The sequence below is a fragment of the Lactuca virosa genome, chromosome 5, assembly GCF_052849685.1.
Source record: "Lactuca virosa cultivar CGN04683 chromosome 5, Lactuca_virosa_CGN04683_v6, whole genome shotgun sequence".
NCBI lineage: Eukaryota > Viridiplantae > Streptophyta > Magnoliopsida > Asterales > Asteraceae > Lactuca > Lactuca virosa.
The window spans coordinates 214,412,933-214,557,111 of NC_136430.1; positions in this window are offsets into that span (position 1 = coordinate 214,412,933).

Below are 144,179 nucleotides of genomic sequence, written 5' to 3' on the forward strand. Positions count from 1 at the left end.
CACTAAATCTTTAACTGTAGCTCAGCCAGCGGACTACATAGAAATTTTGGTCATAGCAATATCATGACCAAGGCTACATGGTTAGCCAAGAAAATAAAAGTAGTCAGTAGACCACTTAGAAAACTGTATCCCTGCGACGAAAGAACTAAAGCCAATTGGTTTACTAATTATTGCCCAAAGGCTAAATTATCGAGTTATAACTAGTTTGGAAGCAACAAGTTAAGAAAAAAGGTTAGATAACCTAATAAAAAAGCAAGGAAGTCAAGAAAAAGTATTCAATATCCAAGGTACATAAAAAAACAATAGCACATGTAACGTCCCAAGAACCATAAAAAAAATTTCATTTTAAAAAGACATTTCCATAAAAACCATAAAGTACCCAATCATTGTTTCAAAACATAATCATAAAAATCAGAGTATCAATAACATCTCTCAAGTAATAATCAATAAGATTATGTGTATGATCATGCCTTCTCCTTTCCCTGATCCTTTAAAGCACCTGAAACATTTAAATCCACAACCGTAAGCCAAACCTTAATGACTTCTCCCAAAATACGCTACACAACAATACACATATAATGCATGCACACATGATCCTACAGTCTGACTAGACCGCCTAGCAAGGCTTACATTACACCTAGACCAATATCCTTGGACCTACAATCTAACTGGACCACCTCGTAAGGCCTACAGTACACATGGACTGCTCAGGTATCTTGACCTACAACATAAAATAGGACCGCCCCAACCCAACCAAAATATGTCGACATATGAAAATAGATAAGCAATAACAAGAAAACATAGGTAATCATAATAAAATCTACCAATCTAACAGATTGCTACATTATACGAAAATCCTACACACAAGGATAAATACTACAGTAAAAAGTATATTGAGAAAACTCACCTTGCAGTCTAGCAGATAATCATTACAGCTCACACAAATCCAAGAACTTGTACTACGGGTCACCTATACAACAAACAGGGACCAGTCCTTAATCTACAAGCCAAAAACTCTCAAGTTGGCTAAAATTCAACTTGGTCAAAAACTCAACGATCAAAGGTTAAAGTCAACGGTCAGAAGTCCATCAGCAGGCCACCATATCGTGGCCAAGCTTTTTCCATGTAATGGTGACCTCATGACAAAACAACCACGAAGACCACCTACCTCCACGTCATGGTGGCTAAACCTCCACTTCATGGACACTGACCTGGCCAAATTAATGCTTTAAGCTCTTAATCCTTCAAGCCAATCATTCATACTTTCCAGAAGACTTTCTTACACCCCATGAGTCATAAAAATCGTTGGTTTATAGACATCGATGTACAATGCATGTATTTCCCAAACTAGGTCACAAAGATGGAAAAAATAAGGTAAAAAACTCAAGCATGGGATCAAAACTCTATATTACATCAGATCTGGAACAATGAACTACATGGAGACCTCAAGGATCCATAAAGTTTCCAACTTTATGGAATCCATCCACTCAAACTTTCTTAAACTTGGAGAAAAGAGCATAGAACCCTAGAACTATTAGAACTAGAGGACATACAATGGTCCAAAATATATGTAATGAGGTGGTGAGGGAACTTGTTTGTTGAATCTACGGTCAGGGGTCTCCTTCAAGATACAAAAAATCACAACATAAGCTTCAAGAACACATAACAAAGTCTAGGGTTTGTTTAGGATGAAAGGGAGGTGGTGGAGGTTGAAGGTATGCAAACCCTAGCCATTACATCCCTTAAATTGGGGAACTAATCCTGAAAATTAGGTTTTTACATGCAGGTGGCCGCCACATCATGGCCAATACCCTGACATGACGTGACACTCTCGATAAATGTGTGTTTCCATCGGGTTCCGCAACGTCGTGGTGATATCACCACCATATTGTGGCCACTACAAAATCTTATATTTAAGTCTTAAATGCCCAAACTAAAAATGTAATTATACCTGGAACTTGGTGTTACAGCACACATCAAATATAAAAACAGAGCATATTTAAAACAAAAAAATCAAGAGAGCAAGAAAATGTCAGGAAATATTATCACTACCATTAACATAAAACAACCACCTTCGCGACGTAAGTGCCTTCATTGCCCCCACCACTGCTGGAAGCACCACCGCCAGAACGAATCAATACCAAATTCCATAGTTGATTAAATGTGTTCATTAGAAAGCACACTTTAGACAGTTACTCACTGTAGAACAAAGCGGATAAGACATCCTCAGACCACTGCAACCAAGTAAGATCATATAAGGTCACATCAGCCTCACCATGCCCGAAGAATGCTCATTATTCATGATCTCACATTCTTGCCTTCTACCAAATTCATTCCACATTGTTAAAAGGGCTTGATTCACATCATAAAAAGATGAATCAACAAACACCTTGTACATTACTTTGCTTATACCCTCATTCAATATTCATCTCATATCTTCCTCTAATCATTGAATTTGCTCAGTCAGGTTCGTCAAACTTGCCTGAAGATCGATATTCTTTAGCACTGATGCTCTAATATCACTTTTCAATTTTTGTACACCCTGCTCTAACATGTCAATCTTATCCATGTGCCCAATCTTCTCTAAATCTATTAAAGCTACCTGACCATTCAAAAGGGAAATCTTGTACTCTAAACGATTGCTATTGGCCAACTTACTTTCCAAGATTACTTTCTATTCTCTTAGAACGATTACGTCACATCGTATATTCTCTAACTTTGAATCAGGAACCATCGGAACACTAAGCCCAACCTTTTGCAGCTCAGCAACTCTACATGAAATTTCCACAAACCAATCATATAAAAGTTGAACACTATGTGATAAACCCATGGAGGGAGTGATACAACACTTCACAAGCTCCAATACTTTATAAACGCATCACGCAAGTCACGATTCTCTTCATGCAAATCCCCATTTTCATCACACCATGTCATCACCTCATTACCTAAATTTAGGTTCTTCATAAGCTTAACTTTTAACATACCATGGACATGTTCTCGTAAACTTTTCTCCAAACTAAGCCTAGTCCCAGTAGAGGAATGTGATCTGATTGCACAGGGACAAGGGTTGAAAACTCAAACCTTGAGTTAATGCTTAAGATCAATGTCTGCTTCAGATTAATAGTTCCAGTCAAGTCTGGCAAGACCAGTCAAGACTGAATAAAACAATCAACAAAGTACTTCAAGTATTAAATATAAGACTATGAATATGATCAAGTAAAGTCAATAACTGAGCACAAGGAATGTTTGAAAGATATATTAGAAAGAAAAGTGCAAGTGAAGTAAATATGAAAATGTCTATGGTGGAACAATCCGTCATTTGATATTGTCATTAAATGCTCCATATATAGGAGAATAAGATACGTCGTACAAACCATAAACATACATAGGACCGGATAATAGAGTTACTCCTGGCACTCTGATTATCTAAGAAGACAAAAGAGACTAAGTCCTATGATACGTTACATCAAACAAAATGACAAATTTAATTAATACTAACGGACAAATAGATTCGGACATGCACCATCTTCATTCCGGACACCAAACTGACTCCGGATCATAAGTTGACTCCAGACCAAGAACTGACTTTGGAACTGGGCTGATTACGGAACATACAAAGGATAGAGATTGCTAGAGGTTCACTTTCAAGTTCCAAAAATCTCCCCCTAAGTGAACTTAGCAATCTAGTAAGTTCTGCTTGAATCTTCTTTGATGAACACGTACACCCGGTACAACCATTCTAGGACTCCAATGTACCATTGTAGCTGACTGATGAACTTGGTCTTCACGTGCTCATGTGATTTGGACTCGGATGCTCGACAAATGAACTTCTGAAGTGCCTTGGTGGGAACCAGGTGTTTGTCTTGAACTTGGAAGAAGTCCTTATGATTTGATTTTCTTTGATGATAGAGAAAACCAAGCACTAGCTCATCGATGGGGCCCTCTGCCAATATTTCAGCTTCTAGCGGTTTAAAGTTGATTTTGGCCAAATATTTTTCTGTTCCGAACAGATGGACCAATTCATAGTCACATCGGCAGAATTCAGCAATGTAGTCCTTTAGGGAGCCTAAAGCAGCGTGATAAGCTCCCATATTGAGATCATCTGACTGAATGCTTCGGAAATGAGCAGCAATAGTCACGATGTCATATGGATGGATTGCAGGGAAGTCAGCATCAATAATGGTTTTTTGAATTGGTTTGTTCCGGAAGATGTGATACCGGAACAACACGCAGTGGAGTTCAAACTTAGTCAGGATCTTTCTTCCAAAACCGGAAATATTCGTGATCCTTTTCCGAGACCAGACTTCTTTGGTGTAGGTCTTGCTGAAAGGAGAGAGAGGCCAGTTGATCTAGTCTGAATCTTGATTCGGAAGATCATAGTACATGAAGGGAACTATGTCTACGTCCTTCAAGATTCCATCTCTACAAAGTGGAGAGATACCCAGCATCGGATGAGGATTATCATCCTTGAAGGATTGGATCCAGATGCTATTTTCAAGGGCTATGTTGATCTCTTCTTGGGACCCGCCACTTCTTTCATTCAAGTGCGGAGCGGTGAATGGGACGTCCGAAATGGGCTTCTTGCCCTTATCTTTTTGCTTCTAGAGAGTGCAGAGGATATGTTGTATGTTTTCATCGATCATAAACTTTAGAAGAGAGGAGGGCAGGGTGTCACACCCCCAAACTAGATGGCGAAAACGTCCGGGGGTGAAGGACTTCATTTGTAGTATCACAACACATGCATTATAGTAATCAGAGTACAAACAACCACTATATTTAAAAATTATAAATATTTATGTGTGTTCCATCATTGTATACTGAAACCAAATAGTTATACAAAAGAAGAAGACAAGAAACAAATAGCTCCATCTTCTCAAAAGCACGGGGAGTACCTGTCTACTGGTTCCCTGAGAATACAAGTAATATGAATAGAGAGTATCAACATAAAGTTGAGTGAGTGCATAAGTATTTATATTTGAAGGAATGTTATCTGTTTCTTGAATATGTAAATTGTTCCAGAAAATCCTATATTTTCTACTATATTCGAAAAGTAGTTTATTTAGATAGAACCGTTCTATTTGTAAACCAGTGTTCTTTTATTGAATTCCTTTTGTATTAACTGTATAAATGAGAGTGTGCCTGGCTTCACCAGCTGTTATTGAATACTGAAATGTAATACTGTACAAACTGTATCATGGTAAATTGGTACTTCGAAAATGTACTTACGTTTAGTTAATTATACACTAACGTATTGTTAATATCTTTTTAATGAGTTATTATAACCATACTGACTAGATGGCCTGACCCAACGCTATGAATGTGTTAAAAGTTGTTGATAACAATTGTCACTCGTAGGCGTGTATGCCTGACTGTAGCTAGCAGTCTGAGTGCGGGGTTGTCAATCCCAATATAGATCTATACACACATTGTTTCGATCCCCGACTGTAGATTCTGGTTATAATGTCAGGACTTTAACTATAATGTTTAAATGAATTAAACAACCTGTATCAGATGACTCATAAAAAGCATATAAACGTTACATGTATAATAGTTATGAACACCCAATCATTCTGAAATAAATGATTGATAGTATGTTCTTGAATTTGTATTCTTAACATGTATCTGAAAGATGTATATCCTTGATTAGTTTTGAATCAAATATTTGTTCTTGTAAAATAATGTACTTTAGCATACTTGAATCGTGAATTAATGTTCTGTGAATCATAAATTATACCTATTATAATTTATATGTACTTTCTAAATTGATACCTAGTATTCATGAATGCAACCCCATGCTCAAAATGTTACAAAGGGTATTTGAACTTAATGAACTAACTTTTATACTTGTATACATATACAAATATATATAAGTTAAATTTAAATGACACTCGGACAAATAACTGATACTTATAATCTCACATCCAAACAAGGAAGAGGAACCAAAGTGGCTTATCAGTCCTAAGCCTTTTAAATCTTATTTATATAAATATATATATACAAGTATGATTTCTGGGAGAAATATAAGTTTATAAAAACATTTAAAAGAAGTTTAATAATTTGAAATACATTTTGGTGACTTGATGTCATTTTGATACAATCATTGAAAACCATTTGATTTGATGATAACTGAAATCCATTTTGATAAGATATTTGAAACCAGTTGTTTATAACACAAAATCCTTGTCTTAGACTTGTATTCCCCCCCCCCCCCCCTTAGAAAAGTAAAAACAATGAAAATACGGGGGTATGAACTCACCTGTAGTGAGTGATTCGAGTGAAAGGTCGATATAGGATGCTATGTGTCAAGTGAAGTCTTGAGAATAAACGGATCCTATTAAGCATATAATGACACATATATGGATATAATTAGTGTATATAACAACTAATTATGATAGGAAATCACTTTAGGGACTAGGAAACACTTGAATTGAAGTGTTACAATCACATGTGATTATACTAAAGGGGTTTACGGCCACTTAAGGGTGTGTACGGCCAATATGTGTACGGTCATGGAGTGTACGGCCATTGAGTGTACGGTCATGGAGTGTATGGTTGTACACTCATGGAAGAAACATGCAAAAGTGGGTGTTTGATCCATGGGGAAGCTAGTGTGTCAAATGTACAACAAGAAGATGGACAAAGTTTTCATTTTAAAAGGTCTTGGGGTGTGTACGGCCAATGAACCTATGAAGGGTTCACCGCTGTACTCTCTGCAAGATCATGAAGGGATGTTGAATCATGAAGAATCAAGGCTTGAATGTAGTGGTCTTTCAAGTATAACAAGGTACATGAAGAATCACTTACACTTTGGAGGATTAGGATGAAAAATCTTGATGATACTTGAGAGATAACCGATTTTATTGACTTGAATGTGTGAGAAAGTGTGAAAAATGAAGGAATAGCTTATATATGGGCATGGGTTCACAGCCATCTTGGGTGTACGGCCGTACACTCATGTGTACGGCCATACACTCCTCTTGAAGGAGTGTTTGGCTCGAATGCAATACGAAGAACTTAATTTAACTCATCCCTAAACCAAAACCTTGAATGCACTAGGCTTAGAACACTCAAACAGACTTTAAACAATGCTAAAAGATAGCAGAAACGAGTCTGACTGTGATTGAATTGAATGATTGTACAAGATAGAAATTTCGGGTTGTAACATCATCCCCCCGTTAGAGAAAATTTTGTCCCGAAATTAGAGTTGAAGCAATTATGAAATTACAAATAACTGATCAAAAAGTTGAGGATATTTCAGTTTCATTTGATACTCGCGCTCCCAAGTGAATTTAGGTCCCCGCTTGGCATTTCAGGGAACCTTCACTATAGGAATACGACTTTGCTTTGTTTGCTTGACCTCTTGGTCCATGATCTCTACTGGTTCTTCCACGAAGTTGAGGCTCTCGTCCATCTCGATTTCGTCGAGTGGGGTTACAAGAGTCTCGTCGGACAGACACTTTTTCAAGTTCGAGACGTGGAAAACAGGATGTATATTACTTAGTTCTTGAGGTAGTCGGAGTTTGTAAGCTACTGGACCGATTCAAGAAAGAATTTTGAATGGTCCTATGTACCTTGGATTCAGCTTGTCACGCTTTCCAAAGCGTATCTTGCCCTTCCAGGGTGAGACCTTCAACATGACGCGGTTACCAACCTGGAATTCCAAAGGTTTTCTTCATTTGTCAGCGTAGCTTTTCTGTCTATCTCTGGAAGCTTTAAGTCGCTCCCGGATTTGTACAATTTTCTCCGTAGTTTCGCGAATGATTTCCGGACCAGTGAGAGCACCGTCAGGAACTTGACTTCTAGCTAGCTGCGTGTCACCCACTTCAGCCCAACACAGAGGTGATCTGCACTTGCGGCCATAGAGAGCATCGAAAGGAGCAGCCTTTATGCTAGTGTGATAACTTTTGTTGTAAGAGAATTCGACAAGGGGTAAATGAGTATCCCATGCCTTTCCAAAGTCTATCACGCAAGCTCGCAACATATCTTCTAGAGATTGAATCGTCCTCTCACTTTGTCCGTCAGTTTGTGGATGGTAGGCTGTACTCATGTCCAGCCTAGTTCCCAAAGATTTTTGTAAAGACTGCCAGAAACGAGAAGTGAATCTACTATCTCGGTCAGAAATAATAGATATTGGCACACCATGCAGTCTAACGATTTCCTTGAGGTAAGTTCTTGTTAGCTTCTCCATCTTGCCGGTCTCTTTGATTGGCAAGAAATGTGCAGATTTGGTTAATCTATCGACGATTACCCAAATAGTATCATAACCACCCGATGTCTTGGGTAACTTGGTTATGAAATCCATTGTAATCCGCTCCCATTTCCATTCAGGAATTTCAGGTTGTTGCAATAAACCTGAAGGTTTCTGGTATTCTACCTTGACTTTGGCACAAGTAAGGCACTTGCCCACAAAGGTAGCAATTTCGGACTTCATGTTAGGCCACCAGTATAGTTTCTTGAGGTCTAGGTACATTTTTTTCTGAACCTGGATGAATGGACTATCGGGTTTTGTGTGCTTCATTCATAACCACGTCTCTGTAACCACCAAACTTTGGTGTCCAAATCCGGTTCATGAAACAATAGACTCCATCATCCCTGACTTTGAAGTTTTTATCCATTCCTCTCAAGGTTTCACCTGCCACGTTTTCAGGTTTTAAGGCCTCAAGTTGAGCCTCTCTGATCTGTGTGGACAAATGTGAATGGATTTTCATGGTCAACGACTTTACTCGGCGTCCCGAGTATTCTTTTCTGCTAAGGGCATCAGCTACTACATTAGCTTTACCAGGGTGATAAAGAATCTCACAATCGTAGTCGTTCAGTAGCTCCACCCACCGTCGTTGTCTCATGTTCAGTTCTTTCTGATCGATGATATGACAAAGACTTTTATGGTCCGTGAATACTGTGCATTTCGTGCCATATAAGTAATGTCTCCAGATCTTCAGAGCAAATACCACTGCTCATAGTTCAAGGTCATGTGTTGTATAGTTGACTTCATGTGTCTTTAGGTATCTTGAGGCATAGGATATAACTTTTCCTCTTTACATAAGAACACATCCAAGCCCTTGATTAGAAGCATCACAGTACACTACGAAATCATTTGTCCCTTCAGGAAGAGACAGGATCGGTGCACTACACAAAGCTCGTTTTAGCGTTTGGAATGTTGTTTCTTGCTTTTCTCCCCAGCTAAAAGTTACACCCTTTTGTGTCAGGGTGGTAAGAGGCTTAGTTATTCGAGAGAAATTCTGGATGAATCTGCGATAGTAGCCAACAAGACCTAAGAATTGACGGATTTCTGTAGGTGTTTTGGGTGCTGACCAGTTTTCAATTGCCTTTATTTTGGAAGGGTCGACGTGTATTCCTTCAGAACTGACCACGTGACCTAGGAAATCAACCTTCCGAATCCAAAATTCACACATTGAAAACTTCGCATAGAGTTTTTCTGATCTAAGAGTTTGCAATACTTGACGAAGATGTTGGCGATGTTCCTCTTCACTTCTTGAGTAGATAAGGATGTCACCAATGAAGACTATGACGAATTTGTCCAGGAATGGACAACACACTCTGTTCATTAGATCCATGAACACAGCAGGTGCATTCGTCAATCCGAATGGAATCACTACGAACTCGTAAAGACCATAACGAGTTCTGAACGCGGTTTTGGGAATGTCATCCTCCAAAATCCGTAACTGGTGATACCCAGATCTTAAGTCTATTTTTGAGAGGTAGCTCGCACCTTGAAGTTGGTCGAATAGATCGTCAATGCGATTCAGAGGATATCGATTCTTGATGGTAAGTTTATTTAGCTCGCGATAGTCTATGCACATACGGAATGATCCATCCTTCTTCTTTACGAACAAAACTGGTGCTCCCCAGGGTGAGAAGCTTGGTCTTATGAAACCTTTGTTAAGGAGTTCGTTAAGCTGGCTGGATAATTCCTGCATTTTAGAAGGTGCAAGACGATAGGGGGATTTGGTTATAGAGGTAGCCCCAGGGATCAAGTCGATTCTGAATTCGACTTGTCGTTCGGGAGGAACTCCTGGAAGATCATCGGGAAAAATATCGGGAAAGTTGCCGACCTCAGGAATGCTCGCGATATCTTTCACTTCTTGCTTTTTGTCTACCACGTGAGCTAAGAAAGCACAATACTCTTTGCGAAGGTACTTATGTGCCTTGATGCAAGAAATGATCTGGAGGTTCGTTCCGGGTTTGTCGCTGTAAATAACAAGCGTTTTGTTAGTTGGCAAGTTCAGACGAATGGCTCTTTCATAGCATAGGATGTCAGCATGGTTAGGACACAACCAATCCATACCTATTATGACGTCAAAACATTTGATAGAGACCGGCATAAGGTCTATTGGGAATGAAAAGTTATTCAAGGTAAGGGTACATCCTATGTATATATCGTTGGTGGATTCGGATTTCCCGTTAGCCATTTTGAATGTGAATGTTTCTTTTAGTGGTTGGGAGTTTTGATTTAGCAAGTTTTTGAAATTATGGCTCACAAATCTCTTCTCAGCACCACAATCAAACAGAATGCATGCATAAGTGTTTTTGAGAAGGAACGTACTCGTAACCACTGCAGGGTTTGCCACCGCTTCTTCGTGACCCAAGGCTAAAATTCTCCCAACTCCACCGACATTTCCAGCCTTTGGGCAATCTCTCTTGAAATGCCCCACATCACCATATTGGTAGCATGCTTGACCCACTCCAGCGGCAGGTACTTGATTAATCGGTTGGGGTGGTGATCTACAGAATCAGGCAGTATGCCCTTTTCTGTTGCAGTTACGACACTGCATTTCCCGGCAATTTCTGTTATGGTGAAAATTGCACTTGTTGCACTTGGGGAGGTTACCAGCATAAGGCTTAGATGGTGTAGGGTTAGCAGGAACAACAACAGGTACAGTAGCAGCATTGACTGCAACTAGTTGTTGCTTCTTTGAGGATTCCTGTGAAGACTTGCCCTTCCTCTTGTTCCAACCCTTCTTCTTGCTGTTGTTGTTGTTGTTTCCCTTCGGTTGTTCTGGTGCAACAACCACTGAGTTTTGTTGGGCTCCGTGATCAATAAGAGACTGTGCTAACTCTTTGGCACTGTCAAAAGTAACAGGCCTCGAAGCTAAGACACTTGACTGAATTTGAGGAGACACACCCCAAATATATCTCTCAATCTTTTTGCTCTCCAGAGAAACCATATCCGGACAAAGAATTGCCAAATCACAGAATCTACTGGTATAGGTTGATATGTCAGAACCAACCATTGTAAGACCCCAGAGCTCTTGCTCGAGTTTCTGAATTTACCCTCGCGGACAGTATTCTCGCATTAGCATGGCTTTTAAGTTCTCCCAGCTTATCGAGTTAGCCACTACCAAAGTCAGTGACTTAACATGGCCATTCCACTACGTTAAAGCTCTATCCGAAAAGGTACAAACAGCGAATTTGACTTTGCTGCTCTCTGGACAGGAGCAGATTTCGGAAATTGCTTCTGTCTTCTCAATCCACTGCCTTAATACCATAACTCCTTTAGTCCCATTAAAGGTCCTGGGTTTGGCATTCGAAAAATCTTTATAAGTGCACTATCGCGAGTGCCCATGACTCTCGCCATGGTTAGAAGGATGTGTACCAGCTCTCGACCCACTAGCACCAGGAGTATTGATATGAGACATGGCAGCCGCTACAGCCGTCGTGACCGCTGCTTGGAACATAACAGCGTCGAACTGAGGAGGTGGTGGCGGAGGTGGCGTCGGTGCTTCATTAATAGTGTTACGTCTTGGATTTCTACGAGGAGGCATCTTTCTGTATAAAAGTTAAAAGATACAAAGATGGTAAGATATCAAGAGTGAATATAAATTTTGATATCTCTGAACTAAAACATTTAGTTCAACATGAATCTTGTAATGAATTGGAAATAGAAGTCTACGACAAGTAGAACTTGCAACAGGATGCTATGAAATTGAGTGGTTATTTTTCAAAGAGTATGAAAATGCATGTCGATTAAATTGGCATACTCAATACATAAAGTCTAGAAAACTTGACCCTAAACGGGTCTACAATATACAAAATTCTGGGAAAAACATCGACATCATACTAACCCACAGAAAATGAAATTTTCGCGGTCTAACTGAAAAACATGAAAAATAACGCTAGAACACATCCGTAGACTTTAACTATAACCAAAAGAGTGAACAGAGAACAAGTAGAGTATTATCCCTTTCTTAATCAAAAGAAAGGATGAGTAGAGCATCTCCTACTAGCGACGGGTATCACTTGGATGAAACCTCAACTCAGCTAGCTGACGTTCCACAACAAGCAGATGTCTTACATACACTGTCAGGCGTGCTCGGAGCTCTATGACTTCAGCTCGAGTTACGGCTAACTCTTGCAGCAGGGCCTCATTGTATCTCATAGCTCTCTCACGAGCATCTTCAAGACGACGAATATGGACTGTATTAATTCTCGCATTGGCATCAACTTCCATGACTCGGTTGATGGCTGACTTACCCTGCTCTTCATTTGGAGCAACCCTGCGAACCAAAATAGGCAGGATTCTGTTTGCGGAGCCTACCTCGCTCAGGTTGTAGAAGCTTCTGTCCCCGTTGTATGGAATGGGTTGACCCTGCTCTGGACTCCATGTTCCTAAGTTTTTCGCCCATGAAGGCGTCGGACCCTGGAAATTTTGTCGTGGATTAGGATTCTGGGCAACTGGTGGTGGATTATAGGCTTCTGATTCGGAATCATTGTCTTCAGGAAAATTTTATGCAAAATCATCATCTAATGGAATTTCATGATTCTCTTCCAGCTCTTCATCTTGTCCTTGATTGGGAAAATAAGGGTCTCCAGGTATATGAAATCCAACCATTGTTATCTAAGCGAGAATAGGGATAAGAGATATAAAATATAGTTAGTAACGATAAGTTAAGGATACAAGTTTCTACGAGTGAGACTTACAGTTAACAAGTAATGTATTCTGTATGACTTGTTCTAGGTATTACTATAACTATAAAGTGTATACTAATGATATATAACTTGGGTGGAATCGACCTTTGATTAAATGACCCGGCTCTAAATCCACAACCAAACAAGGAACAGGAAATGAAGTTAGATCACATATTCTAAGTCTATATAACTTTAATTATATATAACTGTAATATACCCTTAATATTTATAGTTCTACCCTCAATTGTCCTATTGTTTCCACATGTTTGTTATTAGTATATAGTGCCTAAAATACCCCTATATTATTTTAATCTTTATGTTCTGTCCTAGAGTTCTTCTGAATATGTAATGTTGGTAAGTTTTGGACATGTCGCAATACCACTATCACTCCCAAACACATGTTGGTCATATCACAAATCAATATAGTTGATCACGCTATATTAATCCCAGATACGATTACATAACTGCCCAGGTTTGACTGTAATGTCCAACATCCAAATACTTTTAAGTTCTTATGATTGTGATACTGTAGTTGTAGGTATGAGTTTTAGTATACTTCTTGTAAAAATACTTAAATTTTTAAAAAGTATACTTGTAGTCAGAGCTCTCATCCCCAAATGTATTTATAGTTTATATATCTTTTATGGATTGATATACTGAGTTCACTATAAACAATGCTCTGATACCAATCTGTCACACCCCCAAAACAGACGGCGGAAACGTCCGGGGGTGGAGGACTTCATTTGTAGTATCACAACACATGCATTATAGTAATCAGAGTACAAACAGCCACTATATTTAAAAGTTATAAATATTTACATGTGTTTCATCATTGTATACTAAAACCAAATAGTTATACAAAAGAAGAAGACTAGACACAAATAGCTCCATCTTCTCAAAAGCACGGGGAGTACCTGTCTACTGGTTCCCTGAGAATACAAGTAATTTGAAAAGAGAGAATCAACTTAAAGTTGAGTGAGTGCATAAGTATTTATATTTGAAGGAATGTAATCTATTTCTTGAATATGTAAACTGTTCCAGAAAATCCTATATTTTCTGCTGTATACGAAAAGTAGTTTATTTAGATAGAATCGTTCTATTTGTAAACCAGTGTTCTGTTATTGAATTCCTTTTGTATTAAATGTATAAATGAGAGTGTGCCTGGCTTCACCAGCTGTTATTGAATACTGAAATGTAATACTGTAAAAACTGTATCATGGTAAACTAGTACTTCGAAAATGTACTTACGTTTAGTTAATTATACACCAGCGTATTGTTAATATCTTTTTAATGAGTTATTATAACCATACTGACTAGATGGCCTGGCCCAACGCTATGAATGCGTTGAAAGCTGTTGGTAACAATTGTCACTCGTAGGCGTGTGTGCTTGACTATAACTAGCAGTCTGAGTGCGAGGTTGTCAATCCCAATATAGATCTATACACACATTGTTTCGATCCCCGGCTGGAGATTCTGGTTATAATGTCAGGACTTTAACTATATTGTTTAAATGAATTAAACAACCTGTATCAGATGACTCATAAAAAGCATATAAACGTTACATGTATAATAGTTATGAAAACCCAATCATTCTGAAGTAAATGATTGATAGTATGTTCTTGAATTAGTATTCTTAGCATGCATCTGAAAGATGTATATCCTTGATTAGTTTTGAATCAAACCTTTGTTATTGTAAAACAATGTACTTTAGTATACTTGAATCGTGAATTAATGTTATGTGAATTATAAATTATACCTATTATAATTTATATGTACTTTTTGAATTGATACTGAGTATTCATGAATGCAACCCCTTGCTCAACATGTTAGAAACGGTAATTGAACTTAATGAACTAACTTTTATACTTTTATACATATACAACCAAAGTGGGTTATCAGTTCTAAGCCTTTTAAATCTTATATATATATATATATATATATATATATATATATAAGTATGATTTCTAGGAGAAATATAAGTTTATAAATACATTTAAAAGAAGTTTAATAATTTGAAATACATTTTGGTGACTTGATGTCATTTTGATACAATCATTTAAAACTATTTGATTTGATGATAGCTGAAATCCATTTTGATAAGATATTTGAAACCATTTGTTTATAACATAAAATCCTTGTGTTAGACTTATATTCCCCCACCCCCCCCCCCTTAGAACAATAAAAACTATGAAAATATGGGGGTATGAACTCACCTGTAGTGAGTGATTCGAGTGAAAGGTCGATATAGGATGCTATGTGTCAAGTGAAGTCTTGAGCACAAACGGATCCTATTAAGCATATAATGACACATATATGGATATAATTAGTGTATATACCAACTAATTATGATAGGAAATCACTTTAGGGACTAGGAAACAATTGAATTGAAGTGTTACAATCACATGTGATTGTACTAAATGGGTTTATGGCCACTTAAGGGTGTGTACGACCAAGATGTGTACGGTCATGGAGTGTACGGCCATTGAGTGTACGGTCATGGAGTGTACGGCCGTACACTCATGGAAGAAACATGCAAAAGTGGGTGTTTGATCCATGGGGAAACTAGTGTGTCAAAGGTACAACAAGAAGATGGACAAAGTTCTCATTTTGGAAGGTCTTGGGGTGTGTACGGCCAATGAACCTATGAAGGGTTCACGGCCGTACTCTCTTCAAGATCATGAAGAATCAAGGCTTGAATATAGTGTTCTTTCAAGTATAACAAGGTACATGAAGAATCACTTACACTTTGGAGGATTAGGATGAAGAATCTTGATGATACTTGAGAGAGAACCGATTTTCTTGACTTGAATGTGTGAGAAAGTGTGAAAAATGAAGGAATAGCTTATATATGGGCATGGGTTCATGGCCACCTTGGGTGTACGGCCGTACACTCCTCTTGAAGGAGTGTTTGGCTCGAATGCAATACGAAGAACTTAATTTAACTCATCCCTAAACCTAAACCTTGAATGTACTAGGCTTGGAACACTCAAACAGACCCTAAACAATGCTAAAAGATAGCAGAAAAGAGTCTGACTGTGATTGAATTGAATGACTGTACAAGATAGAAATTTTGGGTTGTCACACAGAGGATCTTCCATAATATCATCTGGTGTCCGGAGAGGAGAACCTTCGTCAATTGGAGCCGAAATAGGAAGCAACATCAAAGTAGTGGCTCAGAAGGCATTACCAGTTAGTTCGTTTTTGCCCTTAGCCATTTCTATGCTTTTGTGGAGGACTTCAACCACAGTGGATGGCCATAATACTGCTGACCATATTCTTTGTTCTTCTTCCGTAAGGACCTTAGCAGGAAACTTCCTTGGAGCTTGCAAACCTAACACTCCATTGTTTACAAACACATCCTCATCTTCACTATCATCATCATCATCATCATCATCATCATCATCATCATCATCATCATCATCATCATCATCATCATCATCATTGTTGTTGTCATCATCATCACCGGGAGAACCTGGAAGGATTTTCAATGAGTCATCAGATTCATCTCGGAGTCTAAACTCCGAGACAGGTTTCCATAGGTGAGATCTTGCACTTGGTCCTTCTCCCCATCTTACAACTGATGGCCCGACAACCGATGCAAGCAAAGTAGACTCCTTCAGGTCCGAAAATTTATCAAACACCTTTTGGAAACAGGTGTTGTGCTGAAGAGTGATGGAATCGTAGGCTTCAGCAGTGGGAGCTTGAGTTTTGAGGTGGTCGAACAGTTGGGAGATAATGGAGAGCATCTCATCGAACTTGTTGTTCGGAACATCCACAATGTTCCAACATGCTCTAAGAATCTTGATTAGGACCTGTTACATGATGAGATTCATCTCATCCTTCTTCCGGATCTTCTTCTCTAATCGCTGGATCTGCTTCTCATGAAGAATATGAGTTTTCTTAATGAGTTCGTTGGAAGCATTGAGCATATCGTCATGGACCTTTAACATCTTGGTGATGGTGTCAAGGTAGTGATCGACATAAGTATCATATTTTTGTTCAACTTCGTCGATTGTATGCTTAAGCCTGAGAGAGATGAGTTGATCTAGCTGAGCTTCTCTTTCAGCAGTAGTGGGTCCGGACGTGTTGGTAGCGGACATAGAGCTAAGTATGGCATCAAGTTTGGAGTCCAGTCCGGAAACCTTGACATCAAGTCTTGTGTTGAGTTCGACCACAGAAGTTTCTATTGCACTCACATTCTTCATTGTGTCTGAAACAGAGTCTCAGATTTCACGGAGGGAAAATGGATCAACATAATTTCCTGTGGAGGATCCGGTGTCCGAAGTGGAAGCCCGAGACTTGTTCATGTCAGCTTCTTGATTGAATTATTGCTCAGGAGAGCCAGGAGGAGTGGGATCAACATTGATGTTCTTAGGGGTGGACTCAATTTCACCTTTAGGAGTGGCTTGGACGTGATCCTTTATATTAATTTCTTCATTAATTGATTCCAAAGAGGAAGATGAAAGTACGAAGTCCATATCCGGCCTTGATGAGGAAGGCTTTAAAGGAAAAGGGAATGATGTGAACAACTGGGGAGTAGCAATTGAGGAACCTTCATCGGCGAACATAGCTTCGTCCGAATGCTCTTCATTTGGATCTGAGTGCATGGTATCGTGAAGTTGAGTTTTGGGAGTTTCTCTGGAGGCAAACTCCAGATCAGCTACTTCATCGAAAGGGACAACAAATGGCAAGTTGCTCTGAATGGCCCTATTCCTCATGGAGATGAGTGTTCCTTTAACTTGGGATCTGGTGAGCTCCGGATGCCTTGTCTAGGCCTTGTCAAAAAAATCTTCCCATAGTGGGTCGTTAACACCTGGTCGTCCTATACTCCTCTCGGGTATCAGACCAGTTGAGGCACCTGAGGTAGGAGGGACAACTCCAGCGTCAGAATGCTTGGCGTTCGGAACAGGGGTTCCGGACTGTGTGTGTGTAGAAGAAGGTGGGATATGAAATGTGACATGCGGGTTTGCTCCAGGGGGCAAGGAACTTTGTTCAACACCAATATCACCCTGTTAGGAAGGTAAAGGTGGTTATTAGGAGACTCCCCGTGAGTGTGTGCAGGTGATTTTGAAACTCCGAGGGGTTCCTCGGAAGAGTGGGTAGGTGGGGTAGAAGGATGGCCAGAGTCAGCCGGAATGTCCTTGACTCCTTCCTGTTGAGAGGAGGAGTCGACTTTGGATCTCAGTATGGCTTTTGGCGTATATGGGGAAGTTTTTCGCTTGGAAGATTTCTTTTTCTTTCCTCCGGAAGAAATAGGTTTGGCCACTTCCGGAGTGGGCTCAATGGAGACAAGGGTAGATTGTGTTGAGTTGTACACAATCGAAGTCTCCAAGTGATGTCTTAGATGAATTGATCCGGAAGGAATGATGGCCAACATATGTTCTTGTAATCTTCTAATTGGTCCGAAAGAACTTTGGTCCGGAATACGATAGTGTTTAACAATTTTGAAAGAAACGTATATCTCTTTCGGAATCGTAGACACCGAAATTGGTTCGGACCTTTCACGGTACAGCTGTTGGATTGTCAGGGCCCAAAATCTAGGGCTCGAAATTTCATTGGTCTTCCACTTGATGGCGAATTTCCAAAAATCTTTCCATAGGACTTCAGGAAGATCGACGACGTTGCTCTTGTCGAAGAAGATGACGTAGACAACGCATAGCCAGTCTTCGCTTAGAGTGCCTGTTCCTCCGTGCTTCCCTGATAATCCTCTGATGATGAAGTGAATCAAAACATCCAAAGACCTGAGGCAACCGGCTTCTTGAATTCTATAGCCTTGTACTCCTGATCGTAACCAATGTGATTGAGAAAATGTTGAAATTCTTCGACAGTAGGTTCTTGAACTTTGAAATTGGAGGGATTTTCGTTTACTCTGATTGCCTTGAGAAAGGTGGATTTGTAGATTGGAACGATGCGATCACCGGTAATCTTTGTCCCAAGAACATCATTGTGGATTTTGATCCTCTCGAATGCAGTGTGAAGAAGGCTAAGTGGAAGAGGAGGGTCTGGAACTTTGGGGAGGGGAGTAAAGATGGGATGATGAGCAATGAGCTCGATCATCACTCGAAGAGGTTTGTCATAATCCATGGGATGAAGTGAGAAGAGTTGTGTTGTATCCCTGAGGAATGGTTCAGATGACTGAGAGGAGGACGATCCTTTGGAAGACTTCTTCTTAGCAACAGTTTTGGGGGCTTTAGGAGCGATTTGAGCGATTTTCGAGGGATATGAAGACGCCATTGTTGCAGGTGATGAAAGCTTCAAGAACACTAATGAGAGAAATAAGAAGAAGAGTTTTGGCTCTTTTATGCGCGTAAAGTGAAAAATGAGGGATGAAAGGGGTTTATATAGGTTAGGAAAAACGGGTCAGGTCAAAAAGGCAATGATGGAATCGGATATGGAAATGGGTCACATTAATTGTGTTGCCATTTATGGTGTGAGTTCATCTGTGGTGACGAAAGTTTCTATTGGTTCAAGGCATAAAATGGAAACCGTCGTTTGAGTGATGAGATGTTTTCTTTTCAGAGACGTGCAAACGTGGAGCGGATTTCGAGGGTGAAAGGATAGGTATTGTCAAAAGTAACCGTTGGAAAACGTTTCATATTCAAAACCTTTGGACTTCAACATGTGTTTGATTTCAGAACAAATTGGTTCCAGAATGTTTTTGAAAATAGTTTCTGAACAAGAAGAGTCCGGGATGAAATTTAGTAGTCTCAGAACATGAAAAGGTTTTGATGACTGGTTCTGGAATAAAGCATATGAGCTTCAAATTGTCCGGAGTGATTTAAAAATTCTGGAGCAAAAATTTTGAAATTCCAGAATGAGTGTTGAGATGTTCCGGGGTGAATTTTGAAAGAATTTTTGGAGTATGATCTGAAAAACTTCCGGAGTGAAATTTGAAAAAATTCCAGAGTGTAGAATTTAGTACCGTTCCGGATTTGAATTCCGGGATGACCTTATGAAGTAACTTCCGAGGAGAGATTTGTACCAATGTAACTATAAAGATGATCTGTACAACTTAAAACTGAAGTGGTGGTTAGAGAAAAAGACACGTAAAATGATCCTATTTATTACGAGCGACAATAGTTCCGAGATGAAAAATAATTTTGAATTCGGAACTAATTTTCTTTCTGATGTTTCCATCAGAGAGTGCAAGCCTCTTGAAAGAACTGAGGATCAGGTATCATCATACCCATTTTGTTCAGAAAACCATTGAATTTGGTTTCGTCTAATGCCTTAGTAAAGACATCAGCAATTTCATCGTCAGATGGAACAAAAATAAGTTCGATGTTACAATTTAAAACATGATCTTTAATGAAATGGTATCGTATGTCGATGTGCTTCGTCATAGAGTGCTAAATTGGATTGTGCAAAATAGCAATGACACTTTGAGAATCAAAATAGATAGGAATTTGTTGAAACTGGTAACCATAATCCAGGTGCTGAGATTTCATCAAGAGAACTTGAGATGTGCAACTAGCAGCAACAATGTATTCCGCTTCGGCTGTTGAAAGTGCAATGCAGTCTTGTTTCTTAGATGACCAACTAACCAAATGACCACCTAAAAATTGACAGCCACCAGATGTGCTTTTACTGTCCAATTGAAGACCACCATAGTTCGAATCAGAATATGCTTGAAGTAATAAACTCTCATTTGCTGGTTACTAGATTCTGAGATTCTTTGTACCTTTGAGGTATCAGAATATTTTCTTAACAGATAAAAGATGAGACATCTTTGGATTGACTTGAAATATGGAACACAACCATGTTGAAAACATGATGTACAGACGACTTGTTGTGAGATAGATTATGGATCTAATCATTCCTCTGTACTTCTTTTCATCAACTGCTACACCTGAAGGGTCCAAAAAGATCTTGTGTCCGAAACCCATTAGTACTTTGGCTGAGGCACATGTGTCCATTGAGTACTTTTTTTAGAGTTCCGAAATGTACTTCTCTTGGTGAATGAAAATTCCTCTGTTGGTCTGTTTGACTTAGATACCAAGGAAGAAGCTTAATTCCCGATTCATACTCATTTAAAATCTACTTACCACTAACTTAGCAAAGTCAGCAACCATTGATGAATCGGTGGATCCGAAAATGATGTCGTTAACATAAATTTGGACCAGCATGAGATGTTTTCCATTTGACCTTCGGAACAGAATAGGATGTAGAATTCCTCTTTGAAAGCCTGAACACTCGAGAAAGTCCGTGAGGGTCTCGTAGCATGCGCGAGGAGCTTGCTTAAGGCCATAAACTGCTTTCCGGAGTTTGTAGTAGTAGTTCGGATATGATAGATTAACAAAAACGAGAGGCTGTTGAAGATATACTTCAGTATCAATTTCACCATTTAGAAAAACACTTTTCACATCCATCTGGTAAACCTTGAAGCCTTTGTGAGCAATATAAGCAAGAAAGATTCTGATACCTTCAAGATGGGCAACAGGAGCAAAGGTCTCATCGTAGTCAAGCCCTTCAATCTATGTGAATCCTTTAGCCACCAATCTTGCTTTGTTTCGAATAATGAGTCCTGCATCGTCTAGTTTGTTCCTAAACACCAATCTAGTACTAACAATGGGATGATTCTGAGGAGGAGGGACGAGAGTCCAAACTTCATTTCTATCAAATTCTGCCAATTCTTCTTGCATGGCTGTAATCCAATCAACATGTTCAATTGCTTCTTTGATGGATTTGGGTTCAACCATTGAGATAAATTCTGAGAAACGACATTCATTTTGAGCACTTGTGGCAGAACGAGTTTGTACACCTGCGTTTGGGTTTCCAATAACTTGGTTCAGAGGATGATCCTTAGTCCAAACATGTAATCTCGGAAGTTCTTGTGCAGTAGATGATCCAATATCAACAATGGGGTTGTGTTGATCCCCCTGAATAGTTTGAACATGTGGATGATGATCCCCCTGAACTTCTGAACCGGATAGGTTGACATCAAAGAAATTTGCATCATCATCTATGTTGATAGGATTGGAGTCGATTGCAGCAGCTGCATCTTCAAATCCATCCAAATTTGATTCAAGGGAAGATTGACCATTCTCCCCCTCAACCTGAGAAGGTTGAAACAGTTCAGAATCAAATGGAGGAAGACTGGGTGTCGGACCGTAAACGTTTTGGGAGACCGGAGCATCGTATGTGGTTTGTCTTGTTCGAGATTCCGAATCAAAGCCGTTTCTGAGGGTCCGAAAAGGGTCTCAAAGTCAACTTCATACATTGTTTGCTGGTTCGGACATCCTGGCGCTGGAGCATCGGACTCCATGATGTGATTTGTAACGTGGTTTGGACCAGAATTCCAAATTAATTGTCATTAAAGGTAACGTCAAAACTTTCTTCCAGAACACGAGTTCGTCGATTAAGAACTCGATAAGCCTTTGATTTAGCAGAGTATCCAAGAAAGATGGCTTCACCAGATTTAGGTTGGAACTTGGTAAGCTGATCACGGTTATTCTTGATGAAGCATCTACATCCGAAAACATGAAGAAACGAGATAGTTGGCTTCCAACCGTTCATGGCTTCATACGGTGTTTTGTTGAGGCGTCGATTGATGATACTTCTATTCTGAGTAAAGCATGTTGTAGAAACAGCTTCAACCCAAAGATAAAGTGGAAGATTTGCAAAGTTGAGCATGGATCGAGCAGCTTCAACAAGTGTTCTATTTCGTCATTCGACTACACCGTTTTGTTGAGGAGTGTATGGAGCAGAAAAATTATGGTCGATACCCTTCTCGGTGAGGAAGTTTTCAATGGTGGAATTTGTGAATTCCGAACCATTATCACTTCGGATTCTCCTTACTGGGAGTTTGATGAGAACTTCAATTCCTTTGATAAAGTTGATGAGTTCGGAGGCTGTTTCTGACTTGAGCCTTAGGAAGAAGACCCAGGTGAACCTAGTAAAGTCATCCACAATCACAAGAATGTATTTTTGTGATGCAAACTCTCTACTATTGATGGTCCACACAGATCAATCTGTAGAAGTTCTAACGGCTCCGAGATTGATTTTTCAATGATGACGGGATGACCCTTCTTTGACTGCTTTCCATACTCACCTGCAACACATAAATGATCATTTTCAAACTTGAGGAGTGGAAAACCTCTAACCATTTCACCGGAAACAAGATCATTGATATATCTAAAGTTCAGGTGAGCAAGCCTGTTAGGCCATAACCAACTGACGTCAGGAATAACTTTTGAGAGTAAGCAGAGTTGGGGCTTGCCAATGATCATGTTGATATCAATAGGATAGATGTTCTTGTTGCGATTTGACTTGATCAAGTATTCCTGTCGATCTTCGGACATGACGTAGCTATGTTTCTTGCAGATTTCAACTCGACGGTTTGAATTAGTGAGTTGGGTTACACTTATCAAATTATGCTTCAAGTCAGCTACATATGCCACGTTTGAAATGGAGAAGTTTCCATTTGTAAGGATGCCATAAGCTCGGATCTGAGAATTGGAGTTGTTGCCATACGTCACATAGCCAGCATTTGGTGAAAGTTTGAGATCTCGCAGAAAGTCCTTCTGCCCCGTCATGTGCATGGAGAAAGAACTATCAATATAACATATTGTCTCTTACTCCGAAGCACAGAGTTCCTGCAAAATTAGTGTGTTGTGTAGTTTTTAGGCTCCGAGTTAGGTTTTGGGACAAAGGCACGAGTCTTAGGCTTCGGTTGTGACTTTTGAGTAACAGATGGTTTGGAAGGTTTGTTCCGAGATTCCTCAGGAAATAAACAGAAGGCCATGGTTCTTTAATCGATCCAATAGTCATATTCAACAACATGAGGATTCAGAACACCTTTCTTCGGACATTCAACTTCCGGAGTAGTGATAACTACTATGTCTTCCGGAGTTGTAGTTTCATCATTGTGTTTTTTAATTATCCAAACAAGATTTTGTTTTGAAGATTTTGAAGAGATTATTTTTTTAACATCTTTTGTTTTGGATAATGGTACATTTGGTTTTGAAAGTTGAGGTTTGAAAATTATACCATCAGTTTTGGTAATGAAAACAATAGCACATGTAATGTCCCAAAAACCATTATAAAAAATTTTCATTTTAAAAAGGCATTTCCATAAAAACCATAAAGTACCCAATCATTGTTTCAAAACATAATCATAAAAATCAGAGTATCAATAACATCTCTCAAGTAATAATCAAAAAGATTATGTGTATGATTATGCATTCGCCTTTCCCTGATCCTCTAAAGCACCTAAAACTTTTAAATCCACAACTCTAAGCCAAAGCTTAATGAGTTCCCCTAAAATATGCTACACAACAATACACATATAATGCATGCATACATGATCCTACAGTCTGACTAGACTGCCTAGCAAGGCTTACATTACACCTAGAACAATATCCTTGGACCTACAATCTTACTAGACCACCTCGTAAGGCCTACAGTACACATGGATTGCCCGGGTATGTTGGCCTACAACATAAAATAGGACCGCCCCACCCCAACCACAATATTTCGACATATGAAAATAGATAAGCAATAACCAGAAAACATAGGTAATCATAAGAAAATCTACCAATCTAACAGATTGCTACATCATACGAAAATCCTACACACAAGGATAAATACTACATTAAAAAGTATATTGAGAAAACTCACCTTGCAGTCTAGCAGATAATCATTACAGCTCACACAAATCCAAGAACTTGTACTATGAGTCACCTATACAACAAACAAGGACCCGTCCTTAATCTACAAGCCAAAAACCGTCAAGTTGGCCAAAAGTCAACTTGGTCAAAAAAGTCAACGATCAAAGGTTAAAGTCAACGGTCAGAAGTCCATTAGTCAGCCACCATATCGTGGCCAAGAATTTTCCATGTCATGGTGACCTCATGACAAAACAACCACGAAGACCACCTACCGCCATGTTGTGGTGGATAAACCTCCACGTCATGGACACTGATCTAACCAAATTAATGCTTTAAGCTCTTACTCCTTCAAGCCAATCATTCATACTTTCCAAAAGACTTTCTTACACCCCATGAGTGATAAAAATCGTTGGTTTGTAGACATCGATGTCCAATGCATGTATTTCCCAAACTAGGTCACAAAGATGGAAAAAATAAGGTCAAAAACTCAAGCATGGGATCAAAACTCTATATTACTTCAGATCTGGAACAATGAACTACATGGAGACCTCAAGGATCCATAAAGTTTCCAACTTTATGGAATCCATCCACTCAAACTTTCCTAAACTTGGAGAAAAGAGCATAGAACCCTAGAACTATTAGAACTAGAGGACTTACAATGGTCCAGAATATGTGTAATGAGGTGGTGAGGGAACTTGTTTGTTGAATCTACGGTCAGGGGTCTCCTTCAAGATACCAAAAATCACAACATAAGCTTCAAGAACACAGAACAAAGTCTAGGGTTTGCTTAGAATGAAAGGGAGGTGGTGGAGGTTGAAGGTGTGCAAAACCTAGCCATCACATCCCTTAAATTGGGGCACTAATCCTGAAAATTAGGTTTTTACATGCAGGTGGCCGCCACATCATGGCCAATACCCCGCCATGCCGTGACACTCTAGATAAATGTGTGTTTCCATCGGGTTCCGCAACATCATGGTGATATCACCACCATATTGTCGCCACTACAAAATCTTATATTTAAGTCTTAAATGCCCAAACTAAAAAAGTAATTATACCTGGAACTTGGTGTTACAGCACACATCAAATATAAAAAAAAGAGCATATTTAAAACAAAAAAAATCAAGAGAGCAACAAAATTTCAGGAAATATTATCACTACCATTAACCTAAAACAACCACCTTCGCGACGTAAGTGCCTTCATTGCCCCCACCACTGCTGGAAGCACCACCACCAGCACGGCCCAATACCAAATTCCATAGTTGATTAAATGTGTTCATCAGAAAGCCCACTTTAGACAGGTACTCACTGTAGAACAAAGCGAATAAGACATCCTCAGACCACTGCAACCAAGTAAGATCATATAAGGCCACATCAGCCTCCCCAAGCCCCAAGAATGCTCATTATTCATGATCTCACATTCTTGCCTTCTACCAAATTCATTCCACATTGTTAAAAGGGATTGATTCACATCATAAAAAGATGAATCAAAAAACACAGTGTACATTACTTTTATGATACCCTCATTCAATATTTATCTCATATCTTCCTCTAATCTTTGAACTTGCTCGGTCGGGTTGGTCAAACTTGCCGGAAGATCGATATTCTTTAGCACAGATGCTCCAATATCATTTTTCAATTTTTGTACACCCTGCTCTAACATGTCAATCTTATCCATGTGCCCAATCTTCTCTAAGTATATTAAAGTTACCTTACCATTCAAAAGTGAAATCTTGTACTCTAAACGATGGTTATTGGCCAACTTACTTTCCAATATTACTTTCTATTCTCTCAGAAATATTATGTCACATCGTATATTGTCTAACTCCGAATCAGGAACCATCGGAACACTAAGACCAACCTTTTGCAGCTCAGCAACTCTGCTTGATATTTCCACAAACCGATCACATACAAGTTGAACACTATGTGATAAACCCATGGAGGGAGTGATACAATGCTTCACAAGCTTGAATACTTTCTTAAATGCATCATGCAAGTCACGATTCTCTTCATGCAAATCCCCATTTTCATCACACCATGTCATCACCTGATTACTTAAATTTAGTTTTTTCATTAGCTTAACTTTTAACATATCCTGGACATGTTCTCGTAAACTTTTCTCCAAACTAAGCCTAGTCCGGGTAGAGGAATGTGAGAAAAAGGATCTGATTGCATAGGGACAAGGGTTGAAAACTCAAACCTTGAGTTAATACTTAAGATCAATGTCTGCTTCAGATTAATAGTTCCAGTCAAGTCTGGCAAGACTAGTAGAGACTGAATATAAGAATTAACAAAGTACTTTAAGTATTAAATATAAGACTATGAATATGATCAAGTAAAGACAATAAATGAACAGAAGGAATGTTTGAAAGATAGATTAGAGATAAAGGTGCAAGTGTAGTAAATATGAAAATGTCCATCTTTGGTGGAACAATCCATCATTTGATATTGTCATTGAATGCTCCATATATAGGAGAATAGGATACATCGTACAAACCACAAACACACATATGACCAGATAATAGAGTTACTCCTGACACTCTGATTATCTAAGACGACAAAAGAGACTAATTCCTTTGATACGTTACATCAAACAAAATGACAAAGCTAATTAATACTTACGGAAAACTAGATTCGGACATGCACCATCTTCATTCCGAACACCAAACTGACTACAGATCATAAGTTGACTCCGGACGAAGAACTGAATTTTGGAACTGGGCCGACTCCGGAACATGCAAAGGATAGAGATTGCTAGAGGTCCACTTTCAGGTTCCAGCAATGAAAATCGTTCAAATAAAGATAGGCCTTCTGTTAGATTCAATAAGGTTTGATCTTGGTGTCACACCCCTGGCCGAGGCAGTATAACGTGTTGGGCTGTGAGACTTAGTTCATGGATTACAGTTAATTGAATATATAGCACAAGTACAATGATAAAGAAAACAATAGTTGTATTCCATCCTGAAGATTGAATACATGGTTTTTATTGAAAATAATAAAGTACATGAATTGCCTTATACGAGTAGTCAGATATAAAAAAAACTAGAAAAACTAGGTCGCCTAGAATCCATGACTATTCCTTCGTCTAAAAGGCTTGTTTAGTGATTTCTTGAGAGTACATGTAGTTTTGAGGGTCAACACAAGGTTAGTGAGAGTTGTTGGTTTTTTTTATAATGTAGTAATTATACTTATAAAATGACCAAAAACTATAGTCTTTGTAAGTAAAACCATATTTATTAAATGTTTTGTGAAGAGAAACCAACTCCATGGTTTGTAGAGAGAGAGAGAGAGGGAGAGACAGAGAGAAAAATAAATAAAGAGTCAGTTAATCTTTATAATAATTCCTATAACCGATCTATGTGACTAGAGTACCCCCTATAACGCTTCATTAGACGTCGTAGAAATGAATTAAGATATTTATCACCTGCATCGATTTGACTGTCGAAGTTGTGGCTAGCAACCACAAGTGGGGGTGTGAAAACGTGTAAATCTATGCATACGTATCTTGCTTAGAGAATTAACAGTTATAGAGGTGTAGGTCTACTAAGTGTTTATACTTAGTTAATGAATAGCATATCATTATATAAGCCATTAACTAATGTACACGAATAAATACTTGCCTTATCTTATATTTGGAGAAGCATCCGGGGTGTAAGATGAATAGTAGTGAGTAGCCCAAACTTATACATGGATAGGTAACTAGGCCAAAATGATTTATGATGAATGGCGTTCTACTATGAAAGTCGAGTATGTTTGATAATTATACATGTAAGCATGTAAGTTACTCGCTTAGTAAACTGGTAAATCTCATGGTAGTGTACGTAAGTACATGTATAAATCCAAGTTAGAAGATTTATAACTTGTATATATATATATATATATATATATATATATATATATATATATATATATATATATATATATATATATATGAACTATGAAATATTACAACGATTAACTTTTCATGACATACAATTTATGACATGCACTTTCACATAAAATCATAACTTGTTGTAGTACATAGCATATGTTATTTTGACTAGTTGTTTCATTTTAAACATCCATAACATTTCTATATATCAAGTTTATCAACTAGTTTGTTTTTATCAAAGTATTACATAACAGTTAGTTTTCATATATATATATATATATATATATATATATATATATATATATATATATATATATATATATAAGCTTTAAAATAGGGGCCGTAAACACTCACCCTTGATGCGTGAACTCGATTTAGATTTCGGGATGTGATCGTGTTTTGGAGACACCGCGAAATAGCATGAAATAGCAACATAGTATAACCCGGTTGTTTGGACATGAAACACCCCACAAAATAACCAATAAAAACTCAAGACTTGAATTTGGAATCACCGCGGAAAACAGGAACACGAATGGACAGTGGTGGTTCATTGTTCCACCACTAGTTGCTTCCGTTTTCTTTTATGTCCCAACAGCAAACAACGCAGGTAATGGGGCAGCAAATGGCAGTGGTTGGAGATTGTTTCGGTAGTGGTTGGTCGACGAAACAATGGACAATATGGTGGGATGGCTGTGGCTATTAGTGGCTCAACAACTGGCTGCTCCAACCACCCTCGGTGGCGGTTTTCTGGCCGAAAGAAAAAGAGTAAGGGAGAGGGAGTGAGTGAGTGAGTGAGTGAGTGAGTGAGGGAATTGGCTAATGAATTTGTGTTGAAATGAGTAAGGTAGGGGCTCAATATATACTCCGATGGATGCTTGGAAGACCATCCATGCACATGTATCTTTGATTAGTCAAACACCCTAAACAACCCATGCCTTGAACTCTTGAAGTGAAAGGGTAAGGGAGGGGTGATGGTGTACGTGGGCAAGGCAAGGAGAAGAGGCAACGGGATGATGATCTTCATTCATGCAAGGTGTCATGTACTTGGATGATGTCATCAATCTCACAAATTTCCTAAAACTCTTCTAGATTTGCGTGTTAAAATCTCGATGTCTAGTATTTTTTTTCAAAAGTGGCGAATGATAGAGTTGGTTGTACTTATTCCAGAAACCTGAACGGATTAATTTTTCGAGTTGTAAAACTCCATGAAATTGTGTTTAAAGATTTGCGTTTAATTGATCTGATTCGTCCGATTTTTTGACTTTTATAAATATTTTTGCTAAAAATATTACAAGTATGGAAATAAATAATAAACCATAGTCTTAGTCCAAAAAAAGTTCTCAGAATTCACATATGACATGTGCAAGTACCTTAACGGATCAAAAAGGTTTATGTAGTTTAAAGAAAATCGGTATTATATTGGATTGGTTACTTATAACGGTGGAATCTTTTGCATACGAGCTCCGTTTTGAATGTTCTTTATATTTAAGGAATTAGGTGAACATGTACTATGCGACTAGAGTGTTTTCTTTTCTTATAAACGTTTAATACCAATTTTCAGTTTTTAAGCATATTAACCAGGGTTACAGTTTGTGCTTTATGATTCGTTTGAGATTTTCCACCATTGTAAGTAAGATATGATCTTGTATCTTATTTTAATTGTAATAACACTATTTATTTTACAAAATATGCATTTAAAATCAATAGGTCATGTTAGAAAGATGTTCGAGATGAATTGGTCGTCTACAGTTTTAGTCCTAAATTTCGGGATGTCACATTACCTCCCCGTTAAAGGAATTAATCCCGAAATTATTTTGTTTCACTATTAGAAGGAGCACCGCTGAACAATTATAGGTTTGTAATCCCAAGTAAACTTTGCCCGTCTATCGGAGTTCCATCAGACTTTTACTGTAGGTATGCAGCTTTGTTTGATGCTTTTGATTTCTCGATCCATGATCTCCAACGATTCTTCCACGAAGCGAAGTTTAGTGTTGTGTTGGATCTCATCGAGAGGAATAGCAAGGTTCTCATTAGAGAGATACTTCTTGAGATTACACACGTGGAAGGTATCATGAACTTTGCTAAGTTTTTGAGGTAACTTGAGTCTGTAAGCCACCAGACCAATCCTTGTCAGGATTTTAAAAGGTCCAATGTATCAGTGATTTATTTACCTCGTTTTCCAAATCTAATTAAAACCATGGTGCAACCTTTAGTAGGACACACTCTCCTACTTTGAATTCTAGGGGTTTACGCCTCACGTCAACATAGCTTTTCTGACAACTACGTGCGACCTTTAATCGTTCCTTTAGCTAAACAATTTTTTATATTGTTTCATAAATGATCTCAGGACCAGTAAGTAAAGTACATCCAACATGCTTTCTAGCTAGTTGAGTATCTCCAACTTCTGCCCATCATATCAAAGAACCGTATCTTCACCCGTACAAAGCCTCAAATAGAGCAACCTTTATTCTAGTATGATAACTATTGTTGTATGAAAACTCAACTAGCAGTAAGTGAGTATCCCATGCATTACTGAAGTCGATCATACAAGCATGGAGCATGTCTTCTAGAGTTTGTATCACCTTTTCACTCTGTCCATCCATTTGAGGATGATATGCAGTACTCATGTGTAGTTTGGTCCCTAAGGACTTCTGTAACATTTTCCAAAATCTGTACGTGAATCTACTATCTCGGCCCGAGATGATAGATATTGGCACAACGTGTAGTCTGACTATTTTATTGAGATAGGTCCTGGTGAGTTTCTCCATCTTGTCTGTTTCTTTGATGGCTAGGAAGTAGGTGGACGTGGTCAAACGATTACCACCACCCAAATGCTGTCATAACCGTTTTAAGGTTTTGGTAACTTCATTATGAAGTCGATGGTTATCTGTTCCCATTTCCATTCTGAGATTGACAATTGTTGTAGTAGACCAAATGGCTTGTGGTACTCTGCTTTGACTTTGGAGCAAGTCAAGCATTTACTGACATATATGGCAATCACTGCCATCATGTTGGCCACCAATAAATCTTTTTAAGATCGAGATACATCTTATCTGATCCGGGATGTATCGAATATCTCGACTTATGAGCCTCATTTAAGACAAGACTCCCGACTTCACCAAACTTTGGGGTCCAAATTCGGTTCATGAAATATCATGTCGTCTACCTTAAGGTCGAACTGTTTGTCCATACCTCGTAGGTTTTCTTCTACGTTATTATCGGGTTTGAGTTCTTCCGTCTGAGCATCTCAAAGTTGGGTGGTGAGATTGGAGTGCATTGTTAGCGTTAGAGCCTTTAGACGAAGTGGTTTTCTCTTTCATTCAGGCTTTAAGCTTCTGCTATGACATTCGTTTTACCAAGATGAAAAAGAATTTCGCATTCATAATCATCTAGAAATTCGATCCACCTTCTTTATCTCATGTTAAGCTCCTTTTGATTGAAGATGTGTTGAAGGATTTAATGGTCGGTGAACACGACACACTTCGTTCGGTATAGGTAGTGTCTCTAAATTTTTAAGGCAAACACTACAGCTCCCAATTCTAAGTCACGAGTAGTAAAGTTAGTCTCGTTTGGCTTAAACTGTCTGGATGTGTATGCACTGACTTTATTCCTTTGCATCCACATGCATCCTTGTAAGTCCCCAATCTGCTTGTGTATCAATCAGATCTGTTTGATGGTGCGGAATCCCGATCAAACGGATGATGCCAGATCTAATGAAGAAGAAGGACAAGAAGAATAACTTGAATCTATGATGTATTCAAAGATATGAGTGATGCTCCATACACATTAGATTCTCTCACACACACAATTCTTCTCTCTAGTTTCTCTCTCTACAATATGCTCTCCTTTTCTAGCCTTTAACTCTCACACACTCCCCACCCTATATATATGAGATAGTTGGTCGTACACAGGTTTACGGCCGTAAACCCGTGTACGGCCGTACACACAACCGTAAACACATATTACTTAACAGAAAAATACATTTTCCTAGAAAAGTAAAGCATAAACCAATATTTTGACCCAACAATCTCCCCCTTGGTTTATAGCTTTCTTTTCTAATTGACCCAACAAGCTCCCCCTAAAAAGTAGCTGTCTTTTCTTGTCAATCTTCATTGGGAGCTTGGCTTCAGCATTAATCTTCAAATTCTTCAGAACTTCAAGATGAACATGATGAATCTTCAATAAATGACTTCATCTTGAGCAGTTGGGCTTTTCTTCAAAATTTGACTATGAACGCAGATTGGGTGAGGAGGCTTCTTGATATAATTCTTGAAAGATAGCGCTTTCAGCTTGAGAATATTTAGAGAGAACAACAGAGAGAACTAATATTTTTGGATCACTTCAGCAGGTTCAAGATAGCAGCAAATTGATTGAGGAGGCTTCAATGCAATCGGCCACATAATCTTCAATTGCAGCTTCACCTAGCTTCTGGGGTTGAAAGATTGAATGTTGGAAGAATAATCTTCATTTCTTGCTCCTTCGAATGAGAATTCTTCGATGATCACGGATGAAGCCTTGGCTCAGAAATTTTCGATTTAGTCTCCATGAGTCTCATCTACATCTGAATTCACTTTTCAAGACAAAACAAAACTAAAAGAAAACTTAGCACACAATATTTTTGTATTTTTCATATTTTCTAAAACAGAAACAAAAATATTTATGGATTTTTGATTATTTTTTTGAACAAGAAATAAAACAGAAATAACACTATTTTTGGATTTTTAATTTTCAGATTTTTGTTTGATTTTTGAATTTTTTGATTTTTGTTTGATTTTTGATATTTTTAATTCTCTCCCTAAATTTGTGCATAGAGGAAAACTATGAACAAATTTAACAAAAATAAAAATACTTGGGATCAAAGTAGTGAGACAGCCTTAACTTGTTTATCAGTACCTTCATCTTGATGAATAGATCTGGTCAATTGCTGGTATTGTGGTCCACTTAAACACGAAGGATATCGACAAATTTTTCCAAATATACCATTCAGCTGACGACGACCACGGGTATTGTTGTCCACTTAAATTAAGCAGCGAGATCTGCAGACAACCTCTAGATGGTTCGATTTTAGTTGCACTAGAATGTGTTCCCCACTTCTCGATATACCCTGGTTATCAAGAACTTCCTAAGGACTCTTTACTTTAGGTGAGTAAACAATTATTAAGGAGGAAGACATATTTAGATATAGGTGCATATGTTGTGTCCCAGGTCGGATATATTTCAATCACGCAGAGGGGACAACATATGGCTAACTAGGATAGAGGGATTGAGAGGTAGAATGTTGCATATGCTGTGTTCCAGGTCGGATCATTTCAATCACGCAAAGGAGACAACATATGGCTAACAGATAAGAATAATTGCACCGATAAGGAGATGCATAGAAATAGAGTCGCATAAGTTGCATTCCAGGTCGGATCTCTTCCAATCACGTAGAGGAAGCAACATATGATTGACAGATAGAAAGCAAGAAAATAATTTCCTACAGACCAACTTTATCAGAACCCCCCAGTTGCCCTATCAGAACCAGAATTAAGGACATAACTTCGTACATAAAGGAAAAGTTGAACCACTGTTCTAGATGCGTATTAATTTAGTGTATACTGTGGGTTCCCATGTTTATCTCACTGCTCAATCTACCCGAGCGTCGTATGGTCAGTCCAAACAATCCTATCTAAATCCACACTGTTAAATCCTTCGTGCCTACCAGCACATTGAACACAGAGTCTAGACAGTTCAGATTCAGTCCCTTACACATGTTTAGACTGCCTGTTATCACTTTCTTGATATCACTTCCCAAACAACACCTACTAAAGAAAAACTATAAGAACAAAAAAAAATTTCTTCAAAATGAATCATTTTAAGATAAACTCAGGAGTATAAAGAAGAAAACTCAAACCGTAAGTCACCGATTGAATTTGCATCAAGAAGGTCTGAGAACAGCATGCATAATCTCAGAATAGATCCAAAAATTCTTCATGTCATTAAGCACTGACCCCGTGAATGATCCCTTCCTTTCTTCCTTTCCAGCAAAGGACACATACTCTCAAACAATGTTCTCAGTGTTGTACAATTGAGAGATGCCTCCTATCATGTGCCTGGAATGGCCACTACCAACAAACCGAAGTCTGATGATATGCCTCCATAGCTGCTCCGACACAGAGCGGGATTAGTTGGTCTTTGGAATCCAGTCCATTTCGAAACTGGGTTGACCTTTGTCATCAACGCACGGTACTCTCTCCCATGACATATCCTGTTTATTACAAACATAAAATGAAGAAATATTAGAGTCATTAGAAGATTTGGGGATTGAACCTTTGGAACCCATGTGTAGTCGGTTTTAACCCATTTCTTTTTCGATCTGATGGGTGCCCTGGCACTTGTTTCAAAACTTGAAGTCGATCTTCGAGATGACTTTGACCTAGCCGGTTTTGGTTTCGTTGGAGCATTTCTTGAAATTGGCTTCTGGGCCGGCATTCCCTTCTTGCCCTTGGGATTTTGATTCTTGGCCTTTTGCGCGTTCCATTCGCCATTGTCTGAACGTGACTTTGAGGGGTTTATTTTGGAAAATCTCTCTCTTGGCGCGTTCTGCCACCCTTGTGCATAGTAGGGAACGTATGCGCGATTTGGACAATTTCTGGCAATGTGTCCAGGTGTTCCACAGTGAAAACATGTCTTTTTCTTCACTGGGAAGTTGTTTCTTCCTGCCCCTGGTGGCGTGTCCTTGCCTTGTTCCTGGTTGTTCCCACATGCACACTTAGAGTAGGCTGGCTGTTTCACTTGATTTGGTGGCCTGTATTTCTCAACAGCAGGTTGATCAGAACTAACTGAGTTAGAAGCAACAGATTCAGAGTTCAAGGAGACATTGGTTTGTTCAATAGTTTTCTCCTTGTTCTCATCCTCTACTGCTTTACCTGCACAGGAAGCAGAATCATTAGTATCTTTCATCTCAACACCCTCAGTTGCCTGTTCAGCAGTTGGTTTACCGTATACCATAAATGGTTCTCGGTCAATTTCAGCTTGAGTTAATGGAGTGTTAGTATAAGTGTGATTGAATGGGGGAGGGACACCTTCATATCCTATTCCTTTTTGTTGTTGATCCTTCCATTTCATTTGAAGTTCAATTATTTTTGCAACCCTTTCACTTGACACATCGAACTTTTTGAAATGAAAGTCGGCATTTGTAAAACGAGTTCTCAATGTGTCAAGTTCAGCAGTTACAGTGTCAAAATGTTTCTTAAGATATTTATAATGGACACGCTTGTCACTGTACTCTGTCTGTAATTTCCTAAAGTCCTTAGTCTTGGCCTCTAGTTGTTCTTTCAATGGTTTCTGGCCTTTCCTAAGTTGATATCCGTCATATTTGAGTTCCTTATTTTCTCTTTTTAATAAATCGATTTGTTCACGAAGAAACTTAATAGTAGTTTCACAAGATGGATTACATGAAACTTTATTGACCGGGATGTTTGAGGAACTCATTTTTATAAAAACTATGCCCTTTGACTAAAAACTCAAAAGTTAACCTTAAAAGTCAAATTTAAAAAGTCAAACTTAAAAGTCAAACTTGAAAAGTCAAACCGAAAAACTAAATTTGAAAATTTGAAAGTTAAACGAGAAAGTCAAAGTTTAAAGTCAAAGGTCAAACTTAAAAATCAAAGTCAATATTTAAGGTCAAAAGTCAATAATAAAAGTCAAAAATTAAAAACTAAAATTTTTGGTTGAAAGTGGAATTTCAAAATAAAAAATATTTGAATTTTGGGCTAAATATGTCAAAAATGCGAAATTAGGTTGCAGCAGCGAGTCTTTATGAATTAAATTTGCAAGGAAAGAAGTGGGTGGCTTGGTAGCTCAATTGGTAAGGCGCTGATTTTAAAGAATCAGGGGACCTGGGTTCGAAACTCGGCAGCCCCCAAAAATCCCTTCCTATTTTTAATAAGCGCTGAACGAGAAAGAAGGTTGCTGAACGAGACTGTTGAACGAACACGTGCAAGGTGCGAGGTGCGAGGCCGACAACGAAGCGAACCGGAAACGCTGCTGGACCGCAAACCACTGAGCCGTACACGTGAGAGGCTGTTGAGCCGTACACCGAGGCCGTATACTCCGAGGCCGCACACGGGTCTACGACTGTGGACCGTGAACTACGGGCCGTACACTCCGAGAAACCCTAGCGATACACGTGATTACGTCCGTACACCTTCAACTGGTCGTACACCTTTAACAGATGCGAAGAAAAACGACGTTTTCACACTCTATGCTCCAAAACTCGATCCAAAACTCGTTTTTATGAAAAGCGCAAAGAACAAACCCCCCTTATTTTGCCAAGATCTATCCAAAAACGCAGAAATGAGTGATGCTCCATACACATTAGATTCTCTCACACACAATATTCTTCTCTCTAGCTTCTCTGTCTACAATATGCTCTCATTCTCTAGCCTTTAACTCTCACACACTCCTCACCCTATATATATATGAGATAGTTGGCCGTACACGGGTTTACGGCCATAAACCCGTGTACGGCCGTACACACAACCGTAAACACATATTACTTAACAGAAAAATACATTTTCCTAGAAAAGTAAAGTATAAACCAATATTTTGACCCAACAATCCTAACCCTTGGTGAGAGGCGTTGAAGAATACTAAAAAGTCTTTTGTTCCCTCCGGAAGAGACAAAATTGGCACACTGCACAACAATTGTTTCAATTTCTGGAAGGAATACTCTTGTCTGTCTTCCCAATCAAACTTCTTGTCTTTCTGGGTTAGAGCGGTGAGAGGCTTGGCTATTTTGTATAAGTTCTTGATGAATCTCTGGTAAAATCCCGCAAGCCCTAGGAATTGGTGTACTTCGGTTGGCGTTCTTGGTGCCTTCCAATCCCTAATCGCTTTGATCTTCGAGGGATCGACATTAATCCCTTTGCTACTGACCAAATGACCGAGGAAATGCACTTCCTTATTCCAAAACTCACATTAAGATAACTTTGAATAAAGTTTCACCTTCCTTAACAGTTCCAGAATTAATTGCAAGTGTTGACCATATTCTTCCTTGGTTCGTGAATATGTTAATTTGTCATCGATAAACACTGTCATGAATTTATCCAAATAAGGTTTTCACACCATATTCATATGGTCCATGAATACAACTTGTAACATCTAATTTCCAGGTATTCACTTTTCACCCTTGAGTTAAGATTTGTTGCAAGATTGGTCCTCAATGGCATTTTCGTAATAATGGGTGTAGCATGAGTATGCTGGATTTACACCTTGGTACGTTGTGCATACCTGGCCCCGTACGCGTACGTTGGGCGTATACCTTGGTACACAAGGTATACATAACTTGGACAATAATGACCAAAAACACATGGGTCGAAGACACCAATGCGACCCATTACTTTTTATGTGAAATGCTAGTTGTCTCTATGATGCTTCCATGAAAGACGAGGATCTGGCCCCTGGCAATTTTATGAAAGACCAGGATATGGCCCCTAACACTTATATGTAAGACCGGGATTTGGCCATCGGCATTTTAAGGAAATGTCATGGGGTAGCCCCTGGCACTTGCATGTAAGACCGGGATTTGGCCCTCAACATTGCAAGGAAAGACCGTGGGGGTAGCCCACGACACTTGTATGTTTTGGTTATGTGGTATTTTGAGGAATTCACTGAGCTTTATGCTTACAGTTTATGTTTATGGTTTCAGGTACTTCCGATTTGAAAGGAAAGGGCCCGACGTGATGACACAACATCATCCCCTCATAATTTCTACATTTGAAATAATTGTACTCTAATGTTTTGAATATTATGACTTGATGTTGGTTTTGAACAATTAATGAATGATTTGATAGGCTTTTAAATGAAAAATTTTATTACCGTTTTTGGGACGTTATAAGTTCGTATCAGTGCCTTGGTTTGAGGGTTTTAGGGACACTTTCGGTTGTTTCAGAACTCAAACTGAGAAAATAATAATTTTTCTTATGAAAAATGAAGTTAAACTTCTAAAAAGAGTTTTAGTAAGAAGAAGGGTGAGATGTGAGCAATCACCCGAGTTCAAGTAAGTGGTTCTCAAATAACCCACACCTATGTATTATAAGTAGTATGCTTGATATGAGAATTGCATGCTAGATTAGGGCTAAGGATACCTTCCAGGATCATATGATAGGATAGCCTGATTTGCGTGATACCTGATAGCCTAGTGGAACATGATGTTATGTATTAGTTGGAATTGATATCAACTCCGTTAGTTGCTAGGCGTATGCTTTCAAAGTTGTATAGGATTAGGATTGTATAGCCCTAGAATGATCGATATAGCCTCATTTTTGGTTCCATGTTTGGTTGTGGACTTAGGGTAGAATCATCATTTGACGGTCTATGTGATCCTGTTTTAAGTATAACTTGCATGCAAAAGGCAACCAACGGTGTTGATTGAGGTTCTTGGTATTGCGAGTGGTGAGAGTTGAGAATTCCTAAGAGAGTCTAGGATATGTATGCTAACTTAGAGGAATCAGGACTGACTTTAAGGAAGGTACAAGTAGGTGTGAAAGTAGTATTAGGCCCGTACTACTAAAAGCACATGACCTATACATGAGACAAGAGCAGACCTTGAAACTCTAAAGAGGCTTGTGTAGAGGAATCCCCTCAAGTCCATTGCTGATTGTTTATATGTTGTGTTTCAGTTTCGCGGATGGTGATGATTACTCAAGGAGGTTCTGGATCTGGTTCTTGTTCAGGTTCTGGCTCCGACACAAAACTGATTGATGAGCGTCTGTGCGAGTTCATTTAGGCTGAGGTTACCGGCAGTGTCTTGGATGCTACCCTTGTGTTGCTCTGTACCACCAAGGAGGGTATTATGGAGCCGATGGATGAGAGACTATGGACTTTTTGAGTTGAGATTGCTACGGGTCAGATAGGAACTCGAGCTCCCTCATTCTGGGAGTTCAAGGCTTGTGGAGCTCCTGAGTTCTTTAGGGCTAAGGATCCTACTGCTAGTCGACGTTGGATCGCTAACATGGAGAATGCTCAGCAGACGAGTTTTTTTCCCTAAAGGGGAAAATGTGGGATTTGCATCCTGCCTGTTTAGGGACCGGACACGAGACTAGTGGGAGGAGGTTAGTTGAGCAGTAGGTTCAGTTGCAGTGGCAATCATGACCTGGGAGGATTTTGTATATATATTTTAGAGGGAGTTTGCACCAGCTATTTAGGTGAAGCAACTGGCGAGGGAGTTCCAGCACCTTCGCCAGACTACTAAGACTGTGGCGGAGATTACCGCCAAATTCAGGGAGAGGGCTTTGTTGGTACCACAGTACACATGTTGAGAGAGGATATCAGGGAGTTCGTGAGCTTTTAAGGGTGCAAGACATTGAATGATATGATCGAGAAGGCCGTGATCTGGAGATTGAGTTGGATCTTCGGACGAAACAGAATCCGGAGTAGGTACAGACAGTTATGGGCCAGGCGAAGACGCCCAAGACTTTTGATGCTTGCACTAGAGGCCAGCAGGGTCGGGGTTGTTGCGGCAAGTAAGGCAAGTCGCACAATAGGGCATGCGAGCGACGGATTTCGATTGTTATCACTGTAGCCAGTCGGGACACATGAGTAGGGACTGCCCCATGAGTACTCTGATTTGTTTTCATTGCAATCAGATCATCCATAAAAAGGCTGATTGTCTGAGATTGTCAGGGGGAGTTATGGTGGTGCCTGTGCCAAACTCATTGAGGGTTACTGATGGTCGTCAGGTCAAGGAGGAGGCTCTTATGGTGAAGAGTAAGGCATTTCAGCTGACTACCGATGAGGCCCGTGCAGTGCCAGATGTGGTTACTGGTGTGTGTTTTATCTCTATCTTTTATTGCTTTCCTTGTTTATGCTTATGATTATTTTGATCTTGTATAGGGACCTTTTTAGTCAATGGTATGACCGCTCATGTCGTGTTTGATTTAGGTGCAACCCGGTCCTTTGTATCTCTTGCACTTATCAAGAAGTTTTACGATGCTCCCGAGACTTTGGATTTCCCCTAGTGGTTGAGATTTTGGATGACCGTACTGTGAGTGCTTCAAGGGTTCATCATGGGGTTGTTTTGAATATGTTTAGTGAGAGATACTCTATTGACCTGGTGCCGATTCCCTTGAGAGGATCGAAGGTAATTATCAGGATGGATTGGTTGGGCCCCAATGGGGCCATGATTGATTGAGAGCGGTAGTTGGTGAGAGTTCGAACCCCAATTGGGGGAAAAACTAGTTTTTCCTGTTGAGAGAGCTTCGCATGGACCAACTCTCTATTCAGCTGCGAGAGCCAAGAGATATCTATAGTAGGGTTGTTATGGGTTCCAAGCTTATGTTGCAGACACTAGAGTTGAGGGTACGACAGAGTTGAGTGGAGTGCCCATTGTTTGGGATTTTCCCGATGTGTTTCCTAAGCACTTACCATGAGTTCCACCCAAGAGGCAGGTGGAGTTTCGGACTGATTTGGTTCCTGGTGAGACTCCGATAGCCAAGGCGTCGTATCGCCTGGCACAAACAGAGATGCAGGAGTTGTCTATGTAGCTTCAGGAACTGCTAGAAAATGGTTTTTTTTTGTCAAAGTAGCACTCCATGGGGAGCATCGGTTCTGTTTGTTAAGAAGAAGGACGGTTCACACATAATGTGTATTGATTACCGAGAGTTAGATAAGCTAACAGTGAAGAACCGTTACCCACTTCCGAGGATTGACGGCTTGTTTGATCAGCTTTAGGGTGCATCTTGGTTTTCCAAGATTGATTTGCGATTGAGGTACCATCAGATGAGGGTCAGGGATGATGATGTATAGAAGACAACCTTCAGGACTCGTTATGGTCATTATGAGTTCATGGTGACGCCTTTCGGACTCACCAATGCACCAACAATGTTCATGGAACACATGAATCGAGTCTACAAGCCGATGTTGGATCGATCTATGATTATATTCATTGATGATATCCTGGTCTACTCCAAGACCAAGGATCAGCACGCAGAACATTTCCGAGAGGTGTTGGAGACCCTGAGGAGGGCGAGGTGCAGTTCTTGGGGCACTTCGTCAACCAGAAGGGTATCTTGGTCGACCCTGTTGAATCTATATGCCCAAGAATCACTATTGAGTGACATAGATAATAATATATGATCCTATAGGGTCACACCTCTATCAAGTTGGCACATTTTGTATATTTATTATTAGTATGATTATTAATAAATAATATCATTTCTTGTATTTTATTAGGAATAATTATTGTTTTATGAAAATAATAATTATAAGAGATTATAACTAGTTATTATTTCATATGATATGAATTAATAAGTCATTCACAACCTTTTGGACTTGTTGGATCTTTTGTCTTTTACCTAAAAACAAAGTTTGTATTTTAAAAACTTTGAGCTTCTTAAAATTTAAAGAATCCTTCACTTTTGTAAAGGAATGGCCGAAATTTAGAGGCCTGGGAGGGTGCTTGTCAACCTCCCTCCTCTTGTTCCCCATGCTTGCTTTTGTAGCCCATACATTATATTTAAATAATGTGTAGGCTTTACTTTGCATGGTTGCATATAAAGGAGAGTAAGAGGCTTGCAAAAGTTGCTAATTTTTGGTGAAACCTTCTTTTTTCTTCTCCATGGTCGAAACCACTTTCCCTTTTCCTCTTCTTCTCGTGTTTTTAAGTATGTTGAAGATTTGATGGCTTAAATTTATTCTCATTTAGTGCTTATTTGAGTTAAGCACTTAAAGGCTTAAGAAGTACTTTAATACAAAAATGAACTAGCATTCCAAGTGCCTTACTCTTGATGGTGGATACACATAGATAATGTCACACCCCCAAACCAGACGGCGGAAACGTCCGGGGGTGGAGGATTTCATTTGTAGTATCACAATACATGCATTATAGTAATCAGAGTACAAACAACCACTGTATTTAAAAAGTATATATATTTACATGTGTTTCATCATTGTATACTGAAACCAAATAGTTATACAAAAGAAGAAGACAATACACAAATAGCTCCATCTTCTCGTAAGCACGGGGAGTACCTGTCTACTGGTTCCCTGAGAATACAAGTAATTTAAAAAGAGAGTATCAACATAAAGTTGAGTGAGTACATAAGTATTTATGTTTGAATGAATGTTATCTGTTTCTTGAATATGTAAACTGTTCCAGAAAATCCTATATTTTCTGTTGTATACGAAAAGTAGTTTATTTAGATAAAACCGTTCTATTTGTAAACCAGTGTTGTATTATTGAATTCCTTTTGTATTAACTGTATAAGTGAGAGTGTGCCTGGCTTCACCAGCTGTTATTGAATACTTAAATGTAATACTGTAAAAACTGTATCATGGTAAACTGGTACTTCGAAAATGTACTTACGTTTAGTTAATTATACACTAACGTATTGTTAATATCTTTTTAATGAGTTATTATAACCATACTGACTAGATGGCATGACCCAACGTTATGAATGCGTTGAAAATTGTTGATAACAATTGTCACTCGTAGGCGTGTATGCCTGACTGTAGCTAGCAGTCTGAGTGCGGGGTTGTCAATCCCAATATAGATCTATACACACATTGTTTTGATCCTCGGCTGGAGATTCTGGTTATAATGTCAGGACTTTAACTATATTGTTTAAATGAATTAAACAACCTGTATCAAATGACTCATAAAATGCATATAAACGTTACATGTATAATAGTTATGAAAAACCAATCAATCTGAAATAAATGATTGACAGTACGTTCTTGAATTAGTATTCTTAACATGTATCTGAAAGATGTATATCCTTGATTAGTTTTGAATCAAACCTTTGTTCTTGTAAAACAATGTACTTTAGTATACTTGAATCGTGAATTAATGTTCTGTAAATCATAAATTATACCTATTATAATTTATATCTACTTTCTGAATTGATACGGAGTATTCATGAATGCAACCCCTTGCTCAACATTTTACAAAGGGTAATTGAACTTAATGAACTAACTTTTATACTTGAATACATATACAAATATAAATAAGTAAAATTTAAATGACACTCGGACAAATAACTGATACTTGTAATCCCACATCCAAACAAGGAAAAGGAACTAAAGTGGGTTATCAGTCCTAAGCCTTTTAAATCTTATTTATATAAATATATATATATATATACAAGTATGATTTCTGGGAGAAATATAAGTTTATAAAAACATTTAAAAGAACTTTAATAATTTGAAATACATTTTGGTGACTTGATGTCATTTTGATACAATTATTGAAAACCATTCGATTTGATGATAACTGAAATCCATTTTGATAAGATATTTGAAACCATTTGTTTATAACACAAAATCTTTGTGTTAGACTTGTATTCCCCCCCCCCCCCCCCGCTCCCCTTAAAACAGTAAAAACTATGAAAATACGGGGGTATGAACTCAACTGTAGTGAGTGATTCGAGTGAAAGGTCGATGTAGGATGCTAAGTGTCAAGTGAAGTCTTGAGCACAAACGGATCCTATTAAGCATATACTGACACATATATGGATATAATTAGTGTATATAACAACTAATTATAATAGGGAACCACTTTAGGGACTAGGAAACACTTGAATTGAAGTGTTACAATCACATGTGATTGTACTAAAGGGGTTTACGGCCACACAAGGGTATGTACGGCCAAGATGTGTACGGTCATGGAGTGTACGGCCAAGGAGTGTACGGTCAAGGAGTGTACAGCCGTACACTCATGGAAAAACATGCAAAAAGGGGTGTTTGATCCATTAGGGAACTAGTGTGTCAAATGTACAACAAGAAGATGGACAAAGCCCTCATTTTGGAAGGTCTTGGGGTGTGTACGGCCAATGAACCTATGAAGGGTTCACGGCCGTACTCCCTTCAAGATCATGAAGGGATGTTGAAACATGATGAATTAAGGCTTGGATCTAATGGTCTTTCAAGTATAACAAGGTACATGAAGAATCACTTACCACTTTTGAAGATTAGAATGAGTGTTCTTGATGGTAGTTGAGAGAGAATGGAAGTTCTTGAGGTGAAAATGTAAGAAAGTGTGAAAAAATGAAGGAATAGCTTATATATGGGCATGGGTTCACGGCCATTTTGGGTGTACGGCCGTACACTCATGTGTACGGCCGTACACTCCTCTTGAAGGAGTGTTTGGCTCGAATGCAATACGAAGAACCTAAGTTAACTCATCCCTAAACCCAAACCTTGAATACACTAGGCTTAGAACATCCACACAGACCCTAAACAATGCTAAAAGATAATATAAACGAGTCTGACTGTGATTGAATTGAATGACTCTACAAGATAGAAATTTCGGGTTGTTACAGATAAAATCATGCTCTTTTAATTTTTTGCTATCTTTATCAACACCCCAAAACCAAGTGGGTTCAAAGGTTTCAAAGGTTTTCATTCTAAAAACTCTTTGGTTGTTTTTATTTCATTCTAATTTATATAAATGGATCGGTGATGGTTTGGTTTTGTTATGAATTAAAAATAAACTTGTTATTTTGAAAGACTTTCGTTGCGTTTTTTGTGATAACTAAACTTATATTTTGTATCAAAACCCTTCAGTGGTATAAGAGCCATCTTTTATATGTTAGAATTCTTTATTATGTTTGATTATCTTTGGTTTTTGTAAAACAAGCATGGATTTCTTTTGGTTAAGAAAATCCATATTTATCCTCTTTTGCAACTTCTTGATTAAAATTGTTTATTTTTATATATAACCATATTTCATGCATTTTGGATATATAAAAGTTTCCTTAGAAAAAAATAAAGAGTTGTTTGTTATTATATTGGATGTGTGTATAATGATCATCAACTAGCCATGGACCATTGTGTTTGTTGTGTTGGTTGTTTGATAATATTTATTTATTCATATGGTATGTAATAAATTAAATAGATTAGTTTTCTTGATTTATTTTGTAAAGTGTCACAGCCCCAAACCAGAACGGCAGAAACGTTCGGGGGCGGAGGACGTCATGTCAAGTATCACAACACAGGCATTATAGTAATCAAAGTACAACAACCATTGCATTAATAATGTATAAGTTTTTACATAAGTGTTCAAACACTAGATGTTCAACATCAAAAGTAGATATAGTAAAAGACAAAAGATACAACACGGTACTAGGCTGTCTTCTCAAAAGCTCCGGGAGTGTACCTGTCTACTCGATTCCTGAGAATACAAGTTATTTTGAAAGAGAGAATCAGCATTTAAGCTGGTGAGTTGATAAGTATTCGTTTATAACTCAAATCTATTTTCTCGTTATTTGATAAGGTAAACACGTTTTTCCCCAGAAAATCCTATATTTTCTGATGTATTATACGGTAAGCAAACAGGGTGAAAGTTTCTGGTTTCTAAGTGGTATACTGTATTATAGTTTACATAAAATCATAAAGAAAAGACGTTTTCCGATACGAAAATAGTAGTTCCGTATTTAAACTGGTAAAATACTGTATTATAGTTTTATAAAAATAAAACTATGTGAAGTTTTACTTATTCATACACTAATCATTAAATTCAATGCCAAATTGTGAGTTGTTATAACCATGCTTGATGACCTAGGATTGCATGAACACGACGTTCTTCAGGCGTCGTAATATGGTACGACAGTTGTCACCACAGGTCTGCCGACCTAGCTGTTGCATGTAGCTCTGGTGCGGGATTGTCAGTCCCGTATAGATCTATACACAATTGTCACGCTCTCACTCAAGGAGACTTTGGTTATAATTTTCAGGACTTTTGTTTTATACTTAAAAAAGTACATGAAGGTAGTCTCACAAGTGTTATATTGATGATTATGTATAGAATATTGATAACTTACTAGGAAATAAATACTCAGTAGGTCAGTTTCATAAACTATATAAGATATAGTTTATATGGTTGTTTTCTGAAGAATGTTTTCTACTCGTTTTCCATTAAGTACTCTATTTGATTTCTGTTAAGTACCAATGAATGAGTTCCCTAAACTATGCCTATTATAGTTTAACTGTGGTAAGAATCGGTAATACTGTTATTCCAGGAAGTTCACTGTTTGTACCAAATAGTACCAAACAGTTAGAAAATCATTTTATATTTATATAAACGTAATATTTATATAATTGTGATTAACTAGACCTTCGATTATATAACTTTACCCCAAGCCCACAACCAAACAAGGAACGGGAAATGAGGTCAAATTATATATTCTAAATCTTTTGAATCCAAATTATATAATTTACACATATATAAATATGTAATTTTTATGATAATTATAACAATTTAAGAACTTTAAAAACATTTAAAAGCATTTTAGATATCAACACAATATTAATTGTGTTCAACTGGTATTCCCCCCCCTAAAACAGTTAAAAATCATGAAAATGTAGGGGTATGAACTCACTTGATAGGTGGTGATTCGGGCAGCATTTCGTTTCTTTAAATGATCTTTCTTGAAGAAACCGCGAGTTTCTGATGAAAAACTGGGCTCTATGCGGGCAGATTTTCGACAGGAAAAGATTATTTTCTCGAGGACTTCGGGGCGTCGGGGCTTGCTTCAGGTGGTAAGGAGGTTCCCGGGACTTCGGATGGTTTAGAAAGGCTTAAAGGAGGGTTTAAATGAAGAGAGGATATCAAAACTCTAAACAAAACCCGGAGGCCTCGCATCCTATTTATAGGAGGGGTTTGGCCCTTAGTACGCTGGGCGTAATATTCGTGTACGCTGGGCGTTTAGGTTGTTTCGACTAAAACTCACTCGATCTTTATTTCGAGTTTCGGGCTGTGTACTGCTATGTCGATTCTTAGAAAACTCATAACTTCCTCATACGAAGTCAGATTTGGACGTTCTTTTTATGTAAACTCTCGGTTTAATGTATTCTACGACTTTCATTTTGATTGTTAAGGCTAAAAATCATTTGATTGTAAGCTCACTTTTTACGTCGCACAGCGTTGTGCCGGTTCTGTCGCGAATCTTCGATTGGTCATAACTTCTTCGTTATAACTCGGATTTCGGTGTTCTTTATATTTTTGGAAACCTTGTGACATATACTACAACTTAGATAAGATTATTTATTCTAAATAATACTTTATCAAAAAGTCATGTTTGACGTGAAATAATGGGTTGTTACATAAAGTAATAGATTAGTTTTTAGAAATAATTTATTTGTATAAAAATGTAACAAGAAATGAAGATGAAGCCATTTTTTGAAGACCAAAAGGTGATTTTCGGCCTTAATAAGTGTACATCAATGTTAGTGACAGCTTTCTGAAAAGTGTCGCTAAAGCTGTCACTGATGGCTGTTGCAAAAGGGTTCTGCAACCTTTTCTGAAAAGTGTTGCACTGTTGAATTCTTTAACTTTGAAGAAGCTTTTCTACCTGTGCAAGAAATGGATGTTTCATCAAGTGGGAGCTTCAACAACATCATTACAAGATGGTTTTGGTCCCTTAAATGTCCCTTAGGAAAGGATTTGGTATTTTGTGTTGGCTCACAAGATGCCACTAGAATTGGTTGGATTATGCACATATGTTTTAATGCATGTTTGTGATGTTTATTATTTGTTCTTGTATGTTATGTTTGACGTCTGAAAATTGTTTTTTCATGTTAAATAACATTTTATCATGAAATAATATCACTTGGAGTTTGAGTAAAAAAAATATTTAAAATATAACATAAGATGTTTATAAATGGATATTTATAAACCGTTTTTACCGGTTACCGGTTAAAAATCGATTTTTTGTTAAAAATAGTTTTATTGTAAAACTTATAAATACCCACCTTTAAAATATTTGAAATTGTTTAAAAGATTTTTAAACATTATATAAACTCCATGTCTATATAATAAATAAGGAGCTTTTATTAAAAAGAGTAAAATCAGTTTATAGCGCTATAACGGCAAATAATAAAACTACTGATTATTTTTTGCGTCGAAACTTAATATATGATATTGGTGTTTTAAATACAACGCAACATGTTGATATTACTTTTATGCATGCCAAATGGTATTTAAAGCATAAGTATCATCACCCAAGTTTTGGTTTATCAAAATATCACTTTGTCATAAGATGCATTAAATTGAGTTTATAAAATAAAATCAGTTTATTCTATAAATTCATGAAGTCATAAGTTTTTTATTGTTAAAGGGAGATTTAAATTAGTGATTTTATAACCCATCCAAAACTCCAAGTCTTAAGTATAAAATAAATTTTTATTAAGAATATTATCGGTTCTTAAAACTGATCTACGACTAAACTTTAAAATAACGGGTTTTAGTTTATAATCGATCGTGGCTACTGGCAAGTAAAATGAAGTTGTTGGATACATGGAATATTCATGAGACCATGTTTTTATAAACTATAATTGTAAAACATATATAAAACCTTTTCTAAAAATGCAAGTCATTGTCATCCTTTTGAAGAAAACTCGTTATCATTTGTATGGTCTTAGTGTCACAGGGTCACCTGGGCATTAGGATTGTCTTATGATGTTCGGGGTAGTTTTGTAGTTTCTGGTTTCTAAAGGGTCACTTTCTCACGAGAAAGTTACAATACTACAAGTTGTTTGAGGTAGGATGACTTTATTGGAATCTTGTGTGATAAAGGTCACCTAATCATGAGAGGACCGAGACATAGATGGGATAAACATGCCAAGTTAAAAAATAGTTGTTTCGGATCCCATAATCTAGGAGTTACATATTGTATGAAATTGGTACTCGATACCTACCGAGTTTGATTAAGTTAATGGGATAAAGGTATCCTAACCATTTACTTGTTTTGTTACTTCGATCCTAGACTTTAATAAATTAATGGTTTAAGAAACAATAAAATGTATTAATTTTTAAAGACTAAATATTGAAAATACTAAATGAAACTTTGTTAAATTTTGTTAATAACTGTTAATACTCTTTCGCCCTGTAAAACCTCTCTCTTGTTGAGTTTCAAGAGACAGTAACATTTGATGACTATAATTTATATAACTGGTATAATATCTTGAGGTTCTACCTTAAGGATAAATAGAAATTATATATACTAAACGATCCCATACCTGAATAACCTTTGCAAGCCAGTCAGTCTGATCATGATACATTGATGAAATACTATTGTGATGATGTTGTTCCTCAGATCATACTGGAGTAATTAATCTTGACTTGTAGAAAGTATTGGATAATTATGAAACATCTCAGATGTATCATCAAGTAAAGCAAACAATCAATCAGAACACTAGAAAGTGCTTCACGTTTGTTCAAGCACTGAAGAAAAGGAAGTCTAATAGATTGTATAGTCAAATAGACTTATAGTTCAGTTAAGGGAAATACAACATATACCCATAAATCAAGAAAGGACCAAATGATTAGTGTTGTTTCTATTGTGGGAGAAACTAGACACTGAAGGAGAAATTGCTCTTCTTATCTCACCGAGCTGAAGAAGTTTGACTTGGACAAGACTTCAAATATCTATATGATAGAACTATTTATCTTTCCATCATTCACTTGAGTGTGTTATAATCCAAGCGACACGTATAATTGATATTATATGCTGATGATTCGAAGAAATAATCAACTGATTACAAAGAATGATATTTAATGCTAAAGATATAACAAGTGATGTTATAGTCTTTATTTAAAAAATAGATGTTTTGTATCTATTCCTATAGGGACACGTAACAGTTGTAATTTATGAATAGATCTAGATTTACTTATCTTTTAATGGATATTCACATTCATGTTTTGAAACAATACATTCTGTGTTAAAGAATATTTTTTCATAATGTTTATTATGAAGTAAATTTATAAGCTTTCACTAAATTGATAGTTCTAATCATAACACCTAATTAATCAAATCATATTTGATTCAAACTTATCTATGTTATAATCATCATGACTATATTAATATGAAACATATATACCAACTTCAAAAGTATGGAATTTTTTAAGGCAAATGAGTTTGACTCATTTGATATATGTGAATCCTATTTATATGGGAAGATGATTCGCAAGTGTCTTTATCCATTAGTAGTTAAATAACAAAGAGTTTGACAAAGAATTATACATAAGTGATGTATGTAATCTTTTCAATCCATGAATAGATTTGGTGATAGATGTTTAATCAATTTCACTGACGACTTTATTTGTTATTGTTGAAACTTTTGATTTGCTCAAAAATTTTCATTGTGAAGATTGAAATACAACTTAATGAGATCATCATTAACTTTTCATTGTGATAAAGAAAATGAGTTTTGTAAACCAAGTCTTATTGGAACATCTTAGGACTTATGGAGTGGATTCACAGGTCATTATGTCAAAAACACTCACTCGTTATTAGTATGGTTCTTGTGGCATAGGATCACCTGGTCACTTGGATCTGTATTTTGATGTTCAAGGTAGCCTTTAAATTATTTAGTGGGATACGGTCACCTGGCCACTCCTTCAATGTCGATGATACAAGTTTTTTAAAAGGATAAAACATAGACCTTTGCAGTCTATTATATGATGTTTTTAAAAGAACTATTTACTTTATAAATTTTTGGAATTATTCTCACTACAACAAATATATATTGAACATATATATTTTCCAAACAAACAAGTGGATTAAATACTATCATTAGACTAAGGACGCATTGGTTTGTCCTTATCTAAAAGATATGGAGTTACTGAGCTTATGTTAGACAATGAACTTAACCATATTACGCTCTACTAATTGCATTTATGTAGACTATCCTAAATGATTGTTTAGGATGAAGTTTCTACCAATCCCAATAATTTTCATTCCAGAAGACAAGTGCTTAGAAAGTTCTTTTTCTAAGTGGGAGTTATTTGGAACTTTAAGTGCTAAAGATCCATAAGATAAATGCATCATACTTTGGAACTAGCAAGTTTTCAACTATTGTTGAATTTGCTCAATAGTTGATCAAAAACTAATAAAACACATAGAGATTCATTCATGTATGATTATCAAGTATGGGCTTGATTAATATTCCTTGATATATTATGAATATAAAGAGTTAGTGAGTTTTCGAACGAGAAAACATGCATGAATGAAAATCTTTTCAGATTTAAGCTAACATCTCAAAGTAAGAATCTTCTTTCTTATAAGATAACTACTGTTGGGTTTTAGTATACTACAACATCCTATGGTGCACATACAACCCTAAATGTCTTGGATCTATGTTTTCTCTAATTATACATGTAATGGTGTTTCCAAAGCAATAAGCCTATAACTAGCATGCAATTGACATAAACAATATATAATACTAGTTAGGATGACATACCTTTTATGTAGCTTGAAACCTTATTGTATTTGGCCTTAAGAGCTTAGCACCAATAGTATGAAATGCCTCAAATGGCTCACAACACACCTAGGACATAGGTGGCTCTTGAGAGAGAATTCCTTCCACACCAAAATCAACTCCATGAGCTCCAAGAGCTACAAGTGGCGGTTTTAAGTCATCGGTATAACCCAAATCCATACCCATGGGTTTTATGATCCATGGTTCATGTGGCCCAACTATTTATGTATCCATACATAAACATAGTCCAATATGAATCATAAGCCCAACACATATAAATATAACCAATTACCATAATTAGTCCACATAGATTTAATTAGTGTCTTTTGATCACTAAATTAATTCCAAACTAATTCTTGATCAATACTAATTAAATCATATGATTTCATATTAATATATTAGAACTAATAATATATTAATAAATCATATATAACCTCTTCTCAAGAGTCCATCCTAACAAATCGTCCTGATGATATGCAACCCAGATGGACCATGCTACTCTCGAGTCAAGTACATACCAATTATAGTTATGGGCTTAGACATCTAATCCAACAGTCTCCCACCTGGATAAGTATAATAACTATTATTGCAAGTACGACTCCAAAAACCGACTAACAATCGTAGCTCTTAAAGCCGCTGTCGAACTTTGACCTAGTCAATGACGTGTCCATTAGATAAGGGATCATATATTCCTCCATTCTACAAGATATCATATGGACTGAAACATGGATTATAATCATACTCTCTGTCCATCTGTTGTTTCCCGATTTCTGATTTATGACGACCGACTAATTGAACAAATCAAATCAGTCCAGCCCCGGCCGAGCACTTAGGGTTGTCATCACTAAATCATCGAGGGGCCCATAGATATTGCTTTTATCCTCATGGGGTAAAAGGAACGGATAACTTCGACCCAAATGCTCTCTTGTACTCACTCATGAAATTACACACATCGATATGTTTTATAACATCCAAGTTACTGGTGCGTTTACATTTGTCAATGTCCAACCGACTTCAACTACAACTCACACGTCTCCGTTTGAAGAATATAAGATATTATCGTCTTATGATCACTCGTGATAAAATCCATGAAGTGATTCAAATGAGCGTGGGTTTAATCCAATACTCAAATCTTATTCCAGGAGCACTCATGAATACTGCAGCTATGTCTAAAAACATCTAGATATACTACAGACTCATTCATGACATTCTTGCCTCAATACCTACTTCCAAAGTATGATCGACTGTGGACGGTTTGAATAACCTAGTTATTCGGGAAGTCAAAACATGCAAAGTGAAACACAAGAATAATACTAATCCTATATGGCCCCAAAACTTTTGAGTCATATTGATTACTCATTATTCATTGTATAATGTTTCAAATAATCAACTTAATACTTGAACTAAAACAATAGTTGTCCCATGCTACAAGCATCCACACTATGTTTACCTATGGTCCTTTCTTTGTTGAATATATCAATTGAAAACATTTCAATGATGTTCATTTCACAATTTCAAATCCTTATGACAAATGTAAGAATACAATATTCTTTTCCAATCTCTTAGATTCTAAACTTATATGCAATGATCCTTATGTAATGACTATGCACAAAAGTCACAAAGACTTGGCAACAGACATTACAAAGTATTCCAATGGAGAGCAATTCCATAGAAATGAATTCTCACATTCAAAGTACATTCCTTTGAACATCCTTCTTGCATTAAGTTTTCTAATCTTACACAAATTTAAAGAATAACTTCCACTTATTGAAACACTTCCATATTCCCATTTTGACTATCACTTCTGAACAAGAGTTGCCTCTTTTCAGAATATGTCAATATGGTCCTTCCAAAATTAACATTATACTTCCAACTGTCCATGAGCAACCAATCTTTGGTAAGCCTCAGATTGTCCTCGACAATTTCTTAATCATTTTAGTTATATACAGTTCTGGTCCTTTTTCCCTCTTAATGCCCTAGGCATTTGGAAAATTCAGAACACGTAGAAATATTATAGCATATGCAATCGATCCTATACCCGAAGCATATGGGATATGATTCATAATGTCTCACATAAAGACATGATCCTAGACCAGTCTTTTGCTATAATTTTTCCTATTAGCCATGTTCTCAAAATTCAGACTATGAAATGGGATGTCGTAATCATAATCGAATATTGAGAACGCAATTAATATTTCCATATATAGAATTTCCTTATGTTGAACCATTCCAACATAACATTCATATATATATATATATATATATATATATATATATATATATATATATATATAATATATATATATATATATATATATATATTGTCACACCCCAAAACCGAGAACGGCGGAATACGTTCTGGGGTGGAGGACGTCATGTACAGTATCATAACAATGCATAATAGTAAAGACAAGCAACAACATCCATTGCATTAATATAATAATTGTAATACAAGCGTGTTCTGTACAGTTTGTTAGACACCAAAAGTATAATCAAAATAAAGAGGAGTCTTGTATGTGCTCCATCTTCTCAAAAGCTACATCTGTACCTGTCTACTGATGACCTGAGAATACAAGTTATTTTGAAAGCGAGTATCAGCATAAAGCTGGTGAGTTCATGAGTATTTAGTGTCATTGCTTGTATAAAAATGATTACAACCATGTAGTATAATAATTGATCTCAATGTTGGAAAATAGTATGCTCCCTTGGAAAACCCTATGTTTTCCAGTAAAAGTGGTCTTCTACCAAGACCCGGTTGTATGTATGTTTGATCCTTTGAAAATGTAAAAGTTTTCCCAGAGAAACTATTAGTAGGAAAATATAGTTTTAGACTTCATTCATGTAAAGTAATTGGGAAAATAGTGTTTTACCCCAGCAGTATCACTGCCAGCTAATGAAATGAAAATGCAGACTCCAGGTAGTATTAAATGTACAATACACCTCGGGGAGTCTGTTTTGCCTTTAATTCTTAATGTATTAATTAAAGGTCGAAATGTGAACTTGTATGTAACCATGCTGATTGACGATCGAATCCCTGATGACCCTCCGAGTCATCTGTGGAAATGTGACATTTTGTCACCCCTGGGCCTAGTCGGCTCGGACTGTAGCTAGCAGTCGGGATGTGGGAGTGTCTGTCCCGTATAGATCTATACACATAATGCCCGTTCTCCTTCCAGGAGACTCTGGTTACACGGTGATAGCACAGTGAAGTGTCGTATCGAGAGATAGTATGTTCCATTCTGTTGTAGTATGTTCTCTTTGTATAATGTATAATGTACTTTCTGGTATAGTGTATAGAGTGTTCTCTTGTATAGTGTTTAACATGTATTGACTCATAACTATTCGGACTCTGGTAGGTACCATTGTAATAGTATACACGAGTAGTAATCCTTAACTATACCTATTATAGTTAAATAGTAAGGTTGGTTGCATGCCTTTGATACACAAAGGTATTGAACTGAAGTGAAGACTTTAATATTCAACACGAATATATATAATATATAACTAAGAATTCAACGACAGTCGGACAGATAACAATATACCCTAAGTCCACAATAAAACAAGAACAGGAAGTAAGGTGAGCTATCAGTCCTAAGTCCTTCAAGTCTTACTTATATAAATATATTGGTGTAGATATGGTTTGGGTACAGAAGGAGTTTAAAAGAGTTTAGAAATAGTTTTATAACAATTTAACATAAAAATTAATTTGATAATCATTTGAAACAGTTTGGTTGACAAAGCAGTTAAAAATATAGAAAATCCTTTTTGGTTGCAAGTTATAAATCACATGTGATTGATACTATAACTTATTTGATTCAACTTGTATTCCCCCCCCCATAAAAGCATTTAAAAACATTTAAAAGGTTAATTAAGGGGTATGAACTCACCTATAATGAGTGAAGTGGATGGAAGTGTCGGGTAGGATGCTAGGTGTCAAGTGAGGACTTGAACACACACACGGATCCTATGTAACATGTAGTGATACATAAATGTATCTAATTAGTTATTTAATCACTAATTAGGTAAGTAAAGACACTCTAATGCATGAAGACACTTTGTTTCAAGTGCAAGGAGTGCTAAAGGTTGCATCTAAGGAGTGTATGGCCTCACTATGGAGTTTACACTTCAATTGGTTACACTTAAGTGTGTTTACGGTTTCTGGACCATTGTCCCCATGAGTTTACGGCCGTAAACTCATGGTAATGGTGCCATTGGGTGTTCAAAGGTCTTAAACTACTCAAGGAATTATGCTAGACTTGAATCCATGGCTTAGGAAGTGATTGGGGCCAGAAATGGACACTTCTTGGAGTTTACGGTCCTTGGACCACTCCCTTGGGAGTTTACGGCCGTAAACACATGAGTTTATGGTCATAAACTCATGTTGGTTCATTTCTCTTGTGTTTTGGTGGTTCTAGGCTATGCATGCAAGGTTCTAGTCACTTACACAAGCATGAGAAGGTTTTTAAGGCACTTAAACATTCTTAGAAGGTGTTTACGGTTTTGGGAGGCCTTCCCAAACCGTAAACTCATGTTTGTCTCATCCTTACACGTTTTTGGGGTTCCTAGTTCATGCATGTAAGTCCTTAGTGCATTATTCAAGCATTGGAAGGAGTTTGGGGCTTCAAAACCCTTCTTTGGGGTGTTTACGGTTTTGGAATGTTCCAAAACCATAAACCCATGTTCTTGGGGTTTTTGGGTGTTTAATCCATGAATACTAAGCCAATAACTATTTAGATGAAGTATACTTACTTATAGGAAGCTTGTAGAGGTGTTTTAGGACCCAAAAACGCAAATGTGTTCTTGGTGTTCTTGAAGACTTGAAGATTCTTTGAAGATCTATGTAAAAATCGGAATCCTTTGGATGAGAAGGTGTAGAAACACTAGATTAAGTGTTGTTTAAAAGGATCTAGGAAGAAAACTTACATTTTTGGGCGGATTTGGAAGAAGATGATGATGATACTTGAGAGAAAAACTTGTGTTCTTGAGTAGAAGGTGGTAAAAAGTGAGGACAAGGGGTAAACTCATGCTATATGCATGAGTTCTTGGAGAGAAGGGTGTTTACGGCTCAAACACCCCATGTTTGGCCGTGAACACCTAGCTAAGGTGTCGGGTTGTCCGGTTTATTACACGCCACTAATTATGTCACTTCCAGTTAATAATTTGTTTGATGAAAAATAAAATAAAACACCAAACGGGTTTAAATTCGGCCAAAATGCATTTGAAATGTTTTTGAATATTATTTGACGTATTTAACTGTGGAAATTATACAAAGAAAATTTCGGGTTGTCACATCATCCCCCCGTTAGAGGGAATTTCGTCCCGAAATTTAGAATTTAAGCAGTCAAGTTATTACAACATAACTAAGCAAAGAGATGAGGATATTTAAGTTTCATTTGATCCTCACGCTCCGAAGTGAACTCCGGTCCTCGCTTGGCGTTCCAGCGAACCTTCACAATTGGGATGCGGCTTTGTTTCGTTCGTTTGACTTCTCGGTCCATAATCTCTATAGGTTCTTCCACGAAGTTGAGGCTCTCGTTGATCTCGATCTCGTCGAGTGGGATTACAAGAGTCTCGTCGGATAGACACTTTTTCAAGTTCGAGACGTGGAAGATAGGATGTACATTACTAAGTTCGTGGGGTAGGTTGAGTTTGTAAGCTACGGGGCCGATTCTAGCGAGAATCTCAAAAGGCCCTACGTATCTTGGATTCAGCTTTCCATGCTTTCTGAAACGTATCAAGCCTTTCCAGGGTGAGACTTTCAAAAGGACTCGGTCTCCCACCTGGAATTCCAAAGGTTTCCTTCGTTTATCCGCGTAGTTCTTCTGTCGGTTTCTAGAGGCTTTCAATCGTTCACGAATCTGGACTATCTTCTCTGTTGTTTCCCGAATGATCTCCGGACCCGTGAGAGTGCTGTCAGGAACTCGTCCTTTAGCTAATTGAGTGTCACCCACCTCGGCCCAGCACAGAGGGGATCTGCACTTCCGGCCGTAGAGGGCTTCGAATGGACCAGCTTTGATGCTCGTGTGATAACTGTTGTTGTATGAAAATTCGACGAGGGGTAAGTGGGTATCCCAAGCCTTACCAAAGTCGATCACACAGGCTCGCAGCATATCTTCCAGAGTTTGGATGGTTCTCTCACTTTGTCCGTTAGTCTGAGGATGGTAGGTTGTACTCATGTCCAGCCTCGTTCCCAGGGAGCTTTGTAGGGACTGCCAGAACCTCGAAGTGAATCTGCTATCTCTATCGGAGATAATGGATATAGGAACACCATGCAGTCGTACGATCTCCCTGATGTATGTTCTTGTGAGTTTCTCCATCTTGTCAGTTTCTTTGATGGGTAGGAAGTGTGCGGACTTGGTCAACCTATCGACGATGACCCATATGGTATCAAGTCCACCCGTCGTCTTGGGTAGCTTGGTTATGAAATCCATAGTGATCCGCTCCCACTTCCATTCAGGTATCTCCGGTTGCTGGAGTAGCCCTGATGGTTTCTGGTATTCGACCTTGACCTTGGCGCAAGTAAGGCATTTACTCACGAAGGTAGCGATCACCGCTTTCATGTTAGGCCACCAGTATGACTTTTTGAGATCCAGATACATCTTATCTGAACCTGGGTGAACGGAATATCTAGTGTTGTGCGCTTCCTTCATGACCAAATCTCTATTGCCACCGTGTTTCGGTGTCCAAATCCGGTCCATGAGATACAAGGCTCCGTCACCCTTGGCTACCAAATTCTTATCCATTCCTCACAGGGATTCTTCCGCTACGTTTGCAGGTTTCAAGGCTTCGAGCTGAGCCTCTTTAATTTGTGCGGATAGATGCGAATGGATAGTCATTGTCAATGACTTGACTCTTCGACCAGAATAATCTTTCCGACTTAGAGCGTCTGCTACTACGTTGGCTTTACCCGGATGATAACGAATTTCACATTCGTAGTCATTGAGTAGCTCGACCCACCGTCGTTGTCTCATGTTGAGTTCTTTCTGGTTGAAGATGTGTTGGAGGCTTTTGTGGTCGGTATAGATGATGCTCTTCGTACCATACATATAGTGTCTCCAGATCTTTAGGGCGAACACAACCGCTCCTAGTTCGAGGTCGTGTGTGGTGTAGTTGACCTCGTGTGTCTTCAGCTGTCTTGAGGCGTAGGCGATGACCTTACCTCATTGCATCAGAACACAGCCGAGCCCCTGATTGGAGGCATCGCAATATACTACAAAGTCTTCTATCCCTTCGAGGAGGGATAGTATCGGTGCGGTGCACAAGGCTCGTTTTAGGGTTTGGAATGCATTCTGCCTTTTCTCCCCCCAGTTAAAGGTCACACCCTTCTGGGTCAATGCTGTGAGGGGCTTGGCGATTCGGGAGAAGTTTTTTATGAACCTGCGGTAGTAGCCAGCGAGGCCTAGAAATTGACGAATTTCTGTGGGCGTCTTCGGAGCTGACCAGTTCTCAATGTCTTTAATCTTGGATGGGTCCACGTGGATTCCTTCCTCGCTAACCACGTGTCCTAAGAATTCGACTTTTCGAATCCAAAATTTGCACTTAGAGAACTTTGCGTATAGCTTCTCTGATCGTAGGGTTTCCAGGACTTGTCGTAGATGATCGCTATGCTCTTCCTTACTTCTAGAGTAGATAAGTATATCATCAATGAAGACGATGACAAACTGATCCAAGTAAGGACGGCATACTCTATTCATCAAGTCCATGAAGACTGCGGGCGCGTTGGTTAGTCCGAAGGGCATCACTACGAACTCGTAGTGTCCGTAACGAGTTCGGAAGGCTGTCTTCGGGACATCCTCCTCTAGCACTCGTAACTGGTGATACCCAGACCTTAGATCAATCTTGGAAAAGTAACTCGCCCCTTGCAGTTGGTCAAATAAATCTTCTATACGGGGAAGAGGGTAACGATTTTTGACCGTCGGCTTGTTGAGTTCTCTGTAGTCAATGTACATGCGGAACGATCCGTCTTTCTTCTTTACGAACAAGACTGGTGCTCCCCAGGGTGAGAAGCTTGGTCTTATAAAGCCCTTGCTGAGCAATTCGTTAAGTTGGCCGGACAGTTCTTGCATCTCAGCAGGCGCTAAACGGTAGGGCGCCTTGGCTACAGGGGTTGCTCCTGGAATTAAGTCGATTCGGAACTCGACTTGACGTTGCGGAGGTAAGCCCGGTAGTTCTTCAGGGAAGACGTCGGGGAAATTGCGTACTACGGGAAGATCCTTCAGGTCCTTCGTTTTCTGGTTCGTATCTACAACATGCGCCAGGAATGCACGATATTCCTTGCGCAGGTACTTCTGGGCTTGAATGCTCGAGATGATACGAAGGCTCGTACTGGGTTTGTCTCCGTAGATCATCAAGGTTTCGTTGTTGGGTAGATTCAGACGGATGGCCTTGTCGAAGCACAAGATATCGGTACGATGAAGACTCAACCAGTCCATGCCTATGATGACATCGAAGCTTTTGATCGCTACTGGTATGAGGTCGATAGGAAACGAATGATTATCTATGTAGATTTCGTTAGAACTTTCCGTCTTGCCGTTAGCCATTTCTACGACGAATGTTTCTTTTAGTGATCGCGGTGTTTATTTGAGTAAGTGTTTAAAGTTTTGATTTACGAAACTTCTTTCTGCCCTACTATCGAATAGAATACAAGTATAAGAGTTATCAAGAAGGAACGTACCCGTGACTACGGTGGGGTCTGCTACAGCCTCATTGTGGCCAATAGCAAGTAGTCTACCTGCTCCTCCCGCGTTTCCAGCCTTTGGACAGCTTCTTTTGAAATGTTCGACTTCGCCACAGCCATAGCAGGCTTGGCTTGCTCCCAAACTGGGGATTTGGGAAATGGGTTTGGGAGGTGCTCTGCAAAACCGGACGGTATGGCCTTTCCGGTTGCAATTGGTGCATTGCATCTCACGGCAGGGGCCGTTATGATGGAAAGAGCACTTATCGCACTTGGGTAGATTCCCCGCATATGTTTTGGCGGGCACAGGGGCAGTAGGAGTAGTGGCAGCGTGGACAGCCACTGTTTGTTGGTTATTGGAAGATGATTTGGCTGATTTTCCTTTCTTTCGATCCCACCGCTTTCTTTTATTGTTGGAGGTGTGGGTTGGGGCAGAAGTGGTGGTTGTAGTAGCTGATGGAGTGGAGGGAACTTCATGATCAATCAGCCTTTGGGCTAATTCCTTGGCACTTTCGAAGGTGGCAGGCTTCGATGATAGGACGTTCCCTCGGTATGGGGGTACTAATCCCCAGATGTATCGTTCGATTTTTTTGCTTTCGGTGGGCACCATGTTTGGGCACAGAGCCACCAAGTCGCAGAAGCTGGCCGTATAGGCTACGATGTCGGAACCCTGCATTTTGAGGTTCCAGAGTTCCTCCTCAAGTTTCTGAATTTCGCCCCTCGGGCAGTACTCCCTCGTCATGAGGTCCTTCAGTGTGTCCCAGCCCATGGCGTTGGCTGCGACCAGGGAGAGTGATTTGACATGGCCATTCCACCACGTCAAGGCCCTTTGGGTGAAGGTGCAAGCAGCAAATTTTATCTTGCTTCCTTCGGGGCATGAGCACATTTCGAAGATCGCTTCGGTTCTCTCAATCCATTGGGACAGTGCAAGGATCCCTCCGGTTCCATTGAAGTAAGTAGGTTTGCAGCTGATGAAATCCTTATAGGTGCACTCTCGTGCACGTGGGTGGATTTCACCATGGCTGGAGTTTGTGCCAGTTCCCGTTCCACTAACACCACCAGAGTTGACTTGCGCCAGCGCGGAGGTCACAGCTGCAGTCACAGCTGCCTGAAACATCACCGGGTCGAACTGCGGTGGGGGAGGTGGTGGTGGTGTTTGATCCACAGGCGTGCGTCTGGTCGGACGCTTGCGAGGAGGCATCTTTTACTGAAAAATTTTAAAAGATGATGACAACAGTGAGAATCAACTGTAAGTATGATGAGAGTGTCTCATGGAATAAATCGCCATAGTCCAACAATTAGATAGATGCATATCAATAGAGTAAGAAAACACAAGAGCATGAACTTCCAAATAGATTAGACAACTGCCAATATTATTGGTATTACTGATGTAAAATGAGTTCAGGAAAAACGACCTAACAATTGGTCTTACATCAAACCATAAGGAGAATGTTGACAGTTTAGTGGGCTAGTTATAGTACTTTCAAAGTCGGGAATGTTTTACAGACAGGTGAGACGGAGGTATTGAAGGGGAAGGCTATTCTTCTTAGGAAGAGAGAGGATGAGTAGATAATCTTCTGCTGGCGACGGGCACCCCTCTCTGGGTTACCCTTGAATCAGCCATTGTATCTATGCGAGAATGGAGAGAAGATAGTTAGTAGACGTAATAATCCTAAGATACTTATAAAATGATCGTTATTAGTCGACCCAATACTTGCATAATGCATACCAATTACATGTAATCGAGACAGGATAGACCTTCGAATAAGTGACCCTAACTCTAAATCCACAACCAAACAAGGAATAGAAAGTAAAGCAAAGATCACAGATTCTAAGTCTATAGCGTCTTAGTCACATGTAACTGTAGTGTATCCACTTAGCAACTATTGCCCTACTAGTAACGACCTTTTTAGTTCTCACATATGTAAATTACAGGAAATGCAGAATACTCCTATAGTATTCTTGTTCAAATGTTCTTGTAGTAGTGTTGGTAAGTTTTTAGACTTGTTGCAACACCACAACCACTCTTAGGCACAGGCTAGTCACTCCTAGGTAAATGTAGTTGATCAGGCTACATCCTTCCAGATTTGACTATATGTCTCTAAGCCTAATTGTGCTGCTCAACAATCTTAATACTTTTGTTATGTTCTAGTATGATACTGACCCTTAGTGTGAATGGATGTATATATATACCTAGTTAAATATTTTCTTATTTAATAGTATATTTTCTTGGTCAGAGTGTTTTGATCCCGATGTGTTTATAGTTCGTATATCTTTTATAGGTTGATATACTTGATTCACTATAAACAATGCTCTGATACCAATCTGTCATACCCCAAAACCGAGAACGGCGGAATACGTTCCGGGGTGGAGGACGTCATGTACAGTATCATAACAATGCATAATAGTAAAGACAAGCAACAACATCCATTGTATTAATATAATAATTGTAATACAAGCGTGTTTTGTACAGTTTGTTAGACACCAAAAGTATAATCAAAATAAAGAGGAGTCTTGTATGTGCTCCATCTTCTCAAAAGCGGCATTTGTACCTGTCTACTGATGACCTGAGAATACAAGTTATTTTGAAAGCGAGTATCAGCATAAAGCTGGTAAGTTCATGAGTATTTAGTGTCATTGCTTGTATAAAAATGATTACAACCATGTAGTATAATAATTGATCTCAATGTTGGAACATAGTATGCTCCCTAGGAAAACCCTATGTTTTCCAGTAAAAGTGGTCTTCTACCAAGACCCGGTTGTATGTATGTTTGATCCTTTGAAAATGTAAAAGTTTTCCCAGAGAAACTATTAGTAGGAAAATATAGTTTTAGACTTCATTCATGTAAAGTAATTGGGAAAATAGTGTTTTACCCCAGCAGTATCACTGCCAGCTAATGAAATGAAAATGCAGACTCCAGGTAGTATTAAATGTACAATACACCTCGGGGAGTCTGTTTTGCCTTTAATTCTTAATGTATTAATTAAAGGTCGAAATGTGAACTTGTATGTAACCATGCTGATTGACGATCGAATCCCTGATGACCCTCCGAGTCATCTGTGGAAATGTGACATTTTGTCACCCCTGGGCCTAGTCGGCTCGGACTGTAGCTAGCAGTCGGGATGTGGGAGTGTCTGTCCCGTATAGATCTATACACATAATGCCCGTTCTCCTTCCAGGAGACTCTGGTTACACGGTGATAGCACAGTGAAGTGTCGTATCGAGAGATAGTATGTTCCATTCTGTTGTAGTATGTTCTCTTTGTATAATGTATAATGTACTTTCTGGTATAGTGTATAGAGTGTTCTCTTGTATAGTGTTTAACATGTATTGACTCATAACTATTCGGACTCTGGTAGGTACCATTGTAATAGTATACACGAGTAGTAATCCTTAACTATACCTATTATAGTTAAATAGTAAGGTTGGTTGCATGCCTTTGATACACAAAGGTATTGAACTGAAGTGAAGACTTTAATATTCAACACGAATATATATAATATATAACTAAGAATTCAACGACAGTCGGACAGATAACAATATACCCTAAGTCCACAATAAAACAAGAACAGGAAGTAAGGTGAGCTATCAGTCCTAAGTCCTTCAAGTCTTACTTATATAAATATATTGGTGTAGATATGGTTTGGGTACAGAAGGAGTTTAAAAGAGTTTAGAAATAGTTTTATAACAATTTAACATAAAAATTAATTTGATAATCATTTGAAACAGTTTGGTTGACAAAGCAGTTAAAAATATAGAAAATCCTTTTTGGTTGCAAGTTATAAATCACATGTGATTGATACTATAACTTATTTGATTCAACTTGTATTCCCCCCCCCCCATAAAAGCATTTAAAAACATTTAAAAGGTTAATTAAGGGGTATGAACTCACCTATAATGAGTGAAGTGGATGGAAGTGTCGGGTAGGATGCTAGGTGTCAAGTGAGGACTTGAACACACACACGGATCCTATGTAACATGTAGTGATACATAAATGTATCTAATTAGTTATTTAATCACTAATTAGGTAAGTAAAGACACTCTAATGCATGAAGACACTTTGTTTCAAGTGCAAGGAGTGCTAAAGGATGCATCTAAGGAGTGTATGGCCTCACTATGGAGTTTACACTTCAATTGGTTACACTTAAGTGTGTTTACGGTTTCTGGACCATTGTCCCCATGAGTTTACGGCTGTAAACTCATGGTAATGGTGCCATTGGGTGTTCAAAGGTCTTAAACTACTCAAGGAATTATGCTAGACTCGAATCCATGGCTTAGGAAGTGATTGGGGCCAGAAATGGACACTTCTTGGAGTTTACGGTCCTTGGACCACTCCCTTGGGAGTTTACGGCCGTAAACACATGAGTTTACGGTCGTAAACTCATGTTGGTTCATTTCTTTTGTGTTTTGGTGGTTCTAGGCTATGCATGCAAGGTTCTAGTCACTTACACAAGCATAGGAAGGTTTTTAAGGCACTTAAACATTCTTAGAAGGTGTTTACGGTTTTGGGAGGCCTTCCCAAACCTTAAACTCATGTTTGTCTCATCCTTACACGTTTTTGGGCTTCCTAGTTCATGCATGTAAGTCCTTAGTGCATTATTCAAGCATTGGAAGGAGTTTGGGGCTTCAAAACCCTTCTTTGGGGTGTTTACGGTTTTGGAATGTTCCAAAACTGTAAACCCATGTTCTTGGGGTTTTTGGGTGTTTAATCCATGAATACTAAGCCAATAACTAGTTAGATGAAGTATACTTACTTATAGGAAGCTTGTAGAGGTGTTTTAGGGCCCAAAAACGCAAATGTGTTCTTGGTGTTCTTGAAGATTTGAAGATTCTTTGAAGATCTATGTAAAAATCGGAATCCTTTGGATGAGAAGGTGTAGAAACACTAGATTAAGTGTTGTTTAAAAGGATCTAGGAAGAAAACTTACATTTTTGGGCGGATTTGGAAGAAGATGATGATGATACTTGAGAGAAAAACTTGTGTTCTTGAGTGGAAGGTGGTAAAAAGTGAGGACAAGGGTAAACTCATGCTATATCCATGAGTTCTTGGAGAGAAGGGTGTTTACGGCTCAAACACCCCATGTTTGGCCGTGAACACCTAGCTAAGGTGTCGGGTTGTCCGGTTTATTACACGTCACTAATTACGTCACTTCCAATTAATAATTTGTTTGATGAAAAATAAAATAAAACACCAAACGGGTTTAAATTCGGCCAAAATGCATTTGAAATGTTTTTGAATATTATTTGACGTATTTAACTGTCGAAATTATACAAAGAAAATTTCGGGTTGTCACATATATATATATATATATATATATATATATATATATATATATATATATATATATATATATATATATATATATATATATATATATATGACTAAATCTAATTAAAATCTCAATCTAAGCTTTTGGATTTGAAATGAAGTATGAATTCATCTCCCTTAATTATAGCAAAAAAACTTTTCAAACCCTGCAACTTGAGAATTGAAACTTTTGTTTTCTATAATTAACATTGCTAACTTGCAACATTCATCATAATTGATTATGCTCCCACTAGCATAATAATCATTACTTTTACTAGCATAACATTTATGCTCCCACTAGCTATGACATGCACCCAGAAAGTAGCTGGACTTCTAGAAATCAATACTTATTGACTTTCATTACTAAAGTTCAGATTTCTGATACGAGATGCTTTGATAAGACTTTATATAGGATTCTCAAACTCATACACCTTTCCTTAGAAAGCTCACATGTGTGTCTAAACAATTTAAGAACTTACAGCAATAAGTCTCAAATGTTTAGACTTTTTGCCATTCCCCACAATTCGAATTATGAAAAGGTATGCCGTAATCATAATCAAATTTGAGTGAAAGCGTTTCCTCACCATCATTTTCATGAATCGAAGAGAAGCCTTATGATACTTAGATTTTATGGTGTATGTGTTCCTATCCATGTGAATTTGTCATAACCATAATCACAAGACAAGGTTAGTGAGAAAATCAAATCATATGGAATGAACTTGTTCAATCTTAACTTCTTGCCACCTGGCAGCAGAAGGGCCTACCATTGCTTTCAAGTAGTTATGCAAACAACTGAGAACTCATAGAACTCACATGCATAGTCAAATTTAACTGGAATGGGCATAAAAATAAGAATATGTCAACACGATAGGTTATACACCTCAAGTCGTGTGCTAGTGATAAACATTAGGTTTATTCTTGATCAGTTCTTGAAACTTGTCAAGATCTTTAAGACTACCACTGACCTCTTGAGATATATGATTCACTTTGTCAAGGAACATTACTTGACAAACAAATATTCAAGATTTAGTGTGGATTCTAATCAAGACAAACACTTCACACAATTGGCCTTAGTTGGTCTTTTTTTTTATCAAAAACATCACAACTTATCAATTTAAAATGTACAAGAGTAGAAAACTCTTACTCTACATTTGATAAGTGTTTTAAACCTTTCTTAAGATTATGTCACTCAAGGTTACAATCTTGGAGTATGACTCTAAGACTTGTTTTGGGAAGTAAGTATGACTCATCTTCTTGATTTAACCATTTCAACAACTCATGATGCCTCTTCTTAGCCATATAAATGCACTAAGATGTCTTTAGACGATCATTTGTTATATGGTTTTCCATAACCATTAAGATGATCATAAAACATGATACTAAATTACTCTCCCATCTTTTCAGATTGGAGAAACTTTTATCTTTCTGCCTAATTTGGTTCTTCTTATTCGTCCTGCCATACATTGAAACTTTTCCAATGTTTCAAAATTATACTTAAACTTGTAAGAACAACCATATTTACTAAACTTTAGTAAATGATGACGAATAGTCTTATTGTTCTCAGTGGTGGACCTGACCAGCGCACACCCAGTGTACCCGATCCCCTAGTCCTTCACTTGACTCACATATACATGTGAACGAAGAATTAGTCTTAATTTCCCAAAGATAAAGGTTCTCATTTGTCACACAATACAAGTTGCATGATTCCTAGTTTGTATCCAACTGAAACTTGGGTGATGAGAATATTTCCTTACTTGGTAAAATTTGACATTACCACAAATGAAAGAATCAAATCCATTTCCAATATTGCTATCAATGGAAACATATAAGCAACAATTTTTCACAAATGCCAATGTAAGGAAATTAGAAAAAAAAGATAAATTTCGATTTTTTTTTCTTTATCCATAAAAATTGCGCAAAACTTATACTTACAATGAAAATACAAGTGAAAATATGTTGTTATCTATTCTTAAGCAATCTATCATAACTCTTAAGCAGCAGCTCATAAATCTGATCATCGAACCATGCGATCGAAATCCATCTCTTCGCGATCAGACTCAACATACTCTTCTTTTAAGCTTCCTTTCATTTCTTCGATTCTTCAAAACATCAAAATGTAATTACATTACATCATGTATTAAGAATCTCCAAATAGGAACTTAATAGAGTTCGACAATGGATTTTACCTGAAGTAGAGTCAAAAATTTTAACTTTACCATCCTTGCGATCTTTCAGGTAAATATGGTAGCTTCGCAACCAATGCCTCTTCTCTTGGCAATAGAAACATATGGACTCTTTAGAATGGTACACGGGACTATCTTAGACTTAGCCTTTTTCTTTACCATTTGGTCAACCAGGTTGACAATGGCCGATCCCTTTCCATTGGGAAGAGAATACTTTTCTGGGCTTCCAATGTTTCCATTGTTAATGTCCATGTAAGTTTGGGAAGCAGATCTTCCAATCAAATTTGCCTTACCAGTGCTCCAAATCATTGTTGATTCAGCAACAACAAGAAAATGGGTAAGATCTTTAAGGGTCATGTCGTGGTCTGTCACATAGTAGTCCTTAATGAACTCACTATATGACTCAGAAAGTGAATGAAGAACCCAGTCAACAGTCAACTTCCTTGAGACTTTGACATCCAACTCTCCCAACTTGTCAATATGAGACTTCATCTCCAAGATGTGAGTACATATAGACACTGCTTGCCAATAGGGATTGAGTGACCTTGAACTTTCTAAGAACTTGTGGGTTAGGGAGAATAATAGGAGGAAGTGAAGTATGATTTCCAGTCCCATTAATGCACAACAAAGGGATTAATCTTTCACCCTGATTGCCATTTGGGATATCATCTTCATTAGGAAAGCTTTATCCAAAAGGATAAGGAAGACAATAGTTGTCATAACTAGACATCTATGAGGGAGAAATTCAAGTTTAGTTGATTTAAGTCCTTAATATAACCCCCAATATGAAATATTAAGGCTAGAACCCAACACAATATTTTCTAACTTGGAAGAGGGGTGCCGTAATCCAAGCTACAAAATATTTGAAGGTAGGTAAATGAGGATTTACCAATTTCCACTATGAAAAACGAAATTTAAAATTAGGTTTTAAATGAATTGAAACTCCTAGATCTTTTGAGATTCATTGAACTATTCAATGTCATGTTTAAAATGTCAATTGTGCCCTTCCAGTTTGTGACTGGGATGCCGAGGATCACAAACAAGGAGTGAATAACCATGCAAATTAGCTTGGTAGACTCAATGTTACAACCACCTAATCAATATGTCGGTTAACCACACACGTTCCATTGACCTATGATTAACATCAAGCTACCCTTTGCCACGCACTGTCAGTCCCAGATTAGTGTGTCGGTTAACCACACACGCTCCACTAACGACTTAACAAGGCGCAAAGTGTAATTTCATGGGTTAGCACCATATTCACATTTTCCTAAGTAACTAAGATTGGGAATTTATATGCGTTTAGTTACTTAGTATTTCATTATACTTTTAATGAGAATTTAAATGTCCTGTCAAACCCGTTCGGCTAACGACACTCCACCAGTCAAGGAAGCGGTGGCTGAGAGTGTACACCCATTAAACTGTCATTTTATAGGCAGTAACCTTATACCCCCTTATAGACTGGCTTCGTGAATGAGGCCTACTAACGGTAAGACTGACTTTGTTCTTATATATATATATATATATATATATATATATATATATATATATATATATATATATATATATATATATAAATATATATATAAATATTAAGCCTATAATATTATAATAGTATAAGGGTTGAATTTTAAACTTTTAAAATTCTAAGGGTTGGAATTAAAGTATATATGGGGGGGTAACTTTACAAATTCCAAAACTTGAGGGCAAGTTTTGAACAATTCAAAAACTTTTGCTTTCCATAACTTATGAGTTTAATATGGTTTTTATGGAAGACTTTTCAAGTTCCATAACTTGAGGACAAGTTATGGAGGACATAAAACTATTTTATGATGACATTTAAAAACAAGACCTTTCATTTTTCATAACCTATGAACTTTAATGAATCTTTTAAAAGGAAAAACTCTTCATTTTCCATAACTTGAGGACAAGTTATGGAGTTCATAAAAACCATTAATATCAATTATTTCAATTAACACAATAATCAAATAATTTTTTTTATGATCTAGATCAAACTCATAAGTAAAGATTATTCATATCAAAAATTTTCAAGAACTTAGCTAATCACATAAACTAACACAAATCTTGAAACTTTGACAATCATCCTTTATTTGAATGAGGATAATCATTACCATGCCATCAAAATCAAATTTTATGAACAAAAACATTTTGTGGTAATGATCCTAATCCAAAACAGACCAAAAAACTCGAAAATCTGCATCCAGGACAGCCAACTCGTCGAGTGCATGAGCTGACTCGTCGAGTTGGTCAACTTTATGAGTGGGCTCGGCGAGTCACTCATCCAACTCGGCGAGTCCAAGGCAAAAACCATGCAACTCCTCGAGTTCAGCACTGGAGTCGGCGAATTCTGCTGTCAGAGTGCAGAAAATTCGATTTGTTCACTTTGAAAACCAATAAAACATCAAGTATAATAGAAAACAACCCATGGCTCTGATAGCACTGTTGGGTTTTAGTATACTACAACATAATATGGTGCACATAAAACCCTAAATGCCTTGGATCTATGTTTTCTCTAATTATACATGTAATGGTGTTTCCAAAGCAATAAGCCTATAACTAGCATGCAATTGACTTAAACAATATATAATACTAGTTAGGATGACATACCTTTTATGTAGCTTGAAACCTTGTTGTATTTGGCCTTAAGATCTTAGCACCAATATTATGAAATGCCTCAAATGGCTCACAACACACCTAGGACAAAGGTAGCTCTTGAGAGAGAATTCCTTCCACACCAACTTCAACTTTATGAGCTCCAAGAACTACAAGTGGCGGTTTTAGGTTATGGAGCTTATATTTATATGTAGGATTCCAAGAGTCATGGGTATAACCCAAATCCATACCCATGGGTTTTATGATCCATGGTTCATGTGGCCCAACTCTTTATGTATCCATACATAAACTTAGTCCAATATGAATCATAAGCCCAACACATATAAATATAACCAATTACCGTAATTAGTCCCCATAGATTTAATTAGTCTCTTTTGATCACTAAATTAATTCCAAACTAATTCTTGATAAATACTAATTAAATCTTATGATTTCATATTAATATATTAATAAATCATATATAACCTCTTCTCAAGAGTCCATCCTAACAAATCATCCTGATGATATGCAACACAGATGGACCATGCTACTCTCGAGTCAAGTACATACCAATTATAGTTATGGGCTTAGACATCTAATCCAACAACTACATAGTGTAATTTGATTATAAATCAAGAAGAATCTTGTGTTTTCCACAAAGATAGTGGGAGCGCAGTAACATTCCTAGTTTTTTATGTATTCGACATACTAATTCTTGGAATAAAGATCTATATGATGGGTTATGGGCATTACATCATTCCTATGGTGTACATGCAACCCTATTTGCTTTGATCTAGCTTTTATACTATGAATACAACAACATTGAATACGAAAGCATAAACCCTAGATCTAACATGCTATTATCGAAATTGACATAAGATTAGGGTTTGAAACATTACCCTAATTGTTATGTAGCAATAACAATCACAATCCTTCTTGATCTTGACTTCTGAAAGGCTAGTGCCTCAAATATTGCACCTCTAATGGAGTCACAAGCACTCTATGTAAAGGAAGACTTGGAGAGGGAAGGATTTTGGCTAGGGTTTCTCTTAGAATAGCTTCGGCCGAAAATCCTTAGTCTGAGGGCCTTTATATAGGTGTGGCTACTACGGTTTTCAGGTGGAAACCCTAATACCTTGCTTAGGCAACAAGCAGCCCATTGACTCCTTCCTTAGAGCCCTTGGACGAAATCTTATGGGATTCCCAATAAATTTCGTCCACTCCACTCTATGAAGTCCATCATCCCAATTATGCAACTATCAATGATTTACACAACTAGTCCCTCAATTATTAATCAGTCCCTTTAATCCCAAAATTAATATTAAATCAATTTCTGATTAATTACTTATTAATAATATGATTTCGAAATAATATATTAATCTTATAATATATTAATAAAACCATTTTGAGTACCAATTTATTATTCATATAATAAATCCTACTCTCTCTCCTCTTGTCATCTTATCAAGTTGCATGAGTGAAGGCAACCCAAAAGGACCATGCTCATAATCAAATCAAGTACATACCAAAAATAGTTATGGGCTTAGACACCTAATCCAACAGTCTCCGACTTGGGTAAGTCTAATAACTATTATTGCGTACAAGTTCAGAATCTGATTAGCAATCGTAGCTTTCAAAGGCCGTTGTCGAACTCTGATCTTCAGCAACGCGTCCTTTTGATAAGGGATCATATATTCCTCCATTCTAGATATCATATGAACTGATACATGGAGTTTAATCATACTCTCTGTTCATGTGTTGTTTCCCGATTTCCGATTTATGACGACTCACAACACACTACAATTGAACACATCAACTTAGTCCAGGCTTGGCCAAGCGCTTAGGGTGTTATCACTAAATCATCGAGGGGCCCACATATATCGATTTTATCCCTCTTAGGGTAAAATGAACGGATAAACTTTGACTCAAATGCTCGCTTGTACCTACTCATCATATCACACACAACAATATGTTTTATAGGTGCGTTTACATATTATCAATGTGCAACCGACTTGCAAATTACAACTCACATGTCTCGGTTTCAAGAATATAAGATATTATCGTCTCACTAATCACTCGTGATAAAATCCATGAAGTGATTCAAGTGAGCGTAGGTTTAATCCAATACTCAAATCTTATTTTAGGAGCACTCATAAACACTGCAGCAGACATTTGCAATGTCTAAAACCCTTTAGACAATCTACAGTCGGATTCATGATAGTCTTACGTCATTACCTACTTCCAAAGTATGATCGGCTGTGGATGGTTTGAATAATCTTATTATTCGGGAAGTCAAAACATGCGAAGTGAAACACAAGAATAATCGAATCCAATATGGTCTCAAACTTTTGAGTATAAATAAAACACCTTTTATTTAATCACCATATCGATTACACATTATTCATTGTAAAATTTTTCAGATAATCAACTTATTACTTAAATTATAACAACAGTTGTCCCATGCTCCAAGCATGCATACTATGTTTACGTATAGTCCATACTTTGTGAATACCAAATTCTTGCCACTATTAGAATATGTTAGATTCTAACATTTTATGCAACGATCCTTTCGTAATGTCACAACACCAAAGTCACCAAGACTTTGCCAATGATATTGGAGATTGTTACAAGGCAATTCCATAGGTACGAAGTCTCACATTCAAAGTACATTCCTTTGAACATCCTTCTTGCATAAAAGTTTCTAATCTAGACATAGATTCTGGATATCCAACTCCCATTTATGGAAACATTTCCATATTTTCCATATGACAACTCATTCTAAATAGAATCATATCTATTCATAATAATGTCGATATGTTCCATCCAATACTCCACTTCGAATTGCCCACAAGTGACCAATCCTTGGTGAACCTCAGATTGTTCTTGAAAGTTGTTTAATTAATTTCAATCATATTTGGTTCTGGTCCTTTTTCACTCTTAATGCCCTAGGCATTTGGAAAATCAGAACGGTCGAATATTACAGCATATGCAATTGATCCTATACCTGAAGCGTATGGGATATGATACGCAATGAAAATGCGATACTTTACCAGTCTCTTGCCATAATATTGCCATATATAGGATTCCCTTATGTTGAATCTTTTCAACATAACATCCATATATACCTTTTGACTAAATTTGATTAAAATTTATCGATCTAAACTTTTAGATTTGAAATGAATTATAATATTCTCTCCCTTAATTTTAGCAAACCAACCTTTCAACCCCTGCAACTTTGCAAAGTGAAGCCTTTGTTTTCTATAATTAATATTGCTAACTTGCAACATAATAATCATGCTCCCACTAAGATGATAATATATATATATATATATATATATATATATATATATATATATATATATATATATATATGTATATATATATATATATATATATATATATATATGACTAAATCTGATTAAAATCTCAATCTAAGCTTTTAGATTTGAAATGAAGTATGAATTCCTCTCCCTTAATTTTAGCAAAACAATTTTTCAAACCCTGCAACTTGCGAATTGAAACTTTTGTTTTCTATAATTAACATTGCTAACTTGCAACATTCATCATAATTGATTATGCACCCACTAGCATAATAATCATTACTTTTACTAGCATAACATTTATGCTCCCACTAGCTATGAAATGTACCTAGAAAGTAGTTGGACTTCTAGAAATCAATACTTATTGACTTTCATTACTAAAGTTCAGATTTCTGATACGAGATGCTTTGATAAGACTTTATCTAGGCTTCTCAAACTCATACACCTTTCCTTAGATAGCTCACATGTGTGTCTAAACAATTTAAGAACTTACAGCAATAAGTCTCAAATTTTTAGACTTTTTGCCATTCCTCACAATTCGAATTATGAAAATGTATGCCGTAATCAAAATCAGATTTGAGTGAAACCGTTTCCTCACCATCATTTTCATGAATTGAAGAGAAGCCTTATGATACTTAGATTTTATGGTGTATGTGTTCCTATCCATGTGAATTTGTCATAACCATAATCACAAGACAAGGTTAGTGAGAAAATCAAATCATATGGAATGAACTTGTTCAATCTTAACTTCTTGCCACCTGGCAGCAGAAGGGCCTACCATTGCTTTCAAGTAGTTATGCAAACAACTGAGAAGTCAGAGAACTCACATGCATAGTCAACTTTAACTGGAATGAGCACAGAAATAAGAATATGTCAACACGATAGGCTATAAACCTCAAGTCGTGTGCTAGTGATAAACATTAGGTTTATTCTTGATCAGTTCTTGAAACTTGTCAAGATCTTTAAGACTCCCACTGACCTCTTGACATATATGATTCACTTTGTCAAGGAATATTACTTTACAAACAAATATTCAAGATTTATTGTGGATTCTAATGAAGACAAACACTTCACACAATTGGCCTTAGTTGGTCTTTTTATATCCAAAACATCACAACTTACCAATTTCAAATGTACAAGAGTAGAAAACTCTTACTCTACATTTGATAAGTGTTTTAAACCTTTCTTAAGATTATGTCACTCAAGGTTACAATCTTGGAGTATGACTCTAATACTTGTTTTGGGAACGAAGTATGACTCATCTTCTTGATTTAACCATTTCAACAATTCATGATGCCTCTTCTTAGCCATACAAATGCACTAAGATGTCTTTAGACGATCAGTTGTGATATGGTTTTCCATAACCATTAAGTTGATCATAAAACATGATACTAAAGTACTCTCCTATCTTTTCAGATTGGAGAAACTTTTATCTTTCTGCCTAATTTGGTTCTTCTTATTCGTCCTGCCATAGATTGAAACTTTTCCAATGTTTCAGAATTATACTTAAACTTGTAAGCACAACCATATTTACTAAACTTTAGTAAATCATGACGAATAGTCTTATCGTTCTCTATGGTGGACCTGACCAGCGCACACCCAATGTACCCGATCCCTTAGTCCTTCACTTGACTTAAATATACATGTGAACAAAGAATTAGTCTTAATTTCCCAAAGATAAAGGTTCTCATTTGTCACACAATACAAGTTGCATGATTCCAAGTTTGTATCCAACTGAAACATGGGTGATGAGAATCTTTCCTTAGTTGGTAAATTTTGACATTACCACAAATGATAGAATCAAATCCATATTCCAATATTGCTATCAATGGAAACATATAAGCAACAATTTTTCACAAATGCCATTGTCAGGAAATTTAAAAAAAAAAGATAAATTTCAATTTTTTTTCTTTATCCATAAAAATTGTGGAAAACTTATCCTTACAATGCAAATACAAGTGAAAATATGGTGTTATCTATTCTTAAGCATTGTATCATAACTCTTAAGCAGCAGCTCACAAATCTGATCATCGAACCATGCGATCGAAATCCATCTCTTCGCGATCAAACTCAACATACTCTTCTTTTAAGCTTCCTTTCATTTCTTCGATTCTTCAAAACATCAAAATGTAATTACATTACATCATGTATTAAGAATCTCCAAACAGGAACTTAATAGAGTTCGACAATCGATTTTACCTGAAGTAGAGTCAAAATTTTTGACTTTACCATCCTTGCGATCTTTTAGGTAAATATGACAGCTTCGCAACCAATGCCCTTCTCTTGGCAATAGAAACATATGGACTCTTTAGAATGGTACACGGGACTATCTCAGACTTAGCCTTTCTATTTACCATTTGGTCAACCGGGTTGACAATGGCCGATCCCTTTCCATTGGGAAGAGAAGACTTTTCTGGACTTCCAATGTTTCCATTGTTAATGTCCATGTAAGTTTGGGAAGTAGATCTTCCAATCAAATTTGCCTTACCAGTGCTCCAAATCATTGCTGATTCAGCAGCAACAAGAAAATAGGTAAGATCTTTAAGGGTCATGTCGTGGTTTGTTACATAGTAGTCCTTAATGAACTTACTATATGACTCAGAAAGTGATTGAAGAACCCAGTCAACAGCCAACTTCCTTGAGACTTTGACACCCAACTCTCTCAGCTTGTCAATATGAGACTTCATCTCCAAGATGTGAGTACATATAGACACTGCTTGCCAATAGGGATTGAGTGACCTTGAACTTTTTAAGAACTTGTGGGTTAGGGAGAATAATAGGAGGAAGTGAAGTATGATTTCCAGTCTCATTAATGCACAACAAAGGGATTAATCTTTCACCTTGATTGTCATTTGGGATATCATCTTCATTAGGAAAGCTTTATCCAAAATGATAAGAAAGACCATAGTTGTTATAACTAGACATCTATGTGGGAGAAATTCATGTTTAGTTGATTTAAGTCCTTAATATAACACCCAATATGAAATATTAAGGCTAGAACCCAACACAATATTTTATAACTTGGAAGAGGGATGCTGTAATCCAAGCTACAAAATATTTGAAGGTAGGTAAATGACGATTTACCAATTTCCACCATGAAAAACGAAATTTAAAATTAGGTTTTAAATGAATTGAAACTCCTAGATCTTTTGAGATTCATTGAACTATTCAATGGCATGTTTAAACCCTCAATTGTGCCCTTCAAGTTTGTGACTGGGATGCCGAGGATCACAAACAAGGAGTGAATAACCATGCAAATTAGCTTGGTACACTCAATGTTACAACCACCTAATCAATATGCCGGTTAACCACACACGCTCCATTGACCTATGATTAACAGCAAGCTACCCTTTGCCATGCATTGTCAGTCCCAGATTAGTGTGCCGGTTAACCACACACGCTCCACTAACGACTTAACAAGGTGCAAAGTGTAATTTCATGGGTTAGCACCATATTCACATTTTCCTAAGTAACTAAGATTGGGAATTTATATGCGTTTAGTTACTTAGTATTTCATTATACTTTTAATGAGAATTTAAATTTCCTGTCAAACCCGTTCGGCTAACGACCCTCCACCAGTCAAGGAAGCGGTGGGTGAGAGTGTACACCCATTAAACTGTCATTTTATAGGCAGCAACCTTATACCCCCTTATATACTGGCTTTGTGAATGAGGCCTACTAACGGTAAGACTGACTTTGTTCTTATACATATATATAAATATTAAGCCTATAATATTATAAGAGTATAAGGGTTGAATTTTAAACTTTTAAAATTCTAAGGGTTGGAATTAAAGTATACATGGGGGGGTAACTTTACAAATTCTAAAACTTGAGGGCAAGTTTTGAACAATTCAAAAACTTTTGGTTTCCATAACTTATGAGTTTAATATGGTTTTAATGGAAGACTTTTCAAGTTCCATAACTTGAGGACAAGTTTTGGAAGACATAAAACTATTTTACGATGACATTTAAAAACAAGACCTTTCATTTTTCATAACCTATGAACTTTAATGAATCTTTTAAAAGGAAAAACTCTTCATTTTCCATAACTTGAGGACAAGTTATGGAGTTCATAAAAGCCATTAATATCAATTATTTCAATTAACACAATAATCAAATAATTTTTTCTATGATCAAGATCAAACTCATAAGTAAAGATAATTCATATCAACAATTTTCAAGAACTTAACTAATCACATAAACTAACACAAATCTTGAAACTTTGACAATTATCCTTTATTTGGATGAGGATAATCATTACCATGCCATCAAAATCAAATTTTATGAACAAAAACATTTTGTGGTAATGATCCTAATCCAAAACAGGCCAAAAAACTCGAAAATCTGCATCCAGGACAGCCAACTCGTCGAGTGCATGAGCTGACTCGTCGAGTTGGTCAGCTTTGTGAGTGGGCTCGGCGAGTCACTCATCCAACTCGGCGAGTCCAAGGCAAAAACCATGCAACTTGTTGAGTTAAGCACTTGAGTCGGCGAGTTCTGCTGTCGGAGTGCAGAAAATTCGATTTGTTCACTTTGAAAACCAATAAAACATCAAGTATAATAGAAAACAACCCATGGCTCTGATACCACTGTTGGGTTTAAGTATACTACAACATCATATGGTGCACATACAACCCTAAATGCCTTGGATCTATGTTTTCTCTAATTATACATGTAATGGTGTTTCCAAATCAATAAGCCTATAACTAGCATGCAATTGACCTCAACAATATATAATACTAGTTAGGATGACATACCTTTTTATGTAGCTTGAAACCTTGTTGTATTTTGCCTTAAGAGCTTAGCACCAATATTATGAAATGCCTCAAATGGCTAACAACACACCTAGGACAAAGGTGGCTCTTGAGAGAGAATTCCTTCCACACCAAGGACAAAAGTGGTGGTTTTAGGTTATGGAGCTTATATTTATATGTAGGATTCCATGAGTCATGGGTATAAACAAAATCCATACCCATGGGTTTTATGATCCATGGTTCATGTGGCCCAACTCTTTATGTATCCATACATAAACTTAGTCCAATATGAATCATAAGCCCAACACATATAAATATAACCAATTACCATAATTAGTCCGTATAGATTTAATTAGTCTCTTTTGATCACTAAATTAATTTCAAACTAATTCTTGATAAATACTAATTAAATCATATATACCCTCTTCTCAAGAGTCCATCCTAACAAATCGTCCTGATGATATTTAACCCAGATGGACCATGCTACTCTCGAGTCAAGTACATACCAATTATAGTTATAGGCTTAGACATCTAATCCAACAACTACATAGTGTAATTTGATTGTAAATCAAGAAGAATCTTGTGTTTTCTACAAAGATAGTAGGGGCGCAATAACATTCCTAGTTTTATATGTATTCGACATACTAATTCTTGGAATAAAGATCTATATGATGGGTTATGGGCATTACATCATTCCTATGGTGTACATGCAACCCTATTTGCTTTGATCTAGGTTTTCTACTATGAATACAACAACATTGAATAAGAAAGCATAAACCCTAGATCTAACATGCTGTTATCGAAATTGACATAAGATTAGGGTTAGAAACTTTACCTTGATTGTTATGTAGCAATAACAATCACAATCCTTCTTGATCTTGACTTCTGAAAGGCTAGTGCCTCAAATGTTGCACCTCTAATGGAGTCACAAACACTCTATGCAAAGGAAGACTTGGAGAGGGAAGGATTTTGGCTAGGGTTTCTCTTAGAATAGCTTCGGCCAAAAATCCTTAGTCTGAGGGTCTTTATATAGATGTGGTTGCTAGGGTTTTCAGGTGGAAACCCTAATACCTTGCTTAGGCAACAAGCAACCCATGGACTCCTTCCTTAGAGCCCTTGGACGAAATCTTATGGGCTTCCCCATAAATTTCGTCCACTCCACTCTATGGAGTCCGTAAACCCAATTATGCAACTATCAATGATTTGCACAACTAGTCCCTCAGTTATTAATCAGTCCCTTTAATCCCAAAATTAATATCAAATTAATTTCTGATTAATTACTAATTAATAATATGATTTCCAAATAATATATTAATCTCATAATATATTAATAAAACCATTTTGAGTACTAATTTATTATTCATATACTAAATCTTACTCTCTCTCCTCTTCTCATCCTATCAAGTTGCATGAGTGAAGGCAACCCACAAGGACCATGCTCATAATCAAATCAAGTACATACTAAAAATAGTTATGGGCTTAGACAGCTAATCCAACACTATATAGATAGATCATGGCGACTTAAAGGATAAAGTAAAATTGCATTAATTTCAAGGATCTTAAAGAGCTTAAGATAATAGAATCTGAGAGAGTAATCTTGTAAAATACCACATGACATGATTTATTAGCAAAATCCTAGTGCAAATGATTTGAACTAGAAAATATTCTTGTATTCCATATGCTGTTGCAATTTGATTAATCATATATGTCATGATTATGCTTAAATGCCAAATAAGTCGTATGCTTAGAGCATGTAAATTGATACCAGTATAATCCGATAACAAGTCATTGTGTGACGTATTGGAACATTCTAAAGTACTTGCAAGAATTGGAGAAATAATCCTAATCCGTGGAGTATTTGAAAAAAAAAGCTATGTTTAAAGCCGTTACACATGTGCTAAACTTTCAAATAGATTCAGATGACTCTCAGTCACAATCTCACGTATCCTCATTATAAATGAAGAGAAAGTTACATGGATATTATTTCCATGTAGATTTTAATTACAGTTACACATCAAATTTAGAGTACATTACGGTTTGGAGAACCACATAAAAATATGCTTGATGTATAGTTCATTATGACTATGAGTAATCCCATTACGCAAGTATTTGTATCTAAGTCATATTTAAGCATCTAATACATCCTCAATAGTTTTCTTTATATATATATATATATATATATATATATATATATATATATATATATATATATATATATATATATATATATATATATATATATAACTGAATATGTTTGTATTCGCAAAGTTTATATAAGTCAAGTTTGACAAATATACTTAACTAAGTTCCTTCATTAGCTAAAGCATGAATGTCAAGCTGGTGTTATAGGAGCTTGTTGATATAAGCAGATGTATTTGAATGAAATAGAGTATTTGGATATTGGAACAATACAAGCAACATATATTGTATTGAATTGATATATTAGATATGGGTATTTCATTGAATAATTGATGTGTTCTATATTAGCATGTTTAAATCCATGAATAACTAGGTTATTCTAAATGTCCATAGTCGTTCATAGTTGTGGGAGCATCTATGAGCCAAAACTGATATGAGTGGATTGGTGGATTCTCATGGAGATGAGAATAGCAAGAGCTGCTGCCAACTTCATAGGTAATTGATTAGGAGAATAAGTATTGGAATTTACCCGCATCAAAATCACTTTATGGATCGTAGTAAAGAGTGATGTTTTGATCAAGGTTTTATCTTTCTATTGTTAGACCTGAGATACATATTTTAGAATTGAAGTGTAGGAATTGTTTTGCTTTGACATGGTTTAATGATGTTCCATAAAAGGAAGTTATAAGGGACATTTTTGGGTATGACATGACCTACATTAATGGGCGTATGTTGTCATGATGGGATTTGTGCCTCTTATTCATTGAGAGTTTAAAATCTAAGGCCTTACTCAAAGTTGAACACTAAATGAGATTGATTGTGATCCATATCGCATGTTCAACATGATATCTAAGACAAAGGAATAATTGATGCCACACCTTTAGTAATAATTGTAGCTTAGAGCTCCTAGAATTGGTTTTTGATGAGATGGAACCCTTCATATGTTGTTAGGGGCAGTAGCCCGTTGCTAGACGTCAACTATTGTCTATGTCAGTCTATAATGAATCTTGTGCAAGTGGGAGATTGTTGAATCTATATGACCAAGAATCATTATTGAGTGACATTTCTAATAATATATCATCCTATAGGGTCAAACCTTTATCAAGTTGGCACATTTTGTATATTTAATATTCATATAATTATTAATAAATAATATCAATTCTCGTATTTAATTAGGGCATAATTATTGTTTATAAAAATAATAATTATAAGATAATATAACTAGTTATTATTTATATGGTATGAATTAATAAGTCATTCACAACCTTTTGGACTTGTTGGGTCTTTTTGTAGTTTACCTAATAATAACGTTTATATTTTATAAACTTTGAGTTTATAAAATTTAAAGAATCCTTCACTTTTGTAAAGGCATGGCCGAAATTTAGAGGCATGGGAGGTTGCTTGTCAACTTCCCTCCTATTGTTCCCCGTGCTTGATTTAGTAGCCCATACTTTATATTTAAATAATGTGTAGGCTTTACTTAGTATGGTTGTATATAAAAGAGAGTAAGAGTCTTGCAAAAGTTTTTAGATACCAATCTGTCACACCCCCGAACCGTCAGATAACAACGGCGGAAACGTCCGGGGGCGGGTGACGTCATACGTAGCATCACAACAATCGTATCATAGCAATCAAAGTAAACACAACCATTACATTACAATATGAATATTTACATCTGTTTGAAAACATAGTTTGTATACATCAGTATAAACAAAAGATAAAGACGTGACTCCAAAATGCTCCGTCTTTTCCAAAAGTTGTCAAGAGTACCTGTCTATTGTTGCCCTGAGAATACAAGCAGTTTGAAAGAGTATCAGCATAAAGCTGGTGAGTTCATAAGTATTTAGTTCTGGTGAAAAATGTTTCTTTGATCCTTTGAAAAGTGTTACTCAAGAAAATCCTATATTTTCTTATGAAAGGTGTTTTATTATCCATTAGTTATTTGTTAAACAGTCCGTTTACGAAAGGTTGAGTTACCCCGGGAAAATCCTATATTTTCCCTAAAAGTTGCTAGTTGGTTATCTGTTCTCGTCTTTTGGTGAAACCTTCTCTTTTCTTTTCCATGGCCAAAACCTCTTTCCCTTTGCCTCTTCTTCTTGTCTTTTGATTTGGAAAAACTATTTGTAAGGGGTTCGGTGTACTATCTATACTGACCACAAGAGTTTGAGGTACTTGATGGACCTTCCGAATCTGAATATGCGGTAGCGGAGATGGCCTGGATGTTATAAAGGATTATGATTGTCAGATCCTATACCACCCTGGGAAGGACAATGTGGTGGACAATGCTTTGAGCCGCAAGGCGGTGAGTTCTTCTATCAGAGATATCTGCTTGAGGATGGTTGTCACATCGCCTATGTTGGATTTGATCAAGAAAGCTCAGGTGGAGGGACTGAAAAAGGAGAATTAGAGGACCGAGCGGATTAAGAGACATATTCCATTATTTTTCAAAGACAGTCGAGGGTTGTTGACTTAGTGTGGCAGAGTTTGGGTTCCGGCATTAGGTGGGGTGAGATAGACAGTTCTGGAGGAGGTATACAAGTCAAAGTTTTCTATCCATCCGGGGCACACAAATATGTACAAGGATCTGAGGTTGAGCTATTGGTGGCCCTATATGAAGAGGGAGATAGCTTGGTTTGTTGAGCGGTGCTTGACTTCAAGGAAAGTCATGGTCGAGCATCAGAGACCCCACAGCAAGATGCAACCCTTACCCATTCCCATGTGGAAGTGGGAAGAGATCACCATGGACTTCATCAAAAAATTATCAATGACGGCATGTGGTGTGGATTCTATATGGTTCATTATTCATAGATTGACCAAGAGTGCATATTTCATACCGATTGCGGAGAGCAAATCTGTAGAGAAATTAGCTGACATCTACTTTTGGTGGGGTGGTAGTTCGGCGTAGGGTGCCAATTTTGGTAGTTTCAGACCGAGATGTTCATTTCACCTCCAGGTTTTGGAGGAAGTTTCATGAGGATTTAGGTACTCAGCTGCATTTTAGTACATCATACCATCCCCATACTGACGTCCAAAACGAGCGGACGATTCAGACGCTCGAAGATATGATTCGGGCTTGAGTGCTAGATTTTGGAGGGAGTTGGGATACTTACCTTGCACTGACAGAGTTCTCATACAACAACAATTATCATGCCAGTATCGACTGACCACCATTTGAGATGTTTTATGGAAGAAGGTGCAGGACCTCGGTTTGTTGGGGGGAGGTCGGGCATCGAGTCATGGGGAGTATAGGGGTTGTACTCACGACTACTGAGTTGATTCAGCAGGTGCACGACAGGTTGCAGGTCGTGCAAAGCCGGCAGAAGAGTTACACAGATTGGCGACATTCGGACCTCGAGTTTTAGGTAGGAGATTTGGTACTTCTGAAAGTGTCACCTTGGAAAGGTGTCATCCGATTTCGAAAGCGGGGCAAGGTGGGCCCCAGATTCATTAGACCTTTCAGGATTTCATCCCGATTGGCCAAGGTTGCATATCGGCTGGATTTTCCTGATGAGCTCAGGCAGATCCATAACACCTTTCATGTGTCTAAGCTTCGCAACTGTGTGGCCGATGAGTCTGTAATTATTCCTCTGGATGATATTCAGGTTGATGATCGGAAGAACTATGTGGAGAGACCGGTGGCGATCTTAGATCGAAAGATGAAGGTTCTGCGTAACAAGGAAGTGTCACTGGTCAAGGTCCAGTGGTAGCATCAGAAGAGTTCTGAGTTGACATGGGAGCTTGAGGAGGAAATGCGAGAGCACTACCCAGATTTATTTGCGGCAACAGACTTTGAGGACGAAGTCTATTTCAAGTGGGGGAGAGTTATAACATCTAATTTCCAGGTATTCACTTTTAACCCATGAGTACGATGGCCATACACCTTGGTACACTAGGCATACCTGGTTGTGACAACTGGAAAACTTAGAGCCAAACCAAGTCAAAAGATGTACTAGGTATACGTGAATAACACAGTGTAATCTTGTCACGTTAAATCACCCTTAGCCTTAAGGGCATATTTATATATGTTAATATAAATTGAAATCCATGTTTATATGAGTTATATATACATGTTTACATATTGAAAACCATGAGGAAATAGGTAAATATAATCTAAGAAGACTTAAGGGGTCAACAAGAGATAAAGGAATTACACTGTTTGAAAGATTTCGACTTCTAGGCTCCATATCCTTGAGTTTTCAGTCACATAGGACCGATAACAACTTCATGACACATGTATAAGACCGAAAACAACCTCATAGAAGATTACCATGGCCGAAAACTCTAGTTTAAGGCCCATTATGGCTGAAAACCCAACCATTAGGACCGAAATCACTCTTTTGTGAGTGTACATGTGGGATTTCGGTCATAATTTTTGGTTTTGAGCACTATAACACTAACTATGGTGCACATGCAACCCTAAATGCTTTGGATGTATGTTTTCTCTATGATACATGCATATTTTCAATTTTTCCAAAGCATTGTCCTAACTAGCATACAAATTGCCAAATGAATAAAACATCTAGATAGATGACATACCTTTTAGAAGGACTTGTAGTTCTCGACCTTTGAAAGATTGAGAACCTCAAGTGTGATGCCTCTAATGGTTCACAAACACCAATATGCAAAAGGATGATTTAAGAGAATAAGCTACTTATCTGAAAGAGTAGGTGCAACCGATTTTGGCTCATGGAGGGTTCTATTTATAGTGTTGCACATGCTAAGGTTACACTTGTTAAGCCCTAATAACCCATGATTTTCCACATTCTCATGCTCCATCGGCTTAACCTTCATGGACTATCCATGGATTAGTTTAGCCCATCTACATAACCATGGATCATTGGCCCACACTACAAAAATCATTGATTTACATAATCAATCCCCATATATTTAATTAGTCTCTTTTGATCACAAAATTAATAAATTAATTCTTGATCAATACTAATTAAATAATTTTGTATTAATATATTATACTTGTAATATATTAATAAACCATAAATAACCTTATTCTCAAAATTCATCCTATCAAATTGCACTGGTGAAGGCAACCCAAAAGGACCATGCTACAATCGGTTCAAGTACATACCAGTTATAGTTATGGGCTTAGACACCAAATCCAACAGTCTCCCACTTGGATAAGTCTAATAACTATTACTGCTAATGCATTTCAGGATCCGACTTAGCAATCGTAAGCTTTCAAAAGCCGCTGTCGAACTCTGACCTAGACAGTAACGCGTCCTTCAGATAAGGGATCATATACTCCTATGTGCTCAAGATATCTATGCGGACAAACACATGGAACATAGTCATACTTATTGTCGTGCAATTTGTTTCCCGATTTCCGATTCGTCTGACATAGAACATAACTGAACACATCAACTTAGTTCTGACCGGACCCAACACATAAGTCAAAACAGAATCATCGAGGGGCCCAAGATATCGCTTTTAGTCCTCTTAGGATAAAAGGAACAGATAAACTTCGACATTATATGCTTGTACTAACTACTCATCAAATCATGCACAACGGCACGTTTTATAACATCAAGTTACTGATGCGTTTTCATGCCATCAATGCACAACCAACTCGTAGTCAACAACTTATATATCTTGGTTTGAAGATTATATGATATTATCGTCTCACAATTACTCGTGATAAATTCCATGAAGTAATTCAGGTGAGCGTGGATTGAATCCAATACTCAAATCTTAGTTCAGGAGCACTCATGAATGGTGTAGCACACTTCTGCTATGTCTAACTCCTTAGAAAATCTACAAACCAACTCATGACAGTCTTATTTCATACTTACTTCCAACGTATGATCGACTGTGGATAGTTTGAATAATAATAATAACTATAATTTTATTATTCTGGAAGTCAAAACATGCAAAGGGAAACAATAGTAAATAATTGACACAAGACAGTAACTTTACTTATAAATAAAACTCCTTTTATTCAATCATCAAATGTCAATTACAATTTAGCTATTACAAGTTTCTATTTATCTAATTACTAAAACAAATATCGTCTGTTAGCCCAATGCCCCTCGCATGCTGCAAGTGCTTAACCCTAGTCAATCCCTTTGTAAGGTGGTCTGTTGGGTTGTCCTCTAACGATATCCCCTTTACCACGAGGTGCCCTTCTTTTACTTGATGTATTATGAAGTGGTACTTTCTGTCGATATGCCTGGATCTACCATGATCTCTCGGTTCCTTGGTTAAGGCAACCGCCTATTCATTATCGCTAGAAAATCTCCATAGGCTCCTTTATGGATGGAATGACTCCAAGGTCTCCGATGACATTTTTCAACCATATCGCCTCCTTCGATGCTTCACTTGCTGCTATGTACTCTGATTCGCACGTTGAATCAGCTACAGTCTCCAGCTTGGTACTTTTCCATGTCACTGCTCCTCCATTCAGGGTAAACACCCAGCCCGACTGAGAGCGGAAATTATCTCTGTCGGTTTGGAAGTTGGCGTCACTATACCTTGTCACTCACAAGTCATCACTCCCACCAAGGGTAAGGACCCAGTCCTTATTCCTCCGTAGGTACTTAAGAATGTTCTTAACTGCAGTCCAATGAGCTTTACCAAGATTCCCTTGATATCTGTTGACCATGATCAAAGCAAAGGCTACATCAGGGCAAGTACAAGTCATAGCTTACATGATCGAACCAACTGCGAAAGCATATGGTATATGACACATTTCTGCTATTTCAGCCTCTGTACTCGGACTCTGAGTCTTACTCAGTTTGGCATTGCCTTGGATAGGTAAGTCACCTTTCTTGGAGTTCTCCATGCTGAAACGTTTCAACACCTTGTCCAAGTAGGTACTTTGACTAAGTCTTATTAGCCTTTTACTTCTTTTCTCAATATCCTTATCCCTAGGATATAGGCAGCTTCTCCGAGGTCCTTCATAGCGAAATACTTCCCAAGCCAGGACTTGACTTCCTGCAAGGTTGGGATGTCATTTCCTATGAGCAGTATGTCATCCACATATAATACCAGGAAGCTAACTATACTCCCACTAGCTTTGACATATACACAGGACTCATCATCGCTTCTCAAAAATCAAAACACTTTGAACTTCTCATCAAAACAAAGATTCCATCTGCGAGATGCTTGTTTCAACCCATAAATGGATTTATCAAGCTTACACACTCTATTAGGGTACTTTACATTGGCAAAACCCTCTGGCTGACTCATGTAAACATCTTCAGCCAACTTTCCATTAAGGAAAGTGATTTTGACATCCATTTGCCATATTTCATAATCATGAAATGCAGTTATGGCTAGCATAACCCTTATAGATTTAATCTTCGCTACTGGTGAGAAGGTCTCATCATAGTCAGCTCCCGGAGTTTGAGTAAAGCCCTTCGCAACCAGTCACGCTTTATATGTGTGTACTTTCCCATCCATTTCGGTCTTCTTCTTGAAGATCCATTTGCACCCGACTGTCTTACGACCCGACACATTGTCAACCAAGTTCCAAACTTGATTGTCATACATGGACTGAATCTCGTTGTCCATAGCCTCTTTCCATTTTGTAGACTCGGGGCCTGCCATAGCTTCCTTGTAGTTGTTAGGTTCATCGAAATTTACCAGTGTGCTATCATTGATAAATGTATCACCTTCAGTAGTAATATGGAAACCATAAAACTCAGGTGTATTTCTAACTCTACTGGAACGCCTCAGAGGTAAGGACTCGTCAATTGGATCAACCGGAGTTTCCTCCTCAGGTTGATTGCTAGTGTTTGAGGTTCCTTCACCGCTTGACTCTTGAAGCTCTTCAAGGTCAAATTTCTTCCCACTGATTCCTTGGCCTATGAGTTCTCTCTTGCGAAAGACTCCTCTCCTTGCAACGAAGACAATGTTGTCACTCGGTCTGTAGAAGAGATATCCAAAGTATTTATGTGGGTAGCCTATGAAAATACATCGCTCACTCCGAGGTTCGAGCTTGTCGTGAGTTTCTTTTCTCACAAAATCCTTGCAACCCCAAACTTTGATGTGGTCTAATGTGGTAACTTTTCCTGTCCACATCTCGTGAGGTGTTTTTGAAACCTTTTTTGGTAGGGACTAGACGAAGGATATGGGCGGCAGTCTCTAATGCATACCCCTAGAATGAGATAGGTAACGAAGCTCGACTCATCATGGAACGAACCATGTCTAGCAAGGTTCTATTGCGCCTCTCAGCCACACCATTAAGCTGTCGTGTCCTAGGTGGCATCAATTGTGAAACAATTCCACATTCCTTAAGATAGTCAAGGAACTCGATACTAAGATACCCTCCTCCTCGATCGGATCGCATCATCTTTATCTTCCTACCCAATTGATTCTCCACTTCTTGCTTAAACTCCTTGAACTTTTCAAAAGTTTCCGACTTATGCTTGATTAAGTAAATATACCCATATCTACTATAATCATCAATAAAAGTCACATAAAAGCGGTTTGCATCCCTTGTGGCGGTTCTGAATGGTCCACACACATCAGTGTGTATGAGATCCAACAGACCTTCACCCCTTTCACAAGTACCAGTGAAGGGTAACTTGGTCATCTTTCCAAGTAAACAATATTTGCAAGTGTCATCCGACTTTAATTCGAAAGACTCCAAAACCCCATCCTTGTGGAGTTGGGCTATGCGCTTCTTGTTGACATGTCCAAGACGACAATGCCACAATCATGCCTTATCCAAATCATTGGAAGAATGAATATTCAACACATTATTTCCTAAGTTATCTACAACCATCACAGTTTCATATATACCATTGCAAGGTAATGCTTCAAAGTAAAATACACCATTACAATAGGCATAAATATCGCCATTTTCATTATTAAAAGAAAAGGTAAAACCTTGTTTATACAAACTGTGAAAGGAAATAACATTTCTCGCCATATCGGCAGAGTAACAACAATTATTCAAATCTAAATTTAAACCATTACTAAGCAATAAAGAATAAACTCCAATCTTGGTCACATGCGACACTTTCCTATTTCCCATGATTAACTTTATCTTCCCGTGCTCCACATCCCTACTTCTTTTTAGTCCCTGCAAATCAGAACAAATGTGAATACCACAACCTGTATCAAGGATCCAAGAATTAGTATGTGATGTGTTATTAGACTGAATAGTGTAAATAACTACAAAGGAGAGTTTGATCTTTCTATCCTTAATGTCCTGCAAGTACTTGGGGCTGCTTCGTTTCCAATGCCCTTTATAATGACAGTGGAAGCACTCTGCTTCCTTCGGATTGGAAGAGGGATTAACCGAACCAGCTTTGGTCCCACTTGAAGAGGATCCATGAAGAGACTTTACCTTGCGGCTCTTGTAGGGAGCCTTCCTCTTCTTTCCCTTCCCATGTCCGATTTCCAGAACAGGGGCAGAAGTAGTAGTAGGAGTAGACACAACCGAATTGCCTTTCAGGTTGCTTTCTGCAGTCCTAAGAAGTCCTTGAAACTTGCTAAGAGTGACCTCCTCCTTGTTCATATGATAAGTCATACGAAACAGATCATTACAAGAAGGTAAAGAGTGTAGAATAATATCTATGGCCAACTCTTCATCAAAATTGACATTCAATTTAAGCAAGCGATCCACATATCTCGACATCTGTTGCAAGTGGGTCGTGATGGGTTCACCATCCTTCCTTTTGGTTGTGATCATGGAGGAAATGATCTCATACCTCTCCTCCCGATCACTTTGATGGTATCTTTCCATCAAATCATGATACATTTCATAGGGGTAGTAGTCATCATAGGACTTCTACAGCTCAGCAGTCATGGTTGTAATCATTAGATATGACACCTTTGTCGCATCCCTCTCATGAGTAGTATGTTCGGCGATTTGTTCGGGAGTAGCAGTGGTGACATCAATCTCTTTGAGCTCTGTATCTACGACATATTATTTGTCCTCATAGCGAATAGCCATTCTGATGTTTCGAATCGAGTCATTGAAATTCGAGCCATCAAAAATGACCCTCCGACATAGGTTCATGAGGGAGAAAGAGCTTGAAGGGATTGGGTTGGAAGCATTGTTTGGGATAAACATTTGTAAAAGAAGAAGAACACAATTTAGATTAGATGACAATCCTTAATATTACACCCAATATGAAATATTAAGGCTAGGACCCAACAAAATATTCTACAATTGCGAAAAGGGATGCAGTAATCCAATTGTAAAATATTTGAAGGTAGGTAAATGGCGATTTACCAATTTCCACCATGAAAAACGAAATAGATTATTAAGTTTTAATTGGATTTGAAATTCCTAGATCTTTGAGATTCATTGAACTTTTCAATGGCATGTTTAAATCTCGATTGTGCCCTTGAAATTTGTGACTGGGATACCGAGGATCACAAACAAGGAGTAAATAACCATGCAAATTAGCTTGGTACACCCAATGTTACAAATCACCTAATCAATGTGCCGGTTACCCACACACGCTCCATTGATCTATGATTAACACCAAGTTACCCTTTCCCACACATTGTCAGTCCCAGATTAGTGTGTCGGTTACCCACAAACGCTCCACTAACGACTTAACAAGGTGCAAAGTGTAATTTCATGGATTAGCACCATTTCACATTTTTCCTAAAGTAACTAAGATTGAGAATTTTAATAAAAGTTTAATTACTTTATATTTTTATCATTATACTTTTAATGAGGGAGAATTAATGTCCTATCCTACCCGTTCGGCTAACGACCCTCCACCAGTCAAGGAAGTGGTGTGTGAGAGTGGACACCCATTAAACTACCATTTTATACGCAGTAACCTTATACCACCCTTATAGACCGGCTTCGTGAATGAGGCCTACTAACGGTAAGACCGAATTTGTCTTATATATATATATATATATATATATATATATATATATATATATATATATATATATATATATATATATATATATATATATATATATATATATATATATATATATATATATATATATACTAGTAGCGTACCCGCGCGATGCAGCGGTCTGCGAATACGATGGTGGTTAATAGTTTCGTTTTTGCAATTAATTTCCTTTTGGAGCATCGAATAATTTTTTTCGGTGAATTGTCTCGTTACATCGATTAATATTATTCCTAAAACATGTTATTTTAAAAAGAATCATGTAATACATTTGCGATGTATAAGGGTTAGTAGTATTTTATTATTTGTATCTGAAATATTTGTAATGAGAAAAAAATAACCATCTTCCAATATTCGTTTGTAAAATCTATTTGACATCGCATTGAAAAATTGGTTTCTTTGAGATTAATATCCTTAAGGATATGAACATTATATCTAGACAACTTAAAATATTTTTTTTTTGCTAAAACAGTTGTTGATGTTGTATTTAACACTATTAGATTGTATCTTTCGATACTTTTTTTTTCAATTGTAATATTGTTAAATCTTTTTTATTTCTACAGAAATCATTTTTGTCGTATTGTTAAATCTTCTTTTTTTTATAAAGAAATCTTTTAATGAAAATCATTAAACAAATATTTTTTTTTAAATCTTCTTTTTTTTCTAAAGAAATCTTTTAACGAAAATCTAAAGAAATCTATTATCTGGCATGCTTGGAACGTCTCTCTTATCTTAGACTGTTTTTTGTAATTGCTCGAGCTTCTCGCTTGGGTTTTTTGTTTGTTTTTTTATTTTTGCTAATATATTTTGCTCGCCGTTCAAAAAAAAAGCAACGATTGAAAAGGATATACTTAGTATATGTGATTTTTAATTTAATAATATAATTCGTCACAATTTCAAAAAAGCTAATACATTATTAATTAGACTACAAAATAATCAAATTATTAAATACTTATATTTTCTGTCCTAATCTTGATAATAAAAGAAAAACTAAATGGATTTCAAAAAAAAAACGTATGTAAATAAACATAAAAATAAAAGATTATTTGAAAACATTGAAATATGATATGACAGGCCCATTGATTACTCTATTATGTACTTTATTCGATAGTCATATTTATTTTTACTATTTAGCTTATCACACAATAGGTAATGATTGTTTTTACTGTTTACTTTATCATATATTAGGTAATCAACCTTATATAAATAATTACTCTGCTATACTACCTACTTTAGTGTTATATTACTTTATTATTATTAGATAATATTGAACCATATTTCTTTCATCTTCATTATAACAAATAACTTTTTTTACATGGCAAATAACTAATGTTGTAAAAACAAACCACTCTTTGATAAAGTGTGTCGATTTTTACAAGTTCGATTAGTATGGATAATTAAATAGGTGCTTTTATTATATTAATTAAGTAGTTGTTTATATATAATAAGAGAGTTATGAAATTCTTTTACAATGACATATACACATATCTTCTCTTTCGAAAAATAAAACATACACATATAACTTACTGAAAAAGGGATTTACATAATTACTATGATGAATATTGTTGTTTTATATGAGACTAAACTCGGATCTACACATGTCTATGACCTTTTTGAGGTATAGTTTCCAGAAGTCAACAGCAAATGAAGACCTCCTATAGTTATATCATATTCAAGTATACACCAATACAAATATTCAACTATTTGAAAAAAAAAAGAACACCAACCAATAGTTAATTAAAAAAAGTCACAAATAGTTGAAAATATATTTACACATCATCTTAAAAAAATATAAACATAGTTGTAGATCTTCTCAAAATTATCATACCCCATATTTATATAATTTTTACTTTCCTAAACTAAAATCTAACAAAAACCATGCATAAACACATATGTGGCTAATTAGAAATCCATATCTTTTTCAAGATAACAACTTCAATGATAGGATGAATGTTTACTGAAACAAAAAACAAAATCATCGGTCATTAGGATTTGAAAAAAAAAAAACTTGAGCATGTGTGGTTAATCTCTTTGACAACTTTTTCTTTGTTTTTCTCGTGGAACACAAGATTAATTGGTTCTTTTCTAAAAATATACAAACACCAGCTTCAGAATTTTATTCTATGGAATTTGAAATCGCAAACTCATCACTTCAAGTTCTTGATTTATTTTGCCTATCATCTATTAAATTATTACCGTCAAGATTTTTAAACACAAAACCATGTTTACCTTTGTTAAACGTGCATTAAATAACACCCAACAAAACATTATAAATAAAAAATAGAGTTGAGAAGCTAGGTTCCATAAAACAATCAAAATCACAACAAATCTATAAACATAATATAAGATCTATTGACCACCAAAAATATCAAACATGCACATACAAACACATGCAAACAATATAGATAACAGATCTAGAATAAAACATACACAAAATAATATAACAACGACAAAGTCGTATAACAAATGAATCAAGTAAAAACCTTTAAAACTAAAAAAGGACATCCAAATTAGAAAACAGAAAACATTATGGATAACTAAACCACATGTTTATAGACTTTAAACCTTCTTGCACCCAAAGTCCCAAAATATAAAACAAAAATCAGTAATCTAAAATAATCGAACAAAAATATAGTACAAAATACAGATTAACTATAAACAATGAATGAGAACAACCCATAAAACTCCATATCTAGAATTTTCTATTAACAAATCTAACATTTTTGAAAAGATCGAGAAAGAGAAATAGAAAGAGATGGAAGAGTGGTTGCTGGTGCAGTGACGGTAGCGTCTGTGGTGTAGTGGGTTAGTTCTATGATGGGAAACTGTAGTGTCGGATGTTGGTTCTTGGTGGTGAAAAATGTCTCAATGGTTGTAGCTGACAATGTTGGAGGCTTGTGGCGGAGACTAAAGGTGATGAAGTAGATATGTGTAACGTGGTGGGACATGTTAGGGTTTTTTTAAAGAGGGCTAGGTAAGTTTGCTCATTAGAGTGAAGGGAAATTCAAATTAGAATTAAATGGAAATGCCGATTATATATACTAAATTATCAAAATGTGTAATCAATTCTGATTGGTTTAATTTTATTGACTTGGATCACCATTTATAATTAAATCTCTACCATTGAAAATAATCTAAAGGTTCATATTTAAGCTCCTTATTTTTAAGACTTTTGTCTTAAACCTTTTAAACTTCTTATTATACATGCATTATAAAGTAGTATATGTTATGAATTAAGCGTAATTAATATAACTATAAATCAAACCAAACTAGTAAACTTTGATAAGAACTTTAATTGAGAAGAAAGAATATTTAGAGAGAATATGAAAGTTATATCTCTTATAACTTTTGGTGTGTTTCATTCTTTACAATGGAGGGGTATTTATACTACAAATTTTACTAACATATAATTGTAACTAGTTAGAAATGTTGACAAATTTACCATGCACCAATTATTATGGCATCCACCAATTATTTACAACACCACCAATTATTTACAACACTCCCCCTTGGATGACATCATTTTAGCATTCAACTTTGACGTACTGCCTCATTAAAAACCTTGCTAAAGAAAACCCAGTGGGAAAAAAAACTTTAGCGAAGGGAAAAAGAGTGCAGTGTATAGTTGACTCCCCCTTATTTAGACATCCGTCACATTATATTCTATGCACATGTCGCATTCCGATGCCATGGACATGTTTCCTGAAGATTGCAGTAGGAAGTGCCTTCGTAAAAAGGTCTGCTGCATTGTTACTGGATTGAATATATTTGATTTCAACTTGATGGTTCTTTATAAGCTCTTGAGTGTACTCAAAAAACTTTGGAGGTATATGTTTTGTCCTGTCGCTCTTGATATATCCCTCTTTCATTTGAGTGACACATGCTGAGTTATCTTCATAAATTAAAGTTGGACATATATCCTTTTCAAGTCCACATGAAGTTAAAACTAGTTGTGTCATCAATCTTAACCATGTACATTCTCTACTAGCTTCATTTAGTGCAATTACTTCAGCATGATTTGAGGATGTGGCAATAAGTGTTTGCTTTTGAGAACGCCAGGAAATTGCAGTACCTCCATTCATGAATACATATCCAGTTTGAGATCTAGCTTTATGAGGATCAGACAAATAACATGCATCTGCATAACCAATCAAGCCTTGTTTTGAATTGTTAGGGTAAAATAACCCTAAATCACTAGTTCCTCGAAGGTATCGAAAAATATGTTTAATTCCATTCCAATGTCTTTTTGTTGAGGCTGAACTAAATCTTGCTAGCAAGTTTACAGCGAAAGAAATGTCAGGTCTAGTACAATTGGTAAGATACATAAGAGCTCCAATTGCATTTAGATATGGTACTTCTGAACCAAGGGCTTCTTCATTTTCTTCGCATGGACGAAATGGATCCTTGTCAATATTTAATGATCTAACAACCATTGGAGTGCTTAAAGGATTTGCATTTTCCATATTGAAACGTTTCAAGACTCTTTGTGTGTAATTTAATTGATGCACAAGTATTCCGTTAGGCATATGCTCAATCTGTAAACCAAGACAATATTTGGTTTTTCCAAGATCTTTCATTTCAAATTCTTTCTTTAAAAGTTCAATCACTTCAAGGATTTCTTTATTCGTTCCAATGACGTTTAGATCATCAACATAGACTGCTATGATCACATATTCAGATGTTGTTTTCTTAATAAATACATATGGACAAATAGTGTTATTTTTATAACCTTTACTTGTCAAATAATCGCTTAGACGATTGTACCACATGCGCCCAGATTGCTTTAACCCATACAAAGATCTTTGTAATTTTATAGAATACATTTCTTTGGGTTTTGAACTTAACGCTTCAGGCATTTTAAATCCTTCAGGGATTTTCATATAGATATCACTATCAAGTGATCCATACAAGTAAGCTGTAACAACATCCATAAGACGCATCTCTAAATTTTTAGATACTGCCAAGCTGATTAAATATCTGAAAGTGGTTGCATCCATTACCGGTGAATAAGTTTCTTCATAATCATTTCCAGGTCTTTGAGAGAAACCTTGAGCAACAAGCCTGGCCTTGTATCTTACAATTTCGTCTTTCTCATTTCTTTTTCGTATGAAGATCCATCTATATCCTAATGGTTTCACAACTTCAGGTGTGAGGATAATGTTCCCAAAAACCTTTCTCTTGTTAAGAGAATTTAATTCAACTTGCATAGCTTCCTTCCATTTAGCCCAATCATTTCTTCTTTGAGATTCAATGACAGATTGTGGTTCAGGATCATCATTCATAATATCACATGCAACTGAATAAGAAAATATTGCACCTATATTTTCAGTTTCATTTTGGTCACATATTCTATTTGTCTGACCATAATTTAATGCATCATCCTCCTTTCCTGGGGGAATTTGAATAATCCGTGTTTCTCCAGGAACACTTTCATCGTGATCTTGTGCATTTTCTGCTCCTCTTCCTTTTCGTGGGTTCTTATCCTTAGGACCAAATGGCCTTCCACGCTTCAGGCGTGTTTTAGACTCTTGAGTGACTTTATCATCAGATTGTCCATGTGGAATGTCAATTCGAGCTGGAACATTGACAGCTGGTATATATGATTTAGTCACCCTTTTTGTGTCAGTAAATGCATCAGGTAATTGATTTGCCATTTCTTGGAAATGCATTATCTTTTGAACTTCCATGTCACATTGCTTTGTGCGAGGGTCAAGATATGATAAAGTAGGCTCATGCCATGACACATCCTTTTCCAGAATCTTCTTTTCTCCACCTAATGATGGGAAATTTGCCTCATCAAATTGACAATCTGCTAGGCGTGCTGTGAAAACATCACCTGTTAATGGTTCAAGATATCTTATAATAGAGACTGACTCATAACCAACATATATTCCCAACCTTCTTTGAGGACCCATTTTTGTCCGTTGAGGTGGTGCAATAGGGACATATATTGCACACCCAAAAATTCTCAAATGGGATATATTTGGCTCTTGACCGAAAGCAAGTTGTAGTGGAGAATATACATGATATGAACTTGGTCTCATGCGTATCAATGATCCAGCATGTAAGATTTCATGGCCCCAAACAGAAACAGGAAGTTTGGTCCTCATTATCAATGGTCTAGCTATTAGCTGGAGACGTTTATTCAATGATTCAGCTAAACCATTTTGTGTGTGTACCTGAGCAACTGGATGCTCAACAACAATTCCTACAGACATACAATAGTCATTAAATGCTTGTGAAGTAAATTCACCAGCATTATCAAGTCTCACTCTTTTGATAGTATAATCAGGGAAATGTGCCCTTAATTTAATAATTTGGGCAAGAAACTTTACAAATGCCATATTACGAGTTGATAATAGGCAAACATGAGACCATTTATTGGATGCATCTATTAATACCATAAAGTATCTAAATGGTCCAGATGGTGGGTGAATAGGTCCACATATATCACCTTGAATTCTTTCTAGAAATCTAGGTGACTCCCTTTCAACTTTCATTGGAGAATGTTTTATAATTAACTTTCCAAGGGAACAAGATGCACATGGTTTTATGCTATTGGATTGAGGAAACTTTTGGTCCTTCAATGGATGCCCGTGTGTATTCTCAATTATCCTTCACATCATTGTTAATCCTGGGTGGCCCAACCTATCGTGCCATAAACTGAATGTCCCAGGATCACAATGTTTTCCTTCTACTACCATATTCAATTCAATCATATGTATATATGTATAATGCAGACCAGAATCAAGTGTTGGTAGTTTTTCAAGCACATGGTTTTTGTCTATAATATACATATATTTCTTATTTTCAATGGTCACAGTTTTTGTGTCATAACCTTTGAAATATATGTCATTGAAACTTAATAAGTTTCTATTAGACTTTGGAGAAAATAAGGCATTTTCTATACAAAAGCTTGTACCATTTGGTAATATAAAATGGGCTTTCCCGGTTCCCTCTATCAAGTCTGCAGGACCTGATATTGTATGTATGACTATTTTTGTTGGTACTAATTCTGAAAAATATTTCTTTGATTTCAGAATAGTATGTATACTACCACTATCTGCTATACAAAGATCTCCAATCTTTTCTTGGTGTTGTGCTCCAGTTGGACTCATATTAAACTTCACATATAAAAGTAATAATAAGTGAATAAACATAATCATAATTATTATTAAAAAGAAAGCTCATTTATTGTAGGAAAGATATTACATGAAAAACAAACGAAGGAAAAAACAGTTTTACTAGAACAATAATAGATTTTTTTTTTAGTTTATGTCTTCCATGTCATTACAGAAATCAGCAACATTTAGCGGAGTGAATTCAACATTATCAATGAGGTTTGCTTCTTTTCCTTTTCCTTTAATGGACTCTTGATAAAGTTGACAAAGATGTGCAGGTGTGCGACAGGTCCTTGACCAATGGCCTGTGCTACCACATCTATAACATGAACCATCATATTTTTGTGATGTCCCAGTGTCATGCCTTGCCACTTTGGCCTTATCTTGTGTGTAGACATTGTTTCTTTGTGAATATTGGTAATTATTTCTTTTCTGGCCACGACCACGATTATTACCTTGTCCACGACCAGAATTATGGTTCTGATTATGGCTTTGGTTTCGATTAAAATAGCCACGGCCTCGCCCTCGACCACGACCTCGCCCTCGTCCACGTGTATTGTTTCGATGACCATCAATATTTGTAGCATTTGCTTCAGGAAGTGCTACTGATCCCGTTGGACGAGATTCATGGTTTTTCATTAAGAGTTCATTGTTTTGCTTTGCAACGAGCAGACATGCATTCAGTTCAGAATATCTTGTGAACTTTTGCATCCGATATTGTTGCATCAAAGTAATGTTTGTCGCATGAAATGTTGAGTAAGTTTTCTCCAACATATCTTCATCAGTAACCTCTTGTCCACAATACTTGAGTTGTGAACGTATTCTGAACAAAGCTGAGTTGTATTCATTTACTTTCTTGAAGTCTTGAAGCCTTAGTGTTCTCCATTCATCTCTAGCATTTGGAAGTATAACTTCCTTTTGATGATCAAATCTTTCTTTCAAAAGATTCCAGAGAATACTTGGATCAGTAACATCAAGATATTCAAATCTCAACATTTCATCAATATGCATACGAAGGAAAACTTGTGCTTTTGCTTTGTCTTGTGCCAAGCAATTATTAAATTCATATATAGTATTTGAGATACCCATGGACTCAAGATGCATTTTTACATCTATCATCCATGGCACATAGTTTTTCCCAGTAACTTCAAGTGCTGCAAACTCGAGCTTTGCAATGTTGGACATAATGTAACTATAAATTTTAAACAAAATAAAAATTAAAATTAAAATCCATTTATTTCTATAAATATTACACAAAAAAGAAGCGGTAAAGCTAACATTGCATACAAGCCTAAAAGTAGATGAAATTCCATATTATCTTCGATGTTAAGGATTGGGATGAAAAGTAACATGACTATTATAGTCATGATTATCACAAAAGGATGAATCATCTTGAAGCTTGATTTCTTGAAATTGATTTATTTGATAGAAGAGAGAAATATTTGTTGTGGGTAAAATAAGTAGGGTAAAGATGTTTATTTATGGTAAAAAAATATAGCCGTTCTTTTTGCTGTTTATAACCGTTGCATATATATTCCCGTTGTGTATATATGTATATGTATTTTATAAATCATATAATAAGACTTATAACTAATACATAACTTTACTAATCAGAAACATAAATAAATATTAGTAAATGTTTAAATAAAATTATTAAGAGTATCTAAAATATAAATAAACATTGACATGTATAAATAAACATAATTTAAATGTTAGTATGCACAAATAAAAGTTAGTAGCATAATATAAATGTTTGTATGCATAAATAAAAGTTAGTTGCATAATGTAAATGTTAGTTTGCATAAATAAAAATTAGTTGCATAATGTAAATGTTAGTATAAAAATTAGAATATATAAGGAAATGTTAGTATAAGAAATAAAAATTGTTAGTAGTCCATAATGTCCATAATGTATAAGTTTCATTAATTCGTTAGTATTATTATTATTTTAATATGATTGAAGTTTTTATAATTAATAGTGTTTTTAATAAGTAATACATACCTTGATTAAGATAGATGTGATTTTCCACTTGTTTAATAACATTGATTAGAGCTTTCGTGCTGATAACGTGTTATGAATTAAGCGTAATTAATGTAACTATAAATCAAACCAAACTAGTAAACTTTGATAAAAATTTTAATTGAGAAGAAAGAATATTTAGAGAGAATATGAAAGTTATATCTCTTATAACTTTTGGTGTGTTTCATTCTTTACAATGGAGGGGTATTTATAGTACAAATTTTACTAACATATAATTGTAACTAGTTAGAAATGTTGACAAATTTACCATGCACCAATTATTATGTCATCCACCAATTATTTACAACAGTATATATATATATATATATATATATATATATATATATATATATATATATATATATATATTGTCACAACTAGCATTTTAGTTAGGAAACTCTAGTCTCATGTAAACATTCTCTACTGTGATACTTGTAACCCTAATTTGATAGTATAACCTATGCTCATTCAATGACAACAAACTTAATCAACATTCTTTAGTAAAGCTCAAAATCTTATACAATACATCTCTTATAGTCAATCATGTGTTGAAAACCCTAAAAGTTCCGGTTCAAGTTTAATATGAACTAGGATTCTCTTACTGGGCCTATTGGACCAATAAACCTTCAACTTGACTATCTTGGGCCTAGGAACCCTAATTGGGCTCTAATTGGACCCATATTCATGAAACTTTAACATTTTGGACCATGTGAACCTATAATAATACATCTTATCTCTAATGGGCCTTGTTGGGCCATAAATGATTTCATTTGCCCTAATGGGCCGTAAAATCTTTAATTGGGCTTCATTGGCCTAGAACCCTTATATGGGGCCCAATGGGCCGAAAAATATTATTAAGCTTCATAAAAATCGAGCAAAAACCAAGAATGGGCCCAAACTATTCCATTTCCCTCTTCCTAGCCCAATTCTCGGCCCAAAACAAACAAAAAAAATAAATAAATAATGAAATGGAAGAATGTTTGATTAAACCTTGACAACACATAATTATCTAGCATGTATATAGATAATCACATGCCTCAAGGAGATTATTACCCTTCATGCAAAACTCCTTATCTCTTCTCCCTCTATTCTTCTAACTCTCGGCCGAACCCACCCTCCCACCACCTCCTATTTTCTTTCAAACACTTTCAATACTCTCTCAAGATCTCCTCTCTACTCCTCAAAAATTTCGTGTCCTTTGGAGATTGCTTCTAAGAAGTTTGCATCAAGTCCTCATCCATAATTGGTAATCTACTCTTACTCAAGCAAGTTTAACTTCACAATTTTGTTAAAACTTGTTACTCATTTGCTCCAAACCATGGATCATACTTCACTAGGACCATCTAAGTTCAAAAATCATCTCAAGAAGCTTGCTAGGGCCAAGAATCACATCATCTCTTTCCATCTCTTCATCAAACCAAGAACTTCAAAGCAAAGTGAGTTCATACCCCTTGTTTTTGGTTTTAACATGTTTTCGGGGGAGAATACAAGTTGCATATGTGGTAGATCTATGTATTTATGCATGTTATGTGTGTTTTACTTGATTTAAGTTGTGGTTATGTGATGAAACACTATAGATGTCGAAAATTTTAACCAAAAGTTGTGATATTTGTAAACTAAAACACTTCATACAACTTACTATAAAGATAAATGTGTTAAACATGTGAAGATTCATAAGAAACTAAACGAAATCTTGAAAAAGGGCCATTTTTGACAAATAAACAAAAGAATGAGACCTTCTTGACATTTACGGTTTTTACAAAGGTCTAAAGAGTCATTTTATTTTCAAAAGTGGGTCTTTATGATATTCATGACATTTAAGGGACCAAAGATGTAATTTTCGCATAATGGGCCATATTATGGGCCTTTACGGTTATTGGGCCTAAAATGTAAAAATTATGATTTTTGTGGACCAAAAATGTCATTCTACACAAATTGGAGCCAAAAATGAAAATCTATGGTTTTATGGACTGGAAATGACACTTTATTCAAATTTGGGCCTAAAATGTCAATTTATATATATTTGGGCCGAAAATGTTATTTTTACAAAAATTGGGCCGAAAATGTCATTTTAATTAAAAAGGGGATGAAAATGTCATTTTAATTAAAAAGGGCTGAAAATGTAAATTTTATATTAATGGGTCGAATATATAAATTTATGGTTATTTGGGCCAAAAATGTCAACTTACATACAAATGGACTAAAGGTGTAAATTTTCATGTTTATTTGGCCTCATACCTGCGATCCATGTTATTGTGCCTTAGTGGCCCAATTACATGCTTATTGGGCCTAGACTATACATCACATGCTTATTGGGCCTTAGTGGTCCTCCTACATGTCTGTTGGGCTTCGTACATTCATATACATACTCGTTGGACTATTCAAACATAGAACGTACTCGGAAACATTTTACATATAACATAATACAGTATTCGCGTAAACTCAGTCAAGGATGCTAGTGAGACATGTCGATTGACACCTCTAGCGTGTACGATCGTAGCCTGTAATTATAACCAGAGTCTCCTGGAGGGAGAGCGAGAGTTTATGTAAGATCTATACGGGGTGACACCCCACACCTGATTTGTTCGCTACAACTAGACTAGGCCAGTCTAGGGTGACAAATCTTACCGTACATCAAGTCGGCGCCTAAAAACGCCACGACAGGCGAATTTGTCATAATCAAGTATGGTTAAAATGGCTCACATAGAGATCCTCTCCAACATAATTTTATGGAACACCTATAAAATCTTGTTGATACAGAAACATACATACACTGATATTCGGTCTTAGGGTTGAGACCACCACACTTTTATAAACAGAAAATATAGGATTTTCTGGGGTAATACATAGTTAAACAAAACCTTTTACTTGCTACAGAAAATACAGGGTTTTTATCTGGATTACATTCTATATACATTCCAAATACAGAAAACACACATGCATTAATACTTGATTTTGATACATCACGTTCAAACCATTTTCAGAAAATATCGGATTTTCTGGTGTTTACAAACAATTCAAAACTTTTCATTCAAATATGCTTATGAACTCACCAACATTATATATGTTGACGTTTTTCAAAATAACTTGTATTCTCAGGGAATCGTTAAGCAGAAAGGTCAGCAGGAAATGGTGGAATTTGTTATATTTTGTCATCATCATACATTAAATATTTTGAACATATAATTTATGATATTGTACTTGATGTAAACAATGCTGCATGTATCTTGATATGTATGATGATGGTGTTGTCTTGTTTCAATTATATACAATTGTGATGATATTACAAGATGAAGTCACGCGCAAGCCTCCGGACGTTTTCCGTTTGGTTTAGAGTTGTGACAGATTGGTATCAGAGCATTGTTTATAGTGAACTGGCATATCTAATCATACTTGATATGCAACTATAAATACAATGGGACTAAAACACTCTGAATAAAATCCATACCTAGGTATACATTAAAACTATAACGCTAAAAGTCTCTGGAGGAAATGGAAAACTGTGATTAAACCCGGACAATTATGTAGTCATATTGGGGATAAATATAGCCTGATCAACTATATTTATTCAAAATATGACCAACATGTGTTTGGGGGTAATCATGGCGGGAAATGGACCTAGAAGTTTACCTCGTATCCAAAACTTCTCAGGAACTCAAAAACAAATAATTAAAATACTATACGAGTATTTTGGATATACTATATGCATGCATTTTTTTTACAACGTCTTACACCCCTCGTGCAGACTCTATAGCTGAATTTCATCATCCTGGAGATCCCTATTTCCCCAATCAGGGAAATGGTAGATGGTTAGAACCCGAGGAAGAACCCGAGGAAGAGCCAGAAGAAGAGCATGAAGAGGAAGAGCCCGAGGAAGAACCCGAGGAAGAACCCGAGGAAGAGCCAGAAGAAGAGCATGAAGAGGAGCCCATGGAAGGACCGGCAGAGTTGGTAGCTGACTCAATTGAGGAGGAGGCAGAGGGCAGCGACACAGATGACACAGACACGGGGTCCGAAGTCATCAATCCTCCGTACATAGCCAGTGTGCCCCCATACAGGATGGGCCCCAATGGAACTACACCCCCATGGGCACACGACATCTGGAGATGGAGCCGCCAGCAAGGGGTGCGACCCGCATTTGGTATGAACCAAGACTACTACGACTTGAGTCACGGCGGACCCGCCGACCGAGCCTTGCCTGTGATAGTGAGGAGGACGCGTGATATCGGCGAGCAGGCGCAGGCAACCGCTGGCCAGATGGTGGCCATGAGAGCCGCAATGGAGCGCACGGAGAGGATGACACACGAGGTAGTCAGGGACTACCAGGCGCGCCAGACAGCTTTGGAAGCCCGGCTTCGGGACGACGAGCACCACCTGGCTAGACTTCAGGGCACATCTACCTCATCGTCAGCACCACCAGACCCACCCCATCGCGGCTAGTACCCGTTCATGTACTATCATTATGATTTCCTTTTTATGTATTATTCTATGTACTATCGACCGTATGTTTAAGTGATTACATTACTCATAGGGTCGTCATGCTGTCGGATCATATGTTTCCCCGTTTACTGTATGCCTTTTGGCAAATTTTCCCAGTATTAAAACAATTACGACTAGTGGAAATGATATATATATTTTATCGTGATGTTGTGATCTGCTATGTGTTCAATTACTTTTACTACATGTTGATTGTATGCATTCACTCACTTATACACAACCCAATCACTGACACTGTGCTATAACCAATAAATCGTGAAACTAAATACATTGGATACTCAACATCTTTTCGTTCTATGACAGAAAGATGCCTCAAAGACCAAACCGTGGAAACAACACAACACCGACTCCACCAGAAATAAACGTAGTTGCATTCCAAGCAGCAGTGTCCGCTGCGGTCACTGCAGCACTTGCGCAGATTTGCAATGGAAACCACGGAGAAGGCAACGGGCAGGGAACCGGAAGCACAAATCAGAGAACAAACCACGGAACCACAAGAACCTGCAGCTACAAGGACTTCACCAACGCCAAGCCTCGAACCTTCAACAGGACGGGAGGCGTAATAACCCTGAAACGATGGATAGACAAGGTGGAATCAGTGTTTGAAATCTGCGGATGTTCGGATGGGTGCAAGGTCAAGTTTGCAGCCTGCACATTCGTTGATCAAGCTCTCTCTTGGTGAAATGGTCAAGTAGAGGCCATGACACTCCCAGTGGCGAACACGATGCCATGGGAGGAGCTTAAGGAAATGTTGTTGGCTGAGTATTGTCCAAGGGGAGAAATTCAGAAAATGGAACAAGAGCTGTGGAATCTCACGGTTCAAAACTCTGACATCGATGCGTACATATCAAGGTTTAGTGAGTTGTCTCTCTTGTGTCCCGGAATGATCACATCTGAAGGGAAGAAGATCGAGAGGTTCATCTGGGGATTGACCGCGCCAATCCAATGGAATGTAATTGCAGCAAACCCTGAGATGCATGATAGTGCAAAGAGGCTAGCCAAGAAATTGTATGATCATGGCAACAAAAAGGGTGCCAAAGCAGGAGAAGCAGAAGTTAAGAAAGAAGGTGAGAACAAGAAGGGGAAAAACAACAAGCGGAAGGGAAAACAAAATTTTGAATCACCAAGGAAACAAAAAACTGTGACTGTTCGTGTTGCTACACAAGCTACCACAACACCACATGCTCCAGCCTCATCCATACCAAATAATCCCAAGCAATACTCAAGGACCCTACCCAAGTGCAGCAAATGCAATTTCCATCATCATAGAGAACGTAGAGAGATGCACTGCACAAGCTACAACCGAAAGGATCACACTGCAAGATACTACAGGGCTTATCCACAACAAAACCAACAGTCAAACAACAACAACAACAACAACAACAAAAATCGCAACAACAGTAACAACAACAACAACAAAGCTGGTGCCAGTTACACCTGCTATGGGTGTGGAGAAACCGGCCATTTCTGGCGCAACTGCCCCAAAGCAAACAATCAGGGATGAAAACATCAGGAAGAGTGTTGACAATGGGTCAAGGTGAAGCAGTGCAGGACCCAGCAGTTGTTACTGGTACGTTCCTACTTAACAACTCGTACGCATGCATCTTATTTGATAGTGGGGTAGAGCAAAGTTTTGTTAGTAATAAATTCAAACACTTACTAAATCAACAACTCCAGAAGCTCAATGAAGCCTTCACGGTGGAAATGGCTAGTGGGAAAACTGAAACAACCAAAGTTATATATGTAGGGTGCAAATTAACACTAAACCATCACTCTTTTCGAATAGATTTGATGCCAGTAAATATTAGGAGTTTTGATGTGATAATCGGCATGGATTGGTTAAGCCCCCACCATGCGGATATTATGTGTTGCGAGAAGGACGTTCACTTTTATCTTCCCAATCACGATACCCTAATAATCTATGGAGATAAACCTGGCGCCAATCTTCGTCTTATATCATGCATCAAGGCACAAAAGTGTCTACACAAGAAGAACTATGCATTCCATGCTCATGTTGTGGATAAAACCAAAGAAGAAGTAAGCATTCAAGATATTCCAGTGGCATGTGACTACCCGGATGTGTTTCAAGAAGATCTTCTAGGAGTACCCCCAGAAAGACAGGTCGAATTCCGAATCGATCTAATACCAGGAGCCACACCAATTGCCAAATCACCCTACAGGTTAGCTCCCACCGAAATGCATGAGTTATCCAACCAATTATGTGAGCTGCTGAGCAAAGAGTTCATCCGACCAAGCTTCTCACCCTGGGGAGCTCCGGTCTTGTTTGTCAAGAAAAAGGACGGATCCTATATAATGTGCATCGATTATGGGGAATTAAACAAGCTCACCATCAAAAATCGGTACCCACTTCCTCGAATCGATGATCTATTTGACCAGCTTCAAGGAGCTAGTTATTTCTCAAATATAGATCTAAGATCCGGTTATCATCAACTCTGAGTTCGGGAAGAGGATATTCCCAAAAATGCTTTTCGAACACGATATGGTCATTACGAAATTGTCGTGATGCCTTTCGGTCTAACAAATGCCCCCGCTGCATTTATAAACCTCATGAATCAAATCTGTCGCCCATTCCTGGATAAATTCATGATTGTCTTCATCGACGATATTCTTATCTACTCTCGAAACAAAGAAGAGCATGGTCAACATCTCCGTCAAATCTTAGAAACCCTAAGAGCTGAGAGGCTTTATGAGAAGCTTTCCAAATGCGAATTCTAGATCCGCAGTGTAAAATTTTTGGGTCATGTAGTTAGCAAGGAAGGGATTCACGTAGATCCTTCCAAGATAAAGGCCATTAAAGGCTGGGCTATCCCGAGAACCCCAACCGAAATCCGTCAATTATTGGGTCTCGCAGGCTACTATCGGAGGTTTATCCAAAAATTTTCTAAGATCGCCAAACCCCTTACTGCCTTGAAACAAAAGGGCGTGTCTTTCAACTGGACAGAAAAGCAAGAAGCCGCCTTCCAAACCTGTAGTAGTGTTGATTATGATGGCATGTGCGGAATTAGAAAAGATCTAGTGAATCATTATGTAAACTCAAGAACACAAGGAGTAAATAAATATGTGTAAGCTCATATTAGATCTAGAAAGGATATACAAATGGGTTTGTACAAATTTCTCTCTCTAGTCTAACACTACAAAATGATAATCTCTAAATATGAGTGTCACTCAAAGACAACTCATTTACACATCAATAAGGGTAAAGCACAAATACATCCAAGCGTGACTTTGCATCCTGACATTCTCCCCCTCAAAGTTAGAATTGGATGTCCGACTTCAATATCCAACGAACTCGCGCGATCAAGACCAAACTCCCCCTCGAAGTAACACTAGTCTTCAAATCTGCAAATGAATATCCGACAAACCCGCTTCGAATACCCATCATTCTCCCCCTTTTTATAATCAAAAAATGATTATAAAACCCATTAAGGGTGAGAAGCGCCCAAGGAATAAACTTCACAATACTCCCCGTTGATATGTACCAAAAATGAAACACCAAAAATCTTGCACGGAAAAACAATCACGAAAAAAGCCTCAAAATTTTTCCAATTTGTGAAAATTTTTTACTTTTTAGGTGAAAGTTGCAAGATTTTCCAAAATCCGAGTAAAAAATGTAACTTTCTGAATTCTGCAGGGACCCGATGCGCCAAAAATTGCTTTAAATGCATAAACTAGAGGGATCTGATACGTAAATTCCTCCATTTCTCAGAATTTTCAGCCCAATTGCAAAATTGGGTAAATTCTGTCCATTTGCTGAACCATCAGGGACTCATTGCGAAAATTCTGTTCCTTTTCTTCCAAAATGTCAAAAATTAGTCCTAATTTCGAGTATGGTTACAAACTGTTAAACCATCGAAAATTGCAGGGACCAATTCGTAACTTTTATATCTTCTTCCCCAATCTACTTGTTCCAGTCGATCCTCGACTCCGATGCCAAATCTTCAACTATCGATATAACCACTCGTTCTTGACTTGACCAGGTAAGGACCGTTGAACACAAGATGTTAAATCCCACATAATTCCTGCAAGAGAAATCGACTGTCAAGTATACAACCTCAACCTTCGATGTCGACATCCAATTATCAGCAAATTCGACCATCTCAACCCAATACTTCCGATTGTTTTCGATTCCTTACCCACACAAGGTAAAAGCGTAATAACCAAATGCGAAACTTGTTCATACACATCGTATTCCAAACTTTTCTTCCTTACCAATCAAAAATCAATACTTCACAATCTCAATTTTCGACTAACACAATTGAGTAAAGCTATTTTCAATCAAAATCCGACTTTCTTCATTCTGATGTTCCGAGTCTAATCTCGGTCGCAGTTCTAACTGTTCTTGATCTAATCTTACTTTGACCATTCAACTCAAAATCGATTATGAGTTTCAATTCTTCGTTCCCAGATCGATTGCTTCATCCATACACTGAACTACTTCAATGACGATCAAAAATCCAGACATCGAGCCTTCGTAGTCAATATGCAATTGATATTCACTAAAAATCCATTCGATTCAAATACTAGTCTCCAACCATTTGATATCATCTTCTCAAATAGGAAATCAAATTTTTGACTACATACATTCAATCCGATTTTCAGACGACTCCAAGTTATACCATTGAAATCATACATTCGACTCCAAATAATCACAGTGACTTAATCCATTTTTAATTTTGACATATAATCATCATTGAATTTTTACACATCGATGTGCAAGTCAGAGTTCGACTTCAATCAATCCACAACAGTCAATCTCGATTTCAACTCCAATCAAAGAACAACATCTAAAACAGACATCGAATTTAGAAATAAAAAACAATAGATCGAGAATGACGGGGTATCGAACTGAACTGTAACAGTTTAGCAAGATGAACAGTAACAGACATGTTATTTGGGCTTAAAACAATTTATCGATGAACAGTGAATTTCACTTGATTTTGAGCTTACGAATCGGATTACAGAAAAATGATTTTGGGCTCAAGATTTAATCAAAACAAAATTCATGTTTGTTTTGGGCTCAAGATTTAATCGAAATCATGGACGTTTTGGAATCCATTTGAGAATTTGTGATACCTTTTTGACGAATCGAGTTCCATTTTCAACGAACGAATCAAATTTAGAAGATCTTGGTTCTTTTGTTCGAACGAGAAAATATCCAATTTGTACATTGTACCGCCCATTATGCGTGATGTACAACTTGTTCTTCGTATTCTTCAACGATCCAAGAACATCTTCAAAAGAACCACCAACACTTTTGGGTTTTGACTTCAAATTCAATGCAACCTTTGGAAATTGTTGATTTGAAACCCAAATTTTTTTCACGAATTTCGAATTCACAACAACATTTGACGATTTTTGTGAATAAACCCGCTTGTTATTCCGTTTAATCTTCTTCTTCTTTTTCTTTCTCATCTTTTTGCATCTTGAAGACTTGATTTCATGAACAAACCCACTTTCCACAACTTCAACATTGTGAATTTGAATCAAATATTTTGGAGTTTGATACTTGTGAATTTGTTGGATCACCGGCTTCCGATAAGGAATCATTCCTTCCAACGAATCACAAGAACACAAAATTTCATCGGTTTGAACTCCAATTGAGCAAAATACTTTTTCATCATGAGAATCAACTTCAACTCCTTTTTCTTGAACATCAAGAACATCACATTGAACTCCATTGTCAAAAACTTCAACAAACTTAAGAGCATGAAGATCATTTGGGTTTTCAATTAGAGAAATGTATTTCTTATTGAACAAATCTCGTTCTTCTCCTTCCTTTTGATTTCTACTACGAACTAATATGGACAAGGCAATTTTATTCAACCATACAATCTTACAAAGTGGTTGAAAGATCAAGCTTCCATTATCATCCTTCAAATCTCCATAAGAAACCATATTACCCCATGAAATCAATTTGCTTAACACCAACCCATAAAATTGATCTTCATTGACTTTGTATTTGATATCTTCAATGACCACAATCCAAGAATCATATGGAAAATCCACCATGCTCAGAAAACCTTGAAAATTTCTAGAGAGAGAAAGTGACTTTGAATGGGTTTTCTAGAGAGAGAAAGTAAAATCACTTGAATTCTAGTGAAGAAAATCGAATTATGAATAGAATCAAAGATGAATTCGATTTCTAGAATCCAAAAACTCTCTAAATCACAAAGATCAAAGATCAAAAAATGAATCACCAAATCAAGAAAGCCATCAAGGATCAATTCTTGATCCAATCAAGAACACCCGCTCTGATACCAATTGTAGTAGTGTTGATTATGATGGCATGTGCGGAATTAGAAAAGATCTAGTGAATCATTATGTAAACTCAAGAACACAAGGAGTAAATAAATATGTGTAAGCTCATATTAGATCTAGAAATGATATACAAATGGGTTTGTATAAATTTCTCTCTCTAGTCAAACATTCCAAAATGATCATCTCTAAATATGAGTGTCACTCACTTCCTATTTATAGGAAAGACAACTCATTTACACATCAATAAGGGTAAAGCACAAATACATCCAAGCGTGACTTTGCATCCTAAAAAAACCATGAAGTAAGCCCTTTGTAGTGCACCAGTGCTATCCTTACCAGAGGGAACCGAAGATTTCGTAGTCTACTGCGATGCTTCGAATCAAGGGTTAGGCTGTGTCCTCATGCAGTGTGGAAATGTGATAGCCTACGCATCCAGGCAGCTAAAGACGCATGAAGTAAATTACACCACTCATGAACTCGAGCTGGGAGCTGTGGTCTTCGCCCTAAAGATTTGGAGGCACTACCTCTACGGTACAAAGTGCACCATCTTCATCGACCACAAAAGCCTCCAGCACATTCTGAATCAGAAAGAATTAAACATGAGGCAACGAAGATGGGTTGAGCTGCTAAATGATTACGAGTGCGAGATCAAGTACCAGCCGGGTAAGGCTAACGTGGTAGCTGATGCCTTGAGCAGAAAAGAATACTCAGGTCGCCGGGTGAAAACCTTAACAATAACAATCCAATCCCACCTAACCTCACAAATCAAGGAAGCCCAAACAGATGCATTAAAGCCGAAGAACGTTGCAAATGAAACGCTGTGTGGGATGGACAAGAACTTTGAAGTCAAGGAGGACCGAGCTTATTATTTTGTGAACAAAATCTGGGTCCCTAAACTTAGGGGATTCAGAGTAATGATCATCAACGAATCCCACATGACGCGATATTCCATCCATCCGGGATCAGATAAAATGTACCTGGACATAAAGCAACATTATTGGTGGCCAAATATGACGGCAGAGATCGCCACTTATATGGGCAAGTGTCTCACTTGCGCCAAGGTGAAAGTCGAATACCAAAAGGCCACGGGACTATTACAACATCCCATAATACCCGGGTGGAAATGGGAAAGGATTACTATGGACTTCTTGACCAAATTACCTAAGGAGACACACTGATTGGATGCTATCTGGGTAATCGTCGATAGGTTGACAAAATCCGCTCATTTCCTGCCAATAAAAGAATCTTACAAGATGGAAAAGTTGACGCGAATCTACATCAAGGAGATCGTAAGACTTCATTGGGTGCCAGTGTCTATTATCTCGGATCGAGATAGTAGGTTTACCTCACGGTTTTGACAGTCACTTCAGAAGGTAATGGGAACACAATTAGACATGAGCACTGCTTACCACCCTCAGACCGATAGCCAAAGCGAACGAACCATACAAACACTCAAAGACATGCTCCGAGCCTATGTGATTGACTTCGGCAAGTCATGGGATACCCACTTGCCCTTGGTTGAATTCTCATACAACAACAGTTATCACACGAGCATCAAGGTTGCTCCTTTCGAGGCTCTTTATGTAACATCCCAACCGTCAGGTATCCTTCTTATTCCATTTAGATTTCATGTTTTAAGGTCACTCGACGATTTGACGCTATGACTAGTCGAGTAGCAGCGGGCCAGGACACGTCAATTAATGAGTGCCTCGTCGAGTCGGCATGGGGGACTCGACGAGTTGGAGCTGGCAGTGGAAACCCTAACTCTCAGGGTTTTTGCACCCTATATATTGGACCATTAGCGCCTCCCACTATCCTCTATCACCCCTTGAGAGCCAAAAACCCTAATTTCCCTGAGTGTGAGCTTGGAGAGTGTTTTGGAGCTTTGAGAAGTGATTTTGTGAAGGGAACTTGTAGATCAAGAGGCTAGCATCAAGGGTTTTGTGTGGATCCAGAGTCTACTTCAGCTTGGGCACCTTTTAGAGGTAACCAACTGTCACCTTACCCTCTTTTCTCCTAGAATCATTCATAGGTGAAGACTAGGGTTTTCTTTAGCTATTTTTGAAGGGATTATGGTTTGGGAGTTAGATCTGAAGTTGAAACTTCAAATCTGAACCTCTTTTGAGTCCTAAGTCCATAAAGTTTCCAGCTCTTGCAAGGATGAGACTCTCCTAAGGTGTAAAGTTCCATTAGAAGCTTAGGTTGGTCATTTAGAGCCTTTAGGGCCTTGCATGTGTGTAAAGTTTGCAACTTTACGTGTTAATCATGCCTTAGAAGCTTGGATCTGTAATATGGAACCTTGGCATGGCTTAATAAGTGTCTGCATGGATGAAGGTCTGCAAGGACTCGGTGAGTTGCATAGTCAACTCGGCGAGTCTTATGAAGATGGTGATGAACTCGTCGAGTTGATGAACAAACTCGGCGAGTCCGTTGAAGATTGCCTTGAACTCGGCAAGTCGTTCGAAGACTCGGCGAGTCGGCTAGGGTTTCTCCCAATTCTTGGACACATATGAACTCGGCGAGTAAAAGGGGAACTCGACGAGCCAATCAAGGATTTCACGACTTCTCGAGTTCAGGAAGGACTCGACGAGTCGGTAAACTACACTCGACGAGTCGAGTCAACATGGATTGTTGACTTTGATTGTGGACTTTGACTTTGACCAAGAATTGATCAGTTGACTTCTGAGGGTATGCTGGTAATTTGGAAATTTATGAAAAAGGGTTTTATGGTAACTATAGGTGGTGGAGTTCGTGTTGGTGATCCGGGAGTTGAGCTTTCTAGTTTCGGACGTCAGTTGCGAGGTGAGTTATCCTCACTATATCAATAGGGTCTAAGGCACCAAGGCCGGCACTTATGGATTTGTATTTGGATTATTACATGATATGTGCATTGTTTCGCATCCTGTTAGTTAGGATGGTGATATGCTTACGCTTAGTGACCAGGTTTCGTCGATATCCTAGTTACAGGGTTATGCTATGATATGACCTGGGTAGGTCGGTGTCCTGGTTTTAGGACGTTGCTATGCTATTTGGTGTGTTAGATCGGCTTGTCTGTTATTATGATAGCCTATGAATGTATATGCACATGTTGTTTGATTTGTTTGTTGGGTTGAGGCGGTCCTGCTTTGTGTTGAAGGCCAACATACCCAGGGCGCTCCGGATAGACTGCAAAACCCAAGAGGGTATGATAGTCAGACCGAAGGCCCGGCGAGCGGTTCGGATAGGATGAAGGCCCTGTGAGGCGGTCCAGACGTGCCGAAGGCTCGGAGAGCGGTCCAGATATACTGAAGGCCTGCGAGGCGGTCCAGTCAGGCTGAAGGCTCATTATGCTTGCTGTTTGGTTATATGTTTATATGACATGGTTATGTGGTTGGTATTTTGGGGGATAGCTTACTAAGCTTTCAGGCTTACAGTTTCAGTTGTTGTTTCAGGTACCTCTGGCGATCGTGGGAAGGGAAAGGCATGATCGTACCGCTCCTCTCGCCGTTATGACTTTTATGATTTGATACTGGGATACTCTGATAACTGTATTTTGAAAACAAATTATGTAATGACGTAACGGATTAAAATGTTTTTAAAAGTTTAAATTGGCTTGAATTTTTGGGTGTTACACTTTATGGTCGTAAATGCAGATCACCTCTATGTTGGGCTGAGGTGGGTGACACCCAACTGGCAAAAGGACAATCACCAGACAGCACCCTCACAGGGCCACAGATCATTCGGGAAACAACCGAAAAGATAATCCAAATTAAAGTCCGACTTCAAGCATCGCGAGACCGACAAAAGAACGATGCTGACAAACGGTGAAAGCCTCTAGAATTCCAAGTCGGAGACCAGGTACTATTGAAACTCTCTCCCTGGAAAGGAATGATTTTCTTTGGGAAACGCAGAAAACTGAACCTGCGATACATCGGACCGTTCGAGATTCTCGCCCGAATTGGTCCGGTAGCCTATAAGCTGCAGCTACCTTCGGAGCTCAACAATGTACACCCCGTGTTCCACGTCTCGAATTTGAAAAAGTGTTTATCAGAAGAAACTCTTGTCATTCCTTTGGAAGAGATCGAAATAAACGAGAATCTCCTGCTCGTCGAAGAACCAGCTGAGATATTGGATAGGGAAGTGAAGCATACGAAGCAGAGCCGCATTCCGATTGTGAAGGTTCGATGGAACGCTAAGCGTTGACCGGAATTCACATGGGAACGCGAAGACCAGATGAACCAGAAGTACCCTCATCTATTCTCTCATTCTTGAGTCCATCTTTCAAAAGAATTTCGGGACGAAATTCCCTGTAACGGGGGTATGATGTCACAACTAGCATTTTAGTTAGGAAATTATAGTCTAATGTAAACATTCTCTACTGTGATACTTGTAACCCTAATTTAATAGTATAACCTATGCTCATTCAATGACAACAAACTTAATCAACATTCTTCAGTAAAGCTCAAAATAATATACAATACATCTCTTATACTCAATCATGTGTTGATAACCCTAAAAATTGTGGTTCAAGTTTAATATGAACTAGGATTCTCTTATTGGGCCTAATGGACCAATAAACCTTCAATTTGACTATCTTGGGCCTAGGAACCCTAATTGGGCTCTAATTGGACCCACATTCATGAAACTTTAACATTTTGGACCATGTGAACCTATAATAATACATCTGATCTCTAATGGGCCTTGTTGGGCCATAAATGATTTCATTTGCCCTAATGGGCCGTAAACTCTTTAATTTGGCTTCATTGGGCCGAGAACCTTAAGGGGCCCAATGGGCCGAAAAATATTGTTAACCTTCATTAAAATCGAGCAAAAACCAAGAATGGGCCCAAACTATTCCATTTCCCTCTTCTTAGCCCAATTCTCGGCCCAAAACAAACAAAATAAATAAATAAATAATGAAATTGAAGAATGTTTGATTAAACCTTGACAACACATAATTATCTAGCATGTATCTAGATAATCACATGCCTCAAGGAGATTATTACCCTTCATGCAAAACTCCTTATCTCTTCTCCCTCTATTCTTCTAACTCTCGGCCGAACACACCCTCCCACCACCTCCCATTTTCTTTCAAACACTTTCAATACTCTCTCAATATCTCCTCTCTACTCCTCAAAAATTTCGTGACCTTTGGAGGGTGCTTCTAAGAAGTTTTCATCAAGTCCTCATACATAATTGGTAATCTACTCTTACTCAAGCAAGTTTAACTTCACAAATTTGTTAAAACTTGTTACTCATTTGCTCCAAACCGTGGATCATACTTCACTAGGACCATCTAAGTTCAAAAATTATCTCAAGAAGCTTGCTAGGGCCGAGAATCACATCATCTCTTTCCATCTCTTCATCAAACCAAGAACTTCAAAGCAAAGTGACTTCATACCCCTTGTTTTCGGTTTTAACATGTTTCCGGGGGAGAATACAAGTTGCATATGTGGTAGATCTATGTATTTATGCATGTTATGTGTGTTTTAGTTGATTTAAGTTGTGATTATGTGATGAAACACTATAGATCTCAAAAATTTTAACCAAAAGTTGTGATATTTGTAAACTAAAACACTTCATACAACTTACTATAAAGATAAATGTGTTAAACATGTGAAAATTCATAAGAAACTAAACGAAATCTTGAAAAAGGGCCATTTTTGACAAATAAACAAAAGAATGAGACCTTCTTGACATTTACGGTTTTTACAAGGGTCAAAAGAGTCATTTTTTCAAAAAAAATGGGTCTTTATGATATTCATGACATTTAAGGGACCAAAAGTGTAATTTTCTCATAATGGGCCATATTATGGGCCTTTACGGTTATTGGGCCCAAAATGTAAAAATTATGATTTTTGTGGACCAAAAATGTCATTCTATACAAATTGGAGCCAAAAATGAAAATCTATGGTTTTATGGGCTGAAAATGACACTTTATTCAAATTTGGGCCTAAAATGTCAATTTATATATATTTGGGCAGAAAATGTCAATTTATATATATTTGGGCCGAAAAAGTTGTTTTTACAAAACTTGGGCCGAAAATGTCATTTTAATTAAAAAGGGGCTGAAAATGTAAATTTTATATTAATGGGTCGAATATATCAATTTATGGTTTTTTGGGCCAAAAATGTCAACTTACATACAAATGGACTAAAGGTGTAAATTTTCATGTTTATTGGGCCTAATACCTGCGATCCATGTTATTGGGCCTTAGTGGCCCATTCACATGAATATTGGGCCTGGATTATACATTACATGTTGATTGGGCCTTAATGGCTCAATTACATGCTTATTGGGCCTAGACTATACATCACATGCTTATTGGGCCTTAGAGGTCTTCCTACATGTCTGTTGGGCTTCGTACATTCATATACATACTCGTTGGACTATTCAAACATAGAACGTACTCGGAAACATTATACATATAACATAATACAGTATTCGCGTAAACTCAGTCAAGGATGCTAGTGAGACATGTCGATTGACACCTCTAGCATGTACGATCGTAGTCTATAGTTATAACCAGAGTCTCCTGGAGGGAGAGCGAGAGTTTGTGTATAGATCTATACGAGGTGACACCCCACAGCTGAGGATGGGGCGCTAAGGCGTCAAACAAGTCTTTTGTCATTATATTGTAATTGGCTTTTGAAACATGTAACCTTTACAATGATGTAACTTTTCCAATTATATATATGATGGTCATGTTTGCTTTCTTTACTATTATACAACTGTTATGATACAATACATGAAATTCATCCACCCCCGGACGTTTCCGCCATCCTGGTTTGGGGGTGTGACACTGGCCCCACGCACGTACGTTGGGCGTACACCTTAGTACGCAGGGCGTACGTAACTTGAACCGAAGCCTAATATTTATGGTTTGTACACTATATAAGCTTCATTATAGTCCCAAAACCCTTCCTCTTATCAACCTCCATCCCAAAATCGACCCTCCTTGCAAACCCTAATCTATTTTTGTGCTTTTAGAGGGAATAGCGGGCATTCATGGTTGTGACGGAAGATCATCAAGGAAGTAGCTTTGATCTCAAGACTTTGGATCCAACATTTTCTCTTCATTTTGCATCTTTTGGAGGTAAAAAGCTTCAACCTTCATGTATGGTTCTTATGGATCTAGTTTTAGCTCAAATTTGTCACCTTTTGTGTGACAACCCGGAACTTCTATCTTGTACAATTGATCTTTATATCAATATTAAACTCGATTTTATCACCATTTTACACCGTTTAAGGGTTTGATAAAGCGTTCTAAGCCTCGCACAATCAAAGTTTGGGTTCTAGGTCGAGTAATACCAAGTCATAGTACAACATTTGGGCCATACACTCTCTCGGGAGGAGTGTACGGCCGTACACATGGGTGTGCGGCCGCACACCCACCCCTCAACCGTACACCCACCTCTATATAAAGGAGGAGACCCCTTCATTCACTCTTTTTCCCTTTTGGCTGCACACTACTTTTTCTCTCTAGAATCTTCACATAAGGACCCTCCAAAGGCTTCAAAAACGTAAGTATTCTGTCATCTGGCTCGTTATACTTGAATTACTCTTAATCTAAGCCCTAAATCATCGAGTTTTCATCTTGTTCATCACCCCTTTGAAGGTGTACCGCCGCACACCTTCATAAGGTGGCCGTACACACCTTAAAGACTCTCTAAGGTGAAAGTTTGGCCTCCATCTGCTAGTTGGACTTGGTATTGGCCTTGAAACACCTAAAAATCGACATTTTGGGCATAAATGAAGAGTGTACGACCGCACACCCCTCTGTACGGCCGCACACTCCCTTATACGACCACACACACATCCTCTTGGCCATACACCCACTTTGATGCTCATTTTTGGCCTCAAACTTGCAATAACACTCAGTTTGGGACCTAGAACATTCATTAGATGCTTGTAGGACCTTGGAAACACCTCAAAACACTCCCCATCATGAGTGTACGGCCGTACACTCATGGGCCGTACACCCATGGCCGTACACACCCAAAGGGTGGCGTACACCTCCCTCGTTCGATCATATAAGGTCCCGACACTTAGTTCAAGCATTTCCAGGTCCTTAGGGTGGTTTCCCGTCATGTTTAATCATGAAACACCCTAATTCTAACACACATATGTGTTACCATATTTTAATAGGACCCACTTGCGTACGAAACACCAGTTGACACTCAGCATCCACACCGATCATACGCTCGAATCCTACATCAAACTGTGAGTTCATACCCCTACGCTTTTGTAGTTTTTAAAACGTTTTCAGGGGGAATAGAAGCTAAACATAAAGGTTTTCATAACTTAAAAACTGATGCAATTACAATGGTTTTACCAAACATCTAGATACATTATCCCTTTTGTAATATGCAGAGCATAAGGGACGATTTCTAAACATAAATTTCATAATTTTCCAGAACAGCACATAAACACAACTTATCAGTCAAACTATAATCGGTATAGTTTGGGGAATTCTTTACCGGTTTTACAGGTTCACACACATAAACTATGACAGATTTAGTTTATCCATACAGATAACTAGAGTATTTTGCTAAATAATTATTTTGTGTATAATTATTTATACTCTACACCGTTTACAACGATTTCGAACTCGAGAACAACCGAACTATATGTAAACTAGTTAATACAGGATTGTGAGATCTATCTTCGTTATGCCCTTCGGGGTACCAATAAATCCTCCCCGGTAGTATAACCAGAGTCTCCTAGAGGGAGAGCGTGGAATTTGTGAATAGATCTATTCGGGACCGACAATCCCACACCTGAACTGTTAGCTACAGTTAGGCGGGCACCCCTGGGGTGACAAATTTTGTAATCGTACGACGCCTGAAGAAACGTCAAGGAGGTCACGGGTCATATTAGTATGGTTATACGACTCACAATAAGTATAAACTAACTTTTGTTTACGAGAATTCTTTCCTCAATAGTTTTATTTAATTAATAAAACTACTTATCTACTTACTGGAGGATATTCCAGGAATCCAACTTTTGGTTTTATTTGAGTAATAAAACTACTATTCATACTGGCGGTAACCAGGGTTTTCAAACGGAACATACTTTTCATACAGTAATCTACAAACATGTTAGAAAATATGGGATTTTCTTGGAAAGCATGCATACATATTTCAGAACTTGATATCAAAGGTTTTAGTCACGCACGATATTTACTTATAATAAAAAAAGAAATAAATTTTACAAATTCAGTGACTAGTTTTCAATACAAAAACATGCTTATGAACTCACCAGCTTTATGCTGATACGTTTTCAAAACCGCTTGTATTCTCAGGACAACAATAGACAGGTACCAGTGCTAGTTTTTGGAGAAGACGGAGCAATTTTGGAGTCTCGTCTTTATCTTTTGCTACTTTCGAATATACTGATATGTACAAATTATGTTTTCAAACAGATGTAAATATTCATATTGTAATGTAATGGTTGTGTTCACTTTGATTGCTATGATACGATTGTTGTGATACTACGAATGACGTCACCCGCTCCCGAACGTTTCCGCCGTCCGTTCTGACGGTTCGGGGGTATGACAGATTGGTATCAGAGCTATTGTTTATAGTGAACTAAGTATACCGAACCTTACATGGTATACAACTATAAACACTAAGGGGCTGAAGTGCTCTGAACTAAAAGTATGCTTTTAAAATATAAGTATTTTACGAAAAGTATACAAGCATACCTACATACCAGAAACAGTATTATGGGTAGAACAAAACAGAAGTATTTGGATGTTGGACACTGAGGTTAAACCTGGGCAGTTATGTAATCATGTCTAGGGTCAATATAGCCTGATCAACTATATTCATTCGAGACATGACCAACATGTGCTTGGGAGTGACTGTGGGGTTGCAGCAGGCCTAAAACTTACCAAGTATCCATACAACAAGACGTCGATTGAACAAATCAGACAACCTAAAATACTATAGGGGTATTTTACCATAGTCAAATTCATTACAGAGATTCTCTTCCAAGTGTTACTACTCATTCCTTTTAGCGATAACTTATTTGCATTGGTAGCTTTTCCTTGTTTATCGCTTAGTAGAACATTCTAGCTATCATAGTGAGGTATATATTGTTTCATATCTCTTGATTCGATTCCAGAGGACTTACCATCCTCTTCTTCCTGGTTGTTTCTAGAATAAGATGCCTCCCCGATGAAGACCCATCAGAAGGAACGACAACACACCACCACCACCGCCACCTCCTCAGTTCGATCCTGCCATGTTCCAGGCAGCTGTTACTGCTGCTGTGGCTGCTGCAATGACACATATTAATCATGGCGGATCTGGCAAGTTGGGAGGTGGTACTCATCCCCAAAATCCTGAACGGAGTCAAGGGCACCAGAAGGAGTGATCCTATAAAGACTTCATGACTGCGAAACCCACATCCTTCGACGACAATGGAGCTGTTATTGCCCTGACTCGATGGTTCGAGAAGATCGAGTCTATCTTCGAAATTTGTTCCTGTTCTGAAGCTAACAAGGTGAAATTTGCTGCTTGCACTTTCACCAATAGAGCATTGACCTGGTGGAATGGTCGTGTCAAATCTTTAACTATGCCAATAGCAAATGCTATGGGTTGGGAGAGCTTGAAGGAGCTCATGCTAGCTGAGTACTGCCCACGAGGCGAAATGCAGAAATTGGAACACGAACTCTGGACCCTAAACATGAAGGGTTCCGATATTGCTGCCTACATTTCTAGGTTTGAAGACCTAGCACTTCTTTGCCCGGGAATGGTCGCCCCAGAGAGCAAGAAAATTGAAAGATATATCTGGGGATTGACGCCCCCAACTCAAGGGAATGTCTTGGCCGCCAGGCCAAACACTTTTGACAGCGCCAAGTGTTTGGCACAGACTCTCATAGATCACGGCGTTGATCTCGATAATGTGACAGCCACTCCTGAACCAGCTAAGGGAAGTGGTGAGAAAAGAAAGTTCTGGAAGCAACGAAAGGGCCAGTCTTCGCAGGAGCCCTCCAAGAATAAACATACGGTGGCAGTTCACGCTGGTACTACTCCTGCCGCTGCGCCTGTAACTCAAGCACCTACCAGTGGATATATTGGTACCCTCCCTTGGTGCAACAAATGCAACTATCATCACCGCATCCCCGACCCATGTCGTGAAATACTCTGCAGCAACTGTGGCAAGAAGGGCCACCTGGCTCGAGGCTGCAGAACACCAGTCCAACCAACCAATCAGGCCTCTAGAGCAGGTGTCGGTAAAGCCTGTTATGGCTGTGGGGAAGTCGGGCATTTCCGTAGAAACTGCCCCAAGGCAGCAACGACCAACAATATAGGGAAAGTACTATCTATGGGGCACGAAGAGGCAGTTGCTGACCCTACCATTGTTACGGGTACGTTCCTTCTTGACAACTCTTATGCATGCATTCTTTTCGATTCTGGTGCTGAGAGAATTTTTGTTAGTCATGCATTCAAACATCTTCTTAAACATAAACCTCAACCCTTAACTGAAACGTTTACCGTCGAGATGGCTAACGGTGAGAAAGAGAGCACTAAAGATATAATACGCGGTTGCACCCTTACCTTAAATGATCATTCTTTTCCCATCGACCTTATGCCAATTTCTATAAAAAGCTTCGATGTCATCATCGGCATGGATTGGTTGTGCTCCAATCGTGCTGATATCCTTTGTTACGAAAAAACCATTTGTCTCAATCTTTCCTCTGACGAAGCTCTCATGATCTATGGCAATAAACTCAGTTCAAACCTCCGCATCATTTCGTGCATCAAAGCCCAAAAACTTCTGCGAAAGGAATGTCATGCATTCCTAGCTCATGTCATTATCGAGAAGCAGGAAGTTAAAGACCTCGAGAGCATCCCCGAAGTCTGCAACTTTCCTGATGTCTTTCCCGAAGAGCTTCTGTGAATTCCTCCCAAACGCCAAGTCGAGTTTCGCATCGACTTAATCCCCGGAGCTACCCCCGTGGCTAAATCCCCTTACCGCTTAGCGCTAGCAGAAATGCAAGAGCTATCTAGTCAGCTCAATGAGCTGCTCAGCAAAGGATTCATCAGACCGAGTTCCTCACCCTGGGGAGCCCCGATCTTGTTCGTGAAAAAGAAGGATGGATCCTTCCGGATGTGTATTGACTATCGTGAACCGAACAAACTCACCGTTAAGAACCGTTACCCTCTTCCTCGAATCGACGACCTCTTCGATCAACTTCAAGGAGCCAGCTACTTTCCCAAGATAGACCTAAGATCAGGGTATCATCATCTGCGAGTCCACGAGAGTGATGTTCCTAAGACAGCATTTCGGACTCGGTATGGTCACTACGAATTTGTAGTAATGCCCTTCGGTCTAACCAACGCACCGGCGGTATTCATGGACCTGATGAATCGGGTGTACCGTTCCTTCCTAGACAAGTTCATAATCGTGTTCATCGACGATATACTTGTCTATTCCCAAAGTGAGGAAGAACACCGACAGCACTTGTGATTGGTGTTGGAAACTCTAAGGGCGGAGAAGCTGTACGTGAAATTCTCCAAGTGCGAATTCTGGATTCGAAAAGTAACATTCTTAGGTCACGTGGTAAGAGAGGAGGGCATACACGTGGACCCTTCCAATATCGAGGCGATAAAGAACTGGTCAGCACCGAAGACGCCCACAGAAATCTGTCAATTCTTGGGTCTAGCTGGCTATTGTCGTAGATTTATCCAAAATTTTCCAGAATTGCCAAACCCTTAACCACTCTGACTCAGAAAGGCGTACCCTTTTGTTGGAGTGAAAAGCAAGACACTGCATTCCAAACGTTGAAGCAGGCCCTGTGCAGCGCACCTATCTTGTCTCTGCCCGAAGGGACGGAGGACTTCGTTGTCTACTGTGATGCATCCAATCAAGGCCTAGGCTGTGTGCTCATGCAACGGGGAAAAGTCATTGCTTATGCCTCCAGACAGCTGAAAGCACACAAAGTCAACTACACAACGCACGACCTGGAATTGGGAGCAGTGGTCTTCGCATTGAAGATATGGAGACATTATCTCTACGGAACCAAGTGCACTATCTTCACTGACCATAAAAGCCTGCAGCACATCTTCGACCAGAAGGAGTTGAACATGAGGCAACGGCGATGGGTAGAGCTGCTCCGCGACTATGAGTGCGAAATACGCTACCATCCCGGCAAAGCCAATGTGGTGGCAGATGCCCTTAGCCGGAAGGAATGCTCAGGTCGTAGAGTGAAGGCACTGACCATGATCATCCATTCCCATTTATCCGTGCAAATCAAGGAGGCTCAGCTGGAAGCCTTGAAACCAGAGAACATGCCGGGTGAAGCCTTGAGAGGAATGGAAAAGAACCTAGAGATCAAGGGAGACGGAGTCTATTATTTCATGGACCAGATCTGGACCCCAAAGTTTGGTGGTTACAGAGAGGTTGTCATGAACGAAGCTCACAGGACCAGATACTCCATTCATCCAGGTTCGGATAAAATGTATATCGATCTCAAGAAGTTGTATTGGTGGCCAAACATGAAAGCAGAGATCACTATCTTCATGGGCAAGTACTTGACTTGCGCCAAGGTGAAGGTAGAATATCAGAAGCCCTCAGGTCTACTCCACCAGCCGGATATACCTGAGTGGAAGTGGGAAAGGATTACTATGGATTTTATCACCAAATTACCCAAATCTCTGAGTGGGTATGACACCATCTGGGTAATAGTCGATCGATTGACGAAATCCGCTCACTTCCTACCAATCAAAGAAACTTTCAAAATGGAGAGACTCACGCGAATCTACATCCAAGAGATAGTCCGACTGCACGGTGTGCCTGTGTCCATTATCTCCGATCGAGATAGCAAGTTCACCTCGAGATTTTGCCAGTCCCTGCAGAAAGCTCTTGGAACTAAGCTGGATATGAGCACAGCTTACCATCCTCAAACAGATGGACAGAGTGAGAGAAGCATCCAGACTTTGGAAGACATGTTGAGAGCATGTGTCATTGACTTCGGTAAGTCGTGGGACACCCATTTGCCATTGGTCGAGTTTTCCTACAATAATAGTTACCACACCAGCATCAAGGCTGTGCCTTTCGAAGCCCTCTATGGCCGCAAGTGCAGATCCCCTCTGTGTTGGGCTGAGGTAGGCGACACGCAGCTAGCCAAGGGGCAAGTCCCTGACAGCATACTCACTGGTCCAGAAATCATCCGCGAAACCACAGAAAATATCATACAAATCCGAGAACGACTGAAGGCCTCACGAGATAGACAAAAGAGCTACGCCGATAAACGACGAAAACCTTGGAGTTCTAGGTTGGAGACCCTGTCCTGCTAAAAGCCTCACCCTGGAAAGGCATGATACGCTTTGGAAAGCGTGGGAAGCTAAACCCGAGGTACATAGGACCATTCGAGATCCTCGCTAGAATCGGTCCCGTAGCCTACAAACTTCGTTTACCTCAAGAGATTAGTAACATAAATCACGTCTTCCACGTCTCGAATCTTAAAACGTGTTTATCCGACGTGTGACAACCCGAAAAAAAATTTGTTTTGAAAGCTCAGTCAGTCAACTCAACTGAGTATCAGACTCATTGGTAATGAGTTCTAGTCTGGTTAAAGGTCATTCTAAGGAGTTTTAAGCCTAATACACTCAAGGAATGAATGTTAGGAAGTACCTGCTAGAACCACAGTATAACATGCAAACCTTAAACTCCATCAAGAGGAGTTTACGGCCAAGTTACCAAGAGTTTACGTCCGTAAACTCAAGGAGGCCATAAACTCACCTCTACATATATAAAACTTGGCCATTGTTCTCATTCTTTCTTTCCTTGGCCGATTTTCTTCAAATCCTCTTAAGTATTATCCAAATTTTCATCCAAGATCTTCATATATGTAAGTATTCTATCCTTTGATTAGTTGATACACCTTCTTAACTAGCTTCATCTATTGATTTCATCCATAGTAATCATCTTTTCTTAGATCTTCAAGAAACACCAAGAACACCAAGAACACACACTAGTGTTCTTGGCCAAAATCAACCATTTCAAGCCTCTATATCGTAAGTACTCTTCCCTACACTTGATATCTAGTTAGGACTCATGCTTAGAGCCTTGAAAACATCAAAAAAACAAGAACAAAAGGAGTTTACGGCCAAGCCATCTCCCATGGCCGTAAACCCCTTTAAGGGTGCCATTTTGGCCATAAACCCTCCTAGATGCAAAGCTTGTGACCTAGAACCCTTCCTTGATTGAAATTGGACTTTAAACTACTCTCAAATGCATAATGAACATTAGTTTATGGCTTTAAACTCTTTTGGGCCGTAAACTCATCAAAAGCCTCCATTGAGTTGGTCTTTCTCATCCTTGTGTTGAGCAAAACTCCCTCAAGCTTCCCTAGCCTTCAAACAAACACTTAGGCATGTTTGAGCATGACTTTACGGCCGTAAAATCCCTTTGGCCTTAAACCCATGGTAGTAAAGTCATGGTATTACCATTCCAATTTCCTTTGATGAAGCACATGTGATTCCAACACTTGGTCAAAGTGTTTCCTAGTCCTGGAAGGTGTTTCCTTTCATATAGTTGCTTATAAACACTATATTCATGCCAATATATGTCATTTAGGACTTATTGTGTCTCGGGACTTCATTCGTGGAACTTCTCATCCTTACACGCGTATTCGTTGAATCACCCACATCAGGTGAGTTCATACCCCGTAATGAATCTTTTAACTATTTTAAATGCTTTTAAGAGGGGGGGGGGGGGGAATACAAGTTGAACACAATGATAATTGTGTAAATATTTGTTATATATACATCTTTCAAAAGATTGCTTATGTCTTTTATAAGTGATCAAAACATTTCAAAAACTCTTTTAAAGTTATGTTACTTCATAGTTTAACCAAACTCCGTTTTTAAAGTACAAGCATAACTTAGTAGACAAATGAGTCTTTTCAATATCAGATCAAGTAAAACATTAGTAAACTATAATAGGTATAGTTTAGAGATTCAGTTCATACTAGATACAATACACGATAACAGAATGAACATACTATATGAGAAACAGAACGAACATATTAAGTTGCTATAGCATGGAACTACTACAGGATCTAATTATACCAATGAATCACTAACTCATTGTTCTAAACAAAAGGTGATAGTTATATTGGGTATACATGATCATATAACTTTAATGTGAATTACACGGCTTGCAATTGATTGCAGAAGTCGCGTTTGGTTCCCTTAATCTCTTAACAAGGAGAGCGTATAGTAGGGGTACTAGCCTTCACATTATGACCAGTATAAAACAAACATGTTTTAAGGTCATCAGTACATCCGTATGTCATTTTAAACGACAACTGTGTACTTACATTTCCCATTACTTTCATAAAGTGACAGTACCACTTGAAAGTCAAATGCAAACTATTTTCGAGTTAAGATAGTTATAAACTAGGGAAAACTTACATTTTACAAACGACAAACAGAACAATCGAGTCAAGTACACTCAGTAGAAAGGGACCATAATGCTAACCTTATGATTCCTTAATGTATACATCAAAGGATATATATGTAACAATAGGATCCAACAGATAATAGGATGTGTGTTCTCCACTTCACTTCCTGTTCCTTGTTTGGTTGTGGGCTTGGAACGGATTCACCCAATCTATTATCTATTCCATTTTAGATATATATACATATATATATATATATATATATATATATATATATATATATATATATATATATGTTCAGTATACATTAAGTCATCATAAGGGTACCAGGTATGGGTCAAGTCATAGGACACAAAGTCAATGCACAGTTTTCTAGTACAAAACATACTTTCCAAATCAGAACTTTTGGTATTCAAAACTATAAACTTTCCAGTAAAGGGTTTAATCCATTTTATTAAACCAGTATAAACTTAAAGGACTTTAGGTGATTGACTCTATAATACCTTAGTTTATACATCATGGTTATATATCAATTATACCCAACAGGTAGTTGGATGTGTGCTTTCTGCCTAACTTCCTATTCCTTGTTTGGTTGTCGGCTTAGGACAGATTCACCCAATTAACTATCTATTCGATATTATATCATATATAGCCAGTATAAACTAAGTGATTATAGAAGTAATCACTGTGGTCACCATTTTATTATAAGAAATAAGGGTTTTCTTAAAGAATCTTTTCATTTAATATAAAGGGACTATTATAATTAACTCCATGAGTAACAAGTGAATAGCCAGGTTTATATACAACAATGATCTAACAAACAATGGGATGTGTGCTATCTGCCTTACTTCCTGTTCCTTGTTTGGTTGTGGGCTTAGGGCAGATACGCACAGTCGATTGTTTGTTTACTATGAGTTTTATATAACTTGTATCCATTTAGTACTCATAGAAAGGATTGTAGAATCATTTTTACGTATCTTTCATCAAAGTAGGAAATATAGGATTTTCTAGAGGAACAGGCGAACTTTTCTAAACATAACTTATAACTTACTACATTTCAACTACATTTTACAACAACTATCTACAACTTACTTACATCACTAAAATCTTATGAACTCACCAGCTTAATTGCTGATCAACTCTTTCAAATAACTTGTATTCTCAGGAGCCTAGTAGACAGGTACTCGTGCTGGGAATTGGGAAGATGGAGCATAATAGCTTCATGTCTTGTTTTGTTATTTGCTTATGAATTCTATGTTTTGTGAACACACACATTATAAACACTTTCTTTCTAATGAAATGGTTGTTCATTACTTGCTTACTATAATGCATATCTTGTGATACTAAACATGACGTCCTCCACCCCCGAACATTTCTGTCGTTCCGGTTTTGGGGTGTGACAGATTGGTATCAGAGCATTGTTTATAGTGAACTAAGTATATCAACCGATAAAAGATATACAACTATAAATACAATGAGGCTTAAGTGCTCTGTATAATAATATATTTTAAAAGTATAACGATAAGTTATAAAAATATACCTACTTGATTATACATGTACATACTAAACCAAGTATCACCAGAAGAACAGAACTAAAGTATTTAAAGGTTGAACATTGTCGTCAAACCTGAACAGTTATGTAATCATAGCTAGGATCAATATAGCCTGATCAACTATATTCATTCGAGATGTGACCGACATGTGTTTGGGAGTATTGTGGTGTTGCAACAGTCTTAAAACTTACCTAAACACCAGTCGAGAGAATACTAGATCAAGTACATTAGAGTTAGAATACTATAGGAGTATTCTATGATACTATAACGCGATAAAAAGTTTGAAACATACCAAGTAGATTACATTAAAATACTATAGGAGTATTTTAGGCACTATATAAACAACTTACATGATAACTTAAAGGACCCTTACGGATAGGTCTATAATCTTACAATGTATACTCCCAAGGTTTTATATAATTGAGATCTTATAGACTTAGAATTTGTGATCTACGCTTCACTACCCATTCCTCTTATGGTTGTGGTTTTGAAGTAGGATCACTTATGCGAAGGTCTATTTAATCTTGAATTATATACAACTTGTATACCTTGTGCAATTATAGGAGGACTCTGTAAGGATCACCCCATAAAGTTACCTTAAATCTCATAGATTCTTTAGTCACTTCCATTCTCGCACGACAAGCCCAGATAGATGTAACCACTTCCTCATAGTAGACAAAAGAAGAGTCCAGGAGGAACAAGAGCAAGTTCATGAGACGTTTTCGAAGAGGGATCAACCGAACTAACCAAAACGTCTTACACGTCCCACTAATAAATAATAATCTTGGTTAACTTAATGAGTTAGTGGAAACACTGCTCACATTATGTGTTAGTATTATTTTCTTACATGCAGCTGGTAACAGTTATTCAGGTAACAGATATTCATTCGAGGATAGCCATTTCTAATTTATAAAGTTTATGAGGTATAGACTTTTTATGAATTGTTTCCAGAACCCTGTGGATGTCAGGATCAGATACACCCAGAACTAGGATAACCTTGTCTTTTCAACTTTCGGCTTGTGTCCATTGCTTTAGACTTATTTCGTCTCATCTTTGTATTCTTTTAGCAAAGATGCCTCCTCGCAGACCAAACAGGCGCACTACTCCGATAACTCCGACACCTCCTCCACAAATCGATACGGCAGGTGTAAATGCTGCAGTAGCTGCGGCTGTGGCAACATCCATGGCTCAATATCATCCTACCAGTTCCAACGGAGGTGGAACACCTATTCATTCTACTCAAGGTGGGGTCCCTGTCCGCTCGAGAGAGTGCTCCTATAAGGACTTCACCAACTGCAAACCCCTTTCCTTTAATGGAAATGGTGGAGTCATCGCTCTGATGCGATGGTTCAAGAAAACAGATTTGGTCTTCGAAATCTGTTCGTGCCTAGAAGGGAGCAAAGTGAAGTTTGCTGCCTGCACCTTCTCCAACAGAGCCCTGACATGGTGGAACAGCCATGTTAAGTCACTGATCCTATCAGTGGCTAACTCATTAGGTTGGGAAAACCTAAAAGAGTTAATGCTGGAAGAGTACTGCCCAAGGGGCGAAGTACAAAAACTGGAACAAGAACTATGGGAGCTCAAGATGGTCGGCTCAGACATAGTGGCCTACACTGACAGGTTTAGTGACCTGGCAACACTATGCCCCGGGATGGTTACCCCGGAGAGCAAGAAGATAGAACGATAGATTTGGGGTCTAACTGCCCCGACCCAAGGAGATGTGTTGTCTTCTAACCCAGCCATATTCGATAGTGCCAAACGCCTGGCCCAGTGACTCATTGACCATGGAGTCTGCCATGGTGTAGAAGTCCTCGTTCCCAAGCCATCAAAGGGAAATGGCTATAAACAGAAGTCGGGGAATAAGAGGAAAAAGAAGCGAACAACACAAGAACCCCCGCAAGAGCAACAAGCGAGTACTATGTACGCCGCTACAACGCCTGCTGCTCCAGCACCTGCCAGTCGATATGCTGGAACCCTCCTGAAGTGTGGAAAGTGCAACTATCACCACATCAGAGTATGCCGGGAAATGTAGTGTCTGAACTGCCACAGAAAGGGACACACACTCCGTTTCTGCAGGGCACCGGCTCAACCGATCTCCCAAGTCCCCGGAGCTGAAGAAAACCAAGCCTGTTATGGCTGTGGTGAGTCTGGACACAATCAGAGGGACTGCCCGATAGCAAAGAACTCAGGAGTTGATGGACGAATTCTGATGATCACCGTCGGAGAATCAACCCCAGAGTCGTCAGCGAGCAGTGGTACGTTTTTCGAAATGGTAATTACTTTAAAAATTAATTAATGAATATTTATATAAGATTAAAACTTGGGGAAAACACTTAAAAAGTAATTATAATAACTCACATATTGAAATAGATCACAGTATTCAAGAGAACTAAAAGATCCGTTTCGAGAAGCTATGATGGCTTAGCATATACATCAGGGTTGTGCATAACTAAGATGTTGCAGACTTAGAGTGAGTAATTCCGCCTTAATTCATGTTCCTTGTTTGGTTGTGGATTTGAGGCAGAATTACTCAGTCGACTGTCTTATTCATTTTAAATATTCATAACTTGTATATGACAGGCGATCGTAGTGGTACCGAGGAGGATCATGATATAAAGTATCATCACCTGTTATCAAAGCACTTTCATTAGTATGTATACGCACATAGCGGTACGATACGTAGGAGTGTTAACATCAAAAGGAAAACAGAAACACTGGAACATTTACAAGGAGTACATAGTCGAACACACTAGGAATGCATTATCAAACACACTAGGGATACATCATCGTATAACAAACATTTCTTTCAAATTGGCCAAAACTTTGTTCAGTAAAGAGTCCCTTACTATCCTTCGTCATGAATTGGCGTGGTCCTCACCATACTAAGTTCATATGTTTCTATCGCCTCGATCGGCAAGTTCTCGAAACTTTCGTCATTCATATCGACGGTCCGACCTAAACCTCAGTTTTATCTTTCGTTTTCTAAACCCCGAAGTACTCGTGCGAAGAGTACTTTGTCCTCCGAAGCCTTATCTCCAGATGTACGCAGACCGTCACGAAATACCACTCGTCCAACAGACCAAGTTCGAGCAGAGAGGCTATGGACGAATATAGCCCACCTATCACTATTCAGTGTATACGCGAGGGTGGTATATGATTATGATTATGCAGATTTAGTATGTGTGTTTCCGCCCTATCTCCTGTTCCTTGTTTGGTTGTGGGCCTGGGGCAAAGTCGCACATCCGACCGTCTTACTAATCCTAATTATATACGACCTGTATACACGAAGTAATGATAGATGGACCAAGTACGAATCATATCATGAACACCAGGTAAAAATTGCTAGGTCTACGAGTAGGTATTCTGCCAATCAGAGGAGCGCAACCCCAGTAGTACTGCTAAGAAAGCTAATTTCGGGACGAAATTCCATCTAACGGAGGGATGATGTGACAACCCGAAAAAAAAATTGTTTTGAAAGCTCAGTCAGTCAACTCAACTGAGTATCAGACTCATTGGTAATGAGTTCTAGCCTGGTTAAAGGTCATTCTAAGGAGTTTTAAGCCTAATACACTCAAGGAATGAGTGTTAGGAAGTACCTGCTAGAACCACAGTATAACATGCAAACCTTAAACTTCATTAAGAGGAGTTTACGGCCAAGTTAACAAGAGTTTACGGCCGTAAACTCAAGGAGGCTGTAAACTCACCTCTACATATATAAAACTTGGCCATTTTTCTCATTCTTTCTTTCCTTGGCCGATTTTCTTCAAATCCTCTCAAGTATCATCCAACTTTTCATCCAAGATCTTCATATATGTAAGTATTCTATCCTTTGATTAGTTGATACACCTTCTTAACTAGCTCCATCCATTGATTTCATCCATAGAATCTTTTCTTAGATCTTCAAGAAACACCAAGAACACCAAGAACACACACTAGTGTTCTTGGCCAAAATCAACCATTTCAAGCCTCTATATCGTAAGTACTCTTCCCTCCACTTGATATCTAGTTAGGACTCATCCTTAGAGCCTTGAAAACATCAAAAACACAAGAACAAAAGGAGTTTACGGCCAAGCCATCTCCCATGGTCGTAAACTCCTTTAAGGGTGCCATTTTGGCCATAAACCCTCCTAGATGCAAAGCTTGTGACCTAGAACCCTTCCTTGATGGAAATAGGACTTTAAACTACTCTCAAATGCATAATTACCATAATTTTATGACTGTAAACTCCTTTGGGCCGTAAACTCATCAAAAGCCTCCATTGAGTTGGTCTTTCTCATCCTTGCGTAGAGCAAAATTCCCTTAAGCTTCCCAAGCCTTCAAACAAACACTTATGCATGTTTGACAATGATTTTACGGCCGTAAACTCCCTTTGGCCATAAACACATGGTAGTAAACTCATGGTATTACCATTCCACTTTCCTTTGATGAATCACATGTGATTCCAACACTTGGTCAAAGTGTTTCCTAGTCCCGGAAGGTGTTTCCTTTCATATAGTTGCTTATAAACACTATATTCATGCCAATATATGTCATTTAGGACTTATTGTGTCTCGGGACTTCATTCGTGGAACTTCTCATCCTTACACGCGTATTCATTGAATCACCCACATCAGGTGAGTTCATACCCCGTAATGAATCTTTTAACTATTTTAAATGCTTTTAAGGGGGGAATACAAGTTAAACACAATGATAATTGTGTAAATATTTGTTATATATACATCTTTCAAAAGATTGCTTATGTCTTTTATAAGTGATCAAAACATTTCAAAAACTCTTTTAAAGTTATGTTACTTCATAGTTTAACAAAACTCCGTTTTTAAAGTACAAGCATAACTTAGTAGACAAATGAGTCTTTTCAATATCAGTTCAAGTAAAACATTAGTAAACTATAATAGGTATAGTTTAGAGATTCAGTTCATACTAGATACAATACACGATAACAGAACGAACATACTATATGAGAAACAGAACATACTATATGAGAAACAGAACGAACATATTAAGTTGCTATAGCATGGAACTACTACAGGATCTAATTATACCAATGAATCACTAACTCATTGTTCTAAACAAAAGGTGATAGTTATATTGGGTATACATGATCATATAACTTTAATGTGAATTACACGGCTTGCAATTGATAGCAGAAGTCGCGTTTGGTTCCCTTAATCTCTTGAAAAGGAGAGCGTATAGTAGGGGTACTAGCCTTCACATTATGACCACTATAAAACAAAAATGTTTTAAGGTCATCAGTACATCCGTATTTCATTTTAAACGACAATTGTGTACTTACATTTCCCATTACTTTCATAAAGTGATAGTACCACTTGAAAGTCAAATGCAAACTATTTTCGAGTTAAGATAGTTATAAACTAGGGAAAACTTACATTTTACAAACGACAAACAGAACAGTGGAGTCTAGTACATTCAGTAGAAAGGGACCATAATGCTAACCTTATGATTCCTTAATGTATACATCAAAGGATATATATGTAACAATAGGATCCGACAGATAATAGGATGTGTGTTCTCCGCTTCACTTCATGTTCCTTGTTTAGTTGTGGGCTTGGAACGGATTCACCCAATCTACTATCTATTCGATTTTGGATATATATATATATATATATATATATATATATATATATATATATATATATATATGTTCAGTATACATTAAGTCATCATAAGGGTACCAGGTATGGGTCAAGTCATAGGACACAAAGTCAATGCACAGTTTTCTAGTACAAAACATACTTTCCAAATCAGAACTTTTGGTATTCAAAACTAGAAACTTTCTAGTAAAGGGTTTAATCCATTTTATTAAACCAGTATAAACTTAAAGGACTTTAGGTGATTGACTCTATAATACCTTAGTTTATACATCATGGTTATATATCATTAATACCCAACAGGTAGTTGGATGTGTGCTTTCCGCCTTACTTCCTGATCCTTGTTTGGTTGTGGGCGTAGGGCAGATTCACCCAATTAACTATCTATTCGATATTAGATCATATATAGCCAGTATAAACTAAGTGATTATAGAAGTAATCACTGTGGTCACCATTTTATTATAAGAAATAAGGGTTTTCTTAAAGAATCTTTTCATTTAATATAAAGGGACTATTACAATTAACTCCATGAGTAACAAGTGAATACGCCAGGGTTATATACAACAATGATCTAACAAACAATGAGATGTGTGCTATCCGCCTTACTTCATGTTCCTTGTTTGGTTGTGGGGTTAGGGCAAATGCGCACAGTCGATTGTTTGTTTACTATGAGTTTTATATAACTTGTATCCATTTAGTACTCATAGAAAGGATTGTAGAATCATTTTTACGTATCTTTCATCAAAGTAGGAAATATAGGATTTTCTAGAGGAACAGGCGAACTTTTCTAAACATAACTTATAACTTACTACATTTCAACTACATTTTACAACAACTTTCTACAACTTACTTACATCACTAAAATCTTATGAACTCACCATCTTAATTGCTGATCAACTCTTTCAAATAACTTGTATTCTCAGGAGCCTAGTAGACAGGTACTCGTGTTGGGAATTCGGAAGATGGAGCATAATAGCTTCATGTCTTGTTTTGTTATTTGCTTATGAATTCTATGTTTTGTGAACACACACATTGTAAACACTTTCTTTCTAATGAAATGGTTGTTCATTACTTGCTTACTATAATGCATATCTTGTTATACTAAACATGACGTCCTCCACCCCCGAACGTTTCCGCCATTCCGGTTTTGGGGTGTGACACGACGAAACCCTTATGATCCCTCTCGATGAGATTAAAATCAACGAAAAACTCAATTTTGTGGAAGAACCAATCGAAATCATGGATCGGGAGGTCAAACGAACAAAGAAAAGTCGCATCCCGATAGTGAAGGTTCGCTGGAATGCCAAGCGGGGACCTAAATTCACTTGGGAGCGCGAAGATCAGATGAGATAGAAATATCCACATCTCTTTCCGAGTCCATAAATTGTATTTTTATGTTTGAATTTCGAGACGAAATTCCCTCTAACGGGGCGATGATGTGACAACGCGGAACTTCTATCCTGTACAATTGATCTTTATATCAATACTAAACTCGATTTTATCACCATTTTACACCGTTTAAGGGTTTGATAAAGCGTTCTAAGCCTCGCACAATCAAAGTTTGGGTTCTAGGTCGAGTAATACCAAGTCATAGTACAACATTTGGGCCATGCACTCTCTCGGGAGGAGTGTACGGCCGTACACATGGGTGTGCGGCCGCACACCCACCCCTCAACCGTACACCCACCTCTATATAAAGGAGGAGACCCCTTCATTCACTCTTTTTCCCGTTTGGCTGCACACTACTTTCTCTCTCTAGAATCTTCACATAAGGACCCTCCAAAGGCTTCAAAAACGTAAGTATTCTATCATCTAGCTCGTTATACTTGAAAGACTCTTAATCTAAGCCCTAAATCATCGAGTTTTCACCTTGCTCATCACCCCTTTGAAGGTTTACGGCCGCACACCTTCATAAGGTGGCCGTACACACCTTAAAGACTCTCCAAGGTGAGAGTTTGGCCTCCATCTGCTAGTTGGACTTGGTATTGGCCTTGAAACACCTAAAAATCGACATTTTGGGCATGAATGAAGAGTGTACGGCCGCACACCCCTCTGTACGGCCGCACACTCCCTTGTACGATCATACACACATCCTCTTGGCCATACACCCACTTTGATGCTCATTCTTGGCCTCAAACTTGCAATAACACTCAGTTTGGGACCTAGAACACTCATTAGATGCTTGTAGGACCTTGGAAACACCTCAAAACACTCCCCATCATGAGTTTACGGCAGTACACTCATGGGCCGTACACCCATGGTCGTACACACCCAAAAGGTGGCCGTACACCTCCCTCGTTCGATCATATAAGGTCCCGACACTTAATTCAAGCATTTCCAGGTCCTTAGAGTGGTTTCCCGTCATGTTTAGTCATGAAACACCCTAATTCTAACATACATATGTGTTACCATATGTTAATAGGATCCACTTGCGTACGAAACACCAGTTGACATTCAGCATCCACACCGATCATACGCTCGAATCCTACATCAAACTGTGAGTTCATACCCCTACGCTTTTGTAGTTTTTAAAACCTTTTCAGGGGGGGGGGGAATACAAGCTAAACATAAAGGTTTTCATAACTTAAAAACTGATGCAATTACAACGGTTTTACCAAACATCTAGATACATTATCCCTTTTGTAATATGCAGAGCATAAGGGACGATTTCTATTCGGGACCGACAATCCCACACCTGAACTGTTAGCTACAGTTAGGTGGGCACCCCTGGGGTGACAAATTTTGTAATCGTACGACGCCTGAAGAAACGTCAAGGAGGTCACGGGTCATATTAGTATGGTTATACGACTCACAATAAGTATAAACTAACTTTTGTTTACGAGAATTCTTTCCTCAATAGTTTTATTTAATTAATAAAACTACTTATCTACTTACTGGAGGATATTCCAGGAATCCAACTTTTGGTTTTATTTGAGTAATAAAACTACTATTCATACTGGCGGTAACCAGGGTTTTCAAACGGAACATACTTTTCATACAGTAATCTACAAACATGTTAGAAAATATGGGATTTTCTTGGAAAGCATGCATACATATTTCAGAACTTGATATCAAAGGTTTTAGTCACGCACGATATTTACTTATAATAAAAAAAGAAATCAATTTTACAAATTCAGTGACTAGTTTTCAATACAAAAACATGCTTATGAACTCACCAGCTTTATGCCGATACGTTTTCAAAACCGCTTGTATTCTCAGGACAACAATAGACAGGTACCAGTGCCAGTTTTTGGAGAAGACGGAGCAATTTTGGAGTCTCGTCTTTATCTTTTGCTACGTTCGAATATACTGATATGTACAAATTATGTTTTCAAACAGATGTAAATATTCATATTGTAATGTAATGGTTGTGTTTACTTTGATTGCTATGATACGATTGTTGTGATACTACGCATGACGTCACCCGCTCCCGAACGTTTCCGCCGTCCGTTCTGACGGTTCGGGGGTGTGACATTTTGTCTCAATATTGATCTTTGTTAGTAGAAGATACTCCAAGACGTTTGAGTTGGCCTTTTAGTGGTTTTAGGGTGTGTTAAGTCATAAAAATGTGTTTTTGGTCATTAGTTTCTCTCCATGCATGAGCTAGATTGTCTTAATGGGTAAAGAAGCTAGGGTTTTTGGAGATAAGGTCATAATAGCCATGCTAAACCATTAAGTCAGAAAATTTATTGTTAAGGACATCCTTTTGTGCCTAGATTTGGATTTTAGACGTAAATGCTTAAGGATTAAGCACTTAACGGGTAAGGTGGTGAGCAGTCGCGTACGTTGTGCGTACGTGGTCAACTCCCCGATCTTTGGTCAATCGCCTAGTACACCATACGTACGTAAGGAGTACCCCCCACCTACTCACTGAGTCAACTCGTTTGACTCAGTTGACTTTGACCTGAATTTGACTAGGGTTTTACCTAGGGGTAATTTAGGTATTTTGATCTGTATGTTGAGATTGTGTCATTAAATTTATTAAGGTGATTGGTAAAGTTGATCTCGGAGCAGCGTGCTATTCAATTTGCTTATTTGTATGTGAGGTGAGTTTTCTCACTATATCCATGGGTCGAAGGCACCAATGTCGGCCTATTATTTGTTAGGTGGAATGCTAGTTGTATCTGTGATGCTTGCATGAAAGACCAGGATCTGACCCCTGGCAATTGTATGAAATACTAGAATCTGGCCCCTGGCACTTGTATGTAAGACCAAAATTTGGCTCTTGACATTGAAAAGAAAGACCATGGGTTAGCCCCAGACTCTTGTATGTAAGAACGATATTTGGCCCTCTGCATTGCAAGGAAAGACCATTGGGGTAGCCCATTACACTGGTATGTTTTGGATATGTGGTATTTTGAGGAATTCACTAAGCTTTGTGCTTACAGTTTTTGTTTATGGTTTCAGGTACCTCCGATTCGAAAGGGAAGGGCCCGACGTGATGACACAACATCCTCCCCTCATAATGTCTGCATTTGAAAAAATCGTACTCTGATGTTTTGAATATTATGACTTGATGTTGGCTTTGAACAATTAATAAATGATTTGATAGAATTTTAAATGAAAACTTTATTACCGTTTTCGGGACCTTACACAACTGGTGCGTTCGATAGTCGGAATGGCATAACCAGTATCTCTTAGCGACCGTATCGAGTCCTGAATGTCGTCTTTGGAATGTCTTCTTATTGAATTCTGAGTTGATGATAACTGGATCTCATATCGATCTTTGAGTAGTAGCAAGATCCTTGTAGTTTATCGACCATATCATCGATCCTCGGGAGTAGATATCGGTTTTTGATGGTGAGTTTATTCAACTCCATAAATCAAGAGGGCATTGTTGTTGGGTTGAGGTAGTCGAACGACCTTTTCGTAACATAAAATCTCCACTCCATGAGGTGATAACCAATCCATTCCGATGATTACATCAAAACTTCCAATGGTCATAGGCATTAGGTGAACGTGAAATACGTGGTTATTCAAGGTGAGAAGACAATTTGTGAGTATTCCTAAAGTGCTTGCTATCTGGCCGTTTGCTACTTCTACGATCTAAGCTTCGTTAAGTTTTCATTATTTATGGTTTATCATGCTTCTAAACTTATGGGAAATAAATCTTCTATCGGCACCAGTTTCAAATAATATAGAATAATAAATATTGTTGATAGGAAACATACCAGTAACCACAGTTGGTTCTTTGTGAGCATCTACAACACCAATCATAAATGCTCTTCCTTTGCCACCCTGATTCTTCTGTTTCGGGCAGTCCTTCCTAAAAATCCCTGGTTGATTGCATTCAAAGCAGTTATGGCTTCCTCCTGCAGCAGTGGTTGAGTTTGTAATGGTTGGGGTCTTTCTAAAGAACTTAAGGGTGTGACCTCTCATGTTACAGTTATTGCAGACCATATCCTTGCAATCTAGAATATGGTGGAAATTGCACTTGGTACAATGGGGTAAATTCCGAGTGTAGGACTTGGATGGAGTGGGAGTGTTTGTGACTGCGGCATAAACATCCAAAGGTTTTAGCTTGGGTTTGTGATGCTTGAAGTTACCTTTTGACTTTCCATGGAACTTTTGTTTTGTACTCTCCATCTGGTTCTTTCCTGTTTGTTGGGTCATGGTACCTGATGGATACACTGTCCAGTCAATTGGTAGGCTAATTGCCTAGCACTATCAAAGGTGGTGGGTATGGATGCAGTAACCAGACCTTGACTGGTGAAGCTCATCCCCAAATGTACCTTTCAATCTTTTTATATTCCAGTTTCCCCATCCGTGGACAAAGGTTTGCAAGATCATTAAATCGGGAGGTGTAGGCAGTCACCTCTGACCCTTTCATAGTAAGATTCCAAAGCTTGTGTTCCAGAGTTTAGACTTGTTGGTGTGGACAATAATCCTCGATAATCAATTGTTATAAAGGTTCCCAGCACATGGCATAAGTTGCATTGATTTCTAGGGACTTGGCATGATTATTCCACCAAGTCAGGGCGGAAGCCATTAGCGTACAAGTAGCATATTTGACTCGGCAGTCATCAGTGCAAGAACTGACATGAAACACTGCCTCCATTTTCTCTATCCAGCGGGATAGACTGGCAACTCCTTCCATGCAGAAGAAGGATCAGGGTTTGTAAGATAAAAAATCCTTGTACGAGCTGGATCTGGAATTGTTTTGGTTAACAACTAGAATACCACCGGTATTTCTACTATTCTCATAAGATTCATTTCGGGCAACCTCATATAGAACTAATGATGTGGAAATCCCTCGTAAAATCAGGGTCTACATTAGTGTGTAATCTATTTGAAATTGTGGGGTTAGGGGAATGATAACAGGTGGGGTTATAGTGGTTGCGGTGGTAGTTCCTCCAGAATTTGGAATTTCTCCTGTAGTTGTGGTTGCTGATGGTACAACTCTTGGAGTTACTTGGGGAGTTGGTGGTGGACGAACTCACGGACCTTTTCACGGGGCCATCGTCCTAATATGTTTAGACGGACACGTTAAGTTGTTTTACACCATGTAGTCATAAACAAGTATGTATAAGTTGTACTTTATGATAGTGTATTAGTGAAATTTGTTCCTAAATTCCTACAGATTTTCAATTTGTAGAGTGAGAGTCTTAACCGATATTTTTAACTATGTAATCATAGTGTTTAACAAGAAATACAGATAATGAGTTCCAACATTTAACAAATACTGTAAAATAGTTTCATAGATCAGAACTGCTTGTTTTTGGTTAGAATGGTTACAAAAGTACCAACCATGTAAGGTGAGAAATGGAAAAGATATACAAAAGAATGTTTCCTAAGCAGGCAGTGATAAACACTTGCAGTACAACATTTATTCCACATAAGTCCTAACCCTACCCTAGGGCGCAAGCCGCCCAATATGAAATGTCTACCACCCTAAACGGGTAATCAAATAGCTGACCGGCTCATCGAACTGCTCCTGAAGCTGGCATTACCCTTACTCAACAATGGTCGCTCGATTCTCGGATGCACTCAACCGACTTTTTGAAATATGATTACGGTATTCTAGGGACCTGTTATGAGCAACCAAAGTGTTCACCACGGTGCGATTTGCACCCATGCGATGATAGAGGGTCTGGATGGATTTTGTGTCATCCTTCTCCTCCTCTTCGAGTCTTTCGTCTCTCTGCTCAATCTCCATGGAGCTAGTGCATGTAGCTCTAAAGATCTCCTCCAAAGACTAGAAATTGCCATCTAATATGTCGCCATGAGTCATCAGGCGAAGGATCGGGTAGTTCTCGGGATCATCCCCGAATGGTGCAAGCGACGAAGCCTAAGAAGACTCGCATGTCTCGAATATTGGAGGATCATCAGTAGCCCTCCTCTTTCCGAGCAAGTCATTGATCCACTTTGGCTCATGGAAAAAATTCAGTTTCCACTTTTGACCACTAATGGCTTAGGAAACATAAGTGAAAGTGTCCAACTGAGGTAATGGAGGGACACGTATCCTCGGGGTCCTCATGAGTAGGGGAATCTTGCCATGATTGTGGTATGGCTAGTAGTATGGCCTTTGTGGAGAGGATGGTATAGTAGAAGGGTAGGTTCCTCATCAATGAGGACCTCCTCATCCTTGACTGAACCATCTTCATCCATCTCCACTTGTGCATCCTCTAGTATACCCTCGTCCTCAGACTCCTCGACTTCCTCTGGATCGTCTTCCTCTTCATCCTCCGAAGGATCCTCCTCTTCTGAGAGGTTAGTCGGGGCTATCGGAAATCCCTCTGGGTAGTATGGGTGTCCTGCTAAGTACAGCAGGAAAAATTTAAGTGTGTTTATGATTAGCTTTTAAATGTATAAGTGTTATAAAATTGTATAAATGTTTTAAAGTTGATATAAGGAATCTATGGTACTAGGTATCTGTAACGAATCTTGAGAACATTCTTCAATGTCTAGAACTCTTAACCATTGTACTATGTTAAACACCTTACTCAAGGTTGGTTGTGCACCGGCTCGACGATAAATAACGTAGGTTCACATTCCATGTTTATTTGTTGTATCACATATATATGGTACTAACCTTCATCGAGGCGTTTGACCTAAAGGATTAGATTTGTAGTTTATGTTGAAGATATGATAGGATTTTATTAAATATTCTCATCGCAGGTCATAGTATATATAACTCTTATATATATTGTTGGTGAGGTTTTCAATATTATTAGTTTTTGTTTTGTAGTTCAAGACTATCAAGTAAGGATTAGCCAGGTGAGAAGAACCGGAGGGTAGGACCATTTTGGCATATAGTCGTTCTGAAATTCAGTAACCCAAGCGATAGTTCAAAATAGACACCTGTCCCGTAAGTATTCGAGAAGTAGTGTAACTAATAATACTTTTATTCGGAGCCTATAGTTATAGTTGTATTCATCCTTCAAGGTTGCAAGTTCTCTATAGCCAAATTAGCTACTTTGTTCATGGATCACATGTAATTGAATATATAGCACAAGTACACTGATAAACAAAACAGTAGTTGCATTCCAACTTGAAGTTTGAATACAAGGTTTTTACAGATAACAATAGAGTACATGAATTGCCTTATACAGGTAGGCAGATATAACAAAAACTAGAAAAACTAGGTCGCCTGGAATCCATGAGTATTCCTTCGTCTGAATTGCTTGTTCAGTGATTTCCTGAGAATACATGTAGTTTTGAGGGTCGACACAAGCTTGGTGAGAGTTACATGTTTTCTTATAATGTAATAATTATACTTTTAAAATAACCAAAACGTATAATCTTTTTAAGTAAAACCATAATTATTAAATTTTTTGTAAAGAGAAACCAACTCCATGGTTTTTAGAGATAGAGAGAGTCAGTGAATGTTTATAATGAGTCCTATAATCGAGCTATGTGACTAGAATACCCCCTAAAAACACTTCATTGGGCGTCATAGAAATGAGTTAAGATATTTATCACCCGCTTTGATTTGATTGTCGAGGTTGTAGCTAGCAACTACAGGTGGAGGTGTCAACCCGTATAGATCTATACATACGTATCTTGCTTAGAGGATTAACAGTTATAGAGGTGTGGGTCTACTAAGTGTTTATATTTAGGTAATAAATAATGTCTCCTTATAAAAGCCATTAACTAATGTACACACATAAATACCCATCCTATCTTACACGTGGATAAACATCTGCGGCGTAAGATGAATAGTATTGAGTATTCTAAACTTATTCGTGGATAAGTAACTAGGCCAAAATGATCTGTGATGAAT